Below are 144,179 nucleotides of genomic sequence, written 5' to 3'. Positions count from 1 at the left end.
AAGTCGAGATTAAAAACAGTTCGAAGAGCTCTCTTTTGTATTCTTAAAATCCTATACACAATCTCGGAGCTGACCCCATAGCCGCACATCGGAAAGTGGTCTGTCATATGTTTCACTTTCCCTGCGGGTCGGATTTATGTTTGTAACTATATCATCGATAAGGGTACTTGACTGATCAGCAGTTGGCTTGGTAATTAACGGGAAGAAAGAATATGATAAGATAGTATCAATGAATATTTGACAGTAAGGATTTTTGCAAGAGCAATTAAGTCAATATTAAAATCTCCAACCAGAGTCCGACGCTTGTTGTATACCTCACCGGAGGACCATATCATATCATTCAGAGTAGGGTCATAAATTCATTTTGATTAGCTTGGGAGGTCTCAAACAACTCCAACTAAAACGCTTTTGCCATCAGAAGATTTGATTTCAATGAAGAGTGATTCGATAATCACTTATTATGTTAAATCATCCTCCTTGACATGCCTTAGCTTAGATGAAATATAAAAGCGCACACCACCACCAGTTCTGTTGGGTCTACTGTTTATAGCTATAAAATTGTATTATTCAATAGAGTACGTATAAGCATGGTCTAGGTGTAGAATTGCTAATCCAAGTCTCAGTCAGTTACTGAAGGGGAACCTGAAAGTGTATGTATAGCAATTGCTCTAAGGAATCAAAATGTTTATGAAGGCTCCAACTTATTATTAGTGTAATACAGAAAAATCATTCTGCGTATTTTAGTATTAAAGATCCGAAAGCGCATCACCAAACTTTATCAGGTAATAATTACGGCAAATCAAACAAGAAAAAAAAATAGTTGAAACAAATACAAATTATACGTTTTCATCTGTTGTCATCGTAGGAATCATTTTAAATAATTGACTGCACATCCTCGGTATCAGTCCTTGAAGTAAAACCGTAATGCAAGGAGTTCCTTTCCACAAGCAACATTACTTTATCAGCCACAGTGACTGATCTCTATTATACACAGAACTCTACGAGTTCTGTGGTCAGCCGTGTGTACCTTCAAATTGGCAACAAAGATCTTGGAATTCTTGCGGTCGGCTACACGTCACTTCCGGTTGACTGGAGTGAAAACAAACAGCTTGCAAGCGCTATAAGCCTGCATAATGCGCATACTGCATGCTGTGCATGTGCGACATGTATAAGGCCAAGTAAAAAAAGAAACCAGTTTCTCGTCCTCGCGCGCATCGATTTTGGCCGCCGCGTCGATTTTTTTACTATTTACTATTTTCAAAATGGCGCTGAAAATACCAAGAAATTCATAATTCTCGTCCCAGCCCGCTCCCCGCCCGCATCGATTTTCAGTTGCTGCATCGACTTTTTTGATATTTACTATTTTTTCGGCCGCCGAAACACCTACCAATCGTGATGATGTCTCATTTCTAATTACGCCTTGCGTCCTCTACTTCGCTGTGGACATAGTACAGCTGTAGCTTCTGTAGTGCGTATGTAATAACGCATGCATCACACTTGCGAGCTCGGCAAGAAGGAATGACCCACAAAGCAGTCGAACTGTAGTTGGATGGGCGGGCGGCGCGGGCCGGCCGGCCTGAGTTGTGATGTACAGCGCACTCAGTACGTCGTGAACGTGATAGCGGCAACATAATTGCGAACAATCGCTGATATTCCATGCATAATTATTTCGCGCATTGTTCGTATTTTTCCCCGTTTCTCCTATCTTAAGCGGATGAATTGTACTGTACAAATGCTTGTGAGGATTGTATCGAGTTTGTATACGTTTTCATGTCATTGTGACTATTAGTCCGGGAGCCAGCGGGGGTCAGCCTAGCTGAAAAGGTTACCAATTTTTATGTGTATAGCAATTTAGTACATATGCCCCTGAGTATGGAAATGCACGTCTGGCTGGTCATCGGTGGTGGGTGTGGCCAGGAGGGCCACAAAAAGGACCCCCCAAAATTAGGCTAGCCTAGCTGGAAAAGTAACCCCATGAAAACAACTGGAACTTGTTCGTTACACTTACAGGATAAATGAATGACCATTGCCAGACGTTTTAAGTGGTGGGGGGTAGCCGCCAGACGCTCTTAAAGGCCCAACCCCAGCTAGGCTAGCCTAGCTGAAAAAGTAACCTCATGAAAACCACTGGAACTTGTTCGTTACACTTACAGGATAAATGAATGACCATTGCCAGACGTTTTAAGTGGTGGGGGGTAGCCGCCAGACGCCCTTAAAGACCCAAATTTTTCCAGCTAGGCTAGCCCAGCTGAAAAAGTAACCTCATGAAACCCACTGGAACTTGTTCGTTACACTTACAGGATAAATGAATGACCATTGCCAGACGTTTTAAGTGGTGGGGGGTAGCCGCCAGACGCCCTTAAAGACCCAAATTTTTCCAGCTAGGCTAGCCTAGCTGAAAAAGTAACCTCATGAAACCCACTGGAACTTGTTCGTTACACTTACAGGATAAATGAATGACCATTGCCAGACGTTTTAAGTGGTGGGGGGTAGCCGCCAGACGCCCTTAAAGACCCAATTTTTTCAAGCTAGGCTAGCCTAGCTGAAAATATAACCTAATGAAACCCACTGGAACTTGTTATATACACGTACAGGATATGCATGGCTGTTGCCAGACGTTTTAAGAAGGGGGGGGGGGTAGCCGCTAGATGCCCTCAAAGACCCAATTTTACCAGCTAGACTATAGCCCTGGCTGGAAAAGTAACCTCCTGAAACCCACTGGAACCTGTTCTAGTTCTATGTTTGTATCTCACCTGATAAACACTGTCGACATAGTATTCTGGTGTTCTTTCAATAACTTTCCACACTTGTGAGCTATTATGACCTCCAAATTCACTCCTCAGATCATCTAATGATTGCTGTCAAGTGTTAATATTGGTGAAGTCCGACTACGTCAACAGTCAAAAAGTCAATGAAATAGGCCTATGCCATTTGAAAATCTCTGTAATCACAAAGTCGATACGTGGACGAGACATCACTTCGCTTTTGCCTTGTTAGATGGTGAATATTTGTAAGCTTCCGTTTCTAATATTCATACAGCACCAGCATTCCATGTCTGAGAATAGCGGTAAAGAAGATTAGAGTCTTTGGCAACAAGTGCAAAATTAAATTCTGTGCCTTATTTGCTAAACAAACGTGGTAGGAGGACAACGACCTGTTAGGCAATATGGCGGACCAATAGCTCTATATTATTAGTGTTATAGAATAAATGACAATGATGTACTTTAGTAGTTCTGAAGCATACTTTTCATTAGATGCTTTTGCAATGACTCAATGTATACTTTTAATCGAACTAATATATCCATGACTTGCTCATGAATTACGGCAGAACGATTCGGTGAGAAAAGTTTTCTGTCATGTCATTACGGAAGAAGTGAACGTGTCAATATTTTGCTATTTCTTCCATAATTATTTCTGAAGTGGTTAAAGGTATTTTCCTAAAACATTTTTTCTTTTATATAATACCTACGTTGCATCCAAATGCCTATTCGTTGAAAAAATGCGGGCCATGTATTCAAAGGTCAAAGATCATAGGTTAATGGAAGTAGGGCATACATTGTACAACATTTCACTAAGTTGTTGGTTTTTTTTTTTTGGGGGGGGGGCATGATTCAAAGTGTCCTAAAACCTTGTATAATACATGTATTTAGTTTTGTAGTCACGACTCTTGCTATGTATGATGCCAAACTCTTCCCGCTCGTACAAATGCAGCCGTTTCAGGGAAATAATTATGATAATGATTGGTAATGCTGAAGTACACTGTAAAAAATGCGACATGCGACATGTTTATGAACTAAACACAGTGTTAAAAATCTAAACACTTTGTTTAACATCTAAACACCCGGTGTGTATAGCACGTGTAAAGTATTGAGAGTTAAAGTGTTTAGCTTGGAGTGTTTAGTTGGAGTGTTTATTCTGGTCACGTTATGTTAATCTCAATATGTCCATATATACTATGGAGAAGTGTTGGAAATGGTGTGTAAATTGCAATTTCTAGTTTCCTTTTATCACGAGGAAGTGGAAACTGTTACGACATCAAGATGCACTATGAAATAATTCATGTTTTAGGCCTTTCATGGAAATGCCTAATCAATAAGGAAAAAGGATAACCTAAAAATATGTAATACAACTGTAATAAATTTATATTTTGGTTTCGCATGTACAGTCCTATATTTTAACTGCTAGAAAAAAATGGGAGTTGCCTTTGTTAATGATTTCGTTCATAGTTTAGGGCATTACCCAAATGTTTGTTGGTTAGGCCTAAACACTTCTACTGTCAGGATAAACAGGCGCGTTTACATTTAGAACGCCTCGTAAACACGTTCTAAACACCGCACATGTTTAACATAAACACTGTGATACTCGTACTCTACAAGTCAGCAGCGCATGTGACGTGACGGCCGCGGCCACAACGCACGCAGTGGTGACCTGTGCGTGCGCTTCTAGCGCACACTCGTGCTGTGCATGATTATGACCATAATCAATGCACAATTGGCGGGAAAGGAGATGTGCGCGCGCGTACGTACCTGTACGGATGGATCTGTCTGATTGGCTGGCTGCTGGTGCATGCTGCGATTGCATGCCCCAGCAGCGTGATGTGCGTAGGCCTACAGTACGTGCGCATTCGTTCTAGGCTTGTCGTCCACTAGCACTACACTGCTACACTTACGACTCGATCGACTGCACTGTACTGCTGATAGCTGACTGCATGCACTTCATAAAGGAGCGGATCTAGCTAAGATGGCGTCGAAGGGATAAAGTTCTAGCCTGGCCGGCGCCTGCATGAAAGCGGTGAGTCTGCTAAGTCTGCTAAGTCGGTGAATAACAAGATTTATTGCAAAATCGCCCTCGTTTAATGTAAACCTGTAGAGTAGGCGTGGAAATAAGCTACGCCCTTGAAGATTTTGCTCGTTTGTTTTAGTTTTCTATTTCTAAATCTAACGACTAAGTTGTACATTAGAACGGGGAACGCTCTAGCGTTAAGTCTAACTGTAACGTGTTAGTGTTGTTTACGTTACAATATCTAACTTGCTAGGCCTACACTCTGCAAATTACCGGTACCGTAGTTATGGGTAAACTCGGCCTAGCGGGTCAACTCACTGTATCTTTATTTTACGAAGTTATGAAGTATCTTTCATGTGAATGACGATGGGTTAGTGACTATATTTTGAGTGAAATTCAGTTTTATTCCCTGTAAATTCTTCACTCAACAGGTGGTGAAAATTGAATGTACCTAAAGCCCATTAGGATGTCTTGGAAGGGGATGGCAATGGCACCAAAGTGGGTGACGATGATGTCCTGACGTGTACTGTATAAATCCTGCAAGACATTACCTCTGCTGGCAGAGAACGAGGCATGGTGCAGTCAGCAGAGTAAATCGACTGGGGATAGTATATCACTGTATACTACCCATGTGGAAAGTGGAAATCAAGTAAGTACATGTGTACTCAAAATTGCAGAGCCAAATCAATGAATATTATGCACTTAAAGGGCATGTAAATGAGTTTCTACAAAATGCAGATTTTAGATGCTTTAAGTTCTTCTGGGTTTTTTTTTTTGTGTGTGTGTTTTTGTTTTGTTTTGTTTTGTTTTGTTTTGTTTTGTTTTGTTTTGTTTTTTTTTGGGGGGGGGGGATTACCTACTCCGGACTCCCGAATTCAATCCATTAGCTAAAATAAATACATGTATGGAAAATTGATTTATTGCAAATATTGTTGAAAGTGTAAATTACAGATGTGAAAATCTTCACCCAAGAGACAAAGGATACAGTATGGTCGTAACTCTGCTTGATAATGATGATGAATAAGAAAGAAGAAACAACAAAAAAGACTTGAATTATTTCCAGAAAATTCAGCAAAGTAAGTAAAAACCGACGCAAGACACTATGTGCTAATGTGATGAAGGGATTCTGTCATTCCTTTTAATTTGAACTTTGCTTATGGATTCAGTCAACTTCTTTGCTATCCATTCATTTTCAGAATCTATGGGAGCAGTTAAGTCCATTGTATTGCAAAGCCAACTGATTTGTTTTCCTTGTGTAATCATTTCTTTTTACCAGCACCAGTACGTCATGGAAGAATTGATCAGGGATCACGCCAAACCTGTCTGGATTAGAATGAAAGATGCATGCGCTTACTTCTATACAACCCGTCTAAAAGTGCAAACATCTGAGGATTACAAGGACATCGCAAGATATACTGATATACAGTATATCTATAGGCCTACATGCCATATGAAGGAAATGAACCATGGATAATGATTTTGAATGTTAATAATCTTTTTCCCGCTAGCCATGTGATGTCTCACATCGTCATGATGCACTACAGACCTATTAGGAGGCATCCCACCTGTTAGAGCAACCTTTCTATTGTTTTTTTTTTTCTTCACTGACAGTGTGCATCTAAACCTGTATACATGTACTAGAATAAAGCAAATCATATAGGGGTTGATAGGGTTTTGTATGCGCTGGGGCTTCAGTTCTCCGTGTACGTGTATGCGTGTATTACATAATGACGAACCTCTAAAGAAATATGAAGGTAAAGGGCCTATATAATTCGAAGAGGAATTCAATGCTTATTTGATGAAAATTGGTTTTGAAATGGCAGGGATATCCAAAACAAAGCGATTCTCAATTGTCCTCTGTGCTTACGATAATGGTCACCTGTATTCTTATTGCTCATAGATATGGGTAATTGTCTTTTTTTAACAGCTGGTACGTAAAATTGTAATGTTATCTATTATGTAAAGACACTTGCTCGAAATCGTTTTGCACTAAGAAAAACAGTTTCATTCACTTCATTTTATTCATCAACCAATATCCTTGTAATTCACTGTTAAGATATTACTCAAGAATTTTGTTCGATTTGCTTTCTGTTATATTCTTGTGCAAAAAGGAATATAGAAATCAAAACAAATCAAATCAAAATATCAGCCATTTCATTTTTTTTTCCCTCGGGTGCTTCAAATACAATCAGCAGATATTGGACGCAAATAAGAGGCCAGTAGTTGCATTTGTTTGGAATTCTTTGCAATTTTCTTGTAGACCTGATAGGAAATGCAGCATTCGGTAGTTAATATTTTCTTTCTGAGATATTCTTGAAATCGGTCACATGGAGAGAGGTATCAGAAATGTAGTACAACATGCATGGAGAATAGGGAGGAGTCTTGCGACTGACTGACAAATTGACAAGGGAGGAGTCTTGCTGATCACATCGCGTGTTCATGACAGCCTTGCATACCCTCCCGCCTCCAGTTGCAATGCATTATTTTTTCTTTGTTCATATCCTCTTGTCTTTACCAAAAATTCTGCTGTGTCGAGATTGAAAGTAGCCCTCCATACCATGATTATGTGGAGTGTGATGAGACTGATTAGACTCTAATAGACTATTCATGTATACCCATTGAGTTTGACTTCTTTCTCCAAGGTTCTAGCAAGGTAGAAGTTTTTTTCTCACTCACCTTATGAAATCCGCTAACATTCTAAGATTTCTCTCGAAATAGCAAAAGTGAAAAATCAATACAGTACTGTTAGCCTACATGTACTTTCAGTGAATGTCGCAGTGAAAAGAACAATATCATGTATGTATTTAAGTTCCATTATTGGTACTGATCAGGGAGTGCAGATGTTCACCACAGGCTAAATACAGTGAAAACATTTTTTTTTTTTTTTTGGGGGGGGGGGGGGAGGGGGGGTGGGGGTGGGGGTCTCTCTATGATGAGTGCATCATCTACACTCCCTGATCAGTACCAATACGACCATAGTGTTGTGCATGGTATAATTTGCCGTGAGCCTAATTTGGTTCGGGTACACCCCAAAGCACTTTGCCAATAATTGATGCAATCTTCAAGGTCGGCATTGATTTGTTCACAGACTGCAGTTATGTTCCTGGAGGTGTTACATACATGTCAAGCTTCCGAAGCGTTGAGTTGCAATTCACAATCGACAAGTTTATTCGTTTGTTTTACAATACTAAGAATTAGTTCTGAATACAGTAGAAAGACGGCAATTCTTGAAAGTAGGCTAAGAATTACATGTGACTGAAAAGTAATTGTTAAATGCAATATTTTTTTTTCTCCAAAATGAGTTATGTGTCATTTCCTGCAAATACAAACTTTACTGTGTGTATAGGAGAGAATTCCATTTACGTCTTCGTGTACAGGCCAGTGACTCCCAGGTATCTTGCATTTAACTCAGTATGGTGTCGTATAGCAATAACATGGCAATATTTAAAGGGGAAATCCAGTCCAAATACAAGTTAGTCTGATAAGAAAGAATAAAATATTAAGAGTTCATTGGTAAAATTTTGATCGAAATCGGATGTAAAATAAGGAAGTTATGACATTTTGAAGTTTTGCTAATTTTTGAGGAAACAGTTCTTGAATGGTTGATATGAATATGCAAATGGCAACGTGGGCATGTCATTCCCTCACAACTTACTTAATTTCAAGTTTTTCATTCAAACGCAATTATTCCCGAGACTCAAGTCCTGATATATCTAACTGATCACTTTTCTGAAGTTATTCAAGCAGCAATACCATAATGTTTCACATTTCATTAACATAAACATTGAATTTCATCATTTTTTTTTTTTTTTGGTACACGATCAATGGAAAATTGTGAGGTTATCGCATGGTCAACTCACTCATTTGCATATTCATATCCACTTTTAACTGCTTTGCAGAAATTAGCAAATCTTCACAATTTGATAACTTCCTTATTTTTCATCCGATTTCATTCAAATTTTTACTGTTAAACTGGTAAGATTTACTCTTTTTTTATCAGACTTATTTATTGGACTCGATTTCCCCTTTAAAGGATTTTAACTTATTATTCATCAGATATTGCCCAAGCTTTGACTGATGTTTTGATAACTTGCATTCAGAGAATTGCCTTTAACTCTTGTAGCCAAAATATTTGTGAAAGCTAACGCAGGTCTTCCCTGGTATTATGCGATGTAAGTGTGCTGATGATTTGGTACATACTGGGTAAATTCTATATAATGTTATGCGTTTATCTTTTTTTCATGCAAAAAAGTGGAAACAATCCACTTTACATTAATAAATACATGGGAATTAACATGCATGATGATATGTCTCATTTAAATACGTAGAAATTAGCATGTATGAATGTATGATGTGTAAACATGTCTCATATAAACACGTGGAAATTACCATGTATGATGACTGTGTAAACATGTCTCATATAAACACTCAGCATGTATAAGGTGTAAACATGTATCATATAAACACTGAGAAATTGCGATGTTTAGTATGTAAACATGTCACATGTTTAGTGTATGCAATTTTGTGATCGATCTAAAAATCAGACATGTGTTCTGAGAATAAACACTAAAATGGCAAATAAACATGTCGCAGTGTTTTTAATCTGTCACAGCGAATAAACATGTCGCAGTGTTTACAACGTAAACAGTGCGTCATGTTTATTTTTTGGTTCAGTGTTTAGATCTTAAACATTGTGGGTGATTATGTGAATGTGCGGTGTTTAGTATTTAAACACTGTGAGTGATTACGGTGTAAACGTTTGGTGTTTAGGCTATAAACACAGCAGGTGTTTAGTTTTTAAACATCAGAACCGTTTAAAACATAAACATGTGTGTGTGATAAACACCTAGGGTGTGCTGAAAATAAACACAGCATGTGTTTAGTTCATAAACATGTTTAATATATAAACACGTCGCAGTGTTTTTAAACTGTCACAGAAAAGTGTTTAGTTAGGTGTTTAGAAACTAAACAAATTTTTTACAGTGTAGTTCATAACATTCCATTGATACTATGTATAGAACAGAAAGCGAATTTGACAATGGTATATGATATCCGCAATTTACTCTTTGACAGGTTCTATCATCCGATTAATAATGTATAAATTGAATATACAGTAGTCCCCTATTTAGTAACTGCAGGTTAAGTTAGATAAGCTGCATTCATTTTGCACGCGACCATGGCGTTTAGCCAAAGATGATTGAATTCTGTAAATCTCTGTGTGCCTGCACAGGATTGGAAAACGAAACAACTTTCTGTGTATAGAACAACGAAACAGCAACTGGTGCATGCATTATTCTCAGTCACTTTGTTATGCATAATGATGGTTTGCTCAATGCAGTTCCGGAATCTCAGCTCGAGGGACTCGAATTGATCCCAAATCAGTCGGCATGCGTGTAGGCCCTATCACCCAAAACAATATCTGAACACAATTATAACTGCAGTCCTCCATAGTCTGTATTGGTTGCCGATAAGGGCTGGTATCAAGTTTGATTTTCATATTATTTACAGTACCTTGTATTTAAATATTTTCATCGAAATGCCCGTATACGATATGCGTATCTCAGTTAACTCTTTAAACCATAGTTGTAATCTACGTGCCAAGAATCTCATGTTTTCAATAAGCGTGAACTCCAAGACATGTCGAGATAAGGACTTTAAGACAAAAACGGTTTGGCATCGTCATTATAAAACGAATTCCCCTTTTACAAGACACGTTTTAGATTTTAGATAGAAATATGGATTCGTTAGAATGCATACACACAGCTTCTTAAATCCTCTTACATTTTGTTTTTAAGATATGGTGTATACTTTATAGTGTAAGAAGCATGCTCTTGTTTTAGAGGCTTTGAGTACTGGTAAGAAGCATATGTTATTCTTATAGATTATGTGAATAAGTACGAATTCAAGAACGTTTTGAATAAAACGTATCCAGACAACTGCATATCATATTTTCACCTCTTCCTTCATGCAGACTCTTGCCGAGAAGGTTAACTGTTTGATAGATATAGTGCTCACCTTATTGAAAAGGTAATTGGGTAAATTTTTGGTTTCAGTATATCATTCAAACACAACTAAGTTAACTTTTACATTAACATTTTCACAACTCACAAATTCCACACGCACACACATTTCATGATTCACAAGATCAAAGTTACACTAATCCTATTTACTTTGCAGAGTGCAACAACAACATAAGTTATATACTGAGCAAATAGGCTTACATCAGTTCGCACTATTCAACGTTTAAAGTAGTTAAGGAACTAAATCGTACCCGATTATGACTGTGATGCTAAGTTGCACCTTGAGATGATGGGTAATATTGCCCCTATAAAGGAGCAGGCAGTGACACTGACTTGCTCCTTTAAAGGAGCAACTTTGCAGCAGTCATGGAGCAAATAAGCACCACATAGGTGCAACATCATACCAATAAGGCACAAGATTGCACCCTCAAGAGAGGGTACATTCTTGCATCCTTCGGGCATAAAGTTGCACCTAAAGGTACGAGGTTGCGCCTTTTTCAAGGGGGCAAAGTTGCTCCCGAGGGTGTAACTTTTACCCTTTCTTGCGGGTACAAAGTAGCACCCAAAGTTCCAAGATTGCACCCTCAAAACAAGGCACAATCTTGGAACTTTGGGTGTTACTTTGCACCCTCACGAAAGGATGTAAAGTTGCACCAAGATGTAAAGGCTACACGGGGTGCAAAGGTGCGCCGAAAGGTAAAGGGTGCAAGATCGCACCCTCAAGAAAGGTGCAACTTAGCACCACTCAGTGTGGGTGGAAAGATGCACCCTCAAGAAGAGGTGCAATCTAGCACCACTTAGTGTGGGTGGAAAGATGTACCGAAGGGAACATTTTCGCACCCTCATTAAAGGGTTCAACTTTGCACCCTCTCTGCAGTATTATTTTATACACACGTGAATTCCTTGTTCCTGTGAACTACGTTTAATAAGAGCGTGACCCAGTATTAGACACGTGTCAAGCCTTTGCAGACACATAATTTTTTTCTTCATATTGTTTAAAGGTCATTTAAAACAAATTTAAATATATATTTATTTCTTTTAAGTTAAGAGGAGCAAATGTGGAGATCATGACCTGTGATTCATGTTACGGGAAGTCTATATTTTTATGTGCACTCGTTTATTTTTTCAACTACAAGGAATTACCTATGAGCTAATTGGATAAAGAAGCTGAGCATTCCTTTTTTTTCATCAGTTAATGTCAGTGCTGGTGTATTATTCTTGAAAAGTTGGCATCTAAATGTCCTCCAAACCAAGTACTTACTGTATAAAATTATATTCCTGTGAGTTACGTTTCTTATGAGCATGACAGATCTGTAGACACGTGTCATAGTGGTTACAAACACTAAGTTTCCTTTGCTTTCATCGTTATCAAGAAGCGATTTTGAACAATTTCAGATGTTCTGGTTTTTTCAATTTCGTTACGAGAAGGCAATAGTGATTTCATGTAAAACATGTTAAGGAAAGTTGATAGTTTGGTTATTTTATCATTACTCATCTTCGTCTTCTCAACAAGAAGATGATACACATGAGCTCATTTGCTAAAGAAGTTGAAGGATGTTTAATTGCTGGTAGCCACGTAGGGGCTTTTGTCATAACATTTTGCATCTTAATCCCTCGAAACTAAGTACATGCAGTATTAGTTTATAGATAACATAATATTTTTGTTGTTGCTGTGAGCTTATTCATATGAATTTTAGACATGTTTCTCATATGTTTCTGTCATATGCTTTACTGAAGAACAGCAAATGTTGAGTTTATTGGCAAGAGAGGTTGATCATTACTTTACATTTAAGTTCATTGAAGTGCCGGAGCATAAACTTGTCTTGAAATATTAGCATCCAAAACCCTCCAAACCAAAAACGTGCAATACTAGACACGACAGGAATTCCTTGTTGTTGTGAGTTATGTTTCTTAAAAACACTGATTTTTTTCTGCTTTTGCAATGTACTATGTTCAAAAACACTCTTGAACAATTTTCAGATATCGTTTCTTTCTTAAGAGAAGAAAACGGTGAGGTCATGTGAAGCATGTTCCTATAAGTTTTATTTCGTTAATAATTTTTCTTTACCCATCTCCTCAACCGTAAGGTGATACGGTACCTAAAAAGGCATAGGCCAAAGGTGTTGAGCTTTACTTCCCCTTTTTAAAGTAAATTTAAGAGCTGGGGCATTATTTCTAAAAAGTTGGCATTTTAAGCTATGTACACCGAGGACGAGTCTTACTGAATGGATTTCTTGTTGCAGTAGAATTGTATTTTTATGAGCTTGATGGAGTATTAGACAATTGTATAAAGTGTTTGCAAAAACTGTTAATGTATTCCCTTTTTCTAATGTCCAAAGAGTTTATTTGCCAAGTTTTGATTGTCTTTTGTTTTAATCATCAGGGGTTTGTTTTATCATGGTCATACAGGAAAGAAGCTCAATTATAAAAAAAAGCCTTCATATAAGAAGAGATACTGTAGGACACAATTTCATCAAAAGTTGTGATTTTCAACATTTCCCAAATGCAATTGATGAATATTTCTCCCCAGGGCACAGAAAGAAAGAAGTTTTTGGTCTTGTTTTTTTTGTTTGTTTGTTTGTTTTTTTTTTTTTACGTCAGTATATGTTATAATACCCGCAGGTTTACGCCCATCCCACCAATTTTCATCCGGATACTGTACCCGGCCCTGTTTTTTTTTTTTTTTTTTTTTTTTTTTCATTTTTGTTTTACACTGCAAAGAAAATGAGAACACTGATGTTTGAGAAAAATCCCGACATGTTTGATTGGGCAATTCTTTTTTGATGTCTATTATTCTTTCCAAATAAGTTTTTTGGTTATCACTGAGGACAAATACAGATACCCTATTTCTTCTACCAAAACCACAGCACTGTATATTCTCATATTTCTACAGTATTTCGTCTCAACACTTGCCCTATTGATATTTCAAAGCGTGTTTCCCTGTGCGCTCAAGAAACTCCCCCATTAAAGGAGACCTCCGGGTGATTCTCAGATTTTTACATTTGTACAACTATGAATTAGTTATACTGAGGACAGAGTTTCAGAATTTGTGATAATTGGGATGAAGAATAAGAATATTTTCAAAAAATAGAACAAATTGCAATGAACAAGGATGATGACATGGGAGAGTCACCATAAGAATGCATGAGTTGGGGCTCAAGGAAGCAGAACAAAAGAAAAAGGCAATGCATAGATTATAGACAGGTGAACTCGCAAGCAAGCGGTACTGTTATGGAATTACACTGCTATCATTTCTGAAATATGTGAACCTTATAGCTGATAAAAATGGGTCTTTGAGGGCGTCTGGGGGCTACGCCCCACCACTTAAAGCGTCTGGCAACGGTCGTTCTTTTATTCTGTAAGTGTAAGAACAAGTTCCAGTGGGTTTCATGGGGTTACTTTCCTAATTTTCAGCTAGGCTAGCCTAGCTGGTAAGAGTTTGGTCTGGGGCGTCTGGCGGCTATTGTCTGGCAACAATCATTCAATTATCCTTTGAGTGTATCACAAGAACAAGTTCCAGTGGGTTTCCAGCTATTATAGGCTAGTCTAGCTGGTAAAATCGGGTCTTTGAGGGCGTCTGGCGGCTGCCCCCCCCCCCCCCCCCCACCCCACCACCATTTAAAACGTCTGGCAACGGTCATGCATTATATATCCTGTAAGTGTAAAGAACAAGTTCCAGTGAGTTTCACAAGGTTACTTGTTCAGCTAAGCAAGCCTAGCTGGAAAAAGTTGGGTCTATATAAGGGCATCTGGCGGCTACCCCCACCACTTAAAACGTCTGGCAATGGTCATTCATTTATCCTGTAAATGTAACGAACAAGTTCCAGTGGCTTACATTAGGTTACTTTTTCAGCTAGGCTAGCCTAGCTGGAAAAATTTGGGTCTTTAAGGGCGTCTGGCGGCTACCCCCCACCACTTAAAACGTCTGGCAATGGTCATTCATTTATCCTGTAAGTGTAACGAACAAGTTCCAGTGGGTTTCATGAGGTTACTTTTTCAGCTAGGCTAGCCTAGCTGGAAAAATTTGGGTCTTTAAGGGCGTCTGGCGGCTACCCCCCACCACTTAAAACGTCTGGCAATGGTCATTCATTTATCCTGTAAGTGTAACGAACAAGTTCCAGTGGGTTTCATGAGGTTACTTTTTCAGCTAGGCTAGCCTAGCTGGAAAAATTTGGGTCTTTAAGGGCGTCTGGCGGCTACCCCCCACCACTTAAAACGTCTGGCAATGGTCATTCATTTATCCTGTAAGTGTAACGAACAAGTTCCAGTGGTTTTCATGAGGTTACTTTTTCAGCTAGGCTAGCCTAGCTGGGGTTGGGCCTTTAAGAGCGTCTGGCGGCTACCCCCCACCACTTAAAACGTCTGGCAATGGTCATTCATTTATCCTGTAAGTGTAACGAACAAGTTCCAGTTGTTTTCATGGGGTTACTTTTCCAGCTAGGCTAGCCTAATTTTGGGGGGTCCTTTTTGTGGCCCTCCTGGCCACACCCACCACCGATGACCAGCCAGACGTGCATTTCCATACTCAGGGGCATATGTACTAAATTGCTATACACATAAAAATTGGTAACCTTTTCAGCTAGGCTGACCCCCGCTGGCTCCCGGACTATATGTGCATGTGTGTGCAGTGTCGGAAGGTACGGTGCCCGTGCAGCAGTGGCGCTGGCCGTGCCGCACCGTATTGGCAAAGTGTGCGTGTCTGTACAGCTGTAGCTAGCTGTCCAGGGGGGGTGTTTCATAAAGCTGCTCGTAAAGTTACGAACAACTTACGAGCGACTGGAGATCAGTTCTTGTGCTGAAATTATGGAAATTCTGATAAGTATAGCACAACAGAACTGATCACCAGTCGCTCGTAAGTCGTTCGTAACTTTACGAACAGCTTTATGAAACGGGAGCCATGGTCCCCATCCCCTGGTCTGTCAGCTGTCTGCACGCACGCATGAACACATTTGAATGTGTAGAGGATCGTACACTCTGCTCTGTAACGTTGCATCTGACGGCGATGTATTGTTCTATTTTGAAGAGAAAATGAATGCGCTTTTCCTGCAAATGTAGAATTATTAAATGGGTGTATCTACAAAATAAATAACTTTTCCACGGATTCTGGTTTGTCTCGTATTTCTGCGGGATACTTTTTTTTTTTAACGATGTAAATTCACGGACACGGCCGTGAGTCGTATCATCTGTAGTGTGGCATGCAATCATTCTTAAATGATGAGTGATTATCAAATGTCTTTTTAGAACATGAAGGAACATCTTTAAATGTTTAATGTTACAATGCCATATCAGTATCATTTTGACATCCATCTGCAATTGTACAAGCGAGTTTCCAGTTGAATGTGCTACAATTGTACTGTGAAGAAATGCAGATACATGCCAGCTGTGTGGACACAAAAAGTCACAAACACCAATGATAAATAAAAGAGTGTTTTGAATATCATGGAATTTATTTCAGTCGTACATTTGTTGAAAGACATGTTTTATACCTGTTTAAATTAATAGCACAATACATCAGAATTGCAAGTACACTGGTATCAGAAATGCCATTACAACACTAAATACACTGTACCAGTATTAAGATGGTCATTTTCCCTTGACATTTGTGTGGAAAGAAAAAGCAAATGTATTTCTGCAAGCATGAAGTTTCATTTCAAGTATGGTACATATATTTATTTGTTTGAAAATGCACAGAGTGCAGGCAAGACATACACTTGGGAACTGGTCCCTCATAACACAGCTGCCAGAGTGATATTTCATTTCATAAATTGGATATAGAAAATAGTAAAGCCCTCTCTCGTTACCTTTCTCAGAATTACCGGACGAGAAACACATATTACTTTCATTTTGACAATCCTCGAAAAAATAGTAAGATATCAAATAGTAAGGACCTCCCTCATCGCCTTGCTCAAAAAACCCGGACGAGAAACTACTTTCTTTTTTTACTTGGCCTAATTTATGTGCAACTCTACGCAGACATCATGGGGATCGACTGTTTTTCATTATTCATTTTGTCATTTGTGCCATCATTCATGAGATACATGCACCATGTCTTGCCAGCAATATTCTAATAATCTGGATCCTGTCGATCGATCGGTCCCGGTATTTTGCCAAGTTTAAGGCGGCCGGACTGGACCTGTGCCCGTATGAAATCGCGGCAGGACTCTGGATCAACGACCCGACAAAATGGCCAGATGTGCAGTAGAATCTCTTTGAGTAGGCCCTACCCCGATATCTACGCTTACTTTACCTCATAGAAACTTCAGGTAGGGCTATAGGCCTAACGTTAGTACTGTAGTAGGCTTAGGGTAAGGCCTAATTCAGGGTAGGCCTAGGGCCTAATCCTGCCGCCCGCACAGCTACAGCAGTACAGCTTGCGCTAGCGCTATGCTCGCGGGGCGCCCCGGCAGAAAACACGTACAGCGTTCACTCCAGTCTCACGCGAGTGGTTTGTTTTCACTCCAACGCTATCCATGACCCCGTGACACGCAAAATACCCGGATGTCCGACCATGAGAATTGAGAAATGTGATCTATTTTCTAACTCAGACAAGCCAGTGCACCCCTTAGAATACACGTATGTCTGCGGAGATCCCAGAGAATTTTAGCATACACAAAACCCACAATCGCCCAGTGCATGCTGGAAAGGTTGACGATATTCACTTCTTCTTCTTCTTCCAGTAAAGTACAGACCGCCGTTGGCGTATTATCGTACTTGTGCTTGTCAAGTGCCCAGATGAAAAGTGCGAGTAAAAGGATCAGTGCAGTTAAAAAAGACAGAAGAGGCTTCACTGTTCACATCGCGCAGGTAAGGGTGGAAACTGCAAAGCTTATATTTTTCTCATACTCTGAAACTTTATTTAGTTAGTTTGCCTTCCCACTTTATCCATACCGTGGAGGGAAAATAATTTAAGGGAAGTAATCGGTTACGGACAATCGTAAACCAGACGGACCAGACCCAGCCAGCCCAGCTGAGCTGAGCTGTCTCCGGTGATGTGCTCCTTAGTCCCACTAATGCAGTTTAGAGTATGTGCTTCCTAGCTGACGAGTTATCTATGATTCATCCACCAAACACACACAAAAGGCCAGGGGGGTGTTTCACAAAGATTTAAGTTTGACTTAACTCATGCGTAAATCCCCAAATCCTGCGTAAGTCCCTAAGTCCTGCGTAAATTTACGCAGGACTTTAAATCCTGTTTCACAAAGCTTAAGTCATGCGTAAGTCCCACCAAGTCCTGCGTAACTCTACGCATGGCCTGAAGCCATGCGTAAAGTCAGACTTAAATTCCAAAATGGGAAGTTCAAAAGCATAATCAACTCCTAATATTCATTAATTTCTTCCACTTTATCTTATCCTGAGCGAGATGGCAGTATTTTTAACAAACTAGACAATCACTAGTTTCGTAGAGGGTCTACTCCTACACTATTCACTGAACAATGGTCCAAATTAAAAATAGTCATAAAAATAGATCCCTACCTACAAATGTACTGATAGTTTGAACTGTTAAGTTAAACCAAAATTTTAGCTCATAAAGAGCTATATAATCTACATGTATCTGGACTTTTGAAATTAATTATATTTCTACCAATCCTTTCTTGCCTGTGTTATCTTCGTAGCTGCTTACCCATGAATATTAATGCATGCCTATCCATTATAAATATCATGCATTCACAACAAATTAGAAAAACCTAACAAATTAGTTAGACCTATACTTGTTAGAAATATTATACCTCTTGTGTACAGGACGGGGCTGTGTCTATCTACACTAACTGGTTAGACCGATAAATTTGTCTCTTGTTCGGTAGCCCAATTGTATCTGTACAGTCTGTAATACGGTCGACTGCATTAGCGACCGTATAAATACAGTTAACAAGAGGCTACCCGACAAGAGGCAGATTTATTGGTCTACCTCTACACATGACTGCCAATGAAATTAGCCAAGTTTCCATTTCTACGGTACCAGTTACATCTTAATGAATGCTTTTTTTTTTTCCTGGAAGCAAAAAACAAAACAAAATAAGACACAACAACCCCCCCCCCCCCCCCAGCATTTTGTGTCAGTTAGAGGAAACGGTTAGCCAATAGACAGTCACCTCTGCCTCGCATCAAAGGCTACAGTAACGTATACACGGAAAACGTGAGAGGTCTAGTAGTTTCTATGCCTAATCTTGATTGATGCAGTTCTCATCAAGCACATTCCAAAATCCGAAAACGCATAAATTCATCAATTACTTCCCAATTCAACTCAGGGCCCAGCAATTGGACTTTAAAATTCGACCAGTTGATAGCCATTAGCCATGATTTATTATGGTTCTAACTAACCTTATACATTTTGTACATGCAGTCTAGGGCAATCATGCACTTTGTTTTCTTCAAAATCATAAAGATGTGGCACTCAGAGACTCCAACCCAAGCGCCTTCTGATCTGGAGATTCTCCCGCCTGAAACCCCTAGCAAACGGGAGACTCCAAGTTGATGTGTGAGAAGCGCGAAGTTCCTAGGATTCTAGATGTTCTCTGGTGCTATCAAAGGCTTGTTTTTTCAACATACGATAGAAATAAGTAAGAAATCCTTTCCACCGGGAGACACAGAGCCAGGGCGGGAGAAATCAAATCTCAAACGGGAGAACGGGAGATTGTGCAAAAATGGGCTTTCGGCGGGAGATCTCCCGTCGAAAACGGGAGAGTTGGAGTCTCTGGGCACTGTGCCCCTAGCTTGATTAATAACACAGTGCACAGACTCTACACTAACTGTTAGGCATAGCCATGTTTAATTGATAGTCATACTAATACTAGAACTGATAAGAGTTTATGTGTAGACATAACTATACACAGCCCAGTTATTCGCACTGCGTATTAACAGCGTCTGGTCGGGATAATGTAGACATTGTCTAATGACATGATATTAGTAATGAGCAGACTCTACAAATTACAATACGAGTACAGTTGTACCAGCACAACACACACAGAGTTCATAATATTCAGTCCCTTCCTAACCTTCGATGAATCATCTCTTGCTCAAATTACATAATTTCAAGGACCTACCTAATGACTAACAGATTAAGCTACACTCACTTCTGTAGTTACGACCAACCCTAACTAGTTGGAAAAGAAAACTTCTCTTCGTGTGCAACAAGAGGCTAGCCAGAATCCTCTTCTACCAATTAGTAAGGTCCACAGTTACCAATTGTGCAATGTGAATGGTTGTACAGAATGCAGAGATCATATCAGTGCCAGCTAGCTGCTGCGAGCTGCGCGAGCAACCCCATTCATCCTAACTTTCACACAGTCCAATATAAACATGTGGGACTGGATTAAAGAGGCCTCATGCACAAAACATCTCTTATATCAAAATAATCATCAAACGAGCAGCTATTCATGTACAAAAGAGAAATAATATGAGTCAGTAAATGAGCACTGTGAATAACGAATGATAAAGTAATGTCATATGAATTGTAGTTGCAGAAAATCAAAGCAATTTCCCTTCCAGAAATTACTCAAAAATCATCAGCAGACAACAAATGGCTAATTTGCATATTTTTGGCTCGTACATTATTATTCAAATCGAATAAGTCAGTCTTAGCCTAAGATTGACTTTGTGAAACAGACTTAAAAAGTCGCACTTAGACTAAGATTGACTAGCGCTAAGTCTGACTTACAAAGTGCGACCTTTGTGAAACAGGCCCCAGGTTTACAAGCCAAGGCATCCGAAAGCAGATGTCCATCATGCCCAAACTAAAGACAGTGGCTAAATCGTGATATCGGTTCCCTCTCGTTCTGCGTGGCGTGTGCGTCTCCACTAGTCTTAACCCCGTCGCGGGGCGCTGTAACACAGTAACACGGACACCCTTTACGGTACGTATTTGTCCGTATGGGGTCGCTGCTGCGGTTACACTAGTCTATGTCCAACAAAGGCAAAGTCTAGTGTCTAGATGTACAATTTTCTAGATCTATGGATGGATGGAGGTTGAAAGAAGTCCCCCAACTCAAACTGTTAGAACTTATCTAGAACTAGTAGAAGTAGAACTACAGAGTGTCTATGACGCATGACGAAATGAATAGCGGTGAATGGAGTGGTGGACTATTTCGCGATAATGCCGACTAAGTTACAATTTCATGTCGACTACTAAGTACTAGTCTATACAACAAGGTCAGAAAACATTTGTCAGGTCTCAAGGAAGTAAAAATAAAATACGGCCAAATCGTGATATCGGCCCGTCTCCACTATGTCAATGTGCAAAGTCTATGGAGGTTAAAAGAAGTCCCTGGCTAGGACAAAATGAATGGCGGTAAATGGGGCTGGAGTGGGGACCTATGTATTTCGCGATAATGCCGTAAATACTTTAGCATTGGCACTGCCTCTGGTGTCTAGGTAGGGCCCGCGTGGCGTGGTGACATGGACAGTCACTGGGACAGTGGGAGATACTGTTAAAAGTGGACATTTTCGAGGTGTTGAAATTTTTGTGCAACCAGAAGCTAGCGCGAAAATAAAAGTGTGCAAATATTTTTTTGCGTGCCATATGTTCCAGTAGTTGATGTCTTGATTCTGCAGAATTAAAAACATGAAAAACTCTTCTTACCCGGCTAAGAGCGAAAAATTAGTCACACGAGGAGAGGAACGACGATGTAACGACGAAGAGGTAAAGCTTGTGTGCCGTGTCGGCAAAAGTAAAAGAGAACAGATTGCATATTCCTGGTGTCGATATCAGTCATTTTGTGTGTTGTCTAACGAACCCTTACATTTGGCGCTGCGAGCAGGGTTAATGATGACTATGAATGTAGGATATTAACCGGGTTTGACACTCTCGATTTGATGTGGCGACATGCTATTGGTGTCCCATTGTGTAGTTACTGTGTAGCCCCAGCTATACACTTTTCCGTGAGCAGTGAACGTAGTGATTCCCACCGCTGCGTATCATGGACGGGTGAATAGATTAGAAGCACTCGTCGGTGGATGGTTTCGATCTGGAGCTTTTTCACATGGTACACAGAGAGTTTGTGTGAATGCTGTCCCTTGGCAGACTTACTTGAGGATCAGTTCATTTTTCTGTCCACATGAATTCATTGCTGATTTAGTGGTTGTGGTGTTGGATGGTGAAAACGGAAAAAGAGGTGAACCCTAAACGAATTTACCAAATACACCACTTAATGGAAAAGAGATACAAGGGTAAGGAACATCACCACGGTAGACATTCCATCAAAATATCGACACAGACGCAAGACAAACAATAAGGCACATGTGTATGATTTTTTTTTATTGCATAAGTGGATAGGAATTTTGTGTGTTACTTTTAGAGTAAATTTTTGTATTAAGTTTTTGTAATTGGTAGCTTTGGTGATTGAGATTTAATTAAATTTTAGATTGATTGTAGAATTTAGATGAAAAGGGCCTAAATAAAGAGAGAAAATATAACAAGTAAACCAAGTATTGTAATATCCTGACACACTAACACTGCATTGGCGGGTTTGAGTTTTTTGGTTGCGGTCAAGATAAATTGCTTTGGTTTTTTTGATACTGTGCGGCCTCTAGTGTGTGAGCTCAGTTTTTCTTTTTTTCTTTTTTTCCAAGTTTATATGTCTTGAGGTCACCAAGATGTCAGGTCGGTCAGCATATCTTAATCGCTTTACTGCGGAATACATTGCTAAGCTATGTGAGTTGAACCACATAGATACACAACTAGTGAAAACCAAGGCAGAGAGAATAGAATGTTTGGTGGAGTTGCCTCACATGGTGGAAGAGGTACGTTCCCAAGAGAATAAACCAGAAATGCAAAAAGCCATTACTGCAGATGAACTCCTCAAGGTAATGCAACATATGAACATAGCCAGACAGGAGGAAACTGAAAAGTTATGTGATTCATTCATGCAAGTAGTAAACCAAAGTGCTCTGAAGTCGAGTCCACAGTTGATAGGTTTGCATAAGCTGAGTTCTGATGATGATATCGAGTGTTACCTCAGCACTTTTGAACGCATTGCCACATCTGCAGATCAGGATAGAGCAGATTGGCCCCGTTTGCTAGAACCATATTTGACTGGCAAAGCACAGCAGGCATTTCATGCTTTGGATGGTACAGACAAGGAGGATTATGACACAATTGTTCGAGCCATAAAACGCAGATACAACCTGACCCCTGATGCCTATCGGGTCAGATTCAAAACTGATGCAAAGAAAGGAGGTGAGACCTTTGAAGAGTTTGGATATCGACTCCAAGAGAACTTGCTGAGGTGGCTAGAGATTTCAGAGAGCACCTTTAACATACCTGAGGTGAAGCGCAGCCTGAATTTAATCATGATGGACCAGTTTCTTGTGTCTGTGTCTGATGAATCCCTGCGTCTGAAACTGAGAGAGGCACGGTGCAAGTCATTGCATGACTTGGCACGATTGGCAGATGAGCTACTGCTTCATCGCAAGGCCAATTTTTCCATGGTTGAAGGCAATCCTACTCCTCGCAAGCCAAGAACTGGTGGTGATCCAACTCGTAGCAGAAGAACATTCAACATGAGTTGCTATGGATGTGGCCAGCTTGGACACCGCATTGCGGAGTGCCCCAAAAACGTCCCCAAACTCCCAGCCCAAGAAACCCAAGCTTCAACTCAAGCTTCGACTCCAGTCAAAACTAGTGCAGACTGCAGTTTTTTGGCACCCCATCGAGAAGAGATGCCAATGGTGGATATTGGGCTGAGTGGTCCGCAAACAACCTCTTGCAAGATTCATGCCCTGGTAGATACTGGCGCCAGCGTATCTCTCATGACTACTAGGCTAGCTAATCACCTTGGGCTCAATCCAGCATCTCAAGATGAAGATGGATCCCTTCGCATGGTTGATGGCACCATATTGACTCCGGCGGGAATGGTGCATGCCAAAGTCGAAATAGGGGGTAGTGTTGTGGATAGGACCTTCAGAGTTGTAAAGAATCTCCCAGCTGAAGTCCTTCTTGGAGTAGATTTTGCCAAGCAGGTTGGCTTGGTCTTGGATTTCGGTAGTGGTTCTTTCAGCACAACTGGTCCTGAGGGAAATGACAGGTGCATGCAGTTCTCCATGCAGGGCTTCCACCCTGAAGAAACCACAGAAATCGACGAGAACGATGAAGTCGAACATATGGGGCAACCCACTCCACCAGAGATTGCCCTCACCCCTATCGAAAGTCAACACCTTCAAGACTTAATAGAAGAGTTTCACACTGTCTTTTCACCTGAAGCGGGGCACACCAACGTTGCTACACACAAGATCGATGTAGGAGATGCAACCCCAGTGCGTGCGCACCCGTATCGGATGGGACCAGAAAAGAGGAAGGCTGTAGAGGAAGAAATTGACGGCCTCCTGAAAACAGGAAAGATTGAACCTTCAGAGTCCGCATGGGCATCCCCAGTTGTGATGGTTCCAAAAAAGGGAAATAAGTACAGAATGTGTGTTGACTATCGGCGTCTGAATGCAGTGACAAAGCTGGACGCGTTCCCGATGCCCACTGTTGATTCCATTTTGGGGTCACTACATGGTGCAACAGTCTTCTCATCTCTAGATCTTCGCAACGGATACTGGCAAGTGGGTATTGCTGCTGAAGACGTTGAGAAAACAGCTTTCATTTGTGACCAGGGTCTATTCCAATTCAAGGTCCTTCCTTTTGGTCTGGTGAATGGCCCAGCCAGTTTCCAAAGGCTGATGTCAAAGGTTCTTGGAGAGCTGATCGGTCGTTGTTGCTATGTCTACCTGGATGATATTGTGTGTTTCTCCCAAGATGTCCCCCAACATTTGGAAGATCTTCGAGCCATCTTCAAGAGATTGGAGGAGGCTGGGCTCACAGTCAATGAGGAGAAGTGTCAACTGATGAGGGCCGAGATGAAGTATTTGGGCCACATTGTCAGTGCCGAAGGACTCAAACCTGATCCGGAGGAACTCTCAGCCATCAAATCCTACCCATCCCCAAAGAATCTCAAGGAATTGGAACGGTTTCTTGGGATGATGGGCTGGTACCAAAAGTTCATTCCCCATTATGCAGATGTGGCTGCACCCCTCTTTGCCCTCAAGAAGAAGGGAGAGAAGTGGACCTGGAATGACAAACGTACACATGCCTTCCAAACCCTGAAGGATGCCCTCATGACTGAACCCATTCTTGGTTATCCGGATGAGACTGCCATGTTCACCGTTCACACGGATGCTAGTGATGTGGGGCTTGGTGCCATTCTCACGCAGAGCACACCATCAGGGCCAAAGACCATCGCTTTTGCTAGCCGCACCCTCTCCAAAGCAGAACGCAATTACAGTACCACTGAGAAGGAATGCTTGGCTGTAGTTTGGGCCTTGGAGAAATGGCGACCATACCTTGAGGGGAGAAGCTGCTAAGTGGTAACTGACCACCAGGCACTGTGCTGGCTCTTCCGGAAAAATAAACAGAATGGACGACTTGCTCGATGGGTACTTCGCTTGCAGGACTTCCGCTTTCAGGTGATCTACCGTCCCGGTTCCCAACACCATGTCCCAGATGCTCTCTCTAGGATAAATGGGATACCCATGGTGGTTGGGGTGGTGGAAGTAGTGCCAACTGAAGAGGAAAAGTGTGACTTCAAAGATTGCTGTCGGCCTAGTGGAAAAGTGATTGACTGGATTCAATGCGATCAGTGTGATGGCTGGTTCCACCAACGGTGTGTTTCGCTCACCAAAGAAGAGGCAGATGCCATGGAACTCTTCTCCTGCCCGGCTTGCCAAGAGACAAGTACCAACACTCCTGAAACACACGCCAAAACAGTACACACTGTGCCCCTGGATAAGGTGGCCTTTTCCACTGCACAAAGACAGGACCCGACGCTGAATCTCATTCGTGAGAAGATGGCAACAAATCCTGATACCAACCATGGACACTTCTACCTCAAGGACAACCTATTGTACTGCCAGGATGGGTCGTTGGTAGTGCCTAAGGAGCTGCAACCAGCAATTCTACTGGAAGTCCATGCAAAACCAAGTGCAGGACATCTGGGACGAAGAAAAACGCTCCAGAGATTGAAGGACATGAATCTATGGTGGAAAGGAATGTCCAAAAGCGTCCGGAGTTTTGTTCGGAGTTGCCGTATCTGTCAACAAACCAAACCAGTGTACCAAAAGAAACCAGGAAAGATGATCTCCACTGGTTCAGTGATTCCATGGGAAAGGCTTGGTGTAGATCTGATGGGACCACTGCCTCGAAGCTATGGGGGACATGAATACCTTTTGGTTGCTGTGGATCGATGCACCAGGTTCGTGGAAGTGATCCCACTGAAGTCTGCCACAAGTAGTTCAGTCGCAAGTGCCCTGGTCAGACAGGTTTTCTGCAGATATGGACCTCCCAAGGCACTCATCTCAGATAACGGTTCACAATTCCGGGGGAAGAATCTCAGAGCGGTGTGCGAGGAATGGGGAGTGGAACAAGTTTTCACCACTCCATATCATCCTCAGAGTAATTGGGTGGAAAGAGTCAACCGCAATTTGAAGGCAATGCTCCAGGCACACACTGAAGATGATCATCGTCTATGGGATGTACATGTGGCGGAATTCACCTTTGCTTTGAACTCCAGTTGCCACGACGCTCTAGGAGTGGAGCCTGCCCGCCTCATGTTTGGTAGGAAACTGAACTCCCCAATGACGAACAGGCTTGGACCCCCTGCAGCAGTGTGTACCGACCTTCCAAGCGATCCGGAGTTGGAGCTTCGCCAACAGAAGGCAAGAGATGACGCAGCAAAGCATTACAACAAGCGCCGTTGTGAGGTACGCGTGCAAGAAGGGGACCAGGTGCTAATCAAGACATTTCCATTGTCAAACGCAAAAAAGTCCTTCAGTGCGAAGCTAGCGCCACGATGGGCGGGACAATACATTGTGCGAAAGCGTGTGACACCTGTGACTTTCTTGGTTGTCCACAAGAACAACCCCCGAAACACACGCATCGTGCATGCGGACCAAATGAAACTTTGTAAGGACGATTGAACACTGTCACAGGAAGTGTAATTAACACTGAAAAAACTGTGTATTGCACGACAACAACAAAGACTAGTAGGACAAGTGAAAGTTTTTAATGTTTTCTATCACCTTGGACATTGGTGCTTGCTGATTTTGGAGAAAGGACTGGTGTTTTTTGTTGTGTTTTGAAAGATGTGTATGTGAACATGGATTATTTTTCCATGTTGTATCTAACAGTATCTGTTATGATGTTAAGGACATTAATGTACCGTATGTTTATAGCATGCTGACAGTGCACTGGTATTTTGTTTTAGCCTGTTCAGAAAGATTTCAATGAAGTGGTGAAAAGGCCTAGGAAATTCAACACTATATTCACAACATCTGTCAGATTTGGTCATTTATGTGGACAAAATAATACTCTCACATTTGCATGTTTCATGGACTTCAGTCGTATTGTCATGTACCACTGACACAGGGCCTGGGTAGCAGCATCATGAATACTAAAGTTGTTTGTATACAGAGGTTAGAATACATAGTTTTATTTACACTGTGGTGTAAGTGACATTTAGACGTTAAAACGAAAGTGTAGTTCAGGGTAGTGTGCATTGTTTAGTAGCCGTAGTATTTAAAGTCTGAGAAGTTGTGTTAACCTGTCTTTGTTTGGTTAAATGTTGGAAAATTCTGTAGAAGAATTTTGAGGGGGGAGTGTAAGGGGAATAGTAGATCAATTATGTAGAACGATTACGATAGTAGATCGATTATGTAGAACGATCACGATCACGATTGGTGGAGATCGATGTAAGAGGAAGAAAGGAGGAACGACGATGTAACGACGAAGAGGTAAAGCTTGTGTCGGCAAAAGTAAAAGAGAACAGATTGCATATTCCTGGTGTCGATATCAGTCATTCTGTGTGTTGTCTAACGAACCCTTACAACCTCCACAGCAAAGCCCCATTTGGTGCACTAGTGCCGGCTGACTGCAGTTGCAGTTGCTACTGTTCTTGTGCACACTGGAAAACGGATAATGATGAATGTTGATCAGATTTACCACAATTTAGCAAATTTGATCTTTCTTTGGGGATTGCCTCCGAGGAGGAGGTCAGATGATATGATATTTCATGTTTCTGTTTCCTTTGTTTTATTCTGGATGTGATGTTTCTTATCAGCATCAAATACAATTTAAAGGTAAAAAATAGTTTCCATGTATGACTGCAGAAACTGTCCATTTATGCTGTTAATAAATGAGACATATAAATTACCCATAGAAAAGTGTGTGGAACACAAGTGCTTTAGGAAATGCTGTGAAAACACAGTATGAGTTGGATAACATCAAACATGCAAAATATTACCCAAAAAGTTATGCTGGAATTATTGCAATGTCAGTGCATTTAACCTGGTACAGTGTCCATGTGATCTGGTGAATTGATTACATCAATTACATGTGCACATCTGCCATAGCGGTATATCCCTCCCTTGAGAGTGAATTGCATGCAGTACCACTACCAATATACCATGTTGGCTGCCTACAATTCATTACTATATTAATAGGACACATTTCAATCATCATGTACGGTACTGGTAATGTTCTACCTACCTTAACTATACACAGCTTTGTTAAGTGTGGCGCATGAGGATGCCGTGCTTTCTGGTCAGGCTAACCTACCCACTACTGAATGTGGAGGGTGCTTCAGGAATAAAAGTTGTGTGTTGTAATTGAAATTATTATTACCTCCGCCAAGGGAGGAGGTTATGTTTTCGTTGCTGTCGGATTGTTAGTTTGTTTGTGTGCAAAATAACTCAAAAAGTTGTGCAAGGATTTGGATGACAGTTGCAGGAAAGGTTGAGAATGACACAAGTGACAAATGATTAAATTTTGGTAGTGATCCAAGAATTTTTGGGGAATTTATGAAGGATTTTTGGTATTTTGACAGGTAGGGTCAATAAACTTGGGAGTTCAAGCTGCGCATTTTATAGGTTTTCAAACGCGCACTAAAGTGCGTGCTCCAGTTTCTGCTAGGGCACGTCGCGCCGTGCAGCTGAGGGTTTATGACGTAACAAAGGCTTCTACATGTATATTGAGAAATAGGACGATTTTTCAGCATGTATACCTATGGGTGTAGAAATCACTGATCTCTATGGAAGAGCCCAAAGAGCTTTTCCCCAGTGGTGGAGAGGAGAAAAATCTCTTTGGGAAGAGCAAGATCATCAGTGGAAAGTAGCTGCTTGGAGAAGGTCTGCGCTCTCAGAGTGCTTTTCTAGTTTAGTATGCTTTTGATCTCAAAATATTCCAAAACAACCCATTATCTTGACAAATCACATCAGCCAGACAAGTTTCTTGATGAAGCCTTTCGATGTGTTGCAAGCAAATTCCAAATGGTGTAAAGTGAAATTTGAGCCCTTCTGAGAACTATGTTTTAGCTCTAACAGAATGCTTTGCCTGTTTGTTTGTTGTGGTTTTTTTAAACAGCATCATGGCTGCAGAGGGTGATTTCCAGGACGCTCTTGTGGACTTCGACTCGGATGACGAATTCTTTGACGCATTGGCCAGTGAGTCACAGGACCAGAACAAGGCAGAGAGCCTGACAACATCAGCACAGCAGGGTGAATCATCAACGGAAAGTGGTGGTTTGCCAGACTGTGCATCGCAGACTGCCAGCTCTGTTCACAAGCACTCAGAAGAGACAGACAATCCCAGCAGAAACGGTGGTGAGCTTGCCCAAAGTGCATGCACCACAAGTCCAAGTCTTGAAGACAGCAGCCATGACAGCGGCCTCAGAGACACCCCAAACGATAAAGAGGAAACCCACAGAAATTCTCTAGAGTCTTCCGTCTCGGAACTTTTGCATCCTGGGGACCAAATAGCGTCTAACGAAGAGGATTATCATGAAGGTTTAAGAGCAGAGGAAAACGAAGATGAGGCAGTTGATGAGGTTGGACAGATTGAAGAGAAGGAGGAGGAAGTGGTGGAGGAGGTGGACTCGGTCGATGAGGAGAAACTGCGACAGGAACGGGAAGATGCAATGACAGAAGAAGAGAGAGTGGTATGTCAGTTATAGAATTCTGGTCTAGTTTTTATTCAACCTTAGTTGAAAGTACATGAAAAGTTGACTTCAACAAATGCAGTCCTTTGCGGATGACATGACATGATGCCTATCAAAATTAAATGTTCGCTATCTATTGTGAATTCATTTAATCATATGTGACCCGCTACAACAAAAGGATCCGAAAGTCAGGGGAGGACATAGCACAACTCATAAAAGTACTCGGTTGTGGAGATATCGATGATTTTTATTAGTGCATGTCAAGCAGTTGTGGAAATCAGAGTTTCAAGAAAAACGGCTTAAAGGTTTTCCTTGCGACGCTATCATGATCAAGGGAAGGCGAGACAGTTTTTACCGCTTGACAATAGAAGGCATGCTCCTAGCGACTTCTGCAATGTTCATTCAAGCTTAGCGCCAGCGGTCTAAGCATGACCAATCAGTAATCAGGATGCCACGCACTGACCAATGAGATCACTCCCTCATTGCTAGGAGTGGAGTCTACATCTAGCTGCGGCACTAAATCCAAATCTTAGGACACGTTTCTGTTACGTTGAAAGTCGGAAAATCATGGCCCAGAAAAATGCTGATTTCTTGCCTTTCCTTTGATCATTTAGCTTCGAAATTTCGGCAGATGATAGACAAAACACTAGACTACAAAATTATGCCACAAACAGAAATCCAATCGTTTTGACCAATTTTGATGATGTGACTTCAAACTCGATTTTCTCGGCTCAGCCGTCAGTGACTTTAGGATCCTTTTGTTGTAGCGGGTCACATATATTTCAATATAACTTAGCTCATTTTTCAGCAGAAATAGAAATTCATACAATGTGTTTTCCATTAATAGGGCATACTAGTACATGGCACATTCATTAAAGTTAAGAAATATATGAGAATTTAGATACTTTAGATGAAAAAGTTAATTTGATTCAGGAAAAAAATGCATTTGATATTTTACCTTTCAACTTAACTAAGTTGATAAAGATTGTGCAAAAGTTATTCTTTTGTGAAGGTCTTAAAATGCTTTTTCAAAATTTCATGGTGAGCAATACTGTGTGTACAGTGAAACTCTGTTTTAATGAGGTCCTTGATGTAGAACCTGGTGATAGGAATGACCTTAAATGAAACAGAGGGAGAAAGGTAGATGGCCTAATTCTTTGTGTGTCAGAAATTGTTCTGTGTACCTGTATGTGAGCAAAAGTTCTTACTGCAGAAGGTGTAATATGATCTTCCATCCTGAAAATCCCTGCAGATGCCTCAAATTATTTTTCCTGTTGTACTTATCCTTACTATAGGATCTTTTATTGTGTATAAACTTTGATTAAGATATATTATCAAGAGCTTTATCAGAACAGATTAAAGAGCAAGTATTAATTGAAGTATCTTTGTTATATTTGGGTCCTGCGTGTGTTTTCTACTTCTTTTTTTTACACAATTTTTTCCACAGAAACTGAAAGATGAGGCTCAGAGCCATAAAGCTGAAGGAAATGATCTGTTCAAGCAACTAGGTGAGATCAAACCCAAACTTCATGATTTTGTATTTCTTTTACCTGAAATATTTTTTAGATGCCGTTCACTCTGCAGATGTACAAAAGTACAAACATATGAGTACTGTATTAGCTGCAAAGATTCTCATGTCAGTTGTAATTACATGAACATTAGAATTTGTGCTGCTACAGGGATGGTTACAGAACATTTGTGATACTTCTGTCATTACATATAAGGGCAAAGATGAACGAAAATGTAGTGTTGAGACTCAACAATAGTGCAATACATTGCATGTGATATTCGTTACTAGACAGGGAAACCCCATTATAATGTGATTGCGGGTATACTTCTGATTTTACCTCGATATCTTAAAGCTGTACATCGTTGTAAATGTACTGAAAAAGAAATCAGCCATATACACTAAATAAAAATCAAGAGCACTGAATTCACCTTGCTAAAAGCTATAACTCATAGTGAGCTCATTATGATGTGGTTTCTAACGTAATTCATCCTCTTAAATTTTTTAAAATTCCATTGTTGATTTCTAGTCTCTGAAAGAATTGTCAGTTATCTGTCAAAGCAAAACAAAGAATTAATCATTCTTCCCATTTCATTTCCAACTGCAATGCAAAAATGCTTTTTATCTGATGTCCTTCTCCCCCACTTCAGAATTCTTAGATGCTATGTCAAAGTACACTGAAGCTCTCAGCATTTGTCCTCTGTGCTACAAGAAAGAGCGGGCCATCATGTATGCCAACCGCGCGGCATGCCAAGTTCGCAGAGAGTTGTATGAGAAAGCTGTCGAGGACTGCAACAAGGCACTGGAACTCCACCCACATTATCTGAAGGTCAGCTCCAGAGGGCATGATGAACGTCCTTCACTTTCATGATCACCACTTCCTCACTCCACATCCTTGGCTCTTGTATAGTGTCATACTGTAAACGTCACTAGTTTCGTGTGATTACTTTTTCACACTGAGCGACTCTAAAAATTAGTGGGTTCTTGATTTCGCGTCACGCATTTGTCAACCCATTCAAAACGTGCAGAAAAAATTGTGAAGATATTTTTTTGCTGGTTTTAGAATTTGCGTTAGCCAAAAGTCGCACAAAATACGCAAATTTAATGTATCGCAAAAATTTTTGCATTTACAGTATATTGTGTACATCAAATTGATATCAATGTCTGTGTCTGTTTCTACACCCTAGTTCCTGTTTTACTGGTAATACTCTGGGTATCTCTTTTCATTTCTTAGTCACCCCCTCAAATAGTACTTTTGATACCATATCTTATTGTCTTGAGAAAGTGGATGTACCCTACTGCTTTTTTGACTCTCCATTTGTGCAAGAATGAAACTATATTATATACATACAGCAGTAGTGTGTCACATTTATCTTATCTTCTTTCTTTCTTTTTTTTTTTTGGGGGGGGGGGGGGGGGGCTGATACCAGACTTATGCTACTCATTTTACCACTGCCCTGTCTCATGGAAATATACATACTGTCGAGCAATTGAGTATATTATGTAGATTACTTATGGACAGGCTTTGAGTACAATTGTGTTGTTTTTTTTCCTCCATCTTTGATGAGAGACTGAAAATAAATTACGCTGTATGTGCAGACATTACATTCATGAATGCCACAATACACTACAGGGTATTTGTACCCCAAATAGTAATACAGTAGATTGCATATTAAGTCAGAAACTCACAAATACCTGTGAATCCTAACAGGTATGTGTTATGGCAAATACAAGTGTATGCCAATAAACTATCACTTTGCTGTGATTATGGGAATGGTTCATGTGTATTTAGTCAAGAGAAACATACCACATATGAAATGTGGATAAATGAATGTGTACCATTCCATTGATGTTATGTTATGTTGATACTTTGTCGAGAATTGCAATGCAAAATTCAAGTCGTCACGTCTTTGTTGAATTCTGCCATCATTGTTCATGTCAGATAGGTGGTAGACATCAGATCATCATTTTGGTATCACGTTTCATTCTGTCATGATACAGGTTTGGCTCAGAAGAGCAAATACCTATGAGCTGATGGAGAAACTTGATGAGGCGCTGGCTGACTTTCAGAAGGTGCTGGAACTGGACCCTTCTTGTTATGAAGCCAGAGCTGCGTGCATGGTGAGCCTGATAACCAGATGCTGACAGCTGATTGGTTTTAACTAAGTGATCTCCATGGCAATGATTTTCATTTTAGATTGCCATTGTGTCAGTGTGCTCAATGAATGAAAGGGTCCACATGACTTTAAAGGCAACTGGATATGAGCTTCAAGGGTATATGTCTGTGTATGACTGTTGTCATGGCTACTGGTGATCTCTGGCAACATCACTATGCCACCACAGTCATATGACTTTGACAACATAGATTTTTCTTAAAATGTATACATTTTCATAAGTTTTTCAGTTTTAAAGATCTCTGTATGAAAATGGTGCTCATGTTGCAGTATTCATCTACCGATATCTATCTGTTCATGTATCTATTGTCTTCATCTAAGTATGTTTACATCTGTCTTTATCTATGTGACTATCTGTTTTTATCCGTTTATCAACTGATGACTACATATCTATCTAGCTAGCTATCTATCTACAATCTATTGTAAAACCGTAAATTTTTGCTTGCATGAAACTTTCGCAAATTTTGCAAGGAGCCAAGATTTGCGAAAGTAAAATGCATGCAAGGGGTTCTGTCTATGCAAGGCACTGAATGCCAGTGGCAATTTGCAAAAGTTTAATGCTGCGAGTAAGGCCGTCAGCTCCAATTTGTGAAAGTTTTATGCCGCAAATGTTTCTGGTTTTGCAGTAACCTTGATGCCCTGGTTCTATGAACCATGCTGAGAGAATTTGTCTGATGTCATTGTTCCAATTTACAGAGACTACCAGACCAAATCAAGGAGCGGAATGAGAAACTGAAGGAAGAGATGTTTGGGAAGCTGAAGGAGTTGGGGAACATGGTCCTGAGGCCGTTCGGTCTCTCCACCAACAACTTTCAGCTGCAGCAGGACCCCAACACGGGATCCTACTCCGTCAACTTCCAGCAGAACCCTGGCAACGGGAGCTGATACCGTGGTTGAGGAGGATGCTTTGGGCTGAGGATGCTTGTGAGATGGAGACCCTCCCTGGTTCCTTTAAGAGCAAAGCCTTTAAGTTACCAAGAGAGAACGTTGAGTGAAATGCTGATGAGGAAAACTGTGATACCAGTGGATGTTGCAATATACTGTAAGGAGTCTCGTGCCAAGATGCGGAGTCCATTTCAGGTTTCGTACTGCTTGGACCATTTCCAAGAAATGGTCCCAGAGGAGTGGACACACAGCATTATGTGGTGTTTGGTGGTATGGGATAATAAATGTAGAACACTTATAGCAGTACTTCGGTGAAAGAGCCCAAAATATATTACACTAATGATCGTAATTACATTCATTCTTTCCACCAACTATACATAAACCAAAAGATGAAGGTGGGAGATGAATACAGTGCACGGTAGCGATAAGTTGTCCAGTGGTATTGTTTTTACTATCATATTTTTCATCTCATGTGCAAAATCTGAGACAGCTACTGAAATTCAGACTTATGGAAAAAATGTCTCATGAGGCATGTGGTTGTGATGGAAATGGAAAGAATGCCCAAGATGGCAAGTATAAGTAAAGTTGCAGTCAGTTAAGCTACTCCCTGTGAGATTAACATTATTCCCGCATAATTCAAAAAGGGCTTACCAATTTCCTGTAGGCAGATAGTTAAATGTACTTATTTTGTTGTTGCCTTTCAGTCACGATGGAGTTTTGAATAACAATATTATTAAAAGCCATTTGGACAAAATGGCCATCATTTTGTTAATGCTCGTCAGACGTTCTGATATACAATAAGCATACGATAGAATGGATCTAATTTTTGCTTGATTGTTCAGCCTTCCTTTTTGCTTTGTTTCGTTGCCACTATGCGGAAACATTCTCCTTTGAGAAAATCTCACTTTTGAGTGTGACAACAAATGTGACTGCCCACCTCAAAACCCACAAAGAGTAGGCCAAAAAAATGGATTTTCACTCTTCTACATACTAAAAAAAGAGTATGCTCTGAGCTGTAAAATGATATATTAATTGTTTGAATTGGACCATCCTAACCCATAAGTGATTGAAGTAAGAGAGAGGTAGGAGGTGAAATTTCATCGAAAAAGAAGTAAAGAGGATTTGAAGATTGGGATCACTCAAGCCTGCTGTGTAGAGGGATCAATGAAAATACATGTATGCTATATTTTGCAGTGAAAGCAGCATCTAGGTGCACCTGTCAAAAAAAAAATACATTGTATATACATTATATAATGGTCCAAATATAGTCATTCTTTTAAGTCACCATTTTTTTTTTTTTTTCTGCGATCATAACTTTATTACGCAACCATTGCAGAGGTAGAGAAAACATTGCTCTCCCAGGTGAAACAAACTTCAAAATTTGGAGTCAGGCAACCCAAATAACATATCATTTTGGTCCATTACACAAAATCCTTATCTGCAGCATTTTATGGGTTTTGAGCTGGACTCTCACAAATGAGATATATGTATAAGATTGTGTCTTCACCTATTGTGTTGAAAATGTGGAAGTAATCATGCTTGTATGATTACTCACTGAAATTGAGTTTATCACTGCAATGATCCATGTGTACACCCTATCCAGATATATTTATAGTTGTGACTCTGCTTGCAATCATGCCCACTGTAGATAACATTATATTGACCGATTATGCATGGTTTCTGTTGCTGTAAAAGTGGAAATTTTGTGCATTTCGCGCAACCAGAAACTAGTGTGAAATAAAAGCATGCGAATATTTTTGCTTGCCATATGTTTCAGTAGTTAATGTTTTGATTCCTCGGAATTGAAAACACACAAAGCTCTTTTTCCCTGGTCAAACACGAAAAATTAGTCGCACCTAAAAATCCACTTTTACAGTATTACTTGCTGGAATGTTAACAATATTGCTGCTTGAAGTGATGGTGAGAAATATGGCATAGTGCTTGGATTTTCTTTTATTTGCATCAAGCAATTTTCCAGTCAATTATTGGAGAAAAAATATAGAGAGGTGTTGGTGTCATCCCACGAGACCAAAACCCTCAAGTCATACAGCCCACGAGCTCGACATTGAAAAAGGTCCATGAGTCATACAGTCCACGAGTCATACAGCCCATGAGTTCAGTACTAGGCAAATAAGGCCCATGAGCTCGACACGAGGTAGAAACAGCCCACAAGTTCAACATTACTATTAACGGGGCTTAATATGTCAGTCTCGTGGGCCTTGTTTGCTTAGTGTTGCACTCATGGGCTGTATGACTTGTGGACTGTATGACTTGTGGGTATTGAACTTGTGACATGCACCCAAGATATTCATGTAAATGAGACCAGGGGGTGTTTCATAAAGCTGTCCTTAAAGTTACGTACAACTTACAAGCGACTGGTGATCAGTTCTGATGTGCTATACTTATATAGCACATCAATACTTATTTAAATAATTCAGCACAAGAACTGATCACCAGTCGCTCGTAAGTCATTCGTAACTTTACGCACAGCTTTGTGAAACAGGGCTCTGATAGCGTGGGGACACATGGATGGTCCCATTGAATTGATCTTCATTCAATGCCCCCCGTCATACATTCTAAAATCACAAATAGCACCAGTCAGCCATGTGCCAGCGTGTTTGTGCATCAAAGTGTATGCTCATCGGTAATGGTCAACTCCAGTCGAGATTCTTTGGCTGTATGTGTACTGAATACATAGAGATCAGTGATATAGCTGTGCACAATTGTTACAAGGATTCCTGAATGTATCCGAGCTGGGTCAGCCTTCCCACTCCATGGTGGGTCAGCCTTTCCACTCCGAGCTTGGTCAGCCTTCCCACTCCATGGTGTCCCCACGGTCTTCAAACTAAAGCCAAGTATCCCTTGTTGACAATGGGTTAAGGTCAATGTGTGTACTGCTGAAAATGGCATATTGTCATCTCAGAGTCAGACTGACATTAGTTTGATGTGCTGAGAACTCTATAACCACCTACAGATTTTCTGTTTCTTTCAGAATTATTGTAAATTAAAGTGTGTACAGTGCAGTCCCATTATAACAAACCTGGTTATAACGAAATTCCAGTTACAACAAAGTAAAAATTCAGGCTGCAACATTATCAACTCTATGTTTTTCATTGTTTATTTGTTTGGTTATAACAAAATTTCGATGTAACAATTTGAAAACTGCCAGTCTTGAGGACTTCGCTTTAACGAGAGTCCACTGTATACGCTTATTAACCCGTTGAAGACTAGTCCTGAGTATACTCGGCTAGGTGCATATGTGACCGTGCATCACAAAACAAACAAAAAGTTGCACCCCTTGAGTTTACGTGAGGACTGAAAACAGGTGAAATGGGTAAACTAAGTCAATCTTTAGTTTTTCATATTTTCTGAAAGAGCTATCTTACTTCTACATTATTCTTTAGTTTAGATCATAACACAAATGGGAAAGTGTGTTTTCAGCAGTTTTCCTACAACCCCTTCTTGGGGGTGAGTAGAATGATCAGGTTTGTATTAGAGGCCCCTTTTCATTTCTTGAAATCGTTTGTACACTCTTAACTTTCAAGTCAAATAACTTTTGAAATGATAATGCTACTGCTTTGAAAGTTGGCATTAATCATGGACAGAATGTGTTAATAGAACATGCTCAATTTCAACTTAATTTGATAATCCCTTCATTGTTGTTGCTCTGGTGGTTGACATCCTGTGTTATGTCCCTTTCATCGCACAGCTAGCGCGGCTTGGTGAAAGATTAAGCGCTTGAATAGACCCTGTACTTCAGAGCCTCTTTTCTCAGTTCACACTTTTCCAGAGTGTGTGCTTTCTTTCCTGTACATGTATTTAGGTAGGTTAGGGGAGTCCATTTGAATTGAGTTATACATCATTTTAAAGCTTCGAGTCTGCTCTTTCAAAATCTACCCTTAACTAAAAATCCATGTCTGGCGACTTTTTGTTGGTTTTGTGATGCAGGGTCACATATGGGAAGCATATGTTACAGCAAAATCAGCTTGTCTCGTCTGGTTAAAGAACCAGCAGTAAGCCTCTGTCATTGTGTTGTACATTCTTCTCTTTGACCTGTCTATGATGAATTTGTGCACGAGATCTTTGAAATAATCCCTGCATCAGCTTGCACAGTATTTAATGTAAAAGTAATTAACCTTGATCTGTACTCTGTACAACTGTATTGTCTTTGGAAAATCCTTTCGATGAGTATTTAACGTACTTATAAACCTTATTTTTATGTCAGGTCAACCTGACATGCAGTTGTTTGAATTTTGGAAATCCCTTTTATATTTCCTTTGGAGATAACAGAAAAATTGGTTCCATTTTTTTTTTTCAAAGTTACAGTGTGTTTACTCATCTGTAATATTCTTATCTGTACTGCAACTCCTTAATGAGAGACGAGCTATTAACACCACACACCCATGTGTATCACATTTATTCTTAAGTGCTTAATTTTAATATTCAACATACCCATAATTACTATTTTGAAATCAGTGGAATGAAGTATGATCAGACAGATCTGATGGGGGGGGGGGGGGGAAGAACCAAGACATTTTACAACATGGCTTTTGTATAAATTCAAAAATTAGTTTCATAGAATGAATTTGCTGTTTTGATATAACAAGGTGGATTCTGTACCATCCCATGAAATATGTTTCATTCAAAGGCTTGCCCCATGAGCTAAAACTATATGAGTGCAAAGTACATAATGTTAGTGATGTCAAGTGTCACAGTACATGTGAAATGAATGTAGCTGTGGTTTTACATTGGTTTGTTATGAAATGAAGACTGTGCCACATTCAAAATCAAAAATGTAACTATGACAGAGAGGTTTTCGAGACTGACTTGCAGCCAGTTCGTTATCTTGAGAAGTAATTAAAATAATGGTGATGATTTATGTCATGTATGGTCAAGTGTATTACATGTATGGTCTTAAAGATGATTGCATGATGATGATGATGATGATGATGATGATGATGATGATGATGATGATGATGATGATGATGATGATGATGATGATGGTGGTGATGATGATGATGTTTGTCCTGTGCAGGCGAAGACGACTACAACTTCTAGTATCACTATATTCTTTGAGTGTGAAGATGGCTAATCAGTCCGATTCTCGCTCTCGTTGGAAGTATAAGGATGATAATGGGTGAAGTTGTGACTCCCGCATGAATTGGATTAAAGTGAGGAAGAGTTGCGCAGGGTCATCAGCCTCACTCTCCCGTCCTCGCCCATTTATTTCTAGTGGCAAGATTTAATCAAGACAGCTGTTGATTGTACATGTATGATACTGAGATGATGGCACACATACCACTGTGCTCTTCTTTCAACCAGTTCTATGTCCTCTCCTCCCCTCCACACAAATGCACTCCTCTCTTTGCTCATCTATTTCGCTTTTTCTCATATTCTTCCTCTGCCTTCTTTCCATCCATTTTTCCCCAGTCACACCCATCTTTGGGGGGCTGAGTTGCATGTATCAAGATCTTATGTTATGATTCCTTCTTAATCTCTCTCCTTCACTCTCTCACGCTCTCTCTATTCTTTGTTTTCTGTGATAGATCATAATGGAGTCCATATATAACTGATTAAGTTACATGGATTCATTGTTTCCTTGTGTCTTTTGTTGTCATCTTTTCATTCATCTCTTTCCTGGCTCGTAAAACCTGGCAGAGGATATTACTGCACGAGCTGTAATTTTTGCGAGGGTTGAATTTTTGCAAATTTCGCGAATCACTGTTGGTCCACAAATTTAACAACACGCGAAAATGTCGCCATGCATCAGGGTAATAGTGCACTTACAATATCCTTGGTGTCAGTTCACGAAAATAGCATCTTCCAAAGATGTCTGTGACCTCTTCATTTGCAAAAATATCTGCACACGAAAATAAACAGCTTATGCAGTACACTATACAACATATTTTCCTGATCACAGTCAAGTGAACACACTTCTCAAGAAACACATTCCATCATGGCACTCTTTATTAAAAACTAATTACCACATTTCAAACTCAATCAAGAATTTATGGCAACATATGTTTCTTAAAAATGTGGAAGAAAACAATATAATTCAATAGGCCAAAATAACACAAGAAAAAGTAATGCTCTTACAGACCAAAAGTCTCATAAAGTTACAATTAACTCGAATCGTGCTCCACTATGATATATGGAATTCATGTACACTGGACAAATGTTGAATGAAGATATTGTAGTGAAATATCAAAATATCAATTAAGGAAGTTGACATTCAATGACCATGATCATGAGGGGTACAGAACAATACTCTTTATTGAAGAAATGATACTTATCAGATATATACAAATCGTTCTAATATCATTATGCACTGCATACCTGAAAGAAAAATAGTATGCACATTTCTGTTCCTTACACTGCGTTAGCGACCTCTCTTGTTGAAACGTAGTCATTGAGACGCCCATACATCATCAATTATCTTACTACCGTAGTTTTTTTTTTTTGGGGGGGGGGAATGAATGCATCGAACGTTTTTTTTTTTGTTGTTGTTGTTGTTTTGTGTGTGTGTGTGTGTGTGTGTGTGTGTGTGTGTGTGTGTGTGTGTGTGTGTGTGTGTGTGTGTGTGTGTGTGTGTGTGTTGGTTTGGTTTGTTTTGGGGTTTTTTTTCGTGTGTGCACGTGTAATAAAAGAAATAACACTTTATGGAAGCTTCCTCAAATTCCCATGGAACTTAGTCATAAGTTAAAATGATAATAACAGGAAACATGCTTATAAGTACCGTTAACTTACAACCTCAGCTTCGTACAATTTTTTTAAATAACAATCGATATGAAAGTGATGTTCATGCCATCTGATTCATTTCATCGCCTAAAGAATCCGCTTATACAAATATGTAAATTGAATGTTCCATTTCAATAGACAAAACATTGTATGTTATAATGTTATTATGTATGCCCCGAGTTAAAATACGAATGGTGATGTACCAAAGTTACAACAAACGTCAGGCCCTATTAGAAAGTCGATTAGCGAAGACATTAATTAGAATGTACGAATGGCTTACATATTTCATACTTTCACCTGCAATTCCCCTACGCTTCTAAAAATCTTGTAACAGGTAGCGCGTGTAATCGTGTGTCTGCAATAAATGTAAATACAAATGTAACACCATGAAAGATCCCAGGAATACATTTCATTGCACAGATCCACTTTCATCGATTCATTTCTGTGTATTAAAGGATGGGGCTCGATACAATTTTGTCCGAACGTAACCACCCTCTGGCGAAAATCCAGCCTAAGTTGCAGAAGGTAACCTATTTTCATCACCCAATGTATACTATCACGCATAATGTACAACGTCAGCAGATATACAAACAAGGGATATGCCCATCTATATCTCTCTTCAACTCCAAGGCTTTGACATGTATGATACAGTGTATGAAATGTTTAACATTACAGGCAGTTATTTGAGCTGGTTCACCGACCTCGCAGTGTATTGCACCTGTTTATTTGGTCAGTGTTGCATAATTATGTTCTGTCCGAGAGTGTTTTTTTTTTCTCAAGAAACGACTGAAAGTATATACCATTAGTTGCTGACAAATATCAGAATTCGTGCAATAAGACTGGTTATTCTGAGAAGATTACTGTGTTTGACTAGTCTGATTGTTGTCAGTATCTTTTGATTAGCTGCAAAACAGCAATATATGATAAAGTGTGTAATTTTGTTTTTTTGCTAATCGTAAAATCGCGAGAGATGAATGAGGCAGGATTTTAGCACTCTTTAGACTTTCGCACTAACTCTTCAGCCTTGGATGATGAAAAAGAACAAAAGATACTCAGTCATTTTGTAAATTTGATGATGTTATCATAGACATAACGCTATAGCGTTCATCTTATAACAAATGCGTTCCATCCACTGACATATACATTGTTATTGTATAACCCCTTCATTGAAAATCGTATTTCTGTATTTTCGAGTGTTAGTGATTGACATGCCAGTAGCAAGTATCATCATCATTGACAAAAACAACAACAATAAATCGTTTCCTTTTTTTTTCTGCTACCGCTTCAAAACTCCCTTCTTAAAAGAAAGAGAGAAATATTCAACAAAATCTCAAAATATTAGCTGCTAGGTATTATCCCAGCATAAACATTATTTCTGAACGAAGATAATCATTGACTATAAAGAAGGATATCAGCTTGAAGCATCGCTTAAAGTATTCGTCGGGAATACAAAGACATTAAACAAGAAACCCCACAATATAACAGATAATTTGGCACTTAAAGCTAAATTTACTAGATTCAGAAGCCAAAATAAGTTTAAATTCAATTACTGAGCAGAAGATTGGCAAAGTCATGTTACAAATACTTTTCTTTAAGCCGACGTGTGTAACAAGTGCTTATCTCAGATATCGTTGTGTCGAGTCATAGGCAAACATGCAAAACTTGAATGACAGTTTCCATGACAACTGAGCCGCGGGAGAATCCGGGGAGAGCGCTTGGCTGATCCTCAATTTCCGTTGTTCACCGGCGAGTTGGAATGTACGCTCTTATCCTCGAACTTGCACCTTGCTCGAGCTTTGAAGAATATCCTATATTTTGATTGCTTAGAAGTAGTCGTTTGTTTCTTTGTTTGTTTCTTTGTTTGTTTGTTTGTTTATTTATTTATTTATTTGTTTGTTTTGTGGGAACAAACTTTCCTTTCATAATATTGACAGTAATGTATGTGCGCATTAATATAGACTTCTGTTTATTCTCTGTTGCTGTTGTTATTGCAGTCGACTTGCAATTAGTTTCGTTACATTATACAATTCCATGCCAACTAAAAAAGAAAGTGTATTCTTTTTTTGCCATAATTCTTTTCATTGCATATAAAATCCTTGCATTGAGTGATCACTCTACCATTTCTCTTCCCCTTAATGAATACTAATCCTGAAAGTCGTCTCCTATTCTAATGTTTCAATCCAAGAGCAACAGTGAGCAAAATGAATTACGCAATTCAGTTTCCCCCGCCCAATCCCTTTAACCTTGTTTCCATTCCCGCTCACTTTTATTTATTTGTTGTTGTTGTTTTGACATAAGATCGATCCGCTTTGAGGAAGGATTCTCATTACACGTTTTCCTCCAGTGGCGTTATAGTATGTACTCAAAGTTAATGCATCTCAGTATTCCTTGCCTATATACGCTTAGTTTACTGCACGCTCAATCACTCACACACCAGCACCTCACAATATAAATCGTCGTTTCTCACGGTTATGCCAAAATAGTATATTATTCCTTTTCTTCGTATTTCACATTATTTACATCATAGTGATTATTCTACACATTCTACTCTACTCAACCAACATTTAACGTGCATACTTTTCCACATTCTCCGATTAGCTATCACTGTGCCTCTCTACAGGTACATATTCCATTTTCTTTCGAGCTGTGTGAGATTCCTTTCTTTTATCTTGTATTAGTTATACGCCATCACTTTTATTTTTTTTCGCACCACAGTCTTCGTCTTGACGCGGTAACGGTATTATCTGGGGTGGGTTCATAATTGCTCATGGTTACAGGTGTCCATTCATCGCTCTATAGTCCAATGTCGTACCAGCATACACATCCGGGTTTCTAGATCCTCGTTGGATTTTTCTGTACGTTGTTTCTGTTCAGACAGTTGCGATAGTGCTACCACACAAAAGTCAGAAGTTGGCGCGTACGCGCGTGAGCACACGAGGACAGCCAATCAATGGCAGTGACCGGCCATAGTCTTGATTCGATCATCACATATCGGTCAGCGATCCCGATCCGATTCGAAGTCCTTCGTTTCGCCGCCATTCCGTCTTTCGCCAGTTGTACCATTTCTGTGGTGAAAAGAAAAGACAGAGACAAAACCAGAAGAGTTAAGTTTATGGAACTTGATTTCGTCATCGTAAAGCAACGTCATCGAGCATTTAGAGATTCAAGTATCAAAATTAATGAGTGCAGTTACGGAAAATACAATAACTTTGACATGAGATGAGATCTGTGCACCTGTTTTGTTTTGATTTCTTTTTTTCTTTGGTATACAAAGTCTCCTCGTTTGGAATGAGTTTCATCTTTTTCGTGATCCTCTGTTTCTATCGTTTTCGGCAACAAGAAGCCCAAGGTCTATTTTCTCTCTTTTTATCTCTATAAGCATAACGAGTATCTTTATGCCTTGCCCCGATTGTATAGATAATCGTAGTTGCAAATGTTTACTAGTATATTGATGCAGAGCAATAATGGCAGTCGTTTACAATCACTGACACCCCCCCCCAAAAAAAAAAGAAACAAAACGGGAGATGTTTGTTTTCTTTTTTAAGCAATGGCATCAGCGCGTTCAAATTTCACACTGCATTAAACAGAAATCGATATACTCAAAGCAAGATAGTACGATAATAATCAACCCTTTAATAGGCTTTCGAGTTAATTTGACAATGTTTTTACCCAATAAAGTAGGCCCTATAAATACTTATTCTGGGTGGCTGCACTGAAGTATTCGTGAGACGTACTTCTTGAATTTCAAATGTCTCGTAAAAAGGCAGTTATCTTCAAGTAAATTCGGGGTATCTCTATTTTTCCATAATGTTTTTACTTGCCATGGCGACTTGGCGCTTGATATGGGTAGCTTTAGGAGATATTTGATAATAACCACGACAACTGTTAAAAACCAACATGAGGAGTTTGAATGACAGGTTGGAAATGGGTCTATCTGGTTATGTTTACGCAAACAGCACTTTGAAACACAAACAAAAATACAGCCCATTGCACATATTTTTGTCATGCATGTTGTTGTAATCAACCGGAAACATCTGTTTTGCTGCTTCATTATGACGCAAGGTATATTTCAGTCTCTCTTCTCCTACATTCTCGAGGCGGATAGGTGCATATGCAAGCTTAATCACGTGGTGAGGCTGGACACCTGAAGAAATGCTATGAACCAATCATCACTGATTGGTCCACTTCACGTCACGTGGCAATGTTCAGATAATGACATGAGACCCTCATTCTTTTTCTCTGAATGCTTCACTGTTCTTTTTTTTTTCTTCATAATTGGTATAATGTATATTTGGCATTATACAGAAAGAATTAGACGATGTGTGTGTGTGTGTGTGTGTGTGAGTGTGTATGTGCGTGTGTGTGTCTGTGCGTGTAAATTGGTGTAGGTGGGTTCATGTCTGTGTGTGATATGACAACCCCGCTGTGCCATCGCTGCCAAGTTGGGTGAAATGTTGCATGAATAATTAATCCTGCTGCGTTTAGATAACAGAGCGGCAACTCATTGCTCTTATATTCATTGTACACTGAAATTTGACATAGTCCTAAAAATCATCATTGCAACCATACAGCTTGAGATCTGGGAAATGTAGTTTAGAAAGCAGGTTAAGGTAATTTCAATTGAAAATGTTATATGAGTTCGTATACTAGAAAACATGTAGGCCCTATTCATTTTAAATTTTCAACATGTCATGTATGCTCTTAATTTTGTAACAACAATGCAAGTAACTATGAGCATTTACTTTTCCCTTGTGAAAAAGAAAGAGTGATTTTGAGAGATTTTGGAGAGATTTTGGTGACTTATTTGACTCATTGGTTATTGAACACATACATTGGGATGTAATTGATATTGATATTAAACTTTTTAATGAAGGGGGAAATACAGCTAGTTAATTAATCATACTATGGGTTTAATAGAGGGTTTTGGGTTATTTTACCTGATATATGAACTGAAAAATAAACCTCAACTCCTCAAGAAGTTGTTTGGTGGGAAATGAAGGAGAGGAAAAAGAAATAAAGCTGAAGAGAAGGATAGATCTGCATTATTACACCATTTTCAGAAATGAGAAGGGTGTGCGGGGTACGTTTTCGTTTTTTCTGTGGGGGAGGGGAAGTGGGCCAATAAATGATGCGTTTTTCATCTCTCTCTCCCCTCCCCCCCCCCCCCCTTTCTCACTCACTCACAAAAATTCTTCTGAGTTTGAAAAATATAAGGCATAATTTATGTTCTCTCAGCAGTCTATTGATATTCAAATCAAAATATCAATGCATAATGCAAACAAAACAACAAAAAAATCCCCCATAGTAATTAAAGGGTAACCGAACTTTATACAGAACATCACCGCGTGCTGTGCACAATTAGCAAATGATGATGATTAATCGGTACTCAAGACCGACTGTGCCCCGTACGTGTACTTTCTCATTAAAGCTCTAACTAGGCGCTAATTCGAACAAACGGCACGTGTATGGCTCTCACATGACACATTCGCATTTCCATTCCGATCGAGGGATAGAAACTTTAATGTTCATGGTAACTTGCAGTCGTATTTTGGTCATGAGTACGCTACACCTCACATCGGTGTCATGCCAGCTTCTCTGGAGTGAGTGCATTTAGCACATAGTACCCGCTGTAAATCGCACAGGGTATCCAGAGGCACGCTCGTAGGACTGAAATTGACTTTACTGTCGTCTGCAAACAAGAACGGATGGCAAAATATCGATCGGGACGGTGGGACAGGGATGTGTTTTCATCAGGGATCATCTCAAAATGTTATGGTTAATGATGCGGCCGGTGATTCGGATAAAGTCGAACACGTTTTCATTTTATCTCCAATTATATATCTTTCACATTAGCATGACTTAAAGGAGATCTAATTCTATTTCAGAGACCCACAAAATATCTATGTCATGCAAAAGTTGTCGCTATTGTATCCCGTATTTTCTTCACAAATTAGGCAATTATTCCAGTCGTATATTCCCTAGTTTCGTAACCATGAAAATGAGAGGGATGAAAACGACTTGAAATGACAGCAATAAAGCTAATGCGATGTTTGTTGTTCATCAGCAAGTTTAAACCCATTAGGGTTATATCGCCCTCAATTCTGACGCCCAAATTACCTGAGTGCAGGTTAATGTCATATTATATACATCAATTATGGAATTCAATTAATAAACCGCCCACTAGTTACCTCATGGTTACCTCATAGTTCAATATCTCTACCACTATACAAAAAGCTAACAGGGATGACTATTTATAGAGTGACAGAAAAATTGGAGATGATCCCGCCAGAATAAAAAGAAACACTATACCAATCACAAATTTGGCGATAGTGCTAACGCGCACGCAGTCCCACGGGTTCGCCGTACACGATTGCTGTCTGCTGCGCAAATAATCCCGAGCCGAGATGTATCGCGCAGTTTTGCTTATTGTCTTCTAATGCAGGTAAGTGCTTCACCCGGGTCTATTTAATGCCTCGGCTCTCTTTGCCAACGCTCCTCAGCGGATACCTGTCGACACCCATTAACACCAGTCGTCCTTCATCGCGAAGTTTCATCCAGGGAACGAATGGGCGTGGTCGCACATAGATCTGGAGAGCACGCTGCGTCAGTGCAGATTTTGGAGGAAGGTTTTCACGATATGCATGCCTATCCTTGGAAATCGGGAAAACAAGAAACGAAGTGTTATACCTTACATTGTTCTCTTGAAATCCATTATAGGAGGGAATGTCTGTTGTACCCGTAAGACTATGTACTGCATTAATGATATTTTATAATTTGTTTCGTTTCTCATCAAAATTTTACTACTGATCTATTCGTTTTATTTTCTTTCTATTATGCTCAATTCTCCCTGATGTTTGTGCATCCAAGAAGATGCATTTGTCGGTTGATAGATATCTTGATGTTTTTATGCGTGTGTAGGGCTCCTCCTTCAGTTTGAAATGTATATATATATATATATATATATATATATATATATATATATATCACTACGTTTGGTAAAGGAATGAATTTGAATGAAATCATAATTACGTATAAAAGATCGATGACCACGAGCACTTCCAGGGATTCAAATAATATTACATGGTAATGGACAGCAATAACGCATAGATTAGTTCAATTACTGCCCATAGGGCTCTGTAACTTTGTCACACGTCCACGCGTGGCAAAATATATGTTCTGGGCCTCGTATAATTAAGAGCTTTATGGCTGATTGTAAAAGATCAAGATAAATCGCAACCAAATTGATATCACTGCATTTAGCAAACGCATGACGCTGGCAGGTACTTCTGCCACAGAGCATAGTTATAATTATGATACAGCGATGAAGTATAGGATTCCAGTCAGATCGAGCACCTCACTGTTATTGCGAGATGGTTCCGTCAAGCACGTTTTTGTCTTTATTGCCCGGGTACGCACGTTACATCACGAACCAAAAGTCAAAGATACCTGTTCAGCTTATGCGCGGGATCATTATAAATGCATTACAGCGTCAATGCTTACTGCTTAAGGTATATTATGTTGTTTTCAAAATTTGTTTTTAAAAATCGCAACAAATGAAGCAAATCTTACATGATAAAGTCCTTCTCTTTTGTTTTAGGTGTATAGAAGTTATAGACAAAGTCAAAATAATTCTCAAACGGTGTCTCCCTCTATCATAACTCTAACATTATTTTCAGGTACCCAGTAATTACACCAGGACCAAGACGGACGTAATATCTTGCCCAATTAGGAACGATTTGTGACAAGAACCTTTTGGTCGAAGTCCAGAGTCTTGCCAACAACACCATATTTAAGTTTGAATGCAGTGAAACATTGGTAAGCGAGATAGCAAACTTCCGTAATGTATAGTCTATTGTAGGAATCGAGATCCGTCAATAGTGACAATTAGTGTACCATGACTGTGTAAAATGATTCTCTCGATGCATGCAGGTGTTTCCATGGATACCAGCGATGCTGCAGAGGCCGTGCACATACCTTGCAATGAGGAGAGGAGTAGTGCATAATGCCACAAGAGAGAAAAGTCAAAGATTATGTAAGTTACATAAACTCGTACTACCGCTTGAAACTCGGGAATATGATTATTAATGACTGTGGCTTACACGCTGTCTTCTTTTTTACGTCTCGTAATCCTGAGATTAACATTTGCACAGACAAAACAGAAAGAAAGAAAGTAGAATGCATAAGAAATTTCGCATTAAAAGAATCGAAAAAACATTGCACTCCTCCTCCAAATGTATTTCTGCAGCTCTTTCATCGTTTTGCACGCTAGGGAATTTCTATTATCGTCTATTCCTGTCCATTTCGCTGCAGTCGGCACTTCCTTCAATCTTAATAGCTCTCCTCGATACAGAATGCGGTCGAGTGTTTTCAGGCACTCAGTCCACCACCCCCCCCCCCCTCCATTCTACCACCACCACCACCACCGCCGTCATATTCTCAAGCGCATACAAAAACAAAGACATATTACTACGCCGTCCATCCTAACCTGTCGATAAAAATTATGTTCCATTTGCATGCACGGTGTTATTTTCCCGCAAATGCTGCCCCACTGCTAGTACATACAGTACGAACTGCATGCTTTATGAGTAAAGAAGTAAAGACACAGAGTATGTAGCATAGAGTGCGGGGGGGGGGGGGTCAACCAAACAAGCGAAGATGTCTAGGAGGAAAAAAAGAGAAAACAGGCGTATTGTATGGTGAACAGACATAAACAAGTACAGTGAGTGTAGATGGCATGTTAATAGTGATATATGGGCGAGGTGAATGGTCTTCAATTTGTCTTGCTCAACAGTTTCCCCTTCCTCGCGTGATACCCCAGACGACCTGCATCAATTTTGTCGTCTGTTGGATAACACACATGTAGCTACTGAAAGGGCGCGACTTTCTATTAACCGTATATCGCCGCAGATATGGATGGAGTCTCATTATACCTTGCATTTATTAATCATGGTGATATGCCAGCCACGCTATAAATCATGCACGGCATGCTGGCAGCGCCGCCGCCAGCCCACCGGAGGAGAGGCATAGCCACAAAGGTTCTCCGCGAAAATGGATGAAAATGCACGCATGGCTGCATGCACGTCACGTGTTGGCAAGCAAACAGGTAGCGGTATAGGAGACCGCAAATCATGTGTTATAAAACAGAATGATGATAGTGCTGCATGAGAAGCAACAAAGTTTGCAAGGCTTCGTTGCATGTATAGGAGACTTTAGACGTGTATTATACAAACTGTACAGTGTCAACATCCCATTAACTAAAAGGTTAGCAAATTTCACTATGGTAACCGTAGTAATTACATCTGATGCAAGTTGATGTTATATCTCGCTAAATATCAAATGTCTTCGTGCGTTAATAAACCGTCCACTCAGCACCCAAGTCATGCATAGGCACTTGGTATTCGTCTTCAGTAGATAGTAAACTGTAGCACCTCGTCACAAAAATCAATCATCGTTTGAAATGCACCATCAATTCAGCCTCGCACGACATGTTTGGCAAGTGGAACACTTGTCACGAGTGCACAGTGAATCGTGCGTTTACTTTAAATTATGCTAATGATAATCGCAGCGTCCTTGGTTGCCATAACAACCGGATATTCCTCGGCGTATACTCCCGCCGAAAGTCGTGACCAAAATATCTAGTGCAGAAACGTGTTGTTCACGTCAACATGATACTCAGTCCATATCTATACAATATAAATCTCCCTGAATATTTCTTTTTGAACGACTAACTCATTTATAGCTAAAATATGTTTAACTAGAAATAAAGTTGGTGCGATATAAACATATACATCGTGCATTAAGCCACACTGCCATGTCCCTCAGACTCAAGTGAGCCTACATTTTTTACTTCACATTCTCTCTCATCTGCATATCTATGCCGTTATATGTTTGTGTTGCTCTCTCGACATTTGTGTGTCTATAGGTATATATCTGTCAGCCTGTATAGCTATCTCCATGTCCACCTGCTGTCTATCTATGATGTCCATCTCTCTCTCTCTCTCTCTCTCTCTCCCTATATATTTCTCTCCCCATCCCTCTCCCCCTCTCTTCCAATCGCCCGAGCAATCAGCTCGCGTGTTTGCAAATGATTACAACCCATCGACATGAGAACCGGTCGAGCTATTACACTGATTACACAGCAGGGCACCAGCCTATCATATTTTGCATGATTACAATTTTTTAGGCGTCGAATTACGCGATACGCATACATACAGGGTATATCCCATCCCTATAAACCGTACATACCCGTATACTTATACGCTTCACCATTTTATTGCTGTGTTAGTGTCCATTTGAAACATTCGATAATTAGGACATGGCAATTGCTTTTACGATGACTATTACGTAATATAACAATAAATTTTCATAGGGCTATATTACGTATGCGCCTTATTAATCTGCACTCGGGAGCAGGTATTAAAATTTAATGAAGAGATGGTGCATTATCGTACGGGTGTTAGCAAAGTAGCAGGTATATGCAAGTTTCTACCTTTCTTTCAGTGCGGTACAAACGAAAACGAATACCCTCGTTTTGTACGGTATAATTAATGATTTAGAGCGCTATGGACTGACGGCTGCCTGTTAGCGAATTAAGCAACAGACCAAAAGCATCTCATGCAATGTATAGTGTAGTCTAGCTGGGACAACCATTTTTACGCAGATTAAAAGACATAAAACATAAAATAAATTGTTTGAAGAGTTCGATCATGACTAAGTAAAGGTTTCGTCTGCCAACATCTGGAATTCAGTGGATGAAATAATTATGTAATCGATGAAAGGCCAATATCCAGGTGGCCATTTTTAAAACAATTTTCTAAAGTTAAGATGTTAACTTTAACAGTTGTCTTCCAAATCACCACCGTGGATGCATCTCGAATGTAAATGTACAATGTCTTTTTTTCCATATCATATTATTATATTTCATTGCAGTTCTTCCCTTGTTTAAAAGTAACGGTTCCTTTGGTTAGCATGGACAATGCCCACAGAGTCAAATTTAAGTTATGATAGACACTGATAGAGGCATAAGTATATAAAAGGGACTCCATAAAAATGCATGAGCTTCACTTACAACTTGATAATCTTTGACGAAGTAACATTGGGTTATCATATCGCTGGCTTGAAGTGAAATCTATTTGCTCTTCATATTTCAATATTTACAAAATATACCTATCTCCGTATAGTCTCTGAGATAATAAAACCATGTAGTAGTTGCACGCCGTTCCCGTCATGTCCGCATTTGTATATGGTGTATCCATCTAAATACATGAAGTTTTATCTCATAACAGGTTAAGCGCCATTTTAAAGACAATTTAAAGTAAGTCCAACCCCAGGAAATAGTGCAAAATAAAACCTTTCCAGCGATACATCATGTGTTACATAACAAGGAATATTCTTAAAGTTATTTTAAAAGTATCCTATATTCTTGTCTTTCTTCTTTTTTATAACCTTTAATCGCAAATATCTCAAATAAACAAAAATGGAGTTAATCCATTTTTCGACCAAACTCTTCATACTAAGATATGTTTCTCATCACACACATAGCAGGCCTGTCTACAGAAAGTGTATTTCCAAAGTATTGTCAAGTGAAGTAACAATAACTTCCGAACTTATAACAGTTTTGATTCTTCCGCTTCGCGTGTTTCATCTATTAAATTCCCCTTCAAATCAGTGATGCTAAAATTCCTCCATTATTCAAATTATAAAATGTATTAACATGCCAGTGGTTCAACCCGTACAACAGTAGATCATTTTGGATTAACATTCTGTTGACATTTTATTGAACTCGTGTTCCGCCAGTCATTATTAGTCACGCGTGTATTGACATCAAGTTACTCATGTCAATATTATATCGACTCGCAAACATTTGTCGCTAAGCGAGAGATAGCAATCATATTTCCAATATTGACTTAGCTTAAATTGGCAGGTCAACATGGGGGGGGGGGGGGGGGGGGGGGGGGGGGTAACAGCTCTTTACGCGTGTGTAAGGTTTGCCTCTTTTTATACACCAAATGCACACATGCCAATTGGTTGTGATAGATTCTATACGTCCGACCACGCCAAAAGGCCAATTTGGTTAGTTTTATCGACCTGAAGTTGGAAACTCGCACGTCCTGTGGCCACTACTTTATTATAGGCTTAGCGGACTTCATCTAGAGCGCTCTAAGCCTCTCAGGACTATAAATATGGTTTAAATAAAAACATTGACTCTTACTCAAAAAGGTCAATTTGGTTAGTTTTCTCGACCTGAAGTTGTAAACTCGCACGTCCTGACCACTATATACAATGCGTTATTACAGGCTCAGCGAACTTATCTATAGAGCGCTTTAAGCCTCTCAGGACTATGGTTGAAATAAAACATTGACTCGTATTTTCCAGTTGTTATAATGAATGAGTTCACTAAACAAAGTTGAACGAACTATACTGTCTACGAGCATCACGCTCTCCTAATTCCTTAATTTACCCAATCGTTTCCGGCGATGTAGAGGGAGTTCATGTCTGAATTCTCATCGCATTAAAAGACGCCATACATAATTATTCACATCGCAATTGATTTATGGAAATGGGGGCAGGGGTAAAAGATCGTCAAGTACAAATGAAAGATAATTTTTGACAATGTATTAATCAGGACCCCTGTCAATACCTGTCTGACATGTTAAGTGTTTCCTTTTCCTACATAACTTCCTGCTGTCCTGTCCAATTGCATAGTCCATATTATCATGATTATCATATTATGATAATATGTCACTGTAAATATGGATAATGGCATAAACGGCTCGATCGCGTCAGTTGTCATGCTCTGAATCAATACATTGCTTTCATTTACCGTACAGTCATTGAACTGCCGTAAGTGATTAAGGCTCTCGTTGCTATACAGCAAAACGATCTTTCGTTCTCAAAAGAGCCCAGAGGCACTGTATCGGCAGACGTGATGTCGTAGCGCTGTCATTAGTGCAATCAAAATGATTGATTCAAATGCATTTTCCTACATGATCCTTCCCCATTTCGAGGACAATTTCCATTATTTCCCGAATGAGCTGAAATGTGGAACACTTCCGATGAAGTGAGCTATTTAAGGAAACACAAAACCCACCACTCATAGCACACAGATTCAAAAGTCACAAAGAAATTTGTAATGAGTACGAGCATCATTGTACCATGCAGGGTAATAGTAGATATGCCAAAACATTCCGAGGTGGCCTCATAAACCCGATTCCTGTTATCGACGTAACTGCTCTCAGAGATGAACTAAAATACTTCCATTTTTGCTATTCCTCGTAATTTTGATAATTGTGTTCATCTTTTTACAGCCATTTGACAGATTAAACAAACTAAAGACGGGGAATTCTAAATGAGGGTAAATGAGATAGGGTATTCAAACCTGTAATAATAATGCCCTTCTATATTCGCAGCAATTCCGGTCGCTCTGCCGAAGTGACGCTATAATCGAAATAAACATTTTACTTTTTATCTAATTCAACCGGTGCATTCGGGCTTTCTTTTTCACTCCTTCTCTCCTTCCTTCTTAAAGGGATCGTATAGTTTTGGTTGAGACCTAATTTCAGGCTTCTTTTTGGTGAGATAATGAGAAACTTCTCGTGCAATATTTGAAAGAGCATGTAATTCCACGAGGAATTCAACGTTTATTTGATGAAAATTGGTTTTGAAATGGCTGAGATATCCAAAACAGAGCGATTCTAGTAAAGCGTGGGACCCACACTTTATTATACAATCGCTTTGTTTTACTTTGTTTTTGGATGTTTCAGTCATTCCAAACCCTATTTTCATCGAATAAACTTTGAATTCCTCCTAAAATGGTTTGCACTGTACTATTTCGTAAGTGTTTCTTGGTATCTTGCAAAAAGTTAAAAGCCCAATTCTCATCTCCACCAATACTGTATCATCCCTTTAATATTCTATTGGAGAGCCTATATCATATACATGTACACAGAAATAGGAAATCGCGATTGTTAAAGTTCGTGTACAATGGGGATCTTTTCCTTCTCTCTTTCTGCTTTATTTCCTCCCACATGGTTCTAAATCATAATTTCACCAGTTCACTCATTTTCATAATTATTGTAACGTATGTCATGAGTATTGATAAGTGCATGATAGCATTCATGATTCGAGCATCATTCCATCAGTGACTCCCCTTTCTTATAAGTACGAATTTTGATCCTGTTTTCTTTTTGACGTTAAACAATAACCGATTCATCCCATTAATTAAAACCGTCTTCAGTCAGTTAGTCAATCAATGTATAGGACATAGAGCGGGAATTCGGTTTGATTGTTACAAAAGGCTTGGTTTGGGAAAACACGTGCGTTGATCTCTCACGCTTTGGCGGACTGATCACAATATGGCACTCACGGATGCCTCTAGCAAATAATGAAAATTCAACGAAATTTAGGGAAAATATGTCTGAATTTTGATCAATGGCAGAGTGAGCAAAATTTGCACCTCATGATATTTTTAACACCAGACATCACCTGTACAGAAAAGATATTATTTGTGGCATTTATAATCATTCTGAATGTGATTGATTTCTAGAACTGTTTGTGTATATGTATGTTTTTTTCCAGTGACTAGGATAAAACTTTTTGAAGATATATCCATGCATTCCTCAAAGTCAAAATTAAGAGACTTGCGCGAGTGACGTAACTCGATTACTATCCCCAAGCATCACAAGACATACAATAATTAAGGGCGACTGCTGATGGACACTCACAACTTGTCACGTTTCACATCACATGGGAAGAAACTCAAATCTTTATTCCAATCCTTCCTTTCATCGTTGTCCTGGTGAGTCATGATGGAGTGAAATGTAGCACTGTTGCCATAGTGACAGCAAAAGAAGCATGGCTTGCCCTTTCCGACAAACTGCATGCAATGATCACCGTAAAGCGATTTTCAAGTACGGGCATAGTCAGGTCATATCAGTTAATCTTCCACAATTAAATAGACCTAATTCTAAAAAGGTAGATATAAAATCATTATATTATGTTATGCAACTTTGGAAATGATTTAATTTGTCGAGAAGTATAAAGAAGTATCCATACATTATAGAAATCTCGTATCATATCATTATATTGCAAAATCGTGTAATTATTGGGGAAAAAATCAGAAGCAGGTACTAGCCAGGTCAGATTAGTTAATCTTCCACGACTACATAGACCTAATTCTAATAAAGCAATGATTTAAAATCAGTATATGCTATGCAAATTTGGAAATGATTTAATTTGTCGAGAAGTATAGAGAAGTATCCGTACATTATAGACATCTCGTATCATATGATTATATTGCAAAATCGTGTAATTATTGGGAAAAATCAGAATCAGTACTCTGCTCTAAAAAATGCTTATAGATAAAAATAGACGAGATTATTTCCATGCGCTCACAAGTTTTCACTATCACGACTTGCAAGATGATTTCTCGCACGTATGCCCTCTCTCTCATAGCTTGCACTCACTTCGCTCTGTTTTCCCCACTTTTCAAAGATCTTGTTTCATGTGTACGTGAGATTTCTGATCCGTAGGGATATTCTTTTTCGAGTTACTGGGAATAGAATATAATTCATAACCAACAACGATTGTGGCCAGCTCTTGGGATTTTCCGGCTTGTTTTTCCGACGAATGTCTATACGAAGTTAGATGTGATTCACTTCAAAATTCTGGCATTGCCATCAATCCAAAAAAGGCAGCGTCAATAACAGTTGTTGAGTCCTTGGCACAAAAATACCGACGATGAGTAATTGCTTGTTAACTCAAATAAACGAAGAACAGGACTGTTGCCTCAACTGTTCAACTCTTCTATACTCATACCAACGACTGCGCCATTTATACAAACTTGGGAGTATTTGGATCTCCTTATAGAATTTCAAAGACCAAGAAAAATGCAAATTTCCAATTCTTAGCACCTTTTACATTATACATAACACACACATACACCATCACACATATATATATATATATATATATATATATATACAGTATAATATTAGTTATATATAATAGTTACATATGTCATAAATATATATCATATATACACACGTATCATGTATATACTCAGAGAGAGATGGGGAGAGAGAAAGAATAAAATTCCCTTTAATATCATGCGATTGTGACAAATGTTATAATATACTGTATGAAACTTTAAATCCATTCTTTCATAATGTCGAATTTAATGAAACTTAAACCTTTACCATGTAATCTGGTCTTTTTGAGAGCAATATATATAAATGTATAAATACATACATAATCATATTGTGTGTGTATGTAATTATACATTATGTATATCCGAATGTATTATGCCTACCAATGCGTCTATATAGACGCCCGTATTTGTACTTGTATCCTGACAATGTCTCTACCTCTCTGCGTTCCATCGTTGTTAACCAATTTTCGACTTTGGAAGTCTTCAATCATCAGCTCTAAATTAAAAGCCCCCCCCCCCCCCCCATCGCAACCGAAAAAGTACAACGCCGTTGTGCCAAAAGTAACAACGCCGCAACACCCACGCACGTTACAGTGAGTAAAGTTTGGAATATTGCCCAACGATGTATAAGTGGTCATTGTTATCATTATAATCATCTACATTATCATATCTTTAAAAGAAACGGCAGGTTGAATTGCGATTGACTGGTCTGGAGGTGGTGATTAGTTCCAGTTTTATTTGATGGTGGTCATAGTGCATTTCTCGTACATAGACAGTGTCCATCAATAGAACAGATTTTGTAAATTACACTTTTTTCTATTTCGCAGGACAATTTCTTCAAAATACCTTGATGTATTACACAGTATAGTTGGTGTTGGTAATGACAGACGCCTTCTCATGCATCCTAATTTCACCTTCATGCTCAAAGGGCAACGTTAAAAGGAAAGGGAAGTGGATGGGATTATCGGGGAAGGGTATAAATGCCGTTAACAAGATTAAAACAAACGTGGTTCGTTGCTTTTGGCGCTTTCTGTGCGTGCTTCCGTATTAAATTTGTGTATATCTCTCCCCGTTGGGCATACGATAATCTGATTTCATGAGTGTCGGATCGTGATGTAAACACGGACAAGCAAACAAACGCACACACACACATGTACACACACACATCTCCAATGTAGATCATAACAAACTAGCAACTACTTGCGAAAATATTGATGGTCATTCTGCTACGTGACCTCATTGTATGACGACTAATATCCAAGTTTTAGTAATGATATTAACAAGCATACGCCATGGGAGTGGCTTTCGTGTTTACAGGCCTAAAAATCTTTGAAATTTATTGTAAAGAGTTGATAGTATGATGTTTTTACTCAACTTATAGGCATCCATGTGCTTGGGATGTGCACTATCATTACGATCGCACCAATGCATGCATCTACAGCTTAAATTTGTACAAGACGAAATTGGGGGGGGGGGGGGACCACATCTTTGTTCTTAGAGACGGAGAGCCATGTTTTAGGTTGCAGAGCCCATATTTCGAATTATCTTGAGTGAAAGTACAGTCTCTCTGCATCACCAGAACTCACTATATTCGATCCATGCAGTGAATTGAACACTACTGTACGATATCCATTTATATGCAGTATATAGCCTATGCATCAGTGTATATGGCCTCTCAGTGCGTGAAAATATCCCTCAAGGCCCGGTTGCATGACCTTGCCCAGGGCTATTATCGATGCACGTTTTCAAACAGACCGCCTCGCTTCGATCGATTGAAAATTGCCTTGTATTGAAAGTGACGTGCGATCAACGTGGGTTCAATTATATATCCAATACCGTCAGTTAGTCTTCTGCATATAAATGGACCATTTTTAGATCGCATTTCCAAGAGTTTGACTCCGTACCCTCTGCACTATGCAACGTTACGGCGGTAAACAGGCGGCTAGATTTCTTCAGACACAGTGCATTTAATGGTCATAATCTTCTAGTGCAAATTAAGATACCAGCTAGGTAAATGTATACAATGTATACGCAAAATGTGATGAGTAGTAGATTTTCTGACAGCTACGATATTGAAATTTCACTGGAGAGAAAAAAAAAAACCCACAATTATGTATGCGTAAAATATCGGAGTCTAAGAAATATAAACGCTTTAGTGTTTATAATCTTTATATTCTTATTTTCTGATGTTACATGTGTTATGACAATTCAAGATCAAATCTGCCACGATCGAGAGAGCAGGACTTCAACCTACTACTATTACAGAACGAAAAACAAAAATCGATCGAGGAACAACTGGCCTAGGAAGCAAAGACAATACAGGCTCATTCTCCGGCTGGTGCCCTTCAGTGTGATCAATAAAAAAAAATAACGCACACATCTCTGACATCAAAATAAGCATTCAAGGAGAGTTGCGTAAAGTATAGAAGAAGACACTTGAAGGTGAGAACAGGAAGTAGGGAGAGAGGAGGAGGAAGGGAGAGATGATGGACAGGGAGGAAAAGAGGACAGAAGACAAAGAAGAAGATGATGATGACAACGATGATGACAACGATGGTGGTGGTGATGATGATGATGATGATAACGGAATAAAGTGAAGAGAAAGGGAGGGGGAAATGATTGGCTTTATTATAACGCAGACTGGCCACTGGCAGAGACTTGCTGGCCCCGTTTCATAAAATTTGTTATCAGTGACAAGTTGTTATAGCTGTTACAAGCCACTGGAATCCTTGCATCTGATTGGCTGAAAGCAAATTTGTCATAGAAATGTGGCAGTTTTCACTGAGAACAAGTTTCATGAAACGGGGCAGGTCACAATAGCAGTGTACGTAGCTTTCACAATATTTCGCAATCCTCAAAGAGTTGGCGTTACTGTTCGAAAGAATGTATTAGACGACTGGTATAGTTTTGGTTGGGATAGGACTTCAGGTTTCCAACCTTTTTGATGAGGAATTAAACGTTTATATTATTTATGATAGAAATTGGTCTTCAAAAGGCTGAGATATCCAAAAACAAAGAGGTCCTAAAAAAGGTGGGACCCACCTTTTATTAAATGTTCTTTATTTACTTTGCTTTTTCATATCTCAGCCATTTCAAAACCGTTTTTCATCTTTGAATTCCTGTTAGAATTGAATTGCTCTTTGATATTTCATGAGTGGTTTCTTATCATCTCGGAAAAAGTTAGAATATGAATCCCACATCTCAACCAGAACTACATTATCCGTTTAGTTGTGAGCTTCTGTTTGATTTGACCTGTATATCTTTCTCCTGTTTCGCAGTAAAGTAATATGCACAAAAGTGCAATGAGTGGAAGTCGGGTAACAGTGTCAACGTTTGCACCATTTCTAGCCTTTAGCGAGCTATAAATAGCGGTGTGACTGCACATGCCGGATCGTGATTCATCCGAATTAGTAGCTCGGATATCCGGCGTAAACTGTACCGGAAGCTGCATTCTCTGTACGCCAGAGAAAATTAATGATAGTTTTAGAGAGAGAGGGGGGAGAGAGAAAGAAAGAAAGAAAGAAAGAAAGAAAGAAAGAAAGAAAGAAAGAAAGAAAGAAAGAACGGAAGGAAGAAAGAAGAAAAGAAAGAAAGAAACAAACAAACAAACAAACAAACAAAGAGATAGATAGAGAGAGAGAGAAAAACTACATTTCATCCCTTATACCGAAAGTGAACTCACTATTTCTACTTCTACTTCTACGTTGGTACTCGACTCCATCTCTCCGAATGTAGCAAGGGCCTATTGAGTGACCGGCGTATAGTGCAGAAATCAGGCTGTGCTTTTAATACAAAATGCGAGTACACTGAAAAAAAAAATCACTCTTTTAATTGGTTGAGTGAAGTTATCAATGATGGACAGTTATAAGTGTTATTCATTATCATTATCATTAACGGCAACTTGAAACATTGTTTAGGCGTTAGATGATTTCTTCTTTTTAATCATCGGTAACTCAAAGAGAAATGTAAAATATAAAGGGTTCGAATTGTTTTTATAAGGAAAAAAACGAAACCTCACACACTTTACTCATCGCAAATATTTTGGCAGCAATTAAAAAGAGTTTAACTTCGGTGTTTGTTTCTCTTTCTCAAATCATGGTAACAAAATTTTTAATTTTTTGTTTTGTCTTGTCTTGTTCAGTACCATTATTATCCCTACACAATGAACAACTATCATCATTTTGTACAATCATTTCTTTTTCAATTGTTGCTGGCGTGGGAACTTCATATTTTTGCAAGCTTAATTGTCCTCTAAAAACGATTGTTCATAATCCGATGCGCAGTTCCTGCGTTGTGCTTGTTTGCCTTTTACCCCTTTTACCGGTGGGTAATAATATATTTGTTTCCATAAATGGAAGCTGCATTGTAAACAATCCTTCACAGACCATCAATTTCTATACCGTGTTTACGTCATGCATTGAACGAGAACCGATACGGTTAATTTACTAGAAATTCATCCTCGTTCGCTTCTTTGTACGCGATCATCGCTCAAGATTAGTGATGTGTTTAAACAAAAATTTCCAATGACGACGAATCAAATTCAAACCATTTTTCTGAATAATTTCAAAAGCATGTCTCTTAAGTGATTGTCCTTAACCTAGATGTAGGTGAATTACATTACGACGAAAACAAACAAACGGAATTAACTCGCTGGCGAAGCCTTGTTTTGTTTATCTTACTTTCTTCGGATCATTAATCCTTCACGTTCCCCACGACCGTTAGTCAAGCGACATTATGTGTTCATAATTAGAGACGTTAAAAGCCCTATCAAAAACTGTAAACGAAATCGCATCAACTAAACAAAATAAAGAAACCCTATATATTTTCTGAAGTGTCGCTCACGTAGTAAATGTAGGCCTATCTATACCTCCAATCATGTTGGAGAATTTGCTTGATCAACTATACAATTAAACGAAACGACAAAAACTTGCTATCGAGCTACCAACCCGGCTGGGTAAATTTATTTTATGACACCGGCATTGCCTGTGAAAATTTTTCATAAGTCTTTATTAATGACACGTTAGTCTTTAAGTGATGTGAACCGATTTCCTAATAAGAAAAGGAAATATTTAATTGCATCATTGTGAAATTATATAAAACAAATGATGAACACTCCCTGTCATGAGGTTGGTTATGAGCTTGAATTAGATCAGGACCCCGTTGCAAAAAAACAACAACACAAAAGCAAAAGCAAAACAAAACAAAACAAAAACCTAACGTAACTGTACAATTAATGGCACCATGCGTGATTTCTTGGCTTTGGGTGTATGGTAGTTACGATAAATTGCTGAGTTATCATCAATTGTAAAGTTAGCATAGTTGTATGCAACGTGGCCCATCAGCATGCAGGTCTCCTCGGAAATATTTTAACGATTTTTGCGAATAAACATGATAACGACCTTGTAATCTCGATGACACGGAAGTTTACAATCGAGTCACAGAGTGTCAAGATCATTCCACAGACAGACAGTCTGCGGTACCAAAAATGGGTACATATACATATTAATCTTTATATCATTTGAGAGTAATACTATAGACCACCATGTTGTTTAAGGTGAGGCAATAGCGGCATAATAACTAACGCTCTTATGGGAAAGATACACCCACAACCACCCAACTTACATGCAAATGCATCATGAAATATAGTCTGTCTTTAACCAGTTACCATGGAAACGAATATCCTATTCTAGAGCCAAAATAACACTTTGCTGTAATTTACAGTACTGAAAAAAAAAGGTGCGCATCAAATTCCAGTCATTTAATTATATCTCCTTACGTCATGGGAATCGAGAGGAAGCATAAACTTGGGATGAATAGGTTATCATCATTGTTTTAACAATTTCTTATGAAGAGACATTGATTTATTATGATTGATCGCCGCGAAAAAAAAAGCAACCTTCCCTCATCGAGAGCTGCATAGAAGGTAAGGCATATTGTATCTCAGTCGCACATATACATGGAATGACCAGTTGCATCCCTACGTCATCATCGAATCAAAATCGTGTCTCATCTGACAAGAAGTGTTGGACTTTAAAGGCATGATATGGTTTTCGCTGAGATGCGGGATAATTAGAAACCGTTTTTATGAAATTTTACACGACATACAATTCTAAGAGGAAATAAACGTTTACTTGATGAAAATCGGTTTTGAAATGGCCGAGATATCCAAAAACGAATAAAACAAAGTGGTCCTAATAAAGGGTGTGTCCTACCTTCTATCAGGACCACTTTGTATTATTTTGGATATCTCAGCCATTTCAATACCGATTTTCATCAGGTAAACTTATATTCCTCTTAGAGTTGAATATGCTCTTTGATATTTAATGTAAATGTTTCGTAATTATCTCTCAAATAGTTCATACACTTGTACCTGAATCCTCATTTTAACCAAAACTATACTATCCCTTTAATTCAGAGCGGGGCATCCCCTGCAGACGACGCCAAGGCTGCAGTGGCGCCAATCACAGTGGGGACATTGCAGGAATAATGGTCGATGACTCGACGTTATCGCTTCGCTTCAATGCTTGTTCGAAAACATGTATTTTCAATAACTTTCTATCTCTACATTAATCTACCTATAATCCATCCAACCGAGGTATGATAATTCACACACGAACACGCACACACACATGCACACACACACACACACAAACATACTCCATAATAATTCACGGACGTGATATGAGTCTAGAGGGTTCGCGTGTTTGTGTTTGTATTCTTTTTTCGTGTTTATTCGTTCTGTCGTATTTTTATTTGTTTACATTTTTTCCCCTGATCAGCGGCGTGCAAAATCCCACGCTGGCGTCTTTGGGAGACCACAAGTAAACCTCACTTGCCTTCAATTTCGATTGCATCAGTAACAACATTAATTAAACGAATGACCCATCTCTAAGCAAAAGCGCTTTCACAGTAAAATGATTAACATTAAATCAACATTCTCAATTCATTGTGCCAATTTTGCGAATAATGTAAATGTACACGTCCTTAAACGGGAGAAGAAAGAACTTTCACGTGCGTTAAATTAATGCAATTAGGATATACGAGTTTTGCACTTTTCACTAATTTTCTTTGTTTTTATTTCACACATATATATATATATATATATATATATATATATATATATATAATGATGTTTGTACAGTATGTCGACCCTGAAGAAGACGTGTGCATGCGTCGAAAATTTGGTTTTAATGAATAGCACCGTTGAACTGAAATGCATTACTACCCTACTTCTTCGTCTTATACGATATAAATACACACACACACATAATATATATATTCAATAATTATTATGATATACATAAAGAGAGAGAGAGATGCATAATATTATGTGATAGTGTGTGCGTGTAATTGTGCATGTGTATGTTTGTGACTGAGTCTGTATTATCATATTATTATCTCTATCATTATGAACAAAGCGTGTATGCTCAATTTAGTGAGATTTGGCACGTGTCTCCGCAGCGCCACGGCCATGATATTGCACGTGGATGTGTCACGACAAAAGTGGATGTGTCACAACAGTTGCTGTCCTCACGGCCTCAAGCCCGTGCCAAAAGCCAGGTGTGGTAATGCAACAAGGCGAGCCGTTGAAAATCACAATTGACTGTTATACAAATATCACCTATAGAGGACCCCTTTCTATATGAGGAAATTTTTGCTAACATTTGCGACGTCCTATTACCAGAGGAAACGCGGCAGAGTTTATAGCAAACGTTGAATTTGATGCATAAATCTCTACCACATAATGTCCTTCAACTGAGCAACAATAAATAATGTGTTACTGTCACTGCCTACCATCTGCCAAATTAGAAAGCTTTGCAGCTTTGATAGGGAAGTGTTTGTCAATGTCGTTCTGTAATTTGCTCCCGCCTGTCACGTGCTCACATGCCCTCGTTGAAATTGGCGCTTCCGTCGATTACTGCCAAGGTTCATATTGATGTTACCGAAACGTTATTCAAGCAAGAACAAAAATGATCAGGATCATGAAAATAGATTGAATCGCTTTGCAAGTGCTGGCAGCTTCGGATACATTTTATAAAAAGGTGCATCTATCTAATGACTACAGTGTGTTGGCGATCGGTTCTAATAGGGTCCAAAACTATGGACAACTATAATAATAATGTTCTGCAAATCGATAAGAGAGACGGATTAAGCAAACTGAAATGCACCCTGGAAGATAACACTTAGGTATATAGCCATATATGCGTAAGGTATGTACACAATATGAATCGAATTGACAAGAGGCGTTATGATAACGAAGCAATGAACTTTACCCCTATATCTCATCTTATTCGAGTATACAATTGTACATTTGCAATCTTGGAATGATATCCTGTACGCGAGTATGCAATCTAAGTACAGTAGTCATAGCATGTTCGGTGCCACGTATTTACTTAGAAGCTTTGCGTAATTCACAATTTAAATATTGTGGCATCCCTTCGGCTGCTTACGAAACATTCGTCAAGGCATGATACTGTCGACCGTCTCATCAGCTGTTCTCGCCTATGTCTGTATTATATATATATATATATATATATATATGTAATAAATATATCTATATCTATATCTATATATATATATATATAATAAATAAATATATATATATATATATATATATATATATATATATATATATATATATATATATATATATATTGACATTGCTAAAGCAAATTATGTTCGGTCAATAGTAGAAATCATTGAAGCGTTCTTCACTCTTACCCCCCTCCCCCCGCCAGGCCCCCACCCCGCCGTGCATGCATCTAATTGACAGGTCGTACTCGTCTGGTGTTTCAGTTCTTTTCAATAACGGTGGTTACTGTTACGCAATATTGTTTTAAGTCGCCGGTAGTGCATCGTGAGAATGAAAGACTTGATTACAACAAACTACAGTAAGTGAGAAACCCCTGCCTTGTAAGTGGTAGTATGACAAAGTGGCCCACTCGTTATGATATGCAGAAAGGCAATATGTTGCTAGGGGAACAGAGCAAATAATTATAATAACGAGCAAAGGTCGATGTACAGGCCTCAAATTAATGACAAGGCGAGAAGGCAAGATTTTGGCGCGCTTTAACCTCTCCAAAGATGGTGCATGATCAAAGTCTCTCACCTCGACGTCTTTCCGGCTGAGCTCGCTCTCCGCGACCACCATCTCGAACGTGAATTCGTCCCAGTTCCTCTCGTTCTTGAACTCCTGCTCGAGCACCTTCTCCTGTTGCGCCGTGATCGTGACCCCCGAGGGTGACGTGCTCCCGCCGTTACTCTGGACACTCATGATTCTCTCAAGCAAATTCGAGGAGTTGACAATAAAAACCGATGGCAGCTTTCCAACCTTGAATGTTGCAGTTACAAGTTAATCCACAAAATTTTGCTTCTTCGTATTAGGATATCCTGCGGTGTGATGAGAAAAAAATCACATCTAGTAAAGATAGTTCGACTGTTCGGTTTAAAGTTTGGAACGAGTTCTGTAGGCGTACTGGATAGGAGCTCAGCTGAGTAAGTTCGCCTGCTCGGAGAGCATGCACACACGTCGAATGAGCAATGCCTGGAAGATACCTGCGTATACGTCCCTGTTTGTGATAGAGAGCGCTGTCGAGTGTTGTCATTCTAAACACGGCAGCAGTCATTTGTGTTCGCTACCTAGTAAACACGCCCACACACGGTCACTTCATTGTAGTTAAATAGCGCAGTGGCGCACTTTTCATTCGACTCTCGCTCAAATACTAGCACTCCCTCTGAGCAAATAAGCGAAACGAAAGGTAATGGTTATGCACCAGTACGGACAAAATCACGTGTAAAATACCCCTCAAAAGATAGTGCTTTAGTTCATAATACAGACCAGCCCCTGGGCTTGGTTTATGTTAATCTTGCTATTATAAAGGTACTGTTTACCTCTATAGGAGCAATGATTTACAAAATGTTCGAGTTATCACATTTGATGCATAATTATGTATAGGTCAGTTGTATCACAAAACATCCTATCATATAAAAGTTTTGAAATAAGGCCTAGAATATAAGGAGATATCACTATTTTTTCTCACTAAACCATAACTGTAGACAATTTTGTCTAGAAACAATTTGATTATAACTATTGTTAACATTTTGTATATAACTATATTTTACATTGATTATAATGATTAAACGTATTACATTGGTTCATTCTATCTCTAATTCACATTTCAGAACTATTTTGAATCACTAAAGCTGGGTTTTTGTTTCATCTGCAAAAGGTAAATATTGCCTTTAACCACAACCCTTGAAATTACAGTCCTCATAACCAGGAAACTATACTTGAGAAACTATTGTATACAGTCATAACCATATGATGTACTGATTAGTATTACCATATTTTTTCCAGAACTGGAGGTGATGCCCTATGTTTTATGTCAAGAACAGAATTTTCTTCCACGAGGGTGTTGACCCTGTGTTGATGATTCTTTCCAAACAAAAACAACAACAAAAAAGAGGATGCCGATTACGTTGTTCAAATTATTCTTTGCATCAAACGCTTGGGGGCGTTAGCTGAATACAAACGCGTTAAGTTCATCCTACTTCCTGATTGAGAATGTGATTCTTTCTATTCGTCCGTGTTGGTATGTCAACCGTTACAATGCATCATACTAGCCGTCGCCTATAATCCCTGTGAGAATGCTTGTGAGGGCAAGACGGTATAGCACCACGGAGCTACACGCAGCTCCATGGTATTGGCATGGAGCTAGATCCATGATATAGGACCTACATCGGTAGTTTTCAGTGGGAACAACGAATGTTCATCAAAAAAGATCAACCAGAAAAAAATGGGCTCAGCGGGTACGAAAGTCGCTTTCTGCGTAAAGGAAGCCAGCTTAACAATCACTAGGAGAGCGGACTGGCGAGGATTTCAATGGAAGCTAATTTCCGTCTTTTCCTCTCAAGGAGTTAAGATCAGCCCTTTCACTACCGCATTGTCTATAGCCTGAAGATGTTAGGGTTTGGAATATCGATTTTAGAATTAGGGCTACAGTCGACTAGACATCGACTTTAACAAAGCAAATACGGAACAGGAAATCAGAATAACCTATGTCCTGCAATCTATGCCTTCAATTACATGACCATTTAAACCTTTAACTAAACTAGGTCCACTTTTTTTCTTACAGGAGATATTCTGTAGAACGCACTGACATAACACTTTGGGTTTTCAATTTGTATGTTTCGGAATAACGAACCTTTGGAATGACAAACATTACTCTTTAAACATTACTAGTGACATGGTCTTATCACCAGTAAGTATAGCCTCTGTACATTGCAAGGACAGCCCTTTGAGGTGACATTGCCCCTCAACCCAAGACTGCCAAGGAAGAAAGAAGAGCAAGCGAAGAAAGCAGATAAATATATGTCAGAAAAAATAGAGTTTTTGTTATCCAATATTAATCAAAATCGTATTTACATCATTTAGACTGTGTGTAACTGTCTGTCAAATCGTATCATTTATACCATGTATCACGTAACGTGACATGTGTTTGTACCTGAATGTTTAAATGTAAATAAGATTTTTTTTTTCGTGAAAAAAAAAAGACCAATGACTGCCAGGTACTCATGGTCATGCCTTAGTGAAAAGAAACAGTTCAAACATTTCATTATCCGAATTATATTTGAAGAGTTTTATCGCAAAGACGAATTAAGGAGGTCCATTCTTGTTGAGATATTTGCGATTAGAGCTGCTAATAAAACGAGGAAAAGAATAAGAAAACACGGGGATATTTTTAATCGGATCACGCCCGACATGTCTGTCACTGACCTGATAGTCGACAAACACAAGTCGGATTCATCACACTGGCTTGCGATCAAATACGCTTCGGTGGGTGACCGGAAGCAAAAAACGTTACTTCCGACGAATGACAAGTAATAAAAAAAAGAATAAATAAAAAAGAATTAAAAAAATAATAATAATAAAAAAATCTCTGTGGAATGAGGGTATAAGCTCAGACCATAGTTCGCCATCGGACGCCATTTGCGATCGAAACTCGAGTTAGTGTCGGATAAGTGTCGAGTCAGTCCAGTTAGTATTGAGTTAGTTGGATGTGTGTCAGACTTGTGTCATGCGGCTAACGTGAGTGTCCAGCCGACGTCCTATGAGAGTCTGTTGAGTTTCCGACGATTAAGCAGCCACCTAACCTAGGTTGATTTGACTCTCCGCTCTTGGGCTCTTCCGCCATTGGTATCACCCTCGGAGTAAGGCTTGGTGCCAGTCTCTGGAGCTTGTCGGACCAGATTTCTTCGGAACGCATCGGAGCGCCGAAACTTTGGGGATCGGGGGCATTTCATGAAGCGTTTTGTCAGGTGTTTTTCTGACAAACTGTTATAAGCTACTGACATCCTTGCATCTGAATGGTTGAGAGCAAATTTGTCCGACAAAACATTTGTCAGACAGAAAATGCTTCATGAAATGCCCCCCCCCCCCCCCCCCCCCCCCGATGAGCCTCCGATGGTCATAAAGTCAAGTGGGCTGACATAAACTCGCGTCAACTCCAATTACACCGAGTGTCGCTACTAGTCTGCCTCCCTCTTGTGTTATGTGACGACACAACCACCTAAGCAGCTGACACAGCGCCAGAGGTGTGCCACCTCCCGGCTGATACGTCAGTACTAGACTACGTAGGCAAGTAGGCCTACATGATTGTATTCGTCTTTGCCCTGGTCATTGATCTCAGTATTTTTTTTTAATATCCAAGAGATCTGAAATCGTGATGTAATACTTATGATCATGACTTATAGAAATGACTGAATGATTATGCTCTCAATGCGCGACATTTTATGGTTATATATTTCTGACCAAGTCATCAATGATATCATTCTTGTGTGATGAAAATTGCCCAACAACTTTGACATGATTGTTATTTTGTTAATGTTCTCGTTAAAAGAGACAATGATTTTTCTCACACCCGGGTATTTGACAGGATATTTGATTGTGAAAGTACAAGTACAACAACCTCCACCCCCCCCCCCCCACCCCCGGGCCAAAACACAAAAACAAAAGCGGAACAAGAAAAAAAAAATCCACAAGACAAATAAGCAAAACATTCATAACAAAACTACATAAACAACGGCACGCTCATAAACAAGCACTGCAGCTAACAATTGTTCAGTAATTGAATTGAATTGAATTGAATTCATTTTCCATTTCCATAACAACATGAACAAAAGACGTGATACATAACATTGACACACAAGTAAAAATACAAATTACATAAACCGTTGCAAAGAAAAAGACAATATGAATGGCACATGGATGGATCTCCAGAAAGTAATAAAATAACTTATAACTTGAAGATCCAACAACAATCATAAAGTATATTCTTTTTTAGAGGGCGCAACAAACATTGACGTGCACATCAAGAACATTGAGACATTTGTTTGTACACACACACACACACACACACACACACACACTTACACACAATAACTCAGTCTGATTTTAAAAGATTATATCTAATTAACTAAACTTTTGTAATAGATATTTTTTTTTTCAACTTTACTTTAAAACTTTTAACAGCACTGCATCGTTTGATATTCTCAGATAGCATATTCCATAATTCAGGTGCTCTACATATGATAATATTAGAGTTTGTAAATGAAGACCTTCCATATTGCACACGAAAATCATTTGCACATCTTGTATTATAATTGTAAAATGACCTATTTCGCACAAACAGATTATCAAATAATTCTGGTAACATATCATTAGTATATGAATGCATGAAACAAATCACTTGATAATCATAAAGTAAAAATACTGGCAGTATATTCAATTCATAAAACAATAGCTTTGTATGGCTATCACAAGACTTTGAAATGACACGTACCGCTCTTTTCTGGCAATAGGAAAATACGATGCAATGAACACTTACTACAAGCACTCTAAACAATAATGTTATATGACAAATGAGGAATGATTAATGAATTGTAAATGGTTAAAAGAATACATTTTGACAACACGTTTTTAATTTACTCATATAACTCCAATATCTTTTAACAATATTTCATTCACATAAGTCTTCCATTTTCAAGTTCAAGTTTCAAGTTTGTATAACATTTATTTTCCAACTTTTTTTCATGTAGGAAATCACATGCATGAAATTATTGTACAGGAAGGCAGAACCTCAAAAAAGCAAAGCTTGTGGTGAGCTGCCTTACAAAACACATTACATCACAAAGACAAACACAAAAAAAACCAACGAAAACATGATAATAGTTCCCATGACAACATTGAAATGAAATATTCCTCAAAGGGAGTTGTACAGAGAGGCAACAATGAGTATGAAAATATGTGACAAGCTACAGGCTATGGCAAATGTTGCATATACAGCAAACCTCGCACGAGTCGAAGCTCTCGGGACTGAAAAGAAAAAAAAATGCGACTTTCGCGAGAGTCGATTTTTTTTTTTTGACTCACAGTTATGTACATGTATAGTACATTTGCATGCATGCATGTGTGTGTGTGTGTGTGTGTGTGTGTGTGTGTGTGTGTGTGTGTGTGTGTGTGTGTGTGTGTGTGTGTGTGTGTGTGTGTGTGTGTGTGTGTGTGTGTGTGTGTGTGTGTGTGTGTGTGTGTGTGTGTGTGTGTGTGTGTGTGTGTGTGCATGTGCTATGTCTATAGTGCAACATAGGTAGCCACTGCTGGCAGACATTCTCTCAGCTGCGTGCTTTCATCCCTGCCAACCCTGAAACAAAACTCTCCCAGACCCAGATCATTTTAGATCACAGTCGATACTAGTAATGCCTAAAAATTTAGTTGTCTTTACATTTGTTATTTGTAATAAGTGCATGGGCCCCTTGTATTGATTTGACAGTTTATCAGATTGCAAGTTTGCCTTTTGAGAAAAACTTCACCTGTCTGTTTAGCAGAATTTGGGGAATTGCTATTTATTGCCAATACAATGTACTATTAATTTTGATGTCAGCTTTAAATTATCTGTATATCCCTGATACTCCATTATCTATCACTCCATATTACAATTACCGTCATAGTTACTTCAACGTAATGAATTGCATAGTTTTACTGTGCAGCCATAAGGACCTCGTTACATGGTGGCGGTGGTGGACAGGTGGTAGTACGATGGTGGTGGTGGTCGAGGTGGAGTGGTTGTGGTGGTGAGGTGGGGTGGGGACTCGAAAAGGATCACGCATAAACTTCTCTGGTGCAATCATCACACGCACGCGCAGTGGCCGAATGACAGCTGGACAAGTTCTGAATGAATGACGATGTATGCGAAACAAAACATCCGCTGTTATCTAATTCGCGCTGATTTACTTACTCTCACAATCAGTTTCTACTATTAGGAAGAAAGATTCCACATTTTCACGATGCTCAACCGATTTGCGGCTGTTCTTCATCAGGCGGTCGAGGCAGTAAGTTTTTATACGTTTTCCTCCGTATGCGTACTCGGAAAAAACTCTTTCAGACAGTAGTCCCATGTATTAGTGTTGGTGTGTTCTTATCCCTGTGCTTAGTAAATAGCGCTCTTCTCTATCGTGATTTCCCCATCGGTTAGAAAAGGCCTAGCTAATCTAGGTAAAGCAAAGCCAAGAGTAAGTTACACAAGTTGGACACGAGCGAGTATACCCAGTTCTTGTCCATGAGTTGACGCGACGGGAACCGGCAACCTTGAAATACTCGGTTTCCATAAGGAACAGGTTTTACTACCATTGTACAATTGTAAATTTAGATAAATTGATTTCTTGATTGAATGTTGATGTAAATTTAGTGGTTTAAATGATTTTGCACTATCCACTATGAATATGCACCATCTTTAAGTTGTTTGCATCTATAGGCTTTACACAGGAGAAACCAGTTACACAAATACAAAATTAAAAAAAAAATACAATCATATTCCTACCTATCTAGGTGTCCATCATATTTTCTTCACTGCTCACTATTCTTGTAAAGAACAAATGACACTGACAGCAAGTAATATTTACAGGAAAAAGAAAGGAGACGACCCACACCACACAATGTTTCATCAACTGGAGCTAATCCCTCAAATGCCTCAAACCCTTAATGTTATGCCCCTTTTCCAACTTTACATCACTTCTGACGTTTTCTTTCATTATCAATTCAAAAAGATTGCGCCTACGCAAACTCTGCTTGAGGACTTCGTTTTTCACTGGAAAGCAATCACTCACTACTTTATCAACAGTAAAGGTAAGTCAAGTGATATTTCAAAATACACATGAAACAATTTGCACAGGAAATTGTTCTAATGGTTTAATTGCAATTTCTAAAGACCATTTATAGATTGATTATGATTCATTTGATGTAAAGGTGTTTGTGACAACATAGTATTAAGAGGCATGTGAAAAAACATAAATTGTACATATCTGTATTTGTCTGAATTGACTTATTAAGGCTAGTTTGTAGGCTGGTCATTCACATGAAGACTGGACAAAATGGTACTGCTGTATAGTTTCTAATGATATGCTAATGTTCAGCTTTTACATTTTCTCCAATTGTTGTTGTTGGGTTTTTTTAACGCCGCAAATGGGACTATGAAAAGCTATCAGTCCTGTTGTAGCTTCTGGTATTAAGGCCAAGTAAAAAAAGAAAGCAGTTTCTCGTCCGGGTTTTTTGAGCAAGGCGATGAGGGAGGTCCTTACTATTTGATATCTTACTATTTTTTCGAGGATTGTCAAAATGAAAGTAATATGTGTTTCTCGTCCGGTAATTCTGAGAAAGGTAACGAGAGAGGGGTTTACTATTTTCTATATCCAATTTATGAAATGAAATATCACTCTGGTAGCTGTGTTATGAGAGACCAGGTCCCAAGTGTATGTCTTGCCTGCACTCTGTGCATTTTCAAACAAATAGATATATTATGTACCATACTTGAAACGAAACTTCATGCATGCAGAAATACATTTGCTTTTTCTTTCCACTACAGATGTCAAGGGAAAATGACCATCTTAATACTGGTATTTCTGATACCAGTGTACTTGCAATTCTGATGTATTGTGCTATTAATTGAAACAGGTATAAAACATGTCTTTCAACAAATGTACGACTGAAATTAATTCCATGATATTCAAAACACTGCTTTATTTATCATTTGTGTTTATGACTTTTTGAGTCCACACAGCTGGTATGTATAGTTCTTCACAGTACAATTGTAGCACATTCAACTGGAAACTAGCTTGTACAATTGCAGATGGATGTCAAAATGATACTGATGTGGCATTATAGCATTAAACATTTAAAGATGTTTCTTCATGTTCTAAAAAGACATTTGATAATCACTCATCATTTGATGATGAATTATTGTATACCAAAACTACATAAATGTAGTAAAACATGTACCTGTGCAGGTAAGTCACATTCTCCCTTCATTTCTTCCATGGCCATCATTACAGTGATACCAAGAAGCAGCAGTGATATAAACAGCAAAATACAACGTGTAATGACAATTTCAGTTCACGCTCATCAAAACTGCTTATTACTTTTCAAAGTTTTGGCTATTAACATTCGTTTGTGGGTGTATTTTATTTGTTTGTTTTGTGTGTTTTTCCCTCGTGAAAGACGTAATGATTTCTTCGTATCGAACGTACACTGCATGTTTACCGTAAATAAGCCATTCAGCTCAGCTCAGCTACGGCGCATTCGATTCATCGAACTTGCAGTAACCTCTTATAGGCAGGAGCACATGGCGCATTCCTTTAAACTTGAAAGTGAAGCCACGTGTTTGTACATCGGCGCTTCCACACACAGCGCGGCATTTTGCGATCATCGTTATAGCAGACTTTCCGATTCCAGTCAGGGGAAAAGGAATTGGAATACTTCGGAAAAGACTGATGTTTAAAATCTAATGAAATGAAAAAAGCCTGAAAACAACGCGTGATTATGTTTTCATAGTAAACGATAATTGGAAACACGGAACAGAGTACCGGTATCGCATCCGCTCACAAAGAAGCTCTCTTGAGAAGATGAAAGCATTCCACGTCCCCTGCTAGATAGTGGAAGCTTCCATAATCATCCCAGCAAGTTTTTGGAGGTACATACTTGCACTTGTACACATTCACTGCGAGAAAGCAATCAATCAACGCTGAATATTGCGTAGTTTGGCATCTTTATCGTGCTGGTGACCAGCTCGATGCTTCGGCATGTGTCATAACGTTATGTTTAGAGCCTGTAGGCCTCATAAGTCGATGAGTTTAATTCAAAATAGCAAAAAGAGGGAGATTGAAAAAATACGAATTCTGGTGAAAAAATATGAATTTTGGAGCTGCTGAGTACTAATTTGTGCTTCCAAAGGTTGGCAGCTCTGGGCCCCGTTTTATGAAGAGTTAGAATTGATTATGAAGTCGATTTCAACTGTAAGTCTATGGCAGACTGTGTAGTAAGGAAAATTAAAATTGATTTATATCTTTTGATAAAACGGGGCCCTGGTATTAAAGCCGTTCGCTGTGCACACGTGCGCTTGAGATCGGTTCTCTTCATCACTGCACTCCACGATTTTTTTTCCAGCTCCAGAACGCGCGCATGCTATGCTGGCTGGCTGGTCTCCTTTATGACTAGTATGTGGTTACATCGCGCAATCAATCTAGCAGCACATGAAGCGGGCAACAGCACGAGAAAAATGTACAGAAGGTGCTCAACGTCCTGTCTACACCACGACGTACCGAGTGCGCTGTACATCACAGCCCAGGCCGCGCCCGCCCGCGCCCATCCAATTACAGTTCAACTGCTTTGTGGGTCATTCCTTCTTGCCGAGCTCGCAGTGTGAAATGCATGCGTTATTACATACGCACTACAGAAGCTACAGCTGTACTACAGCTATAAAGTAGAGGACGCAAGGCGTAATTAGAAATGAGACATCACGATTGGTAGGTGAATTGTCGATTTTTTTTTTCGGCGGCCGAAAAATTAGTAAAATATAAAAAAAGTCGATGCGGCAATTGAAAATCGATGCGAGCGGGGAGCGGGCTGGGACGAGAATTATGAATTTCTTGGTATTTTCAGCGCCATTTTGAAAATAGTAAATAGTAAAAAAATCGACGCAGCGGCCAAAATCGATGCGCGCGAGGACGAGAAACTGGTTTCTTTTTTTACTTGGCCTAATAAGCACTCAAATGGTTCCTTAGTAGTCACATGATGTATAGCCAAACAAAACAACAGCAAAAACTGCACCATCCAATCTCAAATACATGTACCACATTGGCTCAATGTATGGATGGGTGTGTCCTCACAGATGACAAGCAGCCGGTGCAGGAGAGTAACATCCCCAATCACCTTGACAACATGCTGGTGATCCTGACCCAGGAGGAAGGTCAAATGGAGGCCAACCAGACGGGGCCCTGCATGGAGCACCTCCTCCAGCACAAGATCCTGGAGACCCTGTGGACGCTTGGCAAGGCTGATGTGAGTGCTGCCCTCGCCTGTTATAAATCTTAGCTTTTGCCACTTCTCGTACTCTGTCAGCATAATGCTGCAGAAAACACACACATACACACACACATACATACATGCATACATACATACTACATACTTACATGTATGCTTAAAAGACACTGTCCACCTTCCTGAGCATGTAATTGTTGCATGCACAATTCTATGTCTCACAAAGTACAACATGTAATAACCACATCAGGGAAAAATTTTCTTGGTATGGCATAGCAATCTGCTGTGCATTTTGGATATAAACTGATGTACAAAATGTCATTTTTTTTAGCAATTTCATTACATAGAATTATTGACCAATTTGTTCAAAATGATTGTCCATCAACTAGAATTTCTATCCAATTTCAAGAAGGAAAATTATTTTCTGCAATTTGTATATTTTTAACTAGGCATTATCTTTGCTTTGTATTGTATATCCATGTATTTCACATGTCCATTAATGAAATCTAGCATGTAAACTGATAGGTGCAATAAAAGTCAAATGCTGAAACATGATATGTTCATTTTGTGGTCCGCTGGAAATGTTGAGCCAATATTACAACAAAATGAGAAAAGAACATTTTGTGAACTCTAGGTTGTGAGCTACATGTGTGTAGTAGACCTGTGGTTTTTTATGTCTACAAAAGCCACTGTTTGCATTTTAGTGCCCTTATTCATCATGATATAGTGCTCAAAATATTTAAACCTAATCCATACCACACATGCTCAAGCCACTACCCTGGGCACATTCCATGTGGGTTCCCACTTTCAAATGCATCTGTTATATCTAAGCCAACTGTTACATTTTGTTTTCTACTGAATGCACATTCATAATATACAAATAATACAGAGCCGGAGGTGAGAGTGTGTTAGTGAAGATGCAGCGCACTGGAGGATATTTACAATTGTGAAACATGCACGAGGCAAAGCCAAGTGCATGTTGCACAACATTGTACAAGTAAATACCCGAGAATGAGCTGCACCTCCACTAACATCACAAACTTAAACCAGTGTATTATTTGATTTATAAGATGGGTCGAAAATTGACAGCATTTTTCATGTACCTTTATGCTGGTCCATATCAGTCAGCAACATGTAGAACTTGCTCAAAAGTTGAGATGTTCGAAGATGTTCGTTCCAAACATTTATGCACTCAGCAGTCCAGCACATCACACACATAACGTACGTATATTACATGTATACATTTTGTATCTACATCATATGCACAAAAAGGCAGGATTGAGAGCATGTATAGTAGCTCGCTATAAGCTTGTAATAACTGATTGAGTGAGCACTGCTGGTGTAGACTTTGTGACGTTACTGACCGAGCAGTTATGCTTTCTCTGTAATGTCCCATAGGATAACACGTTGTGCTGTTATGTTTTTTTGTTGCACACTTTTTGCACGGCCGTGCATGTTAGTATGAAAATCAAGAGGGCACATGTGGCTCATTTCAGCTACATTCTTTAACCCACTTTAACCCACATAGCAGATGAATTATTCTCGTACTGAAGGATGCTAGTGCCATTACATGACTTCCACACTGGAATATCAAAGTGCTCTGCAGTAGTGCAGCACTCAATCCTCTAAAACCATGGCACCACTGTACTACATCCCCACTAACTTATCACTGTCTTCCAAATAGTATCAACAGTATCAAATGTGGAATAAATTATATAATCACTCTATGTCCAAGGCACATGAAACTCTTGGTTTTTGACTGGTTATGAAGTTCATGTACAGCTGTAGATGCTGTCTTTTGCCCTGGCATTATCTCATTCTGTTTTCAATCCAAAAATGGATTTCATGCTGATATTGATTTTTGTCCTTGCAGTGTCCCCCAGGAATGAAGCAGATGGTACTAACCTTCTTCACCAGTCTCCTGGGCCGAATCAAGCAGCCTCTCTTACCCCACGTCAATGTCTACAGACCCGTACATGTGAGTATTCCCTCTTTCAGCCCTGTTATGTAGAAAGCTTACTATATACACCTCGCATATTTGACACAAATTGGCCTTGAATGAACATCAAGAGTAGCTCCTATGCAAGCTAGTATGCAGTGATGGAAAAAATTATCTCCAAAGTACATTTATGAGCCAGCATTCAGCCTCATTTTAGGTTTTTGTTTTAGTTGCATCTTGCAGCTGATGTAGACATTCTTTCAACCATGTATCAATTTCGTCATTTTCTGTTAGTTTGGTCATGTGGGAATGGTGTCACATTCATTTTGTGAGCTTTTGTGTTGTTTCCTGAAACATGTAACATAACAAAGTGTGCTATAGGACGGTGTGACCATGTTGTATGACATGTTTTCATTAGAAAGCAGTTTGAGTTCAAGTAATGTAAAGAGAAAGATATAATTGCCTTCTCTTTCTCTCTCACGTGGTTCATGTTTCTTACAGAGGCTGGTCAAGGAGTGTGGAAAGACACGGGCAGGACCGACCGAGAGAGAAGAGATACAGTTTTTGTGCATTGTGTGCTTCAAACTCAGGGAAGATCCCTATCTTGTCAACTTCTTTCTTGAAGTAAGTTTCATAAATGCAATATGTTTTTTTTAATTATTTTTATTGAATGTGATAATGTTATGCCTTTTTTGCCCGACTGAATTTCATCTGCAATGATCCATTACTATATAAGGACCATGAATGTTGATCCGTAAATGTAAATCCGTAAGAGCTTGACTTAAATTGTACGTTCTGCAGTGTACATATCACTACAAGTATATTACTGATTGCACAGATGATGGTTATACATATTTTATGGGAGTTCCCTTATGTATGTTTCTTTGATAGTGTCGCAATATGATGTACCTACTCATAGATGTAAAATATGTGTTCTGTACATTGTAACATGTGCTTGACATGACATGAAGAAACATGTTTGTAATAGTAGCATAATTTCTCTTTGTGTCAGATGTATGAAATTTTCTCTTTGTATTTTATTTTACTTTTAAAGAAAATAAATATGCTGCAATGAAATGAAGAATGCAATACTAACCAACTTAAAAGAGAATGGAAACCAAATGTGGATTGAGTGAATGCAGCAAGATTAGTAGAACACATCAGTGAAAGTTTGAGGAAAATGGGACAATCTGTTCAAAATTATGAATTTTTAAAGTTTTTGTGCCACCATATGCTCATGAGAAAATTAAAACACTTTGTGACATCTTTTGTGAAAAACAATGTAAAGAAAATATTAAGAAAATTCAACATTTTCACTTTTCTAGCATAATGAAAGAGCTGCTGACTTTAAATACCTCTTTCAGACAGCAGGGGAAAAAAAGTGCTACCTTCAATGTAGGTCAGCAACAAGTCAAGGGAATGCCAAAATTTCATTAGAAATTAAATTTTGATGAATTATCTTGATATTTCTTTGTGTTCTTGTACATATGTAATGTCACAAACTGTAGTAGTCCTCTCCAGTGATGACCGCACCAAAACTTTAAAACTTTTCAACGGATTGTCCAATTATCAAACTTTGCTGATGTCTTCTATCGATATTGCTGCAGTTACGCAATGCACATGTATATTTGGGTTTCATGTCACCTTATTCAGGGCCCAAGACACTCTGGGGGAAGACAGCGGGGTGCCAGCAAGACTCCATTGGACATGAGTCATGCTGAGTTCAGCGTAGTGGACTCCCTCCTCAAGCTGGTGCAGAGTCCAGTAAGTACTCCTAAACGCTTGCCTTTAAAGACCTAATAAAATGGTTTAGGCATTTTTTTCTCAATGATGTAATGATAGTAAATGTTAAATTCTAAGTAATTCTATGGTTGTGCGGGGTTTTTTACTGTTCTGAATTTTGTTCTATATTTGTTAACATAATGGATGCAATTTCCTCGGTTTTGGAAAACTTGCTATACTTTCGCCGCATGCGGCGCACTATCACTTCTAAATTGTGATGACGTCTAAGAACGGAGTCGTTCACGACCAGTCTAGCCGTAGCCAGCGAGATGGCAAGGCTATGCTAGCGCAGCGCAGCGACAGCCGGCCGGCGCGGCGGCTGCACTGGCTAGCGCTGGCGGGGGAGCGAGCTAGCGAGCGCATAGCAGGTGCTGCGCTGCACTATTGCCATTGGCTAAGCCTTTAGACAAAAGAATATTTAATGAACTATATCGGATTTAATACTGCCAATAATACAGATTACAACTGTGGTACGCTTGGATATCCATTATTTTCGGCAAACTCGTGAAATAGGCCCCACCACTGCGTGTCTGTACTAATAGTAATACTACGGCGACTCGCTTGTTTCAGCCCCACCGTGTGGCGTTCATCTCGGTAGGTAAGCACGGCAGTGGGGCTGCCTTCCACAGTGAATACTCGTGAATGCGGCGAAAATGACTTCATAATAAGGCCCTCGACTAATTTAACGGCCAATTTAAACATAAATACAACCCTACCTAACCCTAAACCCTAGGAGGACCTACCCTTGCTTGCTATAAATGCACGGGTACGGTGCACGAGCACTGTGGTGGGGCCTATTTCACGATAGCCCCACCACCACTGCGTGTCTGTACTAATACTACGGCGACTCGCATGCTTTATAGGCCTAGACCTACTCGTGAATCCAGCCCCACCGTGGCATTCATCGGTAGATAAGCACGGCGTTTGGGCTTCCTTCCACAGTATGATTTTTAGCATAAAACAAAAACTACTCGACCAAAATTGACGATAATTCTTGGTATCGTTTTTCTTAGAAAATGGCGCATCTAAATTACTGTAACAAATGTTGCAGAAACTGACTATGGGAAACTGGTTAGGCCTTTTTTTTTTTTTTTTTTTTTGAGCCACGACCCACCCTGTAACAACATATCCCCCTAACCGTTAGGCGTTAGAGTGTACCCTCTGTACTACTACCAAAGATTCTGCTATTACTACTTACTAGTCTACTAGACCTAGTGCCGTAGTGGTAATAGTACTACTACTAGTAGTAGTACTAGTAGACTACTACTACTAGTAGACTACTAGTAGTAGTCTACTATAACTTCTAGTAGACTGCTACTAGATCTACTACTAGACTACTACTGGTAGTTTAACTTGTAAGCGCCGGCCGACGGGCCAGGCCACGGCCGGGACGCTCCCGCTTGCTTGCTGCGGCCGGAGTAGCCGCTCACTTTGTGAGCGAGCTGGGCCTGTTCTTCTAATCTACTTACTAGACAAACAGTTACAACTTACAATGTCAATCATGTAGAATACAGGTTGTATATCCTTTCTAACGTTAAACTATATGGGGGCATACCAGACATACCACTCTGTATTTCCCAGGCGATCGTTTCCGTGAGGTCTATTCTCGGGCTTGGTGCCATGTTCATACGCTCTTGCACTGGCAGCGGGGGAGATGCAGCTGGTTCATATCGGTAAGGTGCAGCCCAACGATAACGTTCTGGTTCATCGGCTGCCTCTCCCTACCCATCTTCCCCTTCAACTTCATGTGCCTCCTCTTCTTCTCCGCTATCGTCAGAGCTGCAGTCTTCATCATCATCATCAATGTCGAAGTTTACCCATATAGGGGAAGACATTATGCTCGAGGTACCAGGTATCTGTGCAAGCTAACTTAGTGATAATGTACGTGGTAATGCGTACATGTCGACAGTCAGTGGGTCGACCGGGCCGGGAGCGCACATCCCGCGGGGCCCGGGCCTGGCCGGGCTAGCTATCGTGTACGCGCGTGTACCAAGCTAGTAATCTGAGTGCTTGTGCTGAGCGGCGTCTGCTAACTGAGCACAACTCCGTGCTTATACGTCATCAATCGGTTCAGGGGTGTTGGTCACGTGACTATCTTTTTCGCAAAAGCTGCAACGGGGTCCTCCAAAAATGTGATATTTGGGGGAGTTTCTAGAAGCGATAAAAACCGGAACGACACTGACAACATATTTACATTGATAATCATGACATATATTTTACATTTCTTTTGCATATTAAAACATTTTGCAAGCATTTTATTAGGTCTTTAAAGCTCAAACATAGTTCTGAGAAGGGCTCAAAATTTTATTGTGCCATTTGGATCTTACTTGCAATACATCAAAAGGGACTACCGAGAAACTTACCTGGCTGACACGATTTGGCGGGATGATGAGTTATTTTGGAGTATTTTTAGATCATAATTGTGGAATAATTTTGATCATAGTACACAACTTTTATTCCAGAAGGGCAATCCCCAGCATTGTTGGGAGGTAGAATGTTTCGAGTTGAATCAATCTTGCACTTACAATTACAACTTGCATGCAATTCACTCTAGCGCAGAAGATCAATGGATACTTCTGTGGCCCGATTTTTCAATTATTAATAATCAATAATGACAAATTACGCTGCAACCACAATCAGATAAGCTCTGAGATTGTGGACTTCCAGTGAACCGTTTTGGCAAATTTTTTTTTCATTTTCATCATTACACAACTGAAATTGTGTTACACCGTATTACACCGTTGTTCTACACGTTTCATATCATATGCAATCGTGTACATTTTGGAGCAATAATCGACAGCTCTGCAGGCATACGAGAACTATGTTTTGGCTTTAAGGACCTGGTAACATAGGAAACGAGACATGAAACTCGTCACTTTAAAGACGAGTTAGGTGATACGCTTGGGGTCATCAGATATCGGTTATCCGTGATCGACAAAGAAAAGAATGCAATATAGCACCTGGAAGTTATAATGAGATACTTAGTTGAACTTTTTTGGGCCTACATTATTCAGATCACATTTGTTTTTCTGTCACACAAACTAGGTGGAAATTCTGTGCGTGTGCGACTAAGTTGATTTACGGACTTTTTGAGTACGTACAGTGCATAAACTTAGACCCCGTTAACGGTGCCGGGCTGGGCGGAGCCGCGGCCGCGGCCAACCTCAATTGCGAGGCCGAGCCCCGCAATTTAGTCCGTTTACACTGCCGGACTCGACCGCGCTTTTGATTCAAACCTTTCATTATTTTGTCGTAGTGGCGCTCTACTTGTAAACAAACGCAATTTGGTATTGTCTGGTTTTCAGATCCTTTGCCAACTGAATTCCGTGGCGACGAAGTCGCCGTTCGGGCAAAGGCTTTTGCCGAAGGAGAAAATCCTTTGCAGGACAAAACCACCTTCAACTATACTAGTTTTCGACGTTGCAGTGGTTAATATCCTGAATAGCGAAATAGTACAGGCGAGGGTTTGGAAGCCAGACTAGAATTGGCCGCGCATTTAGCCCAGTTTGCGTTTACACTGAGAAAAAGGCCGGGCGCGACCGCGGCTCGGGCCGACGGCTCGAGACCACCTCCAGAGCGTGGCCTAATGCGAGGCCAAATTTGGCCCCGCATTTGGCCTTTTGCGCGTTTACACCGAAATGAAGGTGGGCTCGGCGCGGCCGAGCCTCACACTGTAAACGGGGTCCAAGGGATCCTCGGCACGTACAAATAAAACATGACAATTAAGTGTTTATAACCATCCTGGCTTTAACAGTGGCCTTTTAAAACATGACCTTTGACCATTATTTACATAACCAATATGACTCCCTCTAATCTTGCTATCATAATGATCAGTTCAGAGAGCTCTTACAGCTATACAAGCCTGTGAGCAGCAGTAAAACCAATGAAGCCTCCGATACAAAACAAGGGATACAGAGCAAGTGAGTCTGTTTACATGAGAATGTGATTTATCCTGGACGAAAGTGATACCTCAATTAAAGAGAAAAGGGCAAAAGAAAAACGGGCCAAACGTACGGCTCCAGCGAAAGAGACATCGCCTTTAACCATGTAACTATAGGTCTCCTCCAACTAAGAGTACACTTTGAACGAAAGCTTATACGTGAATGATAATTTATGACGATCTCACGTGATCGACACACATTCAAAGGGGAGAGTTAGAAGTGGAAGGAGTGCTTAATCGTGTCATTAATAATTCCTAATCAATGACACCCCTACTATAGGCATATCATAATTTCTCATCTAAAATCAATGGCCTATAGGACTCATGCACCATTGCTTGTATCTTGCATAAACTTTGTTTTTTAAGCTTTGAGTGAAACGTGTCATAACATAACTCTGTAATTCCATCAGCAGTGATTGACATGATAAAGAAGAGAGATATATCACCGTATTGAACGCTTAGAACCTAAGGGGGGGGGGGGTATTATAGCATGATACTCGGTTCTTTACTGCCCAGATGCCAACAACACCCATCACCCACGGCCACGCATAGAGAAACAACCATGGCGAAAATAAAACTTTCCTTTCTCATAGGCAGAATGACACAGAACCCCGTCAAACACACTTCACTTTTATTGGCAGGGATGGACATGAAAAAATTCATTACTAATACTAAACAGCGTATGCATTCCATTCATGTGGCGCGAGATACCTCTATAGCAACATAAAGCCTGTCTTCAACTCCGTTGGTCGAACAATGACAACTTGAAATTTCAAAGAGATGAGTGAGACGCTATATTCACCTGGCCTAGAGTTAATTTATTCAGTTCTCATTCCTACTTCAAGTTGGGTTATGTTAGTGTAATCATTCCCATCTGCAGTATAACAAAACCAAAGTGAGGGAAAAGGGGAGAGAAAAACGAGAGGTGGCAGAAGTAAAACTGCATGCACAACTGCAATCCATATCATTGCGTGTGACAAGTGAAGCAAAGGTATTAGTTGTTATAGCAGTGTTTTATGAGCATAAACAGGCAAATAGACAGACAATGTCAAATATAAAAACCATCAATTTAATGTCAGAGAAGATGGTAAACAAGATGCATTGAAACTGTAACTAAATCGCTGCTCTTCGACTCGGTCAAGGAACGTCCAACTTTATATTCAACAAAAAAAAATGTTAGGGGAAAGAAACAAATTTAGATATAACATTCGTAAATTAAAAACAAGAAAAAGAAAATGTCCACGTCAGGATTTTAAAAAACGCCGCACGCCGCATTATATTCTAGATGGGAATACGGTGTTGATGCAAAGGTCCAATGATTGTCTCATTACTTTAAAAGCGATCTATGGTTCCCTTACCATCACCAGTACCACACCACAATGACGTCTCTAAAATCAATGGTAGCACATTTATCATTGCATCGTGTATTAACTCCCTTTTCCTAAACTACCAGTGGAACGTGTCATATTATAGTGTGTATTTCGATCAGTAGTGATTGACTTTAAAGAAGAAAGATAATGCAAAAAATTGAACGCTTACCACATTGCTTATAGGGCTATTCCAGTTTGGTACTGATCTGTTCTATTCTCCAAGATGCCAGCAAAATATATCACCTATGGCTAACTAGTGAAACAGCCATGACGAAAATAAACGACAGAGAACCCCGTCATAATCACTACACTTGGAAAGGTGTTGCCCGAAATTCCTCATTATGACGCAATATCAAGTCACTTCCTTCCCTGCCTGTCTTTAACTTCGTTATTTGGTCAAACAATAACAACCTGGAATTCCAAAGAGATAAGCGAGACGCCATGCACCTGGACTAGAGTTAATTAATTCAGTTCCCATTCATGTTAGTTATGTAAACGTACACGTTCCTAAATATCCTGCTACAGTATAACGAGAACAAATGAAGAGAAAAGGAAAGAGAAAACGAATGGTGGCAAGCGGGGTACTGTGTCAAGGGGCAATTTACAACATTACGTGTGACAAAATTAATGAAGCAAACCCAACCTCCAAACTCCAATGCAAAACAAGGGAAATAGAGTAGCTGTGTTCATGACATAAGAGTGAAGCTGAACTGCAGAAAAAAAAAAGAAAAAAAGAAATAAAAGGAAAAAGTCCTGCGGGACTCGATTAACTTCTCTCCTTCCGGTCGGGCATTATAAACACGCAGCGTGCTAAGCGATTCTGCCACACGGAAGATCCGATGATCTTGTGCGAAACTTAAATCTATCTATGTATGCTATACACAACACAAATTTACATTGATATTCAGTTTTTTGGCTATATACGTCAAGTGACTGATAGCGCTATTCAACTTCCCACGAGTGGCCGCGTGGATTCGATCAATATACAGTTACAAAGATAAATCGGGAATCGTTTCAACCAGATTCCATTCTCATTTTCAGTGATCGACAACGAAAATAATGTTAAGTAGCGACTTGAAGTAATATTGAGAAATATTCGTGAAGTCCAATTCTTTATACAGTCCTACATAATTCAGATGAAATTGTTTCTGTCATGCAACTAATTGAAAATTTCGTGTGGTGTCGGCGTGTTCAAGTAAGTTGATTGGAAAGGATATGTGAATGAATATTTACCAATAGGTCTTTATATTGTAAAAAAAAATCAAACATGGCCATGCGGTCTTTTAAGAGTCATCTTCACTTTAACATTTGTAATTTCAAGTCCAAGTTGCCTGTCAAAGCAATGTGGTCTCCAACACAAAACAAAGGGATATTGTGTGTGTCTGTGTGTGTGTGTGTACCTGTGTGTGTGTGTGTGTGTACGTTTACATGAAAACGTGATTTCTACATGGACGAAGGTGAATACTCCATAAAAGAAAAAAAGCAAAAGATATAAGTATTTTGTTTCGTGCTCCTTTGGGGTTCGAACCCGTACGTGTGCAACATCACGTCTCTTGTGACGTCGCCTTTATCCTCTCGGCCATGTACGTCTTGACGAGAAAATTTGAGGAACGTAAGCTTATAATGTGAAAGATGATTCAGGAATCGTTTGGTCCACATCCCATTCTCATTTTCAGTTTTTAGCTGCAAAATTATCAACCTGATGAGGAGATTTGAAAAAATAAAATGCATGATTACTGCAGCTTATTGTCTGAGCTACCACATACTTAAGTTTGAGAGGAAATGGAGCAAAATCAGCTGAAATAAAGGTGCTTAAACGTTGTCAAGTCAATGCATGGTTTTAAAAAAAAATCACCTCCCATAGACATAACACGTCAACTTGTCTGATTTTGAGTCTTTACCTTTAATCACAATTTGAAGTATGATGGTAAGTCTTCTCGAACTAAGAGTGTGGAACGGAAGCTTCTACGTGAAAGACGAATCATGACGATCACCCGTGACCGACACATCTTCAAAGGGATCAGTTATTAGAGGTGGAAGCCCTCGTGCCAAGATATTGTCTCAGCAATTCCAAAGCAATGATACCCTTACATTTAGGTATACCATAATTTCCCTCTGAAATCATTGGTATTATTCATGTACAATTGCTTGCCTTGTCTATAAACTTTGCTTTACAAACTTTCGGTGAAAGGTGTCATAACATAATTCTGTAACTCCATTAGCAGTGATTGACTACATAAATAAAGATATATCAAATTGAACGCTTAGCGCGTATAACTAAGGGGGATTTTAGCCTGATGCTGTGCTATTCACTGCTCAGATACCAACAATACTCATCACCTACGGTTACGTATAGAGAAATAGCCATGACGAAAATAAGGTTTTCCTTTTCTTTGGCAGATAGACACACAACCCCTTTGAACACACTATAATTGACAAGGAGGGACATGAAAAGTTCATTACTACTACTAAACAGTGATGCCTTCTACTCATGTGGCACAAGATACCTCTATAGCAACATAAAACCTGTCTACAATTCCGTTATTGGGTCAAACAATAACAACTTGAATTTGAAAGAGACGAGCGAGACGCCATACACCTGGCCTAGAGTTAATTTATTCAGTTGCCATTCCTGCTCCGGTTGTGTTATGTAAATTATTTTCCGACCTGTCTTGTGCAGTGTAACAGGAACAAACGTAGAGAAAAGGAAAGAGAAAACGAAAGGTGGCAAGCGGGGCACTGTATACCAAGGGCAATTTACAACATTACGTATGATAAATGAAGCAAATCCAACCTCCAGCCTCCGACAAAAAAAAGGGGGAACTTGAGTGACTGTGTGTCGTGGGGTAATGACATCGGAATGAAGCTGAACTGCCAAAAGAAAAACAAAGAAAGAGAGAGAAAAAAAAATAATAGCGTCCTGCGGGTCTCAAACATCTCGTCCTAAGGTGGTGTGTAATGACCATGCAGCGCGCCAAGTGACTATAAAGCCACACGGCTGTCCCGAAGATTGGATGTGAAATTTATATCTCTATACCATATACAACATGAAAAAGTTCATTACTACCACTAAACAGTGATGCCTTCCACTCATGTGGCACAAGATACCTCTATAGTAACATAAAACCTGTCTACAACTCCGTTATTAGGTCAAACAATAACAATCTGGAATTTCAAAGAGATGAGCGAGACGCCATACACCTGGACTAGAGTTAATCAATTCAGCTCCCATTCCTGCAAGTTATTTAAACGTACATGTTCCTACCTATCCTGTTACAGTATAACAATAACCAATGAAGAGAAAAGGAAAGAGCGAACGAAAGGTGGCAAGCGGGACACTGTAACAAGGGGCAATTTACAACATTAAGTGTGACAAAATTAATGAAGCAAACCCAATCTCCAAACTCCAATACAAAACAAGGGAAATAGAGCAGCCGTGTTCACGGGTTACGTACACTTGATAAAATAATATGATAAATGACATCGGAGTAAAGCTGAACTGCCGAAAAAAAAAAGAAAAAGAAAGAACGGGAAAAGTCCTGCGGGAGTCGAACTTCTCTCCTTCCGGTATGGCGTTATGAACACCCAGCGCGCTAAGCGATTACGCCATACGGCTGTCCTGAAGATCGAATGAGAAACTTAAATGTATAATAACACTGTCGTTATAGCGTTGACTTGTGATGGCGCTATTCAACTTCCCACAAGTGGCCGCGTGGATTCGACCAATATCCAGTTGCAAAGAACAATCGGGAATTGTTCCGTACAGATTGCATTCTCATTTTCAGTTTTTAACTACAAAATTGTCGACCTAATGAGGAGATTTGAAAATATAAAAGACATGATGACTGCAGCTTATTGTCTGAGCTACAACATACTTAAGTTTCAGAGGAAATGGAGCAAAATCAGCTGAGATAAAGGTGCTTAAACGTTGTCAAGTCAATGCATGGTTTTAAAAAAAATCACCTCCCATAGACATAACACGTAAACTTGTCCGATTTTGTGTCTTTACTTTTAATCACAATTTAAAGTATGATGACGTCATCAAATTTTAAAACCATGACATGGACTTGAAAGGTAAATGTTCAAAGTAAAACATATCTGAATTTGGGGTAATATTAAGCTTAAACAACAGAGATACGAGTAAATGAATGTCAGAAACAGTACCTCAAAAAAATTAATTCCACTTTTTTGATTTCAGATGATGATATGATGACGTCATGAGTTTTCCTGGCAATATCGGTACTTGAAACGTTATTTCCAATTCGTATGCTTTTGTAATATGCAAGAGAAATATAGGGTCAATGGACGATTTAAAGAGCTATGGCGAAATAAACAAAGACATGTTTTTTCACTATATTTGCAGAAAGACGCGCGCGCGGAATTTCAACTTTGACGCCAGTGCATTCCTTTGTTATAGGTCAAAATCGATCGGAAATCAATGAATATTGTTACTCAAAGTATCAGAAATCCAAATCGGTCAAAAAAATTGCATTTTCATGTTAGTTACGCCCTCTGCGCGCGAAATTGCGCGGACGGACGCGCACGCGAGAAAATGTTTGAAACGCTTAAAATTGTCTGAAACTTCGAGATTTCCCATTGGGAAGTCGTTTTGAGCCTTTTAAAATTTTGACGCGCGCAAACGCGCGCGTAATGATGACCTGGGTAACTAGCGTTAAAATGTAAGATAGAGCGTGACCTGAACTTTATGTCCACCGAAAATGATACAGAAATGATATCTAGTTATGAAGTTATGATCGATCATGTGACAAGGTCCGAAAATCACAAAATGGCGCCTAGATGACGTCATAGATATGTTACTGTCATGAAAACCTTATTGTGGCTAGATATTGTTATGAGACATGTTGACTGAAAATGTCATGTTATTCCGTAATGTCATTGTTGAGATATTGACGACACAAAATGTGGCAGAAAGAAAGAAGAATAAAAAAAAAGAGAAATTTTGACAATCACAATAGGTGATACGCTGATAGCGTATCACCTAATAATGGGTGGTACGATTAAATTGATCTTCATTTGCTTCCCACCGGGGTACATTAAAAAACCATGAATAGCGCCCACCAGCTGCGTGTCGGCAAATACACGTATGTGCATTGAAGCGTACACTCATTGATAAACGATCTATTCCAGTCGAGATTCTTTGGCTGTGTGTGTACTTATGTGGAGAACAGTGATAAAGCAGTACACAATTCGTTACACTGATTCTCAAATATATCCAAGCCGGGCCAGGCTTTCCACACCATGGTATCCCTGCATTACTTGGTCTTTTAACTCCAGACATGACTACCTCCTCCTTCCAACTACGGAATCTACTACTGTATAAGCTGTTATTTTCGTGAGAGTTTAATTTTTGTGAATTTCGCGAATCACAGTTGGATCGTGAATTTAACAACGCGAGAAAATGTCTACATGTGCTTTGTTACTAGATCACTAATGTAAAGGTTGGTGTCAATTCGCGAAAATGTCTATGACCTTGTCATTCATGAAAATATCTGTATGCGAAAATAACAAGGTATACAGTATTCTTTTATCTTTTTCTCTTTTTTATTTTTTATTTTCATAATTATATTTTTCTTGCTGTTGTTCCAAATTGAAAGCTGGAAGGGTATTTTTCCAAATATGAGACATGTAGAAATGTTTTGATCTCGACAAGAATCTTAAGAGTGACATCATTCTGTGAATTGGATTCTGTGACAGCCTAAGGCCCATACCATAATGCTGTAAGTGCTAGGTTAACTTCATAAACTTTGGTATAATTATCATGGTTCAGTAGTTTCACATGTCAGCCAGCTTGCGGGATATTTCAAGGTCTTTTTGTAAATATTTGTGGGATATTTGAGTATTTTTCATCATATGCAAAAATAAGCTTTGAAATGATGCCATAATGAAGACAAAGAGGATAGGAATTGCCATTATCATTATCACAAATCTAAATGTCCACAACAATTTCAAGTAAGTTTAATAGAGAATTAGGAAGATGCTCCTTTAATCGCAGAGGACAATAGTCTTTGAAACCTGAAGCATAGCATTGATGACAATGTTCAGAATCACGAGAATATATCTGCACATGGCATGAGATTTTCTCTGTGAAGCAAAATCAGCCAGGCAAGACATTCACGAGAACTATTGTATAGTAGGAACAGATATTTCCCTCTCCTCTTCCCCGCTCTTTCAGTGTACTGCAATAAAAGGAATTACTACATTGGCATTTATAGTCTTACAGTCTTATCGCACTGATGTTTTAAGTTCTTGTCTGTCACGTGTAACGCATATGGACTGACCACTGACACCTGAAAAGAGCTGTAACTCAAGAAGGGTTAATGACCTTATGCCAGAAATGAATCTCTAGGGTCATAGTGATTGGACCTGGTGTGTTGACCTTGGCTGTAGATGCTGTCAGTGTCATAATGTAGAGTCCAGTCGCGGATTTCCTTTCTGTAATCTTATCAGCTTTCTCTGCCCAGCTGAGGGAAAAAAAAACCCAACAACGACAGAGAAAGGATGCCATGCGTGATAAGTGAGCCTCATTCAGTGGACCGCTTTCACCGCAAACACGGCACAATCAGATGCAGCATTCTAAAGATAGACTCAACACAACCGGGACAAATTTCCCACGATGTCTTGTTCAAATGGATGCTTGCTATGGTATAGGCGGCTCTTTGTCACAGATAGACTATTAAATGTTTGTAATGAGCCTGTAGCGGTCATTGTGTCCACAAAAAAAATGCATGTTGGAACCCAATTCCATTCAGTATGGAATTTAGTGCACGAAAGAAAATGAAATTGTCATCAGCATTCAAAATTATGATTACATTTGTGTGTGTGTGTGTGTGTGATTAAGGGCCAATTGACATGTTTTTGCACTCTTTTCTTTCCTTTTTTTTTGGGGGGGGGGGCAGTTGCATCCAAAGATTTGACAGCTTGCATTCACAAAGTCATTTAATAATATCATTTCTATTGATGGTACATAGATTAGTTTGTTACCTTTGGGATTCTGAAATCCCCATAGGCTTTATGTAAGACCCACCAGGTTTCCAACAATAGGGAGTTAAATGTGTGAGATACAGGAAGGTTACATCATCTCTTTTTATTTGATTTGTAATGTAATTCAGAAAAACATGTATTTCCATGTAGTATGTATATAGTATGCTTTAAAATATTTCATTCTCATATCTGATGAAATGCAGCTATCACTGCTTGGAGTGCTCATATAACCTCCCTTGTGATAATGATTGTTTTCCTGGGTAGTCATCAATTGTCATGGTTTCAATGGGACCATGCTTGATTGACCATGTTGAGCACCTGGCTTTGTGATTAATGCTTCGCTCATCTTTGATTGTTCAGTGGAAACGAAATAGAGATAGATTGGTAGCCGTGTAGATGGATACTATAAACAGACAGACAGACAGATAGATAGATGAGTCATTGAAACTGAATAATTTGTGTGGAAAGTAGACAGACAGATATAGAAAGATGGGGGGGGGGAGAGAGAATGGTGAATCATATGACTATGATCAGTTGTGCCGGAAAGGGGGGGGGGGGGGGGCTCTGAATACATGTGTAGAAGAGAGAGAAAGATATTGGTCAACAGTTGCATTATATGTGAGACACCATGGATATTTGTCACAGCTCTCGTGTGTATAGATTTCATACATCCCTCTCATATCCTGTCTTTGTCTAAAAAAAAAAAGAATAGATGTAGCTATATTATCTTTTCCATATCACTGGCCTTTTTCTATACTCTCTCATCTTCTGCTCTGTTCCATTCTTTCCCCTTTTATCTTGCCATACCACACTATATGTTGTTATTGGTACATGTATATCTTCTTGAAATGCAAACAAAAACATCTGTCATTATGATCATCCTTTCCCTCTTTTGCAATGAATGCTTATCATGTTTCAAGGTGTTTGTCCGCTTTAATCCTTGATGAAAACTACAAATGTTTGTAGTCGTTTGTACAGTAGCTCGCATTTGCTGCCTGTGGACAGTCAGAGCTATGATCTGGTTGGTGTTGTGAAAAAAAACAAAAACAAAATTGAATGACTGCCTGGCATAGAGAAATATACATGTAATGCTAGCAGGGATTTCATACCTGTTCAGGTCTAGTGTTTCCATAAACTCATATCTTTTAATTGTTTCTTTGTTTATCTTTAACATTTATCTGTCATAAATTCAATTCCTTGATTCCAGGATTCAAGAATAGCAGTGAAGGCATGCGAGGGGCTAATGCTGTGTGCCAGCCTGCCAGAGAAGCAAGCCGCAGAGTGCATGGTGAAGAACACCCAGTTCTGTACCCTCCTGGCGGAGCGTCTCTGCACCCTCTACAATGCCCTGCCCCTCTCCATGGACCCTGTCGATGTGGAGAGCGTGGAGGCAAAGTGGGGGTGAGTGATCCATCGCTTTCAGTTTACAGTGCCTATCCATTGGGGGCGCTGTGATGATGTTGTTGTCATGGTTATTCCAGACGTCAGTCTGATTAAAAACATAGGATGTGTGTGAGAGAGTCACAACCCATGCATGTAAAAGATCCCACTTCATGCATTCATCGCAAGGAGTAGGGTGCATACTAACCCAGTGAAGTGGTCCCGCCTCACATCCAACTGGACCCCATGGAAAACCAGTTGGTGCAGCTGAAGATTGGCTATCCAGCCATCTTGTCAGATGGAAAATAAAAACATAAACACAGACAAAGTAGCAGAGGTATTATCATATTCCGAAAATCATCTATTGGACTGGATGTAATGGCAGTGGACATATGCTTTCATTAGAAAAAAAAAATGTACATGATAACAAAAATACTAATTTGTTTTCAGAAGATCAGTTTTGGATTATTGTGTTAGCATTTACAGATAATGAGGCAGCAGATGTAATAGAAAATATGACTAATGTTGATGTGCACCAGACACATACAAAAAGCATTTCGCGCATGCACTTTTGCCTTCAAAGGTGTACACCCATAAAGTACAACAATCCCTTTTAGGTGGCAATATATGTGAAGAGATGGTTTCTATTTGCACAAAGTCAGTGTTTTGTCAGGTGGTGAGCCAGTGTGTCTGTCGTACAAATAAAAGGTCCCTGGGATGAGGCCCAGAGAAACCAGGTGAGGTGTACATGTTTTCTGTATGTCTATATATGTGTGTGTGTGTTTGTATGCATGTGTTTGTGTGTGTGTGTATGTGTGCGTATGTTTGTGCCATCCCTACGACTTTACGGGCAAAACACACTAGAGATGGATGTCCCAAGAATGACAGAATCACAGTTCATGCATGTGGAGAAAATAATGCCTCTTCTCATGGAGAATAGGGTGCAAGTTAAGCCAGATGCAGTAGTCCTGTCCACACACACTCTTGTTACGACCAAAATCACTCTGAGAATGATCGCACAAAAGAAACAATCAACTGATGTTCAGGCGGTTTATTAACAGTGATATTGTGGGTACAGACTGGTAATCGGTTTCACATCAGTACAATAATGATCACTAGAAACAAATATACGTCAGTAATGGAATCACTTACTCACTAAATCACGAAATCCCTACAGTTTCCTGGTAGTGTCCAAATACGATGCTTGATGCACAAATGAATGATCCGTGATGCACCGATGAATGATTCCTTCGACGTAAATCCAGAGGCGCAGGTTACGATAGTCCACGGTATAGATCCGGGGTAAAATCCACGAAATACGTCCACGGCGAAACGTGCAGAGTCCAAACGTTGTGACGACCACGTCCAGTTGATGCGTTGAATGATGATTCACTTTATATTGTCCAGCTATGAATCCAGCCCGTAACAGCTTTGTCGTAGCAATGTCCATTGACATTAAAATATGGAGTCCAATGAAGGCACATTAATTCTCTGCAGGCAAAAATGTCTCCCAGGCCTTATCTCCACAAACATAACAGGTCAGCAGGTAACACAGGACTGACTATAACAAGTCGCTTCAGAGCCAGAAGTGACGTAACTCTCAGAGCAGAGGTGTTGGGTACTCTGCCTACTGCAGAATTTCTCTGGCTTATATACTATCCATTCACCCCCTTCTAGCACATTCTATAACTCTCTCCAACCTACTAGCCAGTCTAAGTTCCAGGAAACCTGGATGACTCACTGCCTAACTATGTACAAAACATCATTACCAAGAATAACTACCAATCACATTGGGCTACAGGGACAGTGCCTCACTCAGCCAAATATGTAAGCACTTCCCAGAAAATTCTGGAAAGGGTGAAATCATTCTAGATTGAGTGAGTTATAATGTATTTCCTCTTACATGCATGTACTGTGTAGTTACATTGTATACCACCTAGAAAATTCTCCACTGATCTGGTCAGCCTGTATGTACTATATCTATACCACATAGAATGTTCTCCATTAATCTGGTCCACCTGTGTACATACACATTAAAACAGCCAGGCATACAGTACATCATACATGTATGTGTACATAACTACTAGTGTGTACATTTGTGACACCATCCCCCATGGGAAAAAGAAAGCCTTGCTGTAGCAAGGGTTTCTTTTACCTTCACAATTTCTCATTGTTATTGGCAACGAATGTGAGGTAAAGTCCAAGTCAAGCAACAATAATCACATATTATCACATGCCTTTTGGATAGCTGTATTGATTCCATGTTCTCTTTTCATGGATACTATTTACAATGATATTGCTTGGATTCTCGGAGCTTATATAATCATATCAAACTGTTTTGCACACATTAATGAATATGCTAAACACATACACTGGAAATAATATGCGGTGAAAACTTTTCACCTTTGATACTCTCTTCATGTTACACTCTTGACAGAGCGTCGGCAATTACATTGTTTTTGCCTGCCACATGTTTGATTTTGAGTGCATATGGCTGCGTCATCATGCTCCATCTGAACAACCTGTTGTTCTTCATTTTGAACCGGTCTAAAAAGACCAAGGGGTTGTGGTCAGTATAGACCGTGATCTCCCCTTTGCTATTTGTCAAGTACACTTCGTATTGTTGGAGGGCAAGGATGAGACTGAGAGCCTCCTTCTCAATTGTGGAGTACTTCTTCTGGTATGTGTTCAATTTTTTGGAGAAGTAGCTAACTGGTCGTTCAGTGCCTTCTTCATCTTCTTGGAGCAAAACCGCTCCCACTCCTACATCGCTAGCATCTATTGCCACCTTGAATGGCTTTGCAAAGTCAGGAGCTGCCAAAACAGGCTCATTAGCAAGGACTGCCTTTAGTTTCTCGAAGGCTCTTTGACACTCATCAGTCCACGTGTACTTCGCCTTGCCCTTCAGCAGGTTTGTTAGGGGGGTGACTACAGTGCTGAAATTCGGTACAAATTTCCTGTAGAAACCAGCCATGCCCAGAAATCTGAGCAACTCCTTCTTGGATTGGGGGATGGGAAAGCCTAGTATAGCCTCTACCTTGGCTTCTCTTGGCAATACTTGTCCCTGACCGACTACATGCCCGAGATACACCACTTTGGCCTTCGCAAATTCACTCTTTGCCAGATTAATCACCAATCCGGCCTCCTTGAGTCGATCGAAAAGTTGCCGCAAGTGTGTAATGTGCTCCTCCCACGTGTCACTGTACACTAGGATGTCATCAATGTATACTACACAGTGGTCAAGTCCGGCTATGATTTGGTTTGTCAGCCGTTGGAAGGTGGCCGGAGCATTTTTCATGCCGAATGGCATTACTTTGCATTGGAACAAGCCATCTGGTGTAGCAAAGGCAGAAATCTCTCTGGCTTTGTCGGTCAAGGGCACTTGCCAGTATCCCTTTAGAAGGTCTATTTTACTGACATATGCAGAATTTCCGACCCTGTCAATGCAGTCTTCAAGTCTGGGAATGGGGAAAGAATCTGTTTTCGTCACGGCATTTACCTTGCGGTAATCTATACAGAATCTTTGAGACCCATCCGGTTTGGGCACCATGACGATTGGGGAGCTCCAACTGCTTTTACTCGGTTCTATTATGTCATTGTCTAGCATGTATTGAACCTCTTCCCTTACTTTTTGCAGTTTGCTTGGGTTTAACCTGTAAGGGTTTTGCTTGATAGGGTCAGCATCTCCTACATCAACATCATGTACAGCCAGAGGGGTGCAACCTGGTTTGTCTTTACACAGTTCTTTGTACTCATGTAACAGACTAGTCACATCTTTCCTCTGATTATCAGGTAGGTAGTTCAGTGCCTCATCTACTTTCCCTAACATCTCTGAGTTAGACAACCTGGCACTAGAGGGCTCACTTCCATGCTCATCTTGAGCTTCCCCCTCTTCCTCTACTTCCTCTTCTACCACCTGAGCTACGCCTACCGGCTGACTAGCCTTTCTCTCATAGTACTCTTTCAGCATGTTTATGTGACACACCCTCTGATCTTTTCGTCTGTCTGGCGTACTGATCACATAGTTCACATCATTGAGTTTCCTTTTGACACAGTATGGGCCACTGAACTTGGCTTTCAGTGGTTCACCTTGTATGGGCAGCAGTACAAGAACTTTGTCACCTGGATTGAAAGTTCGGGCTTTGGCATTTTTGTCTGCCTTTCTCTTCATAGAGTCTTGTGACACTTTCAAGTGTTCCCTAGCTACCTCACAAGCCTTTGAAAGCCTTTCACGAAACTTTGACACATAGTCAAGTAGGTGGACCTCATCATCCTCAGTCATGAATTTCTCTTTGATGAGCTTCAGTGGGCCCCTGACTTCATGACCGTACACCAACTCAAATGGGCTGAAACCCGTTGACTCATTTGGGGAGTCCCTCGTTGCAAACAGCAGGAAAGGGATGCCCTTATCCCAATCCTCGGGATACTCCTCACAAAATGCCCTAATCATTATCTTTAGGGTCTGGTGGTAGCGCTCCAATGCACCTTGGGACTGGGGATGATAAGCTGACGACTTCAGCTGCTTCACACCCAAACGATACATCACCTCTTGAAATATGCCTGACATGAAATTTGACCCTTGGTCAGACTGCACTTCCTTGGGCAACCCATACCTAGTGAAAAACTGCACTAGAGCATCTACCACAGTCTTAGCAGTGATATTTCTCAATGGGATAGCCTCTGGAAACCGTGTAGACATATCCATGATTGTCAAGAGGTACTTGTGACCCGACCTAGTCCTAGGCAAAGGTCCAACACAGTCGACTAGAACCCGACTGAATGGTTCTTCAAACGCAGGAATCGGAATCAATGGCGCCGGCTTCACTGAATGTTGTGGTTTACCAGCCACCTGACATGTGTGACAAGTCTTGCAAAACTCAGCCACATCCACATTCAACCCTGGCCAATAGAAATGCCTCATGATCCGATCTTTTGTCTTTCTGACGCCTAAATGGCCGCCAACAGGTAACTCGTGAGCAATCCTCAAGATCTCACCGCGGTAACTAGGAGGGACAACAACTTGACGGACCACCGTCCAATCCTCATCAGCTGGCCTATGGGGAGGTCTCCACTTCCTCATCAAAATGCCATCTTTGACATAATAGCACTCAGGGACCTTTTCAGCCTCAGCCTCAGAACACGCCGTCTGAGACAAGCCTTTCAACTCAGAGTCTGCCTGCTGTGCTTCAACCAAGGAAGACTTGCTAAACAGCCCATCACTGTTAGCCTCGGAGCCTAATACAGCAACCCCATCATTCAAATCCTTGAAAAAGGTTTCTGCCAACCAAACACCGGAATTCTCCTCCACATCAACAGAATCCGCATCATCTTGAACAGCTCTACGAGCCTGAGACCTAGTCACAACACAATCTGGGAATATCCCAGGAAACTCCTCCTGCAACTGCTCAGTTTCAGCAACCACCACTGGTTTATCCGAAACAACTGGAGACACAACCACCTTATCCCCAGCCAAGTCATTCCCCAACAAGAAGTCAATGCCTGCCATGGGCAACTCAGGAACAACTCCAACAGTAACAGGACCAGAAACTAGGTCACACTTCAAATCCACTCTATACAGTGGCACTGACATATAACTGCCATCAACAGTCTGAATCAAGACTTTTGCATTCACTGCACTATCTGGTGGAAAAGTCATACCACCATCCACCATCAACGACTGAGAGGCCCCCGTATCCCTCAGGATGACCACTGGCTTACCTGCCTCACCAGAAGTACATGGGGTCACCTCACCATCAAACAAAAAGCTACGATAGCTCTCATCCACCTGCTTCATCCTATCTTTGAATTTGGGAGATTGACTTTCAACGGCCTGTGTTTCACTGAACGGGACACTGTTTTCGGGTAGGACACTTTTTGACATGACAAATCCCAAGTCCTTCTTTGTTTTGTTTTGCAACTTCCAACATTGTGACTTTACATGCCCTGTCTTGTTACAGTGAAAACATTTGATGACATTTGCACTTGTACTGGACCCTTTGTCAGATTGAGGCTTTGGTGCCGATGAAGTTTCAGAACTCGTGCCTTTTTCAGAACCAGCATTCTTTGGATTGCTCGACTGAATTTTGTCTCTCTTGTTTCCAGAGAAATTCCTGAAAGGTGGTCTGTTGTCATTTCTGTGGGTCAGCTCATACTCATCAGCCATCAAGGCTGCTTTATGCAAACTTGTCACTTTATGATCATCCAAATGCGACCTCACACTGAAAGCAACACTCTTTTTGAATTCTTCCAAGAGAACAACCTCACGTAGGTTATCAAAGTCCTGATCCACTTTCAGGGACCTGTACCACCTATCAAACATCATTTCTTTTTCACGAGCAAACTCAACATGTGTCTGGCCTGGTTTACGATACGAATTTCTGAACTTATGTCTGTACGCCTCTGGCACCAACTCATAAGCATTCAACACAGCTTTCTTGACTGTAGCATAGTCACGTGATTGCTCTTCAGAGAGAGATGAGTACACATCGGCTGCTTTGCCGACAAACACACTTTGCAGGAGCAAGGGCCAAAATTCCTGTGGCCAATTCAAACTGTTAGCCACCTTCTCAAATGACACAAAGTATGCATCAACTCTGTTTTCTTCAAACTTTGGCACCAATCGAATGTTCTTTGCCAAATTAAATTCAGAGGGAGCCTTTTCCTGAGTTCTTACAGTCTGTGCATGAGCCAATTCCATCTCACGCAATTTCAATTGTTGCTCAAGTTTCTTCATTTCAATTTCTCTTTCAATTTCTAATCTCATCTTCTCTTTCTCCATTTCCATTTCTTTCTCCTTCATTTGCAATTTAGCAAGCTCAAGCCGTGTCTGATCTGAAATTTGAGCTTGATCAGGAGTATGAATTTCTTCTTTGAGCTCCATGTGACCAGCTACTAAGTCAAGAATTTCTGCCTTCCTTACACCTTGTGGAACATCAACATTCAAATGCTGTGCAACAGCGGTCAAATCACATTTGCGTAACCTTTGCAAATCTTTGAGGGACAAATCTGTCCTCTGAACAAATGCCTGAACATCCATTGTACTGATTGACATTGTCACACTGTATTACACACAATATACAATTGAACAATCAACTCAACTCGTATTTTGTCTGTACCAATATTCTGGATTCCGGAACGTTCCAAATTCTATATTTTGGCTTTAAATTCAATTCCCGGACAAGCCCCCAATTTTGTTACGACCAAAATCACTCTGAGAATGATCGCACAAAAGAAACAATCAACTGATGTTCAGGCGGTTTATTAACAGTGATATTGTGGGTACAGACTGGTAATCGGTTTCACATCAGTACAATAATGATCACTAGAAACAAATATACGTCAGTAATGGAATCACTTACTCACTAAATCACGAAATCCCTACAGTTTCCTGGTAGTGTCCAAATACGATGCTTGATGCACAAATGAATGATCCGTGATGCACCGATGAATGATTCCTTCGACGTAAATCCAGAGGCGCAGGTTACGATAGTCCACGGTATAGATCCGGGGTAAAATCCACGAAATACGTCCACGGCGAAACGTGCAGAGTCCAAACGTTGTGACGACCACGTCCAGTTGATGCGTTGAATGATGATTCACTTTATATTGTCCAGCTATGAATCCAGCCCGTAACAGCTTTGTCGTAGCAATGTCCATTGACATTAAAATATGGAGTCCAATGAAGGCACATTAATTCTCTGCAGGCAAAAATGTCTCCCAGGCCTTATCTCCACAAACATAACAGGTCAGCAGGTAACACAGGACTGACTATAACAAGTCGCTTCAGAGCCAGAAGTGACGTAACTCTCAGAGCAGAGGTGTTGGGTACTCTGCCTACTGCAGAATTTCTCTGGCTTATATACTATCCATTCACCCCCTTCTAGCACATTCTATAACTCTCTCCAACCTACTAGCCAGTCTAAGTTCCAGGAAACCTGGATGACTCACTGCCTAACTATGTACAAAACATCATTACCAAGAATAACTACCAATCACATTGGGCTACAGGGACAGTGCCTCACTCAGCCAAATATGTAAGCACTTCCCAGAAAATTCTGGAAAGGGTGAAATCATTCTAGATTGAGTGAGTTATAATGTATTTCCTCTTACATGCATGTACTGTGTAGTTACATTGTATACCACCTAGAAAATTCTCCACTGATCTGGTCAGCCTGTATGTACTATATCTATACCACATAGAATGTTCTCCATTAATCTGGTCCACCTGTGTACATACACATTAAAACAGCCAGGCATACAGTACATCATACATGTATGTGTACATAACTACTAGTGTGTACATTTGTGACACTCTGGACAATGGGCAGATGATAGTGACCCCTGATAGTTCACCGGAGGTGACCAGTAATTGTGATTGACCTGTATCAGCCAGGCACTGTGTGCTACACATTACAAAAAGAAGAAAAATATTGCTTTGTTTGTTAATTTGATGTCGTAGGACGAATGTCTTACATAGGAATTAATGTACCTATCATTTCAAGTGTACAGTGTATATCTTTCGCTTTAACTGATTTGTCATTTGTTTATTATCTGGACAATTTATCATTTGAATCTCTCATTTACACTTAAATAAAGCATGTAGGAGCCTATTCCATGAAGATGTTTGCAACCACTGAAGTATTCACAGGTGACCATACATGTAGCAATGACTTCAGCGCTCACAGCTACATGTAAATAAAGACAGTTAACAGTTAGCAATGGTCTACAATTACCTGGTACTATTGAACCACAGACTTTGGAGAACATGGATTAGTCTTTTTTAATCAGACTTCAGAGCAGATGAAAATTGCTGTGCAGAAAGTGGTAATTTACGTTTATATTCTAGAATGAACGACTCTTTGTTTATTTAGTTTAGAAGAATACTCATTCACCTGTACTTTCGACATGCACCTAGCTAATACTTGAATTGATATTTATGATATAGTTTCCATCATGACCTATCTATTTTTTCAAATACCTCAGTTACAAGTCAATTTCAATGGAAGATGTTGAGTGACCCTTATCTGCACATGCTCAGATTTTAACTGAACTTGCTGATCAGTCAGATGCAAATGAAAATCACATATTCTGTGGAAAGTAAGAGTGGCACACAAACTGACATAGTCTGTCAATGAATGTTTTATGGAAGATTTGATAACCATAAACTGCTGCTCTAATATCCCATTTTGAATAGCTCTATATGTGAATGAATGTATGTGCATGTTTTTTTTTTCTATTTCTATCCAGTCTTGATGTTATGAGTGATTCGGACGACACCAATGCCTTCCCAGGCAAGCGACAGCTCATCTCCCTCCTCTCCTGGTTTGACTACTGTGACCAGATCATCAAGGAGGGACACTCACTCATAGGCAGCGCCCTCTCTCAGAAGATCAAAGAGAACTTTCTCGTGCCAATCATGGAGCAGCTTCTGCTCCAGACGTGAGTTTGTGGCACAAGCAATTTTTTGTAGCAGTAAACTTGCTGTTTATATGATTCTAGTAATAGTGCTTCTTGTGCACATCAGTTCCTTATCAAATGTTATCTGATGGAAGCAGATGTGCCGACAAATTTTTAGTCAGAAAAAAGTAAACAAGCCAATCAATGGCATCCCAAATACTGGATGATATTTGAAACATTGTCGAAACAGGGGCTGAACCAGTCTCCCTCAAAATAAGCCTTGAAATCAAATTCATCTCAACAATGAATTTACACAGTGTCATTTGGTTGTTATTTGACGTAATACTGACCGCTTTCTTGAACTTTCTCCCTCCTTGTAATGTCATGGACCCCCCTCCCCCGACAGGTCGGAAGTGGGCATCTTGACCAGTACAGCCCACCTGGCCAAGTTCGTCAAGATGACCTCTTCCCCCCAGCTCCTGGCGGTCTTCGTCCACTTCATCCTGGGAGACGCCACAGCGCCGGAGAAGCCTGGCGTCGACGACAGCAAAATCAGACATCGCCTCATTGAGAGGTGCGACCACCTGTCGGATGAGGCAAGTGACATCTCCGTTGAGCTACTTACTTCCTTGTTGCATTTAGTCCGGGAGCCAGCGGGAGTCAGCCTAGCTGAAAAGGTTACCAATTTTTATGTATATAGCAATTTAGTACATATGCCCCTAAGTATGGAAATGCACGTCTGGCTGGTCATCGGTGGTGGGTGTGGCCAGGAGGGCCAAAAAAAGGACCCCTCAAAATTAGGCTAGCCTAGCTGGAAAAGTAACCCCATGAAAACAATCGGAACTTGTTCGTTACACTTACAGGATAAATGAATGACCATTGCCAGACGTTTTAAGTGGTGGGGGGTAGCCGCCAGACGCTCTTAAAGGCCCAACTCCAGCTAGGCTAGCCTAGCTGAAAAAGTAACCTCATGAAAACCACTGGAACTTGTTCGTTACACTTACAGGATAAATGAATGACCATTGCCAGACGTTTTAAGTGGTGGGGGGTAGCCGCCAGACGCCCTTAAAGACCCAAATTTTTCCAGCTAGGCTAGCCTAGCTGAAAAAGTAACCTCATGAAACCCACTGGAACTTGTTCGTTACACTTACAGGATAAATGAATGACCATTGCCAGACGTTTTAAGTGGTGGGGGGTAGCCGCCAGACGCCCTTAAAGACCCAAATTTTTCCAGCTAGGCTAGCCTAGCTGAAAAAGTAACCTAATGAAACCCACTGGAACTTGTTCGTTACACTTACAGGATAAATGCATGACCATTGCCAGACGTTTTAAGTGGTGGGGGTAGCCGCCAGACGCCCTTAAAGACCCAACTTTTTCCAGCTAGGCTAGCCTAGCTGAAAATATAACCTAATGAAACCCACTGGAACTTGTTATTTACACGTACAGGATATATGCATGGCCGTTGCCAGACGTTTTAAGAAGTGGGGGGGGGGGGGGGGGGGTAGCCGCCAGATGCCCTCAAAGACTCAATTTTACCAGCTAGACTATATAGCCCTGGCTGGAAAAGTAACCTCCTGAAACCCACTGGAACTTGTTCTATGTTTGTATCTCACCTGATAAACACTGTCGACATAGCATTCTGGTGTTCTTTCAATAACTTTCCACACTTTTGAGCTATATGACCACCAAATTCACTCCTCAGATCATCTAATGATTGCTGTCAAGTGCTAATATTGGTGAAGTCCGACTACGTCAACAGTCAAAAAGTCAATGAACTAGGCCTTTTCCATTTGAAAATCTCTGTAATCACAAAGTCGATACGTGGATGAGACATCACTTCGCTTTTGCCTTGTTAGATGGTGAATATTTGTAAGCTTCCGTTTCTAATTCATACAGCACCAGCATACATGTCTGAGAATAGCGATAAAGAAGATTAGAGTCTTTGGCAACAAGTACAAAAATAAATTCTGTGCCTTATTTGCTAAACAAACGTGGTAGGAGGACAACGACCTGTTAGGCAATATGGCGGACCAATAGCTCTATATTATTAGTGTTATAGAATAAATGACAATGATGTAGTTCTGAAGCATACTTTTCATTAGATGCTTTTGCAATGACTCAATGTATACTTTTAATCGAACTATTAGTATATATCCATGACTTGCTCATGAATTACGGCAGAACGATTCGGTGAGGAAAGTTTTCTGTCATGTCATTACGGAAGAAGTGAACGTGTCAATATTTTGCTATTTGTTCCATAATTATTTCTGAAGTGGTTAAAGGCATTTTCCTGAAATGTTTTTTTTCTTTTATATAATACCTACGTTGCATCCAAATGCCTATTCGTTGAAAAAATGCGGGCCATGTATTCAAAGGTCAAAGATCATAGGTTAATGGAAGTAGGGCATACATTGTACAACATTTCACTAAGTTGTTGTTGTTGGTTTTGTTTTGTTTTGTTTTGTTTTGTTTTGTTTTGTTTTGTTTTTTTTTGGGGGGGGGCATGATTCAAAGTGTCCTAAAACCTTGTATAATACATGTATTTAGTTTTGTAGTCACGACTCTTGCTATGTATGATGCCAAACTCTTCCCGCTCATACAAAATGTAGCCGTTTCAGGGAAATAATCATGATATATTACTTCATAATTTGGTAATGCTGAAGTGGTTCATAACATTCCATTGATACTATGTATAGAACAGAAAGTGAATTTGACAATGGCATATGATATCCGCAATTTACTCTTTGACAGGTTCTATCATCCGAATAATAATGTATAAATTGAATATACAGTAGTCCCCTATTCAGTAACTACAGGTTAAGTTAGATAAGCTGCATTCATTTTGCACGCGACCATGGCGTTATAGCCAAAGATGATTGAATTCTGTAAATCTCTGTGTGCCTGCACAGGATTGGAAAACGAAACAACTTTCTGTGTATAGAACAACGAAACAGAAACTGGTGCATGCATTATTCTCAGTCACTTTGTTATGCATAATGATGGTTTGCTCATCGCAGTTCCGGAATCTCAGCTCGAGGGACTCGAATTGATCCCAAATCAGTCGGCATGCGTATATCACCCAAAACAATATCTGAACACAATTATAACTGCAGTCCTCCATAGTCTGTATTGGTTGCCGATAAGGGCTGGTATCAAGTTTGATTTTCATATTATTTACAGTACCTTGTATTTTAATGTTTTCATCGAAATGCCCGTGTACGATATGCGTATCTCAGTTAACTCTTTAAACCATAGCTGTAATCTACGTGCCAAGAATCTCATGTTTTCAATAAGCGTGAACTCCAAGACATGTCGAGATAAGGACTTTAAGACAAAAACGGTTTGGCATCGTCATTATAAAACGAATTCCCCTTTTACAAGACACGTTTTAGATTTTAGATAGAAATATGGATTCGTTTGAATGCATACAAACAGCTTCTTAAATCCTCTTACATTTTGTTTTTAAGATATGATGTATACTTTAGAAGTGTAAGAAGCATGCTCTTGTTTTAGAGGCTTTGAGTATAAGAAGCATATGTTATTCTTATAGATTATGTGAATAAGTACGCATTCAAGAACGTTTTGAATAAAACGTATCCAGACATTTGCATATCATATTTTCACCTCTTCCTTTATGCAGATGTATACTCTTGCCGAGAAGGTTAACTGTTTGATAGATATAGTGCTCACCTTATTGAAAAGGTAATTGGGTAAATTTTTGGTTTCAGTATATTATTCAAACACAACATAAGTTAACTTTTACATTAACATTTTCACAACTCACAAATTCCACACGCACACACATTTCATGATTCACAAGATTCAAGTTACACTAATCCTATTTGCTTTGCAGAGTTCAGCAACAACATAAGTTATATACTGAGCAAATAGGCTTACATCAGTTCGCACTATTCAAGGTTTAGAGTAGTTAAGGAACTAAATCGTACCCGATTATGTGATGCTAAGTTGCACCTTAAGATGATGGGCAATATTGCCCCTTTAAAGGAGCAGGCAGTGACACTGACTTGCTCCTTTAAAGGAGCAATTTTGCAGCAGTCATGGAGCAAATAAGCACCACATAGGTGCAACATCATACCAATAAGGCACAAGATTGCACCCTCACAAGAGGGTACATTCTTGCATCCTTCGGGCATAAAGTTGCACCTAAAGGTACGAGGTTGCGCCTTTTTCAAGAGGCAAAGTTGCTCCCGAGGGTGTAACTTTCACCCTTTCTTGCGGGTACAAAGTAGCACCCAAAGTTCCAAGATTGCACCCTCAAAACAAGGCACAATCTTGGAACTTTGGGTGTTTCGTTGCACCCTCACGAAAGGATGTAAAGTTGCACCAAGATGTAAAGGCTACACGGGGTGCAAAGGTGCGCCGAAAGGTAAAGGGTGCAAGATCGCACCCTCAAGGAAGGTGCAACTTAGCACCACTCAGTGTGGGTGGAAAGATGCACCCTCAAGAAGAGGTGCAGTCTAGCACCACTTATAGTGTGGGTGGAAAGATGTACCCAAGGGAACATTTTCGCACCCTCAATAAAGGGTTCAACTTTGCACCCTCTCTGCTGTATTATTTTATACACACGTGAATTCCTTGTTCCTGTGAGCTACATTTAATATGAGCGTGACCCAGTATTAGACACGTGTCAAATATTAGCCTTTGCAGACACAGATTTTTTTTCTTCATATTGTTTAAAGGTCATTTAAAACAAATTTAAATATTATATTCATTTCTTTTAAGTTAAGAGGAGCAAATGTGGAGATCATGACCTGTGATACATGTTACGGGAAGTCTATATTTTTATGTGTACTCGTTTTTTTTTCAACTACAAGGAATTACCTATGAGCTAATTGGATAAAGAAGCTGAGCATTCCTTTTTTTTCATCAGTTAATGTCAGTGCTGGTGTATTATTCTTGAAAAGTCGGCATCTAAATGTCCTCCAAACCAAGTACTTACTGTATAAAATTATAATCCTGTGAGTTACGTTTCTTATGAGCATGACAGATCTGTAGACACGTGTCATAGTGGTTACAAACACTAAGTTTCCTTTGCTTTCATCGTTATCAAGAAGCGATTTTGAACAATTTCAGATGTTCTGGTTTTTTCAATTTCGTTACGAGAAGGCAATAATGATTTCATGTAAAACATGTTAAGGAAAGTTGATAGTTTGGTTATTTTATCATTACCCATCTTCGTCTTCTCAACAAGAAGATGATACACATGAGCTCATTTGCTAAAGAAGTTGAAGGATGTTTAATTGCTGGTAGCCACGTAGGGGCTTTTGTCATAACATTTTGCATCTTAATCCCTCGAAACTAAGTACACGCAGTATTAGTTTATAGATAACATAATATTTTTGTTGTTGCTGTGAGCTTATTCATATGAATTTTAGACATGTTTCTCATATGTTTCTGTCATATGCTTTACTGACGAACAGCAAATGTTGAGTTTATTGGCAAGAGAGGTGGATCATTACTTTACATTTAAGTTCATTGAAGTGCCGGAGCATAAACTTGTCTTGAAACATTAGCATCCAAAACCCTTCAAACCAAAAACGTGCAATACTAGACACGACAGGAATTCCTTGTTGTTGTGAGTTATGTTTCTTAAAAACACTGATTTTTTCTGCTTTTACAATGTACTATGTTCAAAAACACTCTTGAACAATTTTCAGATTTCGTTTCTTTCTTTAAACAGAAGAAAACGGTGAGGTCATGTGAAGCATGTTCCTATATTAAGTTTTATTTCGTTAATAATTTTTCTTAACCCATCTCCTCAACCGTAAGGTGATACGGTACCTAAAAAGTCATAGGCCAAAGGTGTTGAGCTTTACTTCCCCCTTTTTAAGTAAATTTAAGAGCTGGGGCATTATTTTTAAAAAGTTGGCATTTTAAGCTATGTACACCGAGGACGAGTCTTACTGAATGGATTTCTTGTTGCAGTAGAATTGTATTTTTTATGAGCTTGATGGAGTATTAGACAATTGTATAAAGTGTTTGCAAAAACTGTTAATGTATTCCCTTTTGCTAATGTCCAAAGAGTTCATTTGCCAAGTTTTGATTGTCTTTTGTTTTAGTCATCAGGGGTTTGTTTTATCATGGTCATAGAGGAAAGAAACTTAATTATAAAAAAAAAGCCTTCATATAAGAAGAGATACTGTAGGACACAATTTCATCAAAAGTTGTGATTTTCAACATTTCCAAAATGCAATTGATGAATATTTCTCCCCAGGGCACAGAAAGAAAGTAGTTTTTGGTCTTGTTTTTTTTTACGTCAGTATGTTATAATACCCGCGGGTTTACGCCCATCCCACCAATTTCCATCCGGATACTGTACCCGGCCCTGTTGTTGTTGTTTTTTTTTTTTTCATTTTTGTTTTACACTGCAAAGAAAATGAGAACACTGATGCTTGAGAAAAATCCCGACATGTTTGATTGGGCAATTCTTTTTTGATGTCTATTATTCTTTCCAAATAAGTTTTTTTGATTATCACTGAGGACAAATACAGATACCCTATTTCTTCTACCAAAACCACAGCACTGTATATTCTCATATTTCTACAGTATTTCGTCTCAACACTTGCCCTATTGATATTTCAAAGCATGTTTCCCTGTGCGCTCAAGAAACTCCCCCATTAAAGGAGACCTCCGGGTGATTCTCAGATTTTTACATTTGTACAACTATGAATTAGTTATACTGAGGACAGAGTTTCAGAATTTGTGATAATTGGGATGAAGAATAAGAATATTTTCAAAAAATAGAACAAATTGCAATGAACAAGGATGATGACATGGGAGAGTCACCATAAGAATGCATGAGTTGGGGCTCAAGGAAGCAGAACAAAATAATAAGGCAATGCATAGATTATAAACAGGTGAACTCGCAAGCAAGCGGTATTGTTATGGAATTACACTGCTATCATTTCTGAAATATGTGAACCTTATAGCTGGTAAAATTGGGTCTTTGAGAGCGTCTGGGGGCTACGCCCCACCACTTAAAGCGTCTGGCAACGGTCATGCATTTATTCTGTAAGTGTAAGAACAAGTTCCAGTGGGTTTCATGGGGTTACTTTCCTAATTTTCAGCTAGGCTAGCCTAGCTGGTAAGAGTTTGGTCTTTGGGGCGTCTGGCGGCTATTGTCTGGCAACAATCATTCAATTATCCTTTGAGTGTATCACAAGAACAAGTTCCAGTGGGTTTCAGGAGGTTATTTTTCCAGCTATATATAGGCTAGTCTAGCTGGTAAAATTGGGTCTTTGAGGGCGTCTGGCGGCTTCCCCCCCCCCCCCCCCCCCCCACCATTTAAAACGTCTGGCAACGGTCATGCATATATCCTGTAAGTGTAAAGAACAAGTTCCAGTGGGTTTCACAAGGTTACTTGTTCAGCTAGGCAAGCCTAGCTGGAAAAAGTTTGGTCTTTAAGGGCGTCTGGCGGCTACCCCCCACCACTTAAAACGTCTGGCAATGGTCATTCATTTATCCTGTAAGTGTAACGAATAAGTTCCAGTGGGTTACATTAGGTTACTTTTTCAGCTAGGCTAGCCTAGCTGGAAAAATTTGGGTCTTTAAGGGCGTCTGGCGGCTACCCTCCACCACTTAAAACGTCTGGCAATGGTCATTCATTTATCCTGTAAGTGTAACGAACAAGTTCCAGTGGGTTTCATGAGGTTACTTTTTCAGCTAGGCTAGCCTAGCTGGAAAAATTTGGGTCTTTAAGGGCGTCTGGCGGCTACCCTCCACCACTTAAAACGTCTGGCAATGGTCATTCATTTATCCTGTAAGTGTAACGAACAAGTTCCAGTGGGTTTCATGAGGTTACTTTTTCAGCTAGGCTAGCCTAGCTGGAAAAATTTGGGTCTTTAAGGGCGTCTGGCGGCTACCCCCCACCACTTAAAACGTCTGGCAATGGTCATTCATTTATCCTGTAAGTGTAACGAACAAGTTCCAGTGGTTTTCATGAGGTTACTTTTTCAGCTAGGCTAGCCTAGCTGGAGTTGGGCCTTTAAGAGCGTCTGGCGGCTACCCCCCACCACTTAAAACGTCTGGCAATGGTCATTCATTTATCCTGTAAGTGTAACGAACAAGTTCCAGTTGTTTTCATGGGGTTACTTTTCCAGCTAGGCTAGCCTAATATTGGGGGGTCCTTTTTGTGGCCCTCCTGGCCACACCCACCACCGATGACCAGCCAGACGTGCATTTCCATACTCAGGGGCATATGTACTAAATTGCTATACACATAAAAATTGGTAACCTTTTCAGCTAGGCTGACCCCCGCTGGCTCCCGGACTAATTAAGATCTGGTCACTCTACTTCTGACCACCAGTCTCTTCTCAACAGAGGCATTTTTTAAATTGACAATTCAATTGCCTGGCTTGATATGCTACTTTGAAGTCTTTAGATTTGCTTCTTTATATTTTATCATCTTTCCCAGTTTACATACATGTAGCACCCCTCCAATGCAGGTACATTTTATCATGTACGTTGTCCATCCAAGCTTTTTTTTTTCTTCACACTTTTCTTACAATGTCCCATGTAATATTTGCATATTTGGCTTTTATTCACATATCTGTTGAACTGAAACATAGAGTAATTTGCTGTCCATGATATGAGTAAGTGCATAAATGAATATTTGTTAACTTTTGTTAAATGCATTCCTACCAGTATCATACTTTTTTTTTGCAAAGGCTGCATTGTTGCTTGTGTCACATTGGAAAGAATGTGGAGTTCATAAGTTGTCAAAAGAAAGAAATATGGGCATGGAAAGTCATTTTGTAAAATTTTGTTTCCAATCTAAAAATTTCAGATTTGCATCATGTCTCTGAAGCTGTTTGAGGTCCTTCTCAAGAAATCTCACATCCACATCATCAACAACCTTGTGCTACGCAACCTGGAATCTAGGGCTTACCACGATCGTCCGTCGACGTCTCCATCGAGCCCGACATCACCTGTCACCTCTCCAGAGTCGCCCGCCTCCCCGACAACATCGCTTCCCCTCGAGTACGATGAATTGCCAGTGGAGCAGAGTGTAGAACCTTTGGAAAATGATGGACAAAATGTGGAAGAGCTATCACTGACAAACGGTCCCACGAGTTTAGACTCCGTCGAAGAACATATACAAGAAGACGGGTTAGGTGACAGTGGGGTGGAATCGGGACAGATACCTGATGAGCTTGTGCTGTCTGCCCTGTTACCTAGCAACCACGTAGCGGCGGAAAATCACACGTCTTCGGCTGTGAACAACTCTAATGTGCCTCAGGATCACTCAGAAACTCCTCCGTTGCAGCCTCTGTCCCTTATCCCTCCCATGTCTGCTGCATCGAACACAAATGGTGGTATAAGTCTGACCACGCCCTCACAAGACCATGCTCCATCCGCCTCTGCTCCTGTCAGTGCACCAACCCTGATGACCCCCCGTCCCACGGGGGCATTGACTCTCACCACGCCCTCGCCAGCAGTGCCTTTATCGCCAATCTCTCAGCTGCTCTCGTCCTCCCCCGCCGATATCTTGCTGTCTCCTGCCTTGCCCACCGTGTCACCAGTCTCACTGACGTCACCCGCATCATTTGGGTCTCCGCCCGTAACTCCTGGGTCCCCCACCAGTCTAGGCGGTACGGGAGATGATCGTGATACGGAAGAGAGCATTCACAATGTCGTCAGTTGGTAGGTTTACATTCCTATTATCCCGAGTTTAAAGGTTTGGATTCATATTTTCTTGAGTTGGTAGGTTTGCATTCATATTGTCTTGAGTTGGTAGGTTTGCATTCATATTGTCTTGAGTTGGTAGGTTTGCATTCATATTGTCTTGAGTTGGTAGGTTTGCATTCATATTGTCTTGAATTGGTTGGTCTGCATTCATATTTTCTTGAGTTGGTAGGTCCGCATTCATATTTTCTTGAGTTGGTAGGTCCGCATTCATATTGTCGTGTATTGGTAAGTCTGCATTTATATTGTCCTGAGTTGTTAAGTTTGCATTCATATTGTTTTGAGTTGGTGGGTTTCCATTCATGTTGTCCCAAGTTGATAGGTTTATACTCATATTGTCAGGGGTTTGTAGGTTTGCATTCATATTGCCTTGAGTTGGTAAGTTTGCATTCATATTGTCTCGCAAATTTATGTATTTGCACCAGAAATTTCAATTATCTAAGTAGAAATGTATTTTTATGGAATCCTGATGCATTAATCACTATTTTGTTTTGTATCTTGGTTTACAGAGGACAAACTTACATTCTATTGACATGTGTGAAAACAATTGATTTATTGAAAAAGTGTGCATACCCAGTTGTTTAAGCTAGTAAAATGGATTGTGGCAGATTGCAAAACTGTTAAAAGCATTTTGCTGCTCGGAAAATTGGAGGTGATGGCATGATAGGTGCCATGACAATTGACTGTTGCACTCAGTCCATTATGACTCCAGCAGTCAATAGAACAAGATAATGATAGTGCTTCATCCAATTTAACTTTGATTTGCCAGTAAATTGGAAATGACTCCTTTGCTATCTATGACACTTCAGTAAAAACACAATAATTGTACCTATCAAGAACAGATATATGTATGTGTATCTACAATGCATATATACACGTTATGCTCGGATATGAAATTTTAATTGGGAGATTACATCAGAGCTGTCGAGGGTCTCCCAAAAATAGGCTCACCCCCTCTCCCTGCCAGTTTTGCTATCATCATTAAACACTGTCATTATTTTGAGTAACGGTATACCGTTCCTTGGAGCTTCCTCATTTCATCTAAAAAAATAATTTTTACATTGGTTATTAGAACCAAATACTGGAGACAAAAATGTCTTTAATACCACAATAAAGCACGACCAACCATAACAAACACCAAACAGAAAAATAAGCCACCAAATAAACAACTGTTCTGTGCCATGATTTCTTTCCCCATAACTTCTATATTTCATGTGGAAATGAATTTCCATAAAACAAACAGACAAACGATGAGACAAACTAACGTCAGTTCTGTGCTTCATGTCGACCGTTTCTTTCCCACAGCTTCTTGGGATTGATACCCGAGGAGAACAAGTCTTCCTATTTAACCGGTGATACAGGGTATGACATGTACCTCAGAGAGGCCCATCGCAATGTGAGTACCTACCGGTAGCTTTGCTTTCTTTCTTAAGTCTGTTGGATACTGCATATGTCGAGTATTTTGTAAGCCCAATATTTCACAAGTTAGGGCTTGTAATAGGTTGAGAGCCCCTTCAACAGAATGATGAAATGGCATTATCTCTTTTCAGGATGCGAAATGAGTGATTTCTCACCTACGAGAAAAATAATTTGCATATGTGTGACAGAAAGCAGTTTATATTGGTTTGTTGTAAATTTCGTGAATGCCAGTGAACTGGGGGGTGGGGGGAGGGGGATATGTGAAAATAAAAACATGCCAAAGTATTGTGGTGTATATAGTGTTTTACTGGCATGGTGTGAAAGTTTGGCTGTGCTTCTTAATGTGGTCACTAGAAGTGTGGTCTCTTCAATGATTATGAATAGGATTGTGCCAAATTGATATGAACACAAAAGTATGAATTCACTAAATGAAATTAGTATAACAATTTGCACTCAGTAAATGCTTGTGTAGATGCTGTCATATATGTATCATAAATGGACACAGAATCAAATATATCTTAATTACTATAAAATGTTTGAGTATGTATATATAAGATACACAAATGTGGGATAAGTTTTCTTGTTTTAATGTGCTTCAAACAGTTTTGATATGACATAGTATAACAATGTTGAGTTGTATTCAGTTTATTCCTCTTTTGTCCCAGAAGACATGATAAGGCGCTATTAATTTCATGTGTTGTTTCTTCTATAGACATTTCAATGCCTCAAATATAATTTGCAAGCATTAGTTGTTGATATGCTAGAATGAGCCACCGGCAAGCTGGTTAATTTTTAGGGAACAACCTCACAAGCATTTGATTGTGAGCACCTTGAGCACTCCTTTTGAGTGGTTATGATTGTCTTCATTATGGATATTTTATGCCAAAGTTAATTACAGATGTTGGATATTATGGTAAACTGTTCCATGAAGTTGGCTGAGAGATGTAACAAGTTTCCATTCTTTCGTAGTTCCGCGACTGCACAGTGAATTGTCTACCGTACGACTGGCCAAACTATCCGCGGCCGCTTGACAGGTGTCCAGAGTCGGTTGATTTTTACGAGGGCGCTTTCATCAAGATCCTCTTTGACAAGCTATCAAGAATGCTGGATCAGGTAAGCCCTGTGTCAAAGGTCACTTTTGTCATGTGCCTCTCTGAACAGCTTAGGTATTATCACACGATGTACCGTGTCAGTCCTCCAATACAGTGTACATATATACACACATGTATTTTTTGAGAGAGAGAAAGCAGATGATGACATACCAGCAGTTGAATGCATCTTATTTCAACGTTTGCTTTTCAGAATTTCGCCAAAGTTTCAATGTTGTCATCACATTTCTTGATATTCATTGTCCTTATTCTAATGCAAATCTATTTTGAATTAATGATTCTTATGAAGTAAATGTAGCAAATATCTTCTATGAGCTCAAAGTTCTGATGAAATGAACATGAGTTGAGATCATAACATAGTTTGCTTCATTTCCACTGGCATGCAAAAAGGTTGTTCCCTGTCAGTACTTGATCCAATATGAACTATAGAGTAACTCAAAGTTTGTACAATCTATTTTTTGTGTTTCTTGCCTTTGGAATTTGATGCTTCTGCCAGACGTATGAGGTCAATCTCCAGGTCACGTCGGTTCTAGCAAAGATAGCCCTCTTTCCCCATCCTCACATCCACGAGTTTCTACTGGACCCGTACCTGCCCGTGGCCCCTGGGTGCCGCACACTCTATAGTGTCCTGGGAAAGGTGGGTTTGAGCACTTGCAGTAAAAGGCCCTGGTGGCACATCAAGTGTGTAAGGTGTTACATAGGGCACAAACAAGAATCATTCCCTTTTTTTTTTTCAGAAAATGTGCATGCATAGGAAAATCAAAATTAATTTAGGTTTCTTGGTCAGTAGTGTGCATCAGTGGTGTAGGTAGACTGGCAGGAGATCCCCCTGGGCCGAGGGTGGGTGTCATGTGACCAAAAACTGGAATAAAACTACTGAGTCAGGGAATGAGCATTTGCATTGGCAAAAAACAACAACAACAAAAATAAAAACAAAACAAAACAAAAAAACCTAATAAAGCTATAAAGTTTAAAAAAAAGAATCACTCCTAATGAGGCAGGTTTTCGATTCCGGTTTTTGGCTCACACACCAGTAGTTGCCTAGCAACTTTTTACGAAAAACTGGAATGTGCAGTGGAATGCCCTTTGTGTTGATTTTTATGTCTCCTCCACAAAGTGTCGCAGGAGGCATATTTTTTTTTTTTAATTTCTCTCTTTCTCTCTCTTTATTGAGTTACTTAAATATCACTTTTGCACTGAAAACTCAGGGAAATAGCATAAATATTAACATTCAGCAAACAGCAGGTTGACAAAGATCACACTGAGCTTTCCCTCATAAAAAAATCAATCTGTTTTAGTGTGATATGAAGAACTTCATACTGTTTCTCAAATCCTAGCGCATATTGAATCCCAGCCCCAGATATGGGAGCCAAGGCTGCAAGGCAAATACCAAAAGAACGGGGAGAAGAAACGCAGGAAAAATAATGAATTGGATTACATGTCTGATATTTTCAGATGTGACCTGGCAGTACTTAAAGGACAGGTTCACATTCACATACATAAGGATTGAGTGAACGCAGAAATATTCACAGTCACTGCTGGATGAAAAGACTACTACAGTGTATGACGTCACGTGCGTAGAACGATATAAGGATAATGTAAAGAGAATTCCACAAAATTCCTTTTTTTCTTTTTAAGTGCACACTCCCTCAACTCGCTATTGACATTATGTTAGGGGTAATATTATTCCCTCTGCCTTCTGAAAGAGGCAAGACAAGTGCTCTATTATTATGCGAGAAAAGTGAAAACGTGTTGAATTTCTTTATATTTTCCTTTATATCGTTCCACGCACGTGACACAACAAGTTGTAGTACCTTTTCATCCGGTGATGGCAGCACTGAAACTTCAAAAATTCATAAGTTTTAAATGGATTGTCCCATCTTCCTCAAACTTTCACTGTTGTGTTCTACTGATATTGCTGCATTCTCTCAATCCTTATGTATGTGAAGGTGGACTTGTCCTTTAAAGAGACCAAGAGAGGAAGAGACTTAGATGAAAAGTGATCCATCGCCATCATCTTTGTTTGTTTGTTACTTTCACGTCAGGTTGTGAATGATCTGAGAGTGAGGGTGAAGTCCATTCCAGAGTTTCAGAAGCAGCTGTTCCTGGTGCGACAGCAGCTCATGGGAATTGTAGATGAGCAGGACAGGTTGGTGTTTGTTTGTTTCTTTGTTTGTTTGTGTTTGTTTGTTTGTTTATGTGTATTGTTTGTTTAATATAGAATAGTTCTTTTTTTTTTTTTGAAGTTTTGACCAAAAAAACAAAAATGTCAGGTTTGTCTCCATGTATTGGCAGCAGCCAATGCCTTAAGGACAATTTTCATCAAAGTGTTACTTTAGCATGAAGTTGGATGTTGCTCAGCTACATAAGAGTGCACCAGATGTGGTCCGTCATTTGCATTTATATTGCAGAAGAGAATTAGGGCCATTCCGGAAAGTAATCCATTACCTTTCTTTCAGTCCTTGTCTCGTCTTCACATCCACAAATCTTCGCACATCTCCACGTAATCATGTCTTATGATGGTAGACAGTAGATCTACTGCTTCCAAACAGACATTAGAGCTACGGCTAAATTTATGCCGAGGCTCCTACCCATGAACTCTTTCTTTGAGAACTGCTCACAATTGTGCGAATTATTCATAGCCGGCACTTAATACAGCATTGAGCAGAGGCAATCTACATTTTCCTGTCCTCTGTTCGAACTCTCTTCCTGTTAAATGTGTTCTGTGAAAGTGGAAATTTTTGCGGTGTTGAAATTTTCATGCATTTCGCACAACCAGAAACTGGTGCGAAAATAAAAGCACACATATATTTTTTGCTTGCCATATAAGTGTATGTTCAGCTGTGTTTCAGCTAATGCTCTTTAGTGCTCGTATCCATGAGAACACGGGCCATTTCCTCATATAAATTCTGGGATAGATTCATCTACTGTAGGACAAGAGATTTTACTTTGGTCTCAGTCAATAATGGTGATCTTCTTGTAGACCCTATAAACCTATTTCATGAAGACCACTGAGTGTCATTTCCTTTGAGCAATTTTTGTGTACCTGTGCACAAAGACCACTTGTGTGTGAACTGCAAATGTTTGTGTCTTTGTGTTTAATATCAAGGTTTAACTCTAGGTCTAACATGATTTCCTGCCTCTGCAAATATCATTTGCAGCTTCAATATTTGTTGTGCAATAAAATCCCTCCTTGCTTTGTGTTTAATGGCTACCGGTAAAGTCGTCACTTCTAGCTTACACTCATGGCAACGACTGACAGTGAAAGCGATATTTTGTAAAGCAGTATGCACACTGGTACACAATTCCTTAAGGGAAATTCTGTAGCCATCTTTATTTGATCTTTGCTGTCTCGATGTTCTCCTTTAATATTTCAGTGTCTAAAGTTGCTTCATAATTTCCAAGTTCTACCTTTAGTGCTTTACATTGTTGCTTATTGATATACCCCCATAAAACTGCTTTCCTGTTGTATCTTTATGCATGTTATTTATCTCCACTGTAAAGAGAAAGATTGAGGAGTTGCCATAGAGTAATACTAATTATGGAAAGGTTTTGATGATGTAATGCTCCACTTAATCCCTGATTTATGATCAAGTGGAGAAATAGATATGATTTGAGACTGAAGAAGGAAAACTTTGAATGTTGCTGCTACTGCATAGACAGCAGTACAAGGACGGCTGTTTCTTGATCTGACACATGTCAAATATTTTCATAACCTGTTTGTCTGTGATTTGCTGCTACTTCCACAGGAGTGGAGCCAGTCCAATCATGAAGTAAGTCTGTCACCGACAAAATGCCTGCTACGCATCCACATAATGCATCCACGTACAGTCCACCTACCCCCCTCCACCCCCAACCCCCAAACCCAACTCTCCAACCCCCCAAGCCCTGGCCCAAACCTCCATCCCCAACCCCCAACCTCCCAACTAACCATCCAAAATTTTCCACAACGAGTCCAACCTATTTAAAGGCACTGCTTAACGATGTTCCCAGTGGGTAAAATCTCACCCAAGTGATGGTGGTCACACTTGATACCAAAATGTCTCTGATAATGTGCATAGATGAAGCTGTAAAAAAAAGCTCAAAAAACTTGTAATTGAGTCTTGATGAATACTGTGCCAATACAATGAAATTAAAAAACAACAACAACTGTGAATGACCATATTTACCATAATTTGTCACATACACAATTCAGAAGTGGTGTAGGACATGATAGTATTTCTCTATACATATCTTGATAGCGACAGCATGGTCTTTCTAAACTTGTCTAATTTTATCGAAGATTTTTCATGTTTGTGTCTCTTGAAGATAACTATACGAATTATAAACTAAGAAAGTTAAACATTTTTTCCCCTAATCGAGCACCCATAATGCTAAGCAGTGTCTTTAAGGTCCTACTAACACACATAGTCAAAGACATACAGACCAAACAAACCTTGCATGAATACATACATATTTAAATGCCTTAACATGTATATGTATAAAAAAACAAGTAACCTAAATAAGAATACTATATACAACATATATCTCATACCATGATCCCATAGATATCTTTTGTAAATCTCAGATGTGTCTCTTTATTGGATCATAATGTCAGTAAAATAGTGCATAAGTATTCTATTTAATCAACAACTTTTTCCATGCTGATCAGAACATACGTACTATGTGGTGACATTGGGTCAGTAAAATTGCTTGTTCCAACATATATTTGGCCAAGGTGACACCTCACAAGAAAACTCGCAGGAAAACAGTTATTTGAAAATTAGTACAATACACCAAGTAGTCTTGATATTTTTTCTGTAGCATCACTGTAATGATTTTATTTTCTCTTTCTTTTTCTTTTTCTCTTGAATACCAAGCTGTTGTAGTTATTATTTTGTTGAAGGGAAAGTGGTTTGGGAAAGGTGAATTATTATACAGCGTACTCCTGTTATAATGAACACAGTTATAGCGAAATTTTGGTTACAACGAAGTGAAAATTCAGACCGCAACATTATCAGCTCCATGTTTTTTATTGTTTATTTCTTCAGATATAACGAAATTTCTATATAACGAAAGAAAACTGCCGGTTCGGAGGACTTCGTTATAGCGGGAGTCCACTGGAGTGGCAGTAGTGTGCCTATTATGATAAGCTTTATTTTGTCATGTTCTGATAGCAATTTACAGTTTTACCACTTCACAAAACGGAACATCCATTTTCAACACTCATAAGTTTACGTCCGTACAGCACATCACAAAGTTAAAATGTTGAAATGGGGACAGTTAAAGCAGTCAAAGATGCACTTCACTTCACTCTATTATTTTCTATTCAATTTTAACATTTGCTACATGTAGTCCACAAAGGATGCACCTAACTTTAACACACACTCTGCTTAACTTCCATTTGACACAAAGCAATGTGAAAGTATGGATGCAGAATGCAAAAAACAATAAAACAAAACGAAGCAAATTGATTTCTAGTATTTTTTAAAATCACATCTAATCTCATATGCATGATTTGGCTTTGTAGATACGTATGACCCAGATACCTATCATCAGCATGAACAAGAATGATGTTTCCATGGTTACTTCTGAAGTCTCACCATTTTTTTTTCTTTTTGTTTTGCGCATGGATAATTTTATTTTTGGACATACTGTCTTTGTAGGACTTTTTTTTTTGGTACATGTTTATTTTACTGAGCATGGAGATTAACTCATATCCGTTAAACTTTGATCTATGTTAAATGCAGTGATTTTCCTCAATCCAGATTTTGGATTGGGGACAATAATACCAAGCTGATCTTGTACTGTGATTAACATACAAACACTACAATGATACTTGTCTACTCTACATTTCACTTCTTTTGATGAGAGTCACATATCCATCGGATATATCATTTTCTCCCTTGTTTATTTTCCATCAGTACTGGAGTTTCGTTGGGTATCCATGAGTGTTCCATGAATATTGAAATACATTTTAAAAAATGTATACAAAGTGTTGCATCAGTATCTCTTCATACTGTGTTAATATTGCCTTGGTGACATGATGGGAGGTCATTCATTGACCCCAGTTTTACATCAATATTCTGTATTCTATCATTCAATACTGGTAATAAACCTTTTCCTGGAGTATAATCACGATCTGTATAATACTGCATGCAGATACAAATGTAAGTTGTATCTCACTCATGATATATAATATCATGTGTTATAGTAGTTTTTTTTTTCACATGATTTATGTGCAGGTCTATGAATGTTGGTGTAGATTATTGTCGATAAGTGGGACTTTTGACATGCGCAACCATTAATTAGGAATCAGTAATAAAGATTACGCAGCATGGTCTGGTATTGTTACATGCTGGTAGAATATATTTTGGTGTGTTTTTATGAGAGCAAAGTTTGGTACAGTTACATGATATTTACACCATCAAGAAATGGACTTGCATTGTGACATCATTTAACCCTAACTAGGCCGGGCTATTTAGGTAGATCATAGAGCTGGGGGGGGGGGGCCTCCCAGGCCCCCCCTCCAGATCTCGGCCGTCGACCGCGCGATCGCGACGAAAATTGGCACACACATTGCCTATGACGTAATCTACGGTACCACGAAGTTAAATTTTTTACAAATTGTCATTTATGTTAAATTATGCTAATTTATGCATAATGATGCATAAAATCAGACAATTTGGTATAAATCACTAAATAAAGCTCAAAATGGGCACATTTTTTGTGTAAATATTCTTTTTAGTGACCTGAGCAAATATAAGAGAAAAAAATTGCGGCATCAGAAAAAATTTCTGAAGTATTTTATTGTTTTTTGAATTTCTTATGTATTTCTCTGTTTTTTTGACTTTATGTTTTTCATTGTTTTTTCTATGAAACTTGTCCGCGACATTGTTCCGAACAAGAAAATATACTAATAATTGATTTTAATCAATAAAACCCCCAAATAATCATGCTTTTATGAAATTTGCCTGAGAGCACAGTTTGCATTGAAATTGTACACAGATTCACGTTTTTGAGCAATTTTTGGTCTGACATGCACGTACATATTTATGCGCAACTTCGGAACCGCGCGCCCGGGCATCGCAAATTTGGTGTCAAAAGATGCGGGAGACTCAAAAGAAAAAAGTCATGAAACGTCGCGGCGATAGCTTTTCGCGTTAGCGATACATCGCGCGGAACGTCGAGGGGGGGGGGCCTCGGAGGCCCCCCCCCCCCCCGGCCTAGTTAGGGTTAATGCACAAGATTAAGAGAGCTTTATTTGATCAAGAACAATAATCAAATTTAAGAAAAGAACAAATTCTAAAAGCTGGTGACTGCTACTACAATGTGTATGATATTATTGCTCAAGTATGGCATATTCCGGGTGCCATGCATCCATTTGCTCGCTGGCCTTGCAGAGACTCAAACTGTCCTGCTTTCAGCAGAAAAAAAAAAACTGCTTTGAGGCCATTTCTCAAAAATTGCCACTATCCCGCTTTTCACCCTCTCTAGCTTTGGGCCTCGCTAAGATGTACAGTATTTACTGCCACTTGAAATATTGCTTTCTCCTGCCCAACTTTAGTTTTGTCAGATATGTAAAAAAAAAGGGGGTGGGGCTAAAGTAGCTATACCTGAGAGCATCTATAACCTCAGACCCGGACTGTGGCCACCAGGATGTTGTGCTGATGTGGGTATGATCAGAGATTTAGGTTTGCTAGGTGGTCCAGGCTAGAGAATCTCCAGTTTTAGGAGATGGTCAGGGTTGGAATCTCTGGCCTTGGTCAAGCTAAAATTCTTTGTCAGGGGAGTAATTCTGACTAGGCACATCCCTGGTCAAAAGTTTTAGGTTTCTGGCCGACTGTTCGTTTGTGCAAGTAATAGAAATTTCTTTTGTAATGCCTGTATATTGTTGTCATAGTGTTTGCCGTGTCACAGTACCTAAGATTGATTACTTAGACAATAGACATCACTTAATACCCCTATCACGCTGAACAGCAAATTTTACCCATGAGATCTCATTGTATGAAAGGTCCCATTGGTGAAATCCCAGATAAAATGCTTGGTGACTTTTCAGAAATTTTAGTCTGGTATATCCCTGGTAAACTTCAGAGTGTCTCTGGGAACTCCTGGGTGGAAAATGAAGGTCAGTATATACCAAAGTCTTGCAGGACGTTTCGTGCATTGGCCATAACATGTTCTTCACTGCAGAAGAGCGGGCAAGAAAAATTCTCATATGCTAATTTGAAAGAAATTTGTCACAGGTGTTCCATGTTTGATCCGTGTTTAATCTCCCAAATGATTACCCAAGTGACTAGAGTGAAAGGGGTATTAGGAAGCATGATGAGTCAGCATGTTCTAGGAGAGTGAAATCTTGTCTTGCCATTTTTGATTGATATAAACTGTAGTGCATGTAAGTTGAAAGGAGGTGAATGTTTACCTCTTACAATCAATTTTTTTTTAGTCTGATATGTGCTGATGTGCTGACTCTACCATGAGAATGATCCTGTTCATGGGAAGTGTTTGTAAAGGACAGTCATTATGTGTGGCAGCCTCTGACTGAGTTACAGTACAGTGATTCCATGAACCACTGAAGGTCATAAAGCATCTTTAAAAGATTCCAGCTATCGATTGGGTGATTGCTCATCAGCACGTGACATACAGTACCATTTCATGCTGTTGCTGTCGAGCCGTGCACTTTTTGTTGAGCAAAAATGGATAGCACACAAGTCAACTAAGGTCACGAATCAACAATGACTCCAATGTTAACTCAAGATCAACTCGTAGTTTTTGCACCATTGCATGCCACTGACGTCAGGTGCAAGCGCGCATTCAGTTACTCCGTCACTCATTTTACTGTCAACAACTTCAACCGATCGCTTCTACACATATGATTGTCTTTACTGTGGCTCCAATTCACCTTTCACTAAAAAAAAAAAAAAAACCCTCCCCCTTTTCCCAAACTCACTGTAAAATTTTGGTGTGAAAAGAATCTCATCTTCGCATGTACCATCTTCATGTTGAATTAATGAACAATATTATGGCAGGGAATGAGTTATGGAGCTTGAGAAAGCCAAACAGTTTTCCAAAGTGTTCAAGCTTTGCGGTCTCACAGTGATGTGGCATACAGGGAGTTACTACTGTGGCAAACAAAGAGTTAAGGAATCCAGAGCCTTACCCATAATGCCTTGGTGTTTCTGTTCATTAGTGACGTTCTTGTCACTAGCTGGGGGCTGGGGATTTTTGTGTCCAGCCATTTAAGTTAGTTCACAGCAATAAAGTTTGTTTTGCTTTGTTTATTTTTAGCATTTTGCAGACTTATCACCATACCTACTTAACATATTGGCTTTGTTGTTGGGATCACAAGATAGTTTTATATTGTTTTTGTTAAAATCCCACTCTAAAATTTCATTTAATTCTAAGGATGAGGAGTCCTTAATAAACTGCAACTGTAGATTTAGGACCTTCCCTTGATAGCATTTTAAATACTGTAAAAAAGTGGAAATTTTCAAGCATTTTGCGCAAAATGGAACCAGTGCAAGAATAAAAGCATGTAAATATCTATGCTTGTGATATTGGATATTCTACATTGTGTCTCTTTGATTCCACGAAATGAAAATTGGTGAAATTCATTTTGAGCATAAACGACTTGAGCTTCAAAAAATTATTCAGACGTGCGAAAATGTCCACTGTTATAGTAGGTAAAGTGTTGCATTGTATGATATTCCTTTACTTGCCTCTCAACCTCAGGATATGTGTGCTTTGTATTGGTACAATAATGGGTTTTTGAACATCCTTTTTTTTTCACCGTGATATTAACGTTTTTCACATACTACATATTTAAACAATCTGTATGAAGTACTTTTCATAGTCACATGTTCTACCAGGAGAACTGGCACTAGACAAAATGTGTAATCAATGCAAGGAAACATGATATTTACAGCACTTCTTTTCACACCTGTACTGTGTAATCGCCAGCTTCAACGTTATTTCCATGCTGTTTGGCTTATAACAAGCAACGAACACCATAATTGTTGGGTCTCTGTATCACGCTTATGAGTACATGTACAAGGGATCAATCGAAGTCAGATGGTGGCCACATGGAGTAGGATATTGCCTACCTATAACCATCTTCCATCACAAAAAAGTCAGAAGTGGTCACATGATCAGTATACAGGCACTAATGTGGACCTACAGTTTTGTACGTGATGGCAGACACTCTTATGCTGAAATTTCATAGAAAAGTTTTGCGTAGGCAGGGAGTGAAAGTTTCCGGTCTTATTAGTGATCTAGTTTCAGGATAGAAATAGAGGACTTTTTTTAAATTATGCTTCGTTGTTATTTCTGGGGTTATCTTGCTTATTAGTGCATGCGTGATCTTCGTAGATTCTCTGTAAAGGTAGAGGCCACATAGTTTTTGATCGTCAGTTCAGAAGCCAGAGATGGCATTCTTAATTCCACGTAATGAGGAAGTCGGATGAAATATCAATGGATTCTAAGAAGGGAATCAGTAATGCCCTCACGAAAAGAGCTCAGCTTGTTACATATTTGCTGTGACGTCATTTCGGGCGCTTTCCCAAATTCAGCTAGCTCTGTATGTGCAGCACTTGCATGGTAATGACGAGTTTGCAAACACTGGATGTACCAAGTTGTGTTTTTCCTCAGAGGCATTCATATCATATTTTTGTAGGGGCCTTGGTTAGGTGCCTTTTTATACCCCCGCCAAACGAAGTTTGAAGGGGGTATATAGGAATCAGCGGACGGTCGGGCGGTCGGGCGGTCGGGCGGTCGGGCGGTCGGTCGGGCGGTCGGGCGGTCGGGCGGTCGGGCGGTCGGGCGGTCGGGCGGTCGGTCCGTTGCAAATCTTGCGTCGCGAACTACTTCCTCAGTTTTCAACCGATTCCCATAAAACTTGGCACAGATGTGTGCCTTGGGTTGTAGATGTGCAAGACGTATTTTTTGACAGTACCCAAAAGTACGTTGCCATGGTAACGGCATATTATGGGCAAAAATGGGTACAAATCTTGCGTCGCGAACTCCTCCCACAGTTTTTGATCAATTTTTATGAAATTAGGTACAGATGTTCATCTGAATATGTTAATGTGCAAGACACATATTTCCGCAGTGGCAAAAAGTGCGTTGCCATGGTAACGGCATGTTATTGGTAAAATATAGGGCAAAATGCTTCATGACAAAACTGCTTCATCAGTGTTCTTCCAATTCTCATGGAATTCATATTGAATGTTTGTCTTAGGATATAGGTCAGCATGACACATTTCTTGACAGTGACAAAAAGTATGTTGCCATGGTAACAGCTCACATATTATGAGCCAAAATGATGGAAAATTTTGTGTTGCAAACTACTTCCTCAGTTTTTGCCCAATTTCCATGAAACTTGGTACAGATGTGTGCCTTTGGTTGTAGATGTGCAAGACGCATTTTTTGACAGTACCCGAAAGTACGTTGCCATGGTAACGGCATATTAATGGCAGAAGATCAAGGAAAGATTTTGCGGATTTAACTACTTCCTCAGTTTTTTGACCAAAGCTTATGAAATGTGGCACACACCTTGATCTTGGTGGGAAGATGTGGAAGACATATTTTTCGGACGTGTCGGAAGCTGCGTTGCCATGGTAACGGCATATAAATGGCAGAAGATCAAGGAAAGATCTTGTGGATTGAACTACTTCCTCAGTTTTTGACAAAAGCTTATGAAATGTGGCACACACAATAGTCCTGGTGGGAAGATGTGCAAGACATATTTTTCGGACGTGTCGGAAGCTGCGTTGCCATGGTAACGGCATTTAAATGGCAGAAGATCAAGGAAAGATCATTCCTTGGGTAAGACTGTCGTCCCGGGGCGGGGGTATTAATCACCTTAAGTGATATTTCTAGTTTCAATTTTGAGTTTAATTTTGATGTTTAAATGAAACAGATTCTGAATTTAAAAAAAGGGCCTTCACCTATAAGATGAAGCCATATCAGGATCCCGTGACAGAGAACAATTAGTGAGTCCGGATGAGTTCAAACACTTGCCTTCAGCAATGGCTGATAAACAGTGAATGCACTAACTTGCATTTTTCCTCAGATGACATATCATATGTTGTAGGGGTCTTGATTAGATGCAGAATTCTTTCTTTTCTCTATTGTTGAATGAAGCCAATTCTAAATTTAAAAAAGGACTTTCACCCGTAAGATGAAGCCATCTCAAAATCGCATGACAGAGAACAATTTCTGTGTCCGGATGGATTCCTTAGATATACTTTTGTATTGCATGAGTTCTTCACAGGGTCACAAGCCCTCTACATTCCTTTTGCAAAATTGATTTAAGGTAAAACATCAGATTCACAGCTAAAAGTTGTGCATGCTGGGAATTGTCAGTGTAAATTGTCTTTGTTTTGTGTAGCAAAATCATTTTGCTGCTGTCTGCACCAAGTTGCATTGTTCCTGAGACGACATATCATATTTTATAGGGGTCTTGATTACGTACAGAATTCTTTCTTTTCTTTATTGTTAAATGAAGCAAATTCTAAATTTAAAAAAAAGGGCTTTCACCAAAAAGATGAAGCCATCTCGAGATCGTATGACCGAAAACAATTACTGAGTCCGGATGGATCCCTTTCCTAGACATTGCATGGATTCCTTTCTCTGCTGTCCCTTGTGACGTCAGTGATTATGTCAATGATAAAGCTTGAGAAATCGTGCTATCAAATCAATTTCATATCCTGTAGTGTCATTCATTAGGAGCAGAATTCACTCATGAAGGGAAAATATTGGATGCAAAGACCCCATATATCCTTTGATTGATGCAGATATGTGTTTTCTTTGCATTTAAACCCATTCAGTGCTGAACCTTGATACACTCTGGCACAGTGCATGGATGGGATACCAAAAGTCCTGTCTCACTTCAAGTTTATATAGAATTTTATTTCAAGGAAGAAAGCAGTTGCACTTAACCCATTGGGGACGGGCTGATTTTGCGACAACACCCGTTTCCCATAGACCCGTGCCAAAGTATACTTGGGACTTGTCCTCAAGGGGTTAAGCATCCCTTTCCGGTCTAAACTGTGGTTACTTTAATCTGTCTGATATTGGTGATGAGATCACCATGGAGCAAAGTGTCACTGACTGGCGAGCCTGACTCATTGAGAAAGAGATAAAAACATTTTTTTTTCAGTAAAAACCTAAAGCGCATTTATTTTGAGCAAACAGTTTTATTATACTCCGAGATAAATACCTGAATGTAATCAGAAAGAATTGATGTTGTTATTTTCTGTATGATTGTTATTATTATTATCGTTACTACTACTACTGCGTCTACCATTTTTTTATTCATTCAATAACAAATTCATTTTCATTACACATACTATTAATACATTAGCCACTATCATTTCTACTAATGATAAAAGAAGAGAATATGTGGATCTGATCTAGAAAACATAGTTAGGCGGGATATTCACAACAATGAATTTATTTTACTATTTTAGGTACATTGTACTTGTATATCAGCCTGCAGAGTTTTTTTTTTTAATGATATAAGATTTCTCTCACAGGGTTAATGTGGTGGAACCCATGATCCAAAAAAGGAGAGAGAACAAAATACAGTGCATATAAAAAGCAAGCAAAAAAGCACAACTTTCTTTGCAGGACCACTGTGTACTTATAATTTTGTCTGTCTTAAAAGCCATGCAAAGTGAATTGAGTAGATAAATAAGGTGTGTGTATAAGACCTATTCAAGAGAAGAAATGCATTGCAAATTTGTTTCAGGTCAAACATGGGTTAATATGGACCAGTCAAATACTTACTGGTTGGGACAAGGATTTTAAGCAATGGTGTTGGTATATGTTCTGTGTAGACGTTCATGCCTCAGCTCACTGGTATAGGTGACAAGATTGGTAATGGGGCGTTGATAGCATGCGACAGTTATATCTTTGAAGTTTGATGGAATGTTTAAAGTCTGTCCACATGAAACCATCCTTTGCAGGTGGTCAGTAAAGAATGAGGTTACAATTTCTAGGCTGTCATCATCGTCATGACGTTTTATGTTTGGCCCAACCATCCTCGTTTGACTCTCTTTTTGTGATCTGAGTGTGTTACAAAACAAGGTGGAATAAGTCTGGGTCATGAGGTATATAAGAGAATCATTGCATGTGTTGCAGTTTATGATATACTGTGATGTGTTACAGACACACAAATTTATTGCCCCAAGTCTTTTATGAACTAAACCATCTTTTCCTTTGTGCTCTTTTGTTACTCTGCTCTTTACCGTTTTAGCTTGCCATACATTGACCTTTTGGAAGGGGTCATCGTCTTGGAGGAGTTCTGCAAGGAGCTGGCAGCAGTGACGTTCGTCAAGTTCCACGCCGCCAGCGGACGATAATAGCAACTGATGCAGTGTTGCCATAGCAACATAGCAATTCCAGAATTTGTGTGTGGCATGCTTAGATCATGAGGGCTTGTGTGAATGAAACATACATTGGAAACTTTAAGTGCTAATGAAGTGTGGAAGGACACTCCCTGAAAATTGTAGGGATCATGGTTGAAGACTAGAAGTCTTTTCTCTATACATAAATATCAACGCCAGTTTTAAAATGCGCCTCACAGGGTCACAAGCCCCCTACATTTCTTTGTGCGAAATTGATGAGGTAAAACATCAGATTCACAGCTAAAAGTTGTGCATGCTGAGAATTGTCATGGTGTAGATTGTCTTTGTTTTGTGTAACAAAATATTTTTTTGCTGCTGTCTGTATTAGCTCTTCAAAGTTAGGTATGTATTTTTTTTTTTGTCACATTGCCATGTTGAGGTGTTGTAAAGAGATTTATGTTGTATCATTCCTTTTCATCATTATGTTGAAATGTGGGCCGACCAGCCTTGACATAATTTTTACATGCAGTCAAGCAATGTTTCTGGCATTTTGACTTTTCTTTAATTTTATTGGTAAAGGTGTATATTTCAAGAGTTACAGTTGAAGCACATTGTCAAATGGCTGAGTATTTTTTTTTCTCTCTCTCTCTTTCTTTAAGTTTTCGTGACCTATTGTGAAAGTGACATTAAATGTACAGTGTAACTTGTAAACCATGAGCAGGGGGATAGACTGACCACATGATAACTTCTCCAGGTCATATGATTGGTCACATGACGACATTGCCAATTTGGTATCCAGTACAGGTGTGTGTATCTCTGTCTTGCAAGGTATGTTTTAGTGCTGCACTGTACACCAAGCTAAAGCTGCTGCTTGAAGAAGTTTTTGTAAGAATACAGTATTTAATCTCAGTAGGGTATCCAGCACAGTGATACACAGCGGAGCTTAAAGGGAAGTATTATGTGAAAATTTAAGACCAAAATTAATAATTAAAGTAGTAGGTGCATATGCTTAATTCAATGTGATACAATGATGCTATGAGAATTCTGTTTGTAACAATAGAGAGTGATTGCACGAATGAATAAAAAAGTACACACTCTAGACGTGTCTTCATGCAAAATTCACTTTATATTTCAAATATATATGAAAGCTGCCTTTCCAGGAGTGTCATAAGATGTCACAAAAATATGGTGGATTCAAATTTGCTGAATTGTATGCGTAAATAACCCTTGCTAATTCTTTTATGTCTTGAATAGCCAGAACTGCAAAGTAGGTTGAAATTTCTGTGCACATCAGTAGTTAGATTCATTTCTTTAAAACATTTTTTTGAAACCTCAGGCATGTGTAAGTCAATATTGACCATATCAACTTCAGTGACATGTTTAAAAGGTGATCCGTATATCTTTTGCTTTGACCATTATTTTCTTTCTGAAGCACCCTACAACCCATTACTTTGTCTTTTTACTTCAGTCAAAGCATTACATTTTTCTACTGTCACCTAAACCACATCTCACTATGTATGTTATAGGTTACTTGTAAGTAACATATCAATTTTGAAATCAAACATTCTGAAGAATGGCTGCAAATCCCAAAGTAAAGATTTAAAAGCCAAGCTATCATCTATTTGCTTGTTTGCTGTCAATCATAATGTAAACATGATCAGTTGATTTCATGTGATTTCCATTTGTGTAGAGATGATCTCTCTATCTGTATAATCTCATCAAAAACTATTATGTGCCAGCATTCTGCCAAAATTTTGGATTTCTAGAAGCCTTTACAAAATCTCTTTGTCATCTATGACATCTTAAAGGACAAGTTCACCTTCATAAACATAAGGATTGAGAGAATGTAGCAATATTAGTAGAACACATCATTGAAAGTTTGAGGAAAATCAGACAATCCGTTCAAAAGTTGTGAATTTTTGAAGTTTTTGTGCAGTACCCGCTGGATGAGAAGACTACTGCAGTGTATGAATAACTTAGATGTCACATGCGTACAACAATATAAGGAAAATATAAAGAGAATTTCACAAAATTCCATCTTTTGAAAAAAGTACAAATTCCCCTGACTCGTTACCGATAAATGTTATGGGTAATATTATTCCCCCTGCCTTTAGAAAGAGGCAAGTCAATTGCTCTTTTATTATGCGAAAAAAGTGAAAATATGTTGAATTTTCTTTTATATTTTCTTTATACTGTTGTACGCATATGACTCACAAGCTGTAGTAGTCTCCTCATACAGCGGTTCCAACACAAAAATTTAAAAAATTCATAACTTTTGCATCGATTGTCCAATTTTCCTCAAACTTTCACTGATGTGTTCTACTAATATTGTTGCATTTTCTCAATCCTTATGTTTATGAAGGTGAACTTGTCCTTTAATAGCTATTGTGTGTGATATTTTCACACACACACACACACTGAAAAATGAGATATGATGAAATGAACCATGCATTTGATATTACCCAGTAACTAGGGGAAAAATAGTGAGGTAAGTTTGGAATATGATTTGAAACATGCTATTTTCATCTCAGACTTTTTTTTTTGTTAACTGCTGTAGATATTTATTGACTGGTGAAATTATTTTTTGCATCCTGATTTTTATGAAACAAAAAAGAATATTCATGAGGGAGGAGCTCGATCACTCTAAAATTGACAGTAATTTGCAGCACTTCCGCTCTTTTTATTACACATTGGTGCTAGATGTATATAAGCTTGATGTATTAGTTTGCTCTTTTTAACGAGAGTCCACAGGTATCTATTAAATTGTCAATGTAGTTGTCATTCTTGGGGAAAAAGGCTCATCGATTCAGATGCCTGTTTAAAGTGAATGAAAATGCTGAACAATAAATTAGTGTAACATTATTCCAGTGCTTTTTTCTTTTAGGGCCATTTGAATGTCTGGCAAGGAAAACAACATATATTTATGGTGTATATTATGTCTTGTCATGACAATTATATTGTCAGCATTATAAGATATTGTTAGCTTAATCTCCCACAAATACTCAGCAAATGAATTCCATTCTTTAGCTTCATTGTGCCAAAATCAGTCTCAATATAATTGAGATTTTTTAAAGGAAGTTCATACTTTTTTTCTTATTTTCAGAGTTATCCAGCACACCATGAGTCCACAAATTTGTCCTATATTCAATATTCACCTAATCACATGAATGATAATGCAGATACACATTCTCATAGGTCATACCAAAGTCAATGGATGGAGCATTGGCAGTCATAGAGAACTGCCTACTATATTTTCTGTGGAAGCCCTCAAGAAGGACCATTCTTTTGATTAGTGTACGCTTGTGTGTCTGCGTTATTTTCCCCCAATTTGTGCACCCTCCTTGACAACAGGTTATCATACAATTAGAACTATCCACTCAATGCCATAATAACACACCATTTCCTATTCTGCTATTCTTTGTGGAAAAACAGTTGTCAGTTATCAGTATTTCTGATAGTCTGGTTCTGGTTTCTGGTTCTGGTTTCTGGTTGTTTCACGTCCTACAATGCAGACCCACTCCTTAGTTGAATAAGGGTGTGTTCAAGCTCTCAAAAGCGAACCAACGTGAACCCGAACAAAGCATACTGAACCGTACTGTGCCAGATTTGAAGCGTTCAAGCGCTCCTCTGGCGTGGGTACGATACAGTCCGGATTGCTTTAGGAGAGTGCTCAAACGCACCCAAAGACACAAACTCCCATTTTTTTTTTTTTTGCAAGAGAGTAAGGGAATGAGTTCATATTTTACATGCACATGCCTTGTATCTTCCTTCGTGTCATTTGCAAGAGAAGTTAAAAGTACCCTCACAAAGGAAGATAAGAAAATATAGCGTATCAAGTTGCACATTGTATTTGTTTCTGGACGCACTTCTTGCTCACACCACCCCTTCCAACACCCCCCCCCCCCCCCCCACAAAGTTTGGAAAATGCACTCATACTTTCAGGAGAGCCCTCACATATGGGATGTGTACTTTTACTCCAGTCATCAACACTTCCCTGCTGCGTAATTGGTATGTACTCCGACCGACTCAAGTAGAGAAACCAGATTCTCGTCACTCAACACATTTGTCTTGGTAAACCCATGACCCTACCCAGCTGGAGATATTTGCTTGCTTGTGTGTGTGGCTCAGATATTCTCTGTGACTCGCTGAAAATGGCGCAAATTGATTAAAAAGTGTGTACTTTGTTGCATGCTTCCCCGTAGCTTCTTCCCATGTATCACATCTGTTGATCTTGTTACTACAAATTTACTCTTGGCCATGGTATCCCAGCAACATTCTGGCCATCTGAATTCTGTTCTGTTTCCCTTCACAGTTTATTAGCTAAAAGCACTCAAAGTGTCCACTACGATATGAATTTGGGAAATTGTGCCCCATAAAGACAAACTGCTAAACTGCCAAACGAGAAATCAGCGCATATCGCGAGAAGCAATTCGAAACGACTTTGAGCAGCGATTTTAGGGACATGTATGTATTTCATTGACTCCTTTGTGTAGTTTCAGTGTTTTGCTCTAAGAGAAAATGACATCAAGCTTTATTGTGTAAGGAGGTGAGAGGCATTTTGCAGCAAAAAAGTAAAAACATCAACAAAAAGGGACTACAAAAGAAGCAAGTCATTCTACTGTGCCCCCCCCCCCCCCCATTCCCCTATAAACCATTACACGTTCTTTCTTCCATTTGTTCATTTACGGAAAAACCTTGATCAAGAAGGAAAAAAAAATAATAGTGAAGGGAAAAAATTGGGCCGTTGGACTGACAGCTCGGTCAATTCAGCGTGACAACTCACTCAGTTCCGTCACGTGGCCGGAATGCGATGCGACCAGACATGCCCTAAGTGATTTGCCCGGCCGTTGCCGACGACGACGGAGCGAGGTGTCAATCAGGGGCATGTCAGTTGGTCTCCGGTGGTCTGTGAAGTTCATTAATTGGGGTCCTCACTCTATTGTTGATTGTGTTTGTTGGCACCAGAGCTTACAGCATCATTGACTCCTCACTGGAATCTTCCTTATGGCAAAGTGCACATAAATTTTTGTATGTCTGAACCCTAAAACACTCTGCACTGTCAGTATTAGTCTATCAATACATTATGTACCCCACCCCCCCCCCCAAATTTTTTTCCCCCTCAAACTTCTCATGCTAATGCCCAGTCTAGAGAAAATTAATTTGTCAAATCTATGGATCTGTGAGGAAAAGTGCTGAATAGATTAGAAAAAGGTATTTAGAGTTTGGGAGCCCTTTAAAAAAAGTACACTGAACTGCAGACATCTTTAGCTGTTGTTGTCAATCTTTTCTTTCTCTTTTAGATTGTGGCAACTGTCAAATTAGATAAGTTATGGATATTTATCCCATGGCCGTGACAAAATATTAGGAAAACTGTTTATCTATAAAGACCATCCAGAACTTTTTTTTCCCCTCTTTCTCTCATAATTTTGCTGTTGTGGTCACAAGAGAAGATTAATATTCCAGCTTGCAAAGAATTGTTAATAATTTCTTTCTTTTCTTGATCATTTCATACCAGCTTCATTTTACATTTACCAGACAAGGTTAAACTCTGCATATTTGATTGTGATTCCAGGTGTACCCATTTTTCAAGTGCTTCACAGCTAGCCAAAATAGCGACACACAAATCCTTGCTCTCCATGGAATTGTCTTTGCTCATTATTACTTTGTGAGAGTTCATTTCAACTTGAATCCAATTTTTGAATTCTTTGAATTGATTTCAGAGTTGTCCACTCACAAAGCTGAATGTGTACAGGATGGTCAAGTTCGGGGAATTTGTGGTAAATTTCTTGTTAATTCTCATTTGAAAAGGAAATTAGTATATCTAAATGGGATCCCTGAAATGGAGGGTGGATTTGAACCCATGTCCTTCTCAATATCGGCCTTTATTTTTTCCTCTTTTTAGCTCACCTGAGCCAAAGGCTCAAGTGAGCTTTTGCGATCGCCCTTCGTCCGGCGTCCGTCGTGCGTCGTGCGTCGTGCGTCGTGCGTCGTCCGTCGTCCGTCGTCCGTCGTCCGTCGTGCGTCGTCCGTCGTGCGTCGTGCGTAAACTTTTTACATTTTCATCTTCTTCTTGAAAACCCCAAGACCGATTTTCATCAAACTTGGCAGGTAGCATCCCTAGGGGGTTAGGAACTCAATTTGTTAAAATGGGCACCATGCCCCACCCAGGGGGCCCCCAGGGGGGCCCAAACCCCCCAAAATTAAGGAATCTGTAAAAATCTTCTTCTCTAGAACCAGAAGTGATAGAGCTAAGTTAATACTATGAGTTAGTACATTGATGACTGTAGTTTCAAGTTTGTTCATGGCAGAATCAGGGGTGCCCCCCTTGGGACCCAGGGGAGGGGGGTGGGGAAGGGTTCAAATGGGGCCTAAATTGTACATTTTCATCTTCTTCTTGAGAACCCCATGACCCATTTTCACCAAACTTGGCAGGTAGCATCCCTAGGGGGTTAGGAACTCAATTTGTTAAAATGGGCACCATGCCCCACCTAGGGGGCCCCCAGGGGGCCCAAACCCCCCAAAATTAAGGAATCCGCAAAAATCTTCTTCTCTAGAACCAGAAGTGATAGAGCTAAGTTAATACTATGAGTTAGTACATTGATGACTGTAGTTTCAAGTTTGTTCATGGCAGAATCAGGGGTGCCCCCCTTGGGACCCAGGGGAGGGGGTGAGGAGGGGTCCTAATGGGGCCTAAATTGTACATTTTTATCTTCTTCTTGAAAACCCCATGACCCATTTTCACCAAACTTGGCAGGTAGCATCCCTAGGGGGTTAGGATCTCAATTTGTTAAAATGGGCACCATGCCCAACCCAGGGGGCCCCCAGGGGTCCCAAACCCCCCCCCCCCCCCCCCCCCCATGAAGGAATCTTTATAAATCTCTAGAATCAGAAGTTATAGAGCTGAGATAATATCATGAGTGAGTACATTAATGACTGTAGTTTCAAGTTTGTTCATAGGAGATCCAGGGGTGCCCCTCTTGGGTAGGGGGGGGGGGGGTGGTTGGAAGGGTCCAAATGGGGGCCTGAATTGTACATTTTCATCTTCTTCCTGAAAACCTCATGATGGATTTTTGTCAAACTTGGCAGGTAGCATCCCTAGGGGGTCAGGATCTCAATTTATCAAAATGGGCACCATGCCCCACCCAGAGGGCCCCAGGGGGCCCCAATCCCCCCAAATTAAGGAATCTTAAAAAAATTGGGCCCTTATTGTACATTTTCATCTTCTACTTGAGAATGCCTGGTCAAATTTTAATTTAGATTAGTGACTGCGTGAAAGGTGAACTTGCGATACTCAGGTGAGCGCTAGACCCGCGGGTCTCTTGTTTTTTCATGTGATGGAAATTTTTTCTTGAATTGGGTACATCGAAGATTTCCACGAAAATGTCATTTAACAGTGACCTACATTTGCAATTCCCACAAATTATTGTGTGTTTGTGTGTCTACATGTATGTGTTTTTTCAAGGTCGAGGATTGCATTGGGTTGAAATACATCGAAGAGAAGGTGATAAATTTCATGGAGTAGACAAATGCATGTGTTCTTGTGTGTTATGTAAGAAATGATGTGTGATATTAAGAATTCACTACATGGTTCTTCCATTGCAGAAATGATAACTGGAAATAAATGAATGACAGTTGTACAGCTGTGTATATTTACTCTTTTGCATAGGTATATAATCATAAGATGTTCAGAAGATGGTATACACAAATATATTAATATCATATGATGAAACATGTGCTAATTATTGAAGATGAAAATTTGTATCATGTTGTCTACAAAGTATATTGATTTAAAAAAACATATGCTGAATTATCAAAACATGTGTGATTTACTTTTTTTTTGCTCTACAAAGGTCCCTACTTAGCCCAAAGGATATGATGTTCTGTTTCTTACTTTCATAGCAAAAAAAAAGAAGGCACAAATATTTATTATGAGCTAAGTTTAGGCACTTATACATTGCTACAGTTAATGTGCTTCATTTTGTTTGCAGTAAGAAATATATTTTAGATATTTTTTTTTTACTTGTGCTGCTCAACCTTATTTTTGTGTGATATTGTTCAAATTAGTATAATCCATACAGGTGGAGTAAATGTATTCCATAGTGTTGCAATTAACAAGAGAGATTATTTTGTGCAAATCATAGAAATAAGTAGAGACTTTTTTTGATTAATATATTACATTGTAGAATGCATAGTGCAGTAACCCATTCATGTACAGGATTTCTGTGTTCACATTGTCTCTTCTATTTTAATACCCGATATCATGCAAACTGATATTTGTATCGATTTTGTGGCGTTACAGTGCCGGGAAGACAGTATCTCAGAGCCATAAGCCTAAAAATATGTGTATGTGGCATCCATTCTGAATTTGGAAGAACGAATCTGAATTTTGACCATGCCCAGCTCTTGTTTCAGTAAGAGTTTCCTACATGTATTTTTCTTAATAATTTTTCTACATAGTCCAGTGTGAACTGCTCTTTATTTCCTACTTTTGAGCCAAATCATCCCTATTTTTCAGTCAGAACGGTTGGGAGGTCTGAATTGATAGCCTTTGTTCAAGACCCTCTCGCTGTAGTGATGGCAATGGAAGTGAGCACAGGGTCACCATATGAGACTTGACAAGCCTCCAGCAAGAGGCAAGCCCCAGCAAAGAAGGTCTATGGAGACCTCTCATAGTATGCCACGGTGTACAATGTACCGTATCTTCACTTTTGCCTCAATTCACTCAATTTTTCAACCAGCATTATTGGTATCAAAAGTCACATGCAATCAGCAAATCGTTGTGAGAAGAACTTACAAATGAAATGAACTAGATTAGCATATAAACATGGTTCAACTTCAAAACTTGTCATATACTTAAATTTCCACTGACAGTGTAGGGCTTATCTAATGATTATACCTGTCAGAGCAACTGATTAAATTAGTCGGGCTGAATTATTAAGTACATAGATTATATTGTGTTCATTAATCCTTTGTGTGCTTTGAGTGCTGATTGGAACAGAAAACCTCATAGCATTGTACACACTGTCCAGAATCCTCAGCACTGAAAGGGTCGAGCTAATTGTTAAGCTATGGTGTATGAGGTGTTTGAACCTATTACACTATGTCAAAATTTCTGGCATTTCCTTCGAAATTCACCATGTACGCAAAATGCTCATGAAAGAGAGCTATCCTTAACAGAAAAAAAAAAATAGCATGTATATTCAAAATCTAACAAGCACAACAAGATTATTTCAATTTGTAGGAAATGTATTGTAAAATTGTATATCCATGTACTGGTATAACTTTAATTAGAAGTTTCATTCACGTTGATTTACTTAGATTTAAGTTATGGCTTTTGAACGAAAGGATATTTTGGACAGAATTAATGCTAATTTTTCCCCAAATTTCTCCATCTTTCTAATTTTTCTGAGTGTATTCTAAGCATGCCTTTACGGTCTCTTTGTGAGAATTTTCCATATTCCTATACTCCGTTTGATATAAACTTCATCATGAAAGGTTTATAGGAAACATTGCTTGGCCACAGACAATGGGAAAAGGCTGATGTTAAGTGAGTAGCTTTTGGAAATGGTTGAGATTTCTTCATTAATTTGACGTCAAGCAAGAGATGTTTTAAACGTGGACACTGAAATGCATCTGTCTGCTGCACTGGAAGTTTTGATGCAGAATAGCAGCAACTGTAGAGACATTGTGAATTTTTTTGAGCAAGTGTGGTCGACATGATGGTAACCAAATTCTTCAGCAAAGCTGTATGAAAGAAAAGTGGAGGAAAACCATGATTTCAAGTGACTGCCAGTCACTTGTGCGGCTAGTCGGCAGAAACATAGAAAGCATACCTGACGATGGCATTAATGGTCTTAATCTATTCTTAATCTTAATCTTAATCTCTTACAGGACCTGGGCCCTGTTGGATAAAAGGATGCAAACTAACATACTGTAAAACATGATATATTCGCGGCATGAAATTTTTGCGAATTGGAGCCGACGGCCTTTTTCGTGGCATGAAATTTTCGTGAATTGCCACTGGCGTTCAACGCATACAGTGAAGACAAGAACTTTCGCGTGAATTTTATTTTCGCGATTCTTGGCGCTCGCGAAATTCGCGAAATTAAAATGCATGCGAACATTCCTTGTTTTACAGTAAGTCAGAAATTTAAACATAAGTCACGTATCAGCCAATCAGAATTGAGTATTCGGAGACTTTTGTTTGATTTTCTGATGTATCTTTGATCTGAAACTTTTATGCAACCGGGCTCTGGAATGTAGAATACACCTTCATTTGAGTGACCTTTTATAAGCAGCATGATGGATCTGAATGGCAATCACACAGTAACTCCGTATTCCATCTAACTGCAAAGAGTTTTAAGTCCACCGTTACCATTGTTGAGATGATGCACATGGTCTCCGTGGCAATGTTAGCTGGTTAGCCTGTGGGGGTTAATCTGTAATGTTTGATAATCACTGGCATTGCGTAAGAAAGCCTTTTTAACGAGTCCCATTATAAAAAAAGGATGTAATACCCTTTGGTAAATATGAGAGGATTAAAGATACACTTGTACAACATGTATTGGTTTCAATGCATGACAGTAGTACAGACTTTCCACTTGTCATTCTGTCAGTTGAATGGGTTGGGTTGGAGTGTGTTGGAGAGTGAAGCAGTGTCTGTCACATCTTTGTCACAGTGTGCATGTGTGTTTGTGTGAGGGTGTGTGTGTGTGTGTGTGGTTGTGTGTGTGTGGTGAGGAATGGAATGTGGAAGTTTTATTCCTTTTTTATTAAACTTCTTCTTTTGATAAGATTATGCTGTAAAGTTCTCTTACCTCAGCCAAGCCACTGCTGCTGCTACAGCTGCTGCTGTTTCTACAACTGCTTCTACTACTACTACTATTACTACTACACTACTACTACTACTACTACTACTACTACTACCACCACCAATACTAATACTTCTGATAATTAACAATAATACCAATGATAGTGATAACGATGAGAATGAACAGTAGTAATAAAACTGAAGTATATATATATATATATATATATATATATATATATATATACATAAAATACTATTCATAAATATATATTTATATATATATAGTTGTGACGGAGGAATGGCTGCTGGCAGACATTGCAGTATGTTCACTTTGCCTTTAATTCTCCCGGGCTTTCAACCTAGTTACAGGTCTTTTTTAAAGGCTTATTTAAGGCATTGGGAGGTGTACCTGCTGTATGTGGTGTCAGTGGAGTGAGTGTGTGGCTATATGTATATTTGTATATATAAAATAAATCCCTCTTTTTTTCTTTTTCTTTTTTTTTGGAAGAGCCAAAAATTAGTTTGGTTAGCAATACAATGTACTATGAGTTGAGTGTACTGTAGTCAAGAAAGAAAATATTGTTACTCGTAGTGGTAGAAAAATTAAGCATCCAGTGATACTCGATATTTAGTACGTATTTTGTAGTTGTATGTCACGATTGTTTGATCGTATGGTTCATACGATTAGTTATCCTTGCTTGCCAATTTGTATATCACTGTATATATGTTTAGTAGGTATAGACTATTTTATATACATCATTGTAATATATCACAAACATGTATTTTTTTTGATATTATAATGACCATATCTTGTATTTATGTGTTGTACTCTCATACCCCGGAATGGGGTCGGAAGAGTCGAATAAAATCTATCTATCTATGATAGTGCTTGAAGGTGGAAAATGAAGTATACTGCAATCAGAGTTTGAGAGATAGTGGAAGAGAGAGATTGATATACAATATATGCTGGATATCATCCAATTCTTCACCCGTCAATCCATGGGTCATTAAATGGTCATTGGTCATTGGTTAGATGAGCAGGGCCAATGTGATGTGATCGCTACTTAGATTAATGACCGTTTATCCCTCCAGCTGTAAAGAGCGGCTTGGATCTACATCACAGCTGGCTGTACTTTGCACAGTATGCGAGTTGGATGCAAAATATATTTTGAGGGAAATCACACTGACATTGGGGACACCGGTGTGATCAATCTTTATCTCAAGTCTAAATTTGTTTTGAGCTATGCATGCAGGTACATACATTTTTCTCCCACTTCTTGCAAGCTCTCGAGATCTCTCCATGCTGAAGTATATACAACTGCATGTGTACATAAAAATCATACGTACGAACACAAACGTGCAATCACCGACATACATTCATGCATACATACACATACAATTAATACATACAGATACACATACAGTACATATATATTCTATAAAAACATATAATACACATTTATGAATTCAAACACAAATACCGGTTCACAATGTTTATGAGCAAACACACACAGGCACAACCATCTCCCCACACACAGAAATGCCTAAAAGTAGAGTGGAGTGGTAAATCATCCAACACTGTAATGCAAAAACTCAATCACAATTCGGCTCATTTCTCTCAAAAACAAACAAACAAACAAACAAACAAAAAACAAACAAAACCTTCCATGATGCTTTGTAAGTAATCAGAACAAGGTCTTTTACAAGACAGCAGAATGAAACTGAAACAAGAGCTGAACAATATCAAGGACAATAGCATAACAGGGTCCTTCAGCAGCTGAAATAACTCATTCACTTTGCACACACCCATAAGATGACAGCATGTGTAGACCAGTTGCCAATTTGATGATGACATGTTGACAAGGAGGAATTTTGGAGGAGAAAGCGCCTGATGGATGAGCCTAGCAGTGGAATCAGCCCCTGTTTTCTCTCATTATTGTACAAGCTGGTGTGTGGGATTCTCTTGTTTAGCTCTAAACGGGAAGTCCAGACGATTTTCAAAATTTCACATCATGTAGTACATAAATCAACAGCTTCATGTTTACATTTATGGAATTAATTGTGGTCCTTGAGCAGAGAAACCGAGACTCTGAAAAACCCAAAACAAAGTACACTGAACAAGGTAGCAATTTCTCCATACGAATGCATGAGTGGGGGCTTACCATAATGCATGAGTAGGAGGCTCACATATTTCAGAAATGTAGCACTGCAATCCATTACAATACTGCTAGCTTAACAAGTTCACCTGTGTAGAATTTATGCAAGCTTTCTTCTTTTTCTCTGCTCCTTTGAGCCCCCACTCATGCATTCCTATGTTGAAAATGTTATGTCATCATCCTTATTCATTGTGATTTGTTACGAATTTTGAAAACATTCTTATTCCTTATCCCAATCGCTCTAAATTCTGAAACTCTGTACCCAGTATAACCAAATATAGTTATTGTTCAATAAAAGTATGAAAATCACCCGGAATTCTCCTTTAATCTGCCAGTAGGTATATTTCATTAAACCCCAAAACTGCATATCTTGTGGTTTGGCAATGATTTTTGTTTTTAAATCATATAATTATACATATATATATGAATGAAGAAACAAACTGGTAATGCATTTTCGGCCAATAAAGCACGAATTTATTCGACTCAAATTTTCGGCGTCCTACGCCTTCTTCAGGAGTCTCAACGATTTGAGTCGAATAAACTCATGCTTTATTGGCCGAAAATGCATTAACAGTTTGTTTCTTCGTACTTTGTGAAGCCAATACGTGAAATCTCAACATACATATATATATATATATATATATATATATATATATATATATATATATATATATATATATACATACATACATACATGTAACATAACGCTCCAAGATATATGGCCAGAGGTTCTTGCCATCAAAGGGCGGGCAGGGGTAAAATGATCCTTGACCCCCTCCCCCTGCAAAACATGACAAGATAGACTGCACAATTACACCTTCATCTCATATTGGACTGTTGACATTTATTTGCATAAAGTATCACATTTTGACAAAAGTTCTACAATAAATATATTCATACGTAATACCATACAGGCATAAGTAGATATTTGGGACCACCACACCAGAACCACTTCACATGATACAAAAGTACTCCTCATACACATATTATTGCACTTTCAATGGTATGAAAACAGCTAGCAAACGACAAATAATTACCAAACCATAGATTTAATACTCATGACGGTGTCAATAATCAAATAAAAAACCAAACCACCTATGTTGCACAATGCAACCTTCCAAGTGTATATTCTGAGGGAAAAACTGTGACAAGAAATAAATATATGTACTCTATAGAACAATTATACAACAATCTATATTCACGTACAGAAAAATTGTCCATATGCCATATTCTTTGGTATGGCAATGTTTGCTTTGTTTTGTTTCCATATGACTATTTACTAGGAATGTTATGAAAAAAATCATCAAATTAAAGAAATTGCAGCACAAATCAGGATTCTGATACTAGTATTCAGAAAATGAAGACTTCCAAAAATGCACACACATAGCGTTGCAAAAAAAAATGGCTACCTTGGGTTCTACGATGTGTATTTTCTCAACTGCCCAATGAGGCAAGAAGAATAATTGAAACAACAAAATGACA

At 39.4% G+C, this 144,179-nt stretch overlaps 3 protein-coding genes across 3 annotated transcripts; 2 read left to right on the top strand and 1 right to left on the bottom strand.

The window, feature by feature from the left end:
* The first annotated feature begins 29,194 nt into the window (after window positions 1-29,194).
* On the top strand, window positions 29,195-36,312 carry LOC139719750 (uncharacterized). The gene is made up of 5 exons (XM_071631143.1): window positions 29,195-29,764; window positions 31,212-31,272; window positions 31,922-32,100; window positions 33,273-33,392; window positions 34,142-36,312. The coding sequence occupies exons 1-5, from the start codon at window positions 29,195-29,197 to the stop codon at window positions 34,328-34,330; spliced, it is 1,119 nt and encodes a 372-aa protein (XP_071487244.1). The 3' UTR covers window positions 34,331-36,312.
* A 4,936-nt stretch (window positions 36,313-41,248) lies between these two features.
* Window positions 41,249-66,513, bottom strand: LOC139719387 (homeodomain-only protein-like). The gene is made up of 2 exons (XM_071630808.1): window positions 66,106-66,513; window positions 41,249-44,133 (listed from the first exon to the last, which is right to left on the bottom strand). Exons 1-2 carry the CDS (start codon window positions 66,268-66,270, stop codon window positions 44,053-44,055), a joined length of 246 nt encoding a protein of 81 aa, XP_071486909.1. The 5' UTR covers window positions 66,271-66,513; the 3' UTR covers window positions 41,249-44,052.
* Window positions 66,514-72,293: 5,780 nt separating this feature from the next.
* LOC139719896 (FHF complex subunit HOOK interacting protein 2A-like) lies at window positions 72,294-129,747 on the top strand. Its single transcript, XM_071631284.1, has 16 exons — window positions 72,294-72,383; window positions 73,098-73,176; window positions 76,214-76,383; window positions 78,236-78,340; window positions 78,803-78,925; window positions 79,955-80,065; window positions 93,603-93,796; window positions 103,022-103,213; window positions 103,578-103,767; window positions 111,978-112,834; window positions 114,182-114,272; window positions 115,265-115,408; window positions 115,901-116,041; window positions 117,450-117,553; window positions 119,154-119,177; window positions 129,641-129,747. Exons 1-16 carry the CDS (start codon window positions 72,339-72,341, stop codon window positions 129,744-129,746), a joined length of 2,676 nt encoding a protein of 891 aa, XP_071487385.1. The 5' UTR covers window positions 72,294-72,338; the 3' UTR covers window position 129,747.
* The last annotated feature ends 14,432 nt before the right edge of the window (window positions 129,748-144,179 follow it).

The sequence above is a fragment of the Diadema antillarum genome, unplaced genomic scaffold, assembly GCF_040938485.1.
Source record: "Diadema antillarum isolate AM-2024a unplaced genomic scaffold, OU_Dant_1.0 scf00000009, whole genome shotgun sequence".
Classification (NCBI taxonomy): Eukaryota; Metazoa; Echinodermata; class Echinoidea; order Diadematoida; family Diadematidae; genus Diadema; species Diadema antillarum.
Note: the sequence above shows the minus strand (reverse complement) of the source record. Positions and strands in the feature narration are given on the sequence as shown.

Coding starts and splice junctions, on each gene's coding strand:
- LOC139719896 (XM_071631284.1), top strand. CDS start 72,339: ATGCTCAACCGATTTGCGGCTGTTCTTCATCAGGCGGTCGAGGCA. Junction 76,384..78,235: donor GGACGCTTGGCAAGGCTGAT/GTGAGTGCTGCC, acceptor TTGTCCTTGCAG/TGTCCCCCAGGAATGAAGCA. Junction 116,042..117,449: donor TCTATAGTGTCCTGGGAAAG/GTGGGTTTGAGC, acceptor CTTTCACGTCAG/GTTGTGAATGATCTGAGAGT.
- LOC139719750 (XM_071631143.1), top strand. CDS start 29,195: ATGGCTGCAGAGGGTGATTTCCAGGACGCTCTTGTGGACTTCGACTCG. Junction 32,101..33,272: donor TCCACCCACATTATCTGAAG/GTCAGCTCCAGA, acceptor GTCATGATACAG/GTTTGGCTCAGAAGAGCAAA. Junction 33,393..34,141: donor AAGCCAGAGCTGCGTGCATG/GTGAGCCTGATA, acceptor TCCAATTTACAG/AGACTACCAGACCAAATCAA.
- LOC139719387 (XM_071630808.1), bottom strand. CDS start 66,270: ATGAGTGTCCAGAGTAACGGCGGGAGCACGTCACCCTCGGGGGTCACG. Junction 44,134..66,105: donor TCAGCCGGAAAGACGTCGAG/GTGAGAGACTTT, acceptor TTTTCACCACAG/AAATGGTACAACTGGCGAAA.